This window comes from Thamnophis sirtalis, unplaced genomic scaffold, assembly GCF_051295495.1.
Source record: "Thamnophis sirtalis isolate CommonGarterSnake01/CBP01778 unplaced genomic scaffold, rThaSir2_p1.2 scaffold_4, whole genome shotgun sequence".
NCBI classification, from domain to species: domain Eukaryota; kingdom Metazoa; phylum Chordata; class Lepidosauria; order Squamata; family Natricidae; genus Thamnophis; species Thamnophis sirtalis.
Window position 1 is genome coordinate 21,423,844 of NW_028261384.1, and position 144,179 is coordinate 21,568,022.

A 144,179-nucleotide genomic window follows, 5' to 3' on the forward strand; every position below is an offset into this window, starting at 1 on the left:
CTACACAGCAATTCGCTGTATTCCTGATGCTAAACCATAAACCAAGCTTTATGCACAGCAATGGTGCATTTGCACAGTACATATAGCTGCATCTAAAGAGCAACGGTGGCATGGTGGTTAGAATGCAGTATTGCAGGCTGATTCTGTTCACTGCCACAAGTTCAATCCTAGCTCAAGGGTGACTTGGATTTTCACCCGAAGTTGGTAAAATGAGGAGCCAGATTGTTGGAGGCAATATGCTGACTCTGTAACCCACTTAGAAAGGGCTGCAAAGCAGTATGAAGTGGTATATAAGTCCAAGTGCTATTACTATCTAATTAAGCCATAAAATAGCTTACATTGAAGTATGAATTCAGCTGGGATATGGGATCCTAAACATCCAGAAGCATTTGAGGTGGTTGACTTAATTGATAAATATCATTAGGTCTGCTTAAAATAGTGAGCAACCTTAAATCCTGTTTCTTAGCTCCGCTGGGATGTGAGGATTTGTATTGAGGTTGTACACTGTTTGGTGCTCTTGACCCCACTTGAAAAGTGGAAAAACATTCATTGCCATTTCCAATGTTGCTCCAAGGAGAAAAAGAGCACTCAAAGAAGTCATTTCTCTGTGAAAAAAATCTTGGGTTCCATCAGTGCTATCTGATGGAACTTTTCCTGCCCTTATTGGAAAGCAAATATGCCCAAAGCTACAGATAAATAGGGCCTCACTTAGTGAATATAATACAAGTTGGCAAAACGTTTCACACTTCAATTAGGCAAATTCAGGATGAGCATTTTCAGAAACTTTCAACATTTGAAACCTGCGCCAATGCTACAAAACTCGGTGTCAGGCCTGCAGCCATCTTTTCTTTTGGATCTTTGGCCTGCCACACTTTCTATTATTCTACTATGCACTTTCTATTGTGGGAAAATGGGAGGGGGGGTTGTAAGGAGTGACATGCGATGTAGCCATAACAAAATTCTTTCTAGAAAGCCAATGCCATCCTTTGATTATGCACCTCTGCACCTGACTGGAACTGGATGGGTGGAACTGCCATTATGGTAGTGGGATAGTGGCCCATGTGGGTGTGGGGGAAAGATCTTTAGCTTTCAGCTAGGAAAAACCAGGAAGCTTTCAGATTCGGGTTTTCTCAGATGTGCCAACATGGCTCTCTTAATAAATTGGAACTTTGAGCAATACTTTGGACTCTGATTTACTTTTGGATGCTATTTGGAATGCTGACACTTGGTCTATGCCATGTACATACAAAGAAAAAAGCATATTTATCTTCTTGGGAATTAGCAGTCTAGCGTAAACCCATCCCATTTTCTAATCAATTTAAAGAAAGCCTTCCAAATGCTTATTATAAGCTTATACTGGTAACAAGCAAGAAACACTAGCAGACTAAACAGTTGACAGTTAACATGTATGGTTTTTGGGTGGAACAAGTGGAAAAGTTTGAAGCCATCCAGGAGATTCAGAAGTATTTAGGTGCCTCTGAACCAAGTCAACTTTGGCCAATGAGACTGGATGCAACTCTGACTGTTATTTGGAGCATAAAATTGTATCACCTCTGCTTAAATCTAGCATCAAAAATCACAGATATAGACAATAGAAATTTAAGTCATACGGAAAAAGGAGTCAATTTCCTCTCTTGCAAGGCAGGATAGGGAGAAGTGATTTGAACACAGATTATTTCCTGCCTGTTCGCAGTTTTGCTAATAGAATGAAAAGTTCTTAAACAGGGCCAGACTGGAATTGAAATATAATGCAGTGTTCACGATGCCTTTTCCCCAAACTCCAAATTCTCCAAAATTCCAAAAGAAGCACAAATTAACTCTTTATGGTCGAGGAAACAAAGTCTGCTCTGCTCATTGCAGATTCCTTTCCGGTTGACACACCGGGTTTATGCAAAGCATTGAACAGTAGGAAAGCTGTTTAGAAAAGCATAATATAAAAAACAGCTTCCCCCTGCCAGCTGCCTATTCAATGCTGAACATTTTACTACAGCAGCAGAGTTAAAATACTTCTTCTCAGGAAAATAGATCACTTGAGTAAAGCAGGATTTGACTCTGTATCTGCAGGGGATCATCTGTTGAGGCGATGGGAGCTAAGCCACAGAGAGATTCAGTTGAAGCTACACATGGCAAAACTATGTGTAAGGGGCGGCGGGGTGGGGAATGGGGAGGAGGATTTCAGCCAATGTTTTCTGCTTTGGTAACCTCCTGATTCCACTGGGATTGCCGCTCCTAGTCTTTTTCTAGCTAGGAATTTTAGGAGCAACAATCCTCCTAACACAGATGCAGGGAGGAGGGCTGGTTTAAAGGCTTGGAGTCTTGTGCTCAGATTTAATGTGGAGTACTGTGAAACGCAAATGATGATTCATGTACCTGAAGGCAAGAGTGTATGGTGGCACTGTGTTTTATTTTCTGCTGCCCCATTAACTTAAAAGCAGTGTTTTTCAAATTTGGGCACTTTTAAGATGGGTGGACTTCAACTCCCAGAATTCTCCAGCCAGCAAATGAACTGTGGCTGAGAATTGAAGTCCATACAGAGCCCAAGTTTGAAAAACACTGATTTAAAACTTGTAAGAGCCTATACTCCCAACCTTACACTTGACTTATGAGAATGGCTTACCCAAGTAGGAAGCAGATTCATCAGATTTTTTACCCTTCACAACTATAATAAAAATTACCCATGAAATTGTTCAGGAGAAACCAAAAGCGACAAAACAAAACAAAAATCAATGAAAGACATTAATTCTCTATTGTGAGATAGGACGAGGATAGCCACAGACTAAAAATAGGAATAAATGTTAAGAATAGACAAGTATTAGCTAAAGTTCAGAGGCATTCTTTTGTTGAAGATCAAATTTTAATTCGGGGTAAGGAAACTGTTTTATGTGCTGTTTTTGTATTGTTTTAAAATGTTTACAGTTTACAAATCTTAAAAACATTTAAAACAATGCAAAAAAATATTGACGCAAATTATTTCATACTAAGGATTTTCCATAACGTATTGAACAACAGCTGATGAAATTTGGAAGGCCAACTCCTATCTCTTTATTTCAGGTAAGCAAAAATATTTACTTGCTCACCCCTTTACACTTCTATGCCAAGATGCTGGCAAACCTACTGATCATCAGAGGGAAGGGAAGAAAAGAATGGTAAGGGGTAAGGGAAGGCAAGACAAGGGACAGGGAAAAGGAAGGGGTGAGGGAAGGAAAGGGAAGAGGCAAAGCAAGGCAAGGGGCAAGGGAAGGGAAGAGAGAAAATAATGGAAGGGGCAAGGCAAGGGAAGGGGCAAGGGAAGGGGAAAGGCAAGATGAGGTGAGGCAAGGAGAGGGAAGAAAAGGGGTAAGGCAAGGCAAGAGGGAAGGGAAGGGCAGACAGCAACGGGCAGGAGCATTCAGAAATCCAATGGCAACAATTGCTTTCTGTTAAATGCAACAACTGCAAACCAAAAGATAAAACCCAAAATACAAAAACATACAAAAAGCAAATCATTTTAGTGGGGGTATATGTGTGGTGTGCCTTTCTCCCACATTTCCCCTCTGAAATCAAAGGGGAGATTTTTCCCTTGACAGGAGCTGAAGACCCATATTAGGCTTTAAACTCCTACACAAGTACAGACTCCCTGAATGACTCTGAGTTTAAAATGTTACAAGAAGGCTGGTCATAACCTGCATAGAAGGCCCTGAATTAGATCAATAAAATTCCAGGAGGCATCAAGAAGCGAGGCTGCAGCTTATTTCAACTTCTCTTTAACATAATTAAAGTTGATTTTGAAAACAAAGGTACACTATGATCCAAAAGGTAAGAGTACTCATCTTTTTTTAAAACGACATATTTCTCTGCAGCGTGGAAATGCCATTTGTAATTAGTTCTTATTGTATAACTAGATAAATTATCACTCCTCAGACAGTTTTTAGTTACCAAGAATTCTTACAATAAAAGCTCAATCACTTTGTTTTGCTTATTTTATTTCTCCATTATGGGTATGAAAAACAGTTTGCAGAAATAAATGTAAGTACTTCAAGAAAAATGGCTGCAGCGTGTCAGTATGTCAGAGAATCTGATCTTCCATGAAGATGCTTTTAAATATTTTTTTTCTTAGTTATCCAATTCAGGGTCCTCTAGCACCTCCCCCACCCCTCTCCACGTCCAATAGTATATTCTTCTTTCCTGGCCTGTATCAAACATGATCTGTAAAAGGTGAATGGAGAATTTACTAAACGACCCAACAAGAAAGAGCCCAGTCCAATTGCAGATGCCCCTTCCGTTTTAGACTAGGAAGAAGCCTGGCTCCTCAAGAGTAAACCTGGAGGGTCCCATAGCAACTGCCATATTTCGGAGCCTTTTCTGCGCATTGGCCTATATCTTTAAGGAGTTCAGCAAGTCTTTCACTCGGTCACTGTTTAACACACTCAGTCGTTTGAAGCCTTTGCCGACACGTCCTGGTTCGGACGCTTGTAGAAGGGCAGCCAAGCCCCAAGGCTTGGAGTTGTCTGAAGGGCGTTTCTCCACCTGCTGTAAAGTCCAGGCACCGTCCCTGGCCAGGCTCACAAATCGCTGAAGCTGGGCAGCGTTTACATTCTTGCTGATGTTAAGGTTCTCTTCAAAGGGATTCTGTATATGGAGGGCAGAGGCCTCTGGCTTGTTCTGCTCCTTCCCCTGCAGATTTCGAAAAGGAGAAACAAAATCCTTAAGTAGTCAAACTTCAGGTTCCTCTCTGAACAATCTTTACGCTAAAGATTGAACAACATACAGAAGAGATATCCTACCACTCATACAGGCTAATTTATGTTGTTCGGAAGATGGAAAGGTAAAGAATGAAAGAAATGAACTGAGTTGCTACAGAGGGAAGAGACACCTTGGTTTGCAAGGACACTAAAGCAGTTGGGTCTTCAACTTATAACCACTATTTCCATGGATAAGCAAGAAGATTGTAATTGTGCTGGATTTTATGGTCTTTTTTTGGTTTGGTTGTTAAGCAAATGACTGCAGTTAGTAAGTAAATCACATGATCGTTAAATGAATCCAGCTTCCCCCATAGATTTTGCTTACTGGAAGCCACCTAAGAAAATCACAACAGGCGATCATGTGAATAGAATAGAATAACAGAGTTGGGAGGGACCTTGGATGTCTTCTACTCCAACCCCCTGCCTAGGCAGGAAATCCTATACCATTTCAGACAAATGTCTATCCAACATCTTCTTAAAGACTTCCAGTGTTGGGGCATTCACAACTTCTGGAGGCAAGCTGTTCCACTGATTAATTGTTCTAACTGTCAGGAAATTTCTCCTCAGTTCTAACTTGCTTCTCTCCTTGATTACCGTATTTATCGGCGTATAACACGCACCGGCGTATAACACGCATTCCCCATTTTAACACAAAAATTTGAGTAAAAATTTTTTTCATTAAAAATAAATGACTTGGAAGCTCGGAACTTAATGTTGGATTAAAATTTATAACATTAGAACATGAATTATAACATTAACTCCTCTTAAAAGGCAAATATGAAATGAAAAAACACCTCTTTGAGCAAAAAAACTTAATCAGAATCACTGCTTTTTGGAAAACCAAAAAGTTTTCGGAGGGTCCTGAGGAGCAGCCTTTAAAACAGCAGCGCGGGCGGCTGCGGACTCACAGCTGATTGGGAGAATGCCGGCGCGTACACTTGGGACCAGAGAGCAGGCGGGCGGGAAGGTAAGCACCCGCAATGATGGAGAAAAAATACAGGCAGCGGGCGGCTCTCTGGCCGCTGCGAGCCGCTGCTGCTAGGATGGGGTTAAATCAGGCAGCGGGCGGCTCTCCAGCCGCCGCTTGTTCAATGATGGGGTTAAAGCGAACAGCAGGTGGCTGGAGAGCTGCCGCCACTGCTGCAAGGTAGGGGTTATATCAGGCAGGGTAGCTGGAGAGCCGCCGACGCTGCCATGAAATGGATGCTGCACTTCTATGAGTATCATGGGCGCCGGTGAATCAGCTGGAGCAGGCAGTTTGGGACCCGGCATATAACACGCAGTATCGGCGTATAACACGCAGGCAGGGTTTAAGCTTGCAATTTTAGTTTTAAAACTGCGTGTTATACGCCGATAAATACGGTAGTTTCCACCCATTGCTTCTTGTCATTCCTTCAGTGCTTTGGAGAATAGCTTTGCTCCCTCTTCTTTGTGGCAACCCCTGAAATATTGGAACACTATCATGTCCCCCCCCCCAGTCCTTATTTTCATTAAACTGGACATACCCAATTTCTGCAACCGTTCTCTATATGTTTTAGCCTCCAGTCCCCTACTTGAGAAGCTGAAGCTTGCTTGTATAAATGCTGCTTGTCTAGCACCTGAATTTTGATCACGTGAGTACTGAGACGCTGCAACAGCCCTAGGTGCGAGGAGCAGCCATAAGTCTTCTCCCCCCCCCCACATTCTACTGTAATTTTAAAATGTCACTAAATAAACGGTTGTAAGTTGAGGAGGACTTGTAGTAATATATTTTGAGGCTGAATTTATTTCCTTCCTTTAGTAACTGCACCCCCGGTGGCTTACTGCTGAACTGCAGTATATGCAATCTTAACACCACAGGGATCCTGTAAAAAAGAGGTTCAGGGGCAACAGTTTGTAATAGTGGACGGGTTATCGTGCTAGAAACTGAGAGGTGATGAATTCTAGTCCTCCCTTAGTCATGAACACCAGCTGAATGACTTTGGGACATCCTCACTCTCCTTCAGCCTGGCCCACCTCACAGAATTGTTGTTGTGAGACTTCAGCTCTATAAAATGAAGTCAGGATACAAATCTAATAAAACAATAAACAAATAAAGACTGCATCTTGTCCTCTTCATCTCTTCCCCATAGGCCCTCCGTTTACACCAGACTGTTGATCTAAAATATTAGCATCCAGTAATGATCAGAAGGCAAACCTGATTCTCCACCCTTTAGTGGCTGCTTTCTAATGAAACATTTTTTCCACTTGTCAAAGGGTTTGACATTTCCCCCAGCAGCCCATTTTCAAGTGGTCTAATTAGCTACCACCTTGCACTGCAACCAAACCGTGGCATGACAAAACCGCAGTCCACTAAAGCGCGCCCGATTAAAGCGCGTCGCTGACGTCATCAGCAGCGAGACAACAGCGACCGCGGAGAAAAAAGGGCGCTTTAAAAAGCGCTTTGAAAGCAAGCCGATTCATGTTAAGGTAAGGGTTAGGTTTAGGGTTAGGTTAAGGGTTAGGGTTAGGTTTAGGGTTAGGTTAAGGGTTAGGGTTAGGTTTAGCGTTAGGTTAAGGGTTAGGGTTAGGTTTAGCGTTAGATTAAGGTTTAGCGTTAGGTTTAGCGTTAGGTTTAGGGTTATGTTTCGGGGGGTTAGGTTTCGGTTTAGGGGTTAATTTTAGGTTTAGCGCTCACAGCGTGCTTTTTTCGTCGCGCTGTGATGACGTCAGGTACGCGGTTTCGTCGAGCGCGCTTTAGTCAAACGCGGTTTTGTGGTGGAACCTTACCAAACATTTAACCAGAAGTTTCCAGTCTTTCTAGACAGCAGATACATATCAATTTTTGACATGGTGCTCTCGACTTTGTAAAGGGCTGTTGAGGACAGAGCATCTCTTTCCCCAAAAGAGCCTCGATGAGGAGGGTTGGACAGAATAATCAGTTAGAAAATCCCAATTATCAGCACAAGGCTAACTGGTGCTTTGCTCAGTATCACAGCTTTGGCCCATGCTTTTAATGACAAGCTGTTGTTTTTTTAAAAGATGCCAAAAGGCTTCTCTACAAAATTACTTAATGCAGTTACCTTTCGGAGGTTTAGTGAATTTTTATTGAAGGCAAAATTTCCATAGAATTCAAAGAAGTCTCCAAGAAGTACATCTGAAACACGAAATAGCCATGAAGTCAATAGACAGAAAAAACAAAACCAGTAATCTCAATTAATTGGTGGGAATATTGAAAATGCCTCTCTCCTTACCTAATGTTTCTGTGTTGCTTGTTGGAGTAATTTTGTTCAAATTACTAACAAACGTACAGTCAAATCCTTCAATTACTTCCTTGTCTTCTGCATCTGAAAAAAAGAAGTAATTTTACGAGCTTCATTAATTCAGCATCAACAAGTTAGCATTTCTGTGAAGTGTTATACAAAATAGGGATATTTTGTAGGGATAGAATCAAGGTCACGTGAAGTGTTAATACCACTTTATAATGCCTTGGTAAGGACAAACTGCATTCAGTTTTGGTCACCATGATGTAGAAAAGAAGTGGTGACTCTAGAAAGAGTGCAGAGAACAGCAACAAAGATGATTAGGGGGTTGATGATCCAAAGATGTTTTATTGATTGCATGTAATATTCTAATTTTCTGAGAAGGTGGATTTGGGGTTTTCCTGAGCTGTATACCATAATCATCACAATTACGACAAATCACGGCTTGAACTATCTTGCTTTGCATGTAATGAGTCTTATCTCATATAATAATTCACTTTTTAAGTTGCATTGCTGAAATAAATGAACTTTTGCAAAAAAAAAAAAAAGATGATTAGGGGACTGGAGATTAAAACATATGAAGAACGGTTGCAGGAACTGGGTATGTCTAGTTTAATAGAAAGAAGGACTAGAGCAGACATGATAGCAGTGTTCCAATATCTCAGGGGTTGCCACAAAGAAGAGGGAGTCAAACTATTCTCCAAGACACCTGAGGGTAGAACAAGAAGCAATGGGTGGAAACTAATCAAGGAGAGAAGCAACTTAGAACTGAGGAGAAATTTCCTGACAGTTAGAACAATTAATCAGTGGAACAGCTTGCCTCCAGAAGTTGTGAATGCCCCAACACTGGATGTCTTTAAGACAATGTTGAATAGCCATTTGTCTGGAATGGTGTAGGGTTTCCTGCCTAGGCAGGGTGTTGGACTAGGTGACCTCCAAGGTCCCTTCAAACTCTGCTATTGTATTGTATTGTATTGTATTGTATTGTATTGTATTGTATTGTATTGTATTGTATTGTATTGTATTGTATTGTATTGTATTGTATTGTATTGGGGGATTCTAGGAGTTGAAGTTCATTTGTCTTAAAAGTTGTTGAGGTTGAGAAACACTAAGCTAAGGAAAGGAACATTTCATGAACAGTGGCTCTCCAGCAAGAAGTAAATTAATCACTCTTTTACCGGCCAATTTCTTCAGTTGATCCAAAGTGGGAACAATGGGTGGCTGTCTTCGTTGTAAGAAAAACAAGACCATCATGGTTAAAGAGAAATTGGTAATCCAAGCACCAGGGATGCTACTTGTAAGTCCGTGATTCCACGCCCAGTATCGTACGCTGAATGCAAGAGCTCTCACACGAGGGTCAAGGCTGCCATAGACATAAAGGAGTTCTGAACTTTTCAAGGCAATTCTGTCGGAACATAAGAAGATCAAAAATGGAAGGGAAATTACAGTAGCAGTGATAATATATTGTAGTAACTTTATTTAAAGCTAACCATGTTTTAACTGTGAGTCCTTGCTTGGTTGTTCGCTTGCATATGTTTCATTACCTGATTAGGTAGCATTACCAGTATATCTAGTTAGGTAATGAAACGTATGCAAGAAAACAACCCAGCTCAGAGAGCATCAACTTTGAACTAATACTACAAAGACTCTCTTCTACATTAATATTTTAGCTTTCACACAACATCTAACGCAAGCGCATACAAAAATGGAAGTCCAATAAGGAAAACAATTTCTAAGAAGAAAACATTAAACTAATCAAGAATACACTGTACAAAGAGTAAAAATATGTTTTAAAAGTTACCATTTACCGTATTTTTCAAAGTATAAGATGCACCTTTTTCCCTCAAAAGAGGGTGAAAATCTGGGTGCGTCTTATACACAATACATCATTTCTGGCCTTCTCAAACCCTGCCCCCTTTGCAAAAATGGTCATGCATAGCCTTTAGGAGGCTTCCAGAGTGCTCCTGGGGGCTGGGGAGGCAAAGATGAGGGGAAAATGGGCTGTTTTTTTTGCTCATTTCCCTCTGCCCCCAGCGTCCAGGAGCACTCTGCAAGCCCCCTAAAGGCTATGCATGCTCTTTTTTTGGGGAAAAAAAACGGGCCATTTTTGAGAGGTCTGCAGAGTGCAAAAACTTTTTTTTTTTAAATTGCCTCTTCAAAATCTTGGTACGTCTTATACTCCGGTGCATCTTATACTCTGAAAAATACGGTAATATAAATACGGTATATGATAATGTATATTTGATTTGAAAAGAAAATTTGGAACATTCTATTTAGATCAGCGTTTCTCTAATTTGGCAACATTTTAAGGCATGTGGACTTTTAACAACCAAATTTGCTGGCTGGGGAATTTTGAGAGGGGAAACTCATGCATCTTAAAAGTTGCCTTGTTTGAAAAATAATTGATTGTACATTGCAATTTTAACAAATGCTTATTTATGAACATTGTGTTGCCCTATGTTCAGATTACATTTTCTATTTGGTGGCTGGCATGTTTTGCATGGTATATTATTATTTTTACAAAGTATTTGTTACCATAAAAATACTACTTAAAGTATTAAAGTAAAGTATTAAAAATACTTTAAAAACAAGATTGCTTTTTCTGGACAGCAGTAACAATAATGAGTTTAAGACAGCTCGGGAATCCTAGATGTATGAGCCTAGTGAGCCAGTTCAACCAGCAACAGTTCAACTGACTGTCTTAAACAGAATTACCCAGAATTAATAAGTGTCCTCAAATAAGCCAAACCAGAGTCCTTACTAGCTTTTGGCTGAAAAATTGCACCACAACATAATGGTATTATGTGCAAAAACTCATGGGTACCATATCAAGAGGAGAAGGAAGTGGCTTTTATAAGGCTGCTTTTGAACACAGTTTATATACAATACAAAAATACCTTTCACAAATAGGTTGTAATAGGACATTGTAAGTGGCAAATGATGTTACTTCCCTTCCCTGTTTCATCAGTTAGTTTCAGAACACAAGTAAAAAAGAGGAACAGAATTCTTGAGTGAGAATGGAAAGGACTTGCTTTAACAAGGAAAAAAGAAGCATCACCATACACACAAAGAGAAATGATACAAGGCCCATAAATTCTTAGCTAAGACATGATACTGATCCGTTCAATAGAATGAAGCTACTTCCTCCCTCTCGGAAATTCATGATTGAGTCATTAACCAAAGGAAAAAAGATTCAAAGGAAAAATGAATTGATTATTCCAAAGAGATCTGCTTCCTCCTAGTGGCCATTGTAAGTATATGGTTCTTTCTGAATAATCCAAGTTTGGACAAAAATCCATAGTTTGTCTTAACCATTTATAAAATAAATAATGAGGATTAAATCCTGAATGTTATGTCTGTTTTGGCTATTTCTAGAACAAGGACTATGTGAGGCATGCAATGCTCAGATGATGAGATCTGGGTTCAAGTCAGCCATTAGGTTTACTGTTAGGTAAAGGTTCCCATCGCACATATGTGCTAGTCGTTCCTGACTCTAGTGGGCGGTGCTCATCTCCATTTCAAAGCCAAAGAGCCAGTGCCATCTGAAGACTTCTCCATGGTCATGTAATTGGCATGACTAAACGCCGAAGGTGCACGGGAATGCTGTTACCTTCCCACCAAGATGGTCCCTATTTTTCTACTTGCATCTTTACGTGCTTTCAAACTGCTAGGTTGGCAGAAGCTGGGACAAGTAATGGGAATTTACTCTGTTATGCAGCCAACCTTTCTGATCGACAAGTCTTAGCCACTGAGCCACCACGTCCCACAGGCTTACTGTTAGTCTGCCACAAAGCCCTCCAGATGAATTGTACTTGCTAGGGAGAGGATCTCTGGGAAAGTGGGAATGTTAAAAAAGTCAAGATGGTGTCCACAATCATGTGACAGAAGTTATACCCCTTTATGAAAATTGTGATACTTATACAAACAGTGAGCTTTTGATCATATGATCAAAAACCCTAACCACATCTTAGGGGTATTAGGGATATTAGGAAATGGAAAACTCAGGTTCATGTCCACCATTAGCTATGGAAGCTCACAGAGTGGCTAGGGCATCTTTTCTTAATCCATCCAACTGATCATGAACAATTACTGTTGTGAGCAAAAAATGGCAGTACAATATAGTTCCCCTGGAGGATAGACAGACTATAAAAAAAGCAGTAACAATAGCAAAAGGGAAAATGTAATTTTAAAACCTTGTAAAAATGCTTACCGGTTGTTTAGTGTCAAATCACACTGAAGCCCAGAAGGCTGATGGGAAAATCTCACCAATGGACAACGAGCATTAAGTATCTTCTGGACACCCTCACATCCTGGTCCAAAGTTATCAAGAAATTCGCCAAGCACATTAAGGATCCTTTGGGATGCTATTCGTTCAGAAGGAGCTTTCTTCATTTGGTAAATTAGATTAAAGGAGCTTGTTTTCTAAGACAAAAGAAAACCACACAAATAATTAATTCACAAATTAGACATCCCATTCCCATAGCTCAAACAAGGAGTGGGAGCTTTGGAAACTATTGTCAGATTTTCCCCCCGTTAGGCAAAAGGCGGGGTACAGCTAACCATAGGAAAAACAAATGTTTCCAGATAATGGCCATTTTTACTGGAATGCGAATTAAAGTTACATGGCAACTAAAACCTCATTTGTTTGCTTTTATAGTATTGTGTGCACATCTCTGAACTTCTTAAATTCTTAAAATTCACCTTATACCTCCTGTAATGTAAATTTATATTAAACTTTTTAGTTTAGTTTAGTTTTATTATTATTTATAGGCCGCCCTTTTCCCTGAGGGGACTCAGAGCGGCTTATAAAATATGGGGAAGGGGGTACAAAACAGTAAACATGAAACAATACATGAGTAAAAATAGTACAACATTCATTCATCATTCGGGTGGGGATTGTTTTAAACAATACAAAACATGTGGCTCAGGTTGATTTACATCAACTCTTTTCAATTTAGTGCCCTCCAGATGTGCTGGATTCCGCAATTCCTTTGAGATCAGGGCTCAGCTTCCACCAGAGTCCACTTGGATATCACACGTACTGTTACATAAAAGCTACTTGGAATAAAAATTACACAGTAACGAAATCTGCCTCATACAAAGAAAACCAATACAAAATGTTTTATCATTTGGAATTAGACCCACGAGATTGGCAAAAATGTATCCGAACTTAAATCCGAACTGTTGGAAATGTAAACAGGGGCAGGGTACCTTCTTTCATGCATGGTGGTTATGCCCAAAAGCTAAAAAATATTGGACTAAAATACAAAAATGGTTACAGGAAATTACAAACACCCAAATAGAGCTCAAAGCAGAAGTGTTCCTTCTGGGGATTATTAAGGGAAGGTATACGAAAGAGATAACATATTTAATTTTGCACATAATTACAACAGCGAGAATAGCACTTGCACAATGTTGGAAAAGTGATACCGTGCCGACAGACTGTTTGATAATCCAAATGATTCTTGATTGCGCTGAGATGGATAAACTCACATTGGAGTTGAGGGGCAAGGAAGACTCAGAATATTATACAGTTTGGGTTAACTGGTATCCATGGATAAATAATAGGAACATGAAATGTACAGCTTAGAAACATAGATGTATAGATACAGGAATAATTAGGAATGTATAAAAATGTATTTGAATAACGAATGGTTATGTTAGTACTGTCAAAAAGGATCGTAACTTATACAAAATTATTTTTAAAGGTATTTGTATTTTAATGTTTAAAATTTTCAATAAAGTTTTTTAAAAAAAGTTACTTGAGAATCTAACATCTCAAATTCTGGAAACTCAGAAGGCCTCATTTAGGCTACTGACTAAGTCCAACTCCCGGCTCACGAGAAGTCCAAAGTAAATGATCCCTTGGCAAATAATTGTACTGTCTCTACTTTGGTACAGCACAGAAAATAAATTCCCCACTTCTTTGAGCAATAATTATCTTGATGAACTGCTTGTACATTTCAGAAAATAGTTTCTAATAGATTCAATCAGAATCTGTCTTTTTATAATACCGTGTACTCATAGTTGGAGAAGATGCAATGACAACCATTATATCAAAGCTGGGGAATTTCTGATTTTTCTGATACTGCTGAACCAGTCTTGTTCAAGCTTGGTAACTTTAAGATATGTGGACTTCAATTCTCAGAATTTTCCAACCAGCATATATTGAAGCCCATATACATTGAAACTGCTAAGTTCGAAAAACACTGTGTTAAACCATAAGTCACAGCATCCCTAGCCAGCAGGAATAATGGCAAGAGATGATGGGAAGTGCAGTTGTATATCTGGAGAATCAGATTCTGCAGCCTTCTTTTGCACTGAAAAAATTATACTATAGCTGATTTGCATGTAAACATTTCCATTTCTATCCATATTTCTATTTTTCAAAAAAATTAATATAAATAGAAAGAGCAACAAGTGCAAAATCCATATAAACAGCGTGCTGTCTGCTTACAATTCTTTTAAGTAATATTCATCATAGTAATAATAGTATTCTCTAATAAAAATCTCATGACAGTATTTTTCCTCATAATGTTGATACATATTTATTAATATTAATCAAAATTAATCAAAATAAGTTATAGTGATCAACCCTAATAATAAAAATAAACTTTATCTTGTAATTTTAGAAGTTCTAACTTCTGTTTCTCTTATTTAACCATCGATAAAACAGATCCCATACCTCAAAATATTCAGTGTCTTCCTTTTCTTTAATTTCAAATGTGAGTTTATTCATTTCTGCACATTTTAAAAAATTGTTTATATCTTTTCCTCTGTGGGGATCTCCTCACCCTTCCAATGTTATGAGAACACAATTCTGGCTGCTGTTAACACATGTATTATTAAATATTCATTCCTTTTACTGTATTTGTCTGGTATGATGCCCAACATAAATATTTCCGGTTTTAAATCTATATGTTCCTTTACCATTTTTTCTAGCCAGGTGTGTATTTTGGTTCAGTATTTTTTATGCTTTCAGACATGCCCACCACATCTGGTAATGTGAGCCCGGGATTTGGTTGCACTTCCAACACTTGGCAAGCATATTCTTAAACATTCTAGCTAATCTTGCTGGAGGGGTGGGGGGAGTGCCATCTATAAAACATTTTGTACAGGTTTTCTTTATATGCAGTTATATACATTTCTAATAGAATCTGTGCATTAACCTTAGAGATGTACTTAAGCACATAGAGCCAGAGACCTATCAAATCTGTTCTGTATAAAATATCATGCATTTAAGCAGCACAAAAAGGGGGGGGGGATACTAACGGCTGAGATTTAAATTCATGCCAATTGTAGCAGAAAGAGCAACAAAGAGACAGACAGAGACATTTAGCCAGTTGACAACTGAAGAGTTTTTGAGAGGATGGTGATGGTTGTGGCACAGAATAACAACATATTGATTTGCAAGACACGATTTCTATAATCTCCCAACCTTTACCTGAAAATTCAAGATTTATCAGTACAGCTATAAAGCACCTAGAACTCTTGACATTTTTACAGCTGCCTGGTGCTGGAATTTTCACTCTTTCTTCAAAGACAGGCCAGTAAAAAGCAATGCCCATGAAGGCCAGTTTGGTATAGTGGTTAAGGTGCCAGGCTAGAAACCAGGAGACTGTGAGCTCTAGATCTAGTAAATCCTTGATTTACGACCAGAATAGAACCAAAATGTTTGTTGCTAAGCAAGGCAGTTGTTGAGTTGTGCTCAATTTTAGGGTTGTTTTTTTTTTTTTTGCTTTGGTCATTAAGTAAACCGCATGGTTGACTTCCCCTGGTGACTTTAACTGTTGGAAGTCACTTAGGAAAGTTACAAATGGCGATCACGTGACCCCCTCCAAATGATGCAACCATCACAATTACATACCAATTGCCAAGTACCCGAATTTTGATCATGTGAACAGAGATACTGCAACTGTTTTAAGGACAAGTTGGCTGTAAGTCCCTTGTTTTCACCATGATTGTAACTCTGAACTTGCAACCATTGGTCACTAAACCAGTGGTTGTAAGTGGAGGACAACCTGTAGTCCTGCCTTAGACACAAAGCTATGTGTAGGTGACCATGTGCAATTATTCTCTCTCAATTCTAAGAAGCAGGCAAGGTCAAACCACTTCCAAAAAACCTGGCTAAGGAAAGGACTAATCCTGGCAGTCAGTGATGAACCGAAGGCTCAAACAATCAGTATGGATGTGAAAAAGGCCAGGAAAGATCGAAACCGTTGCAATGCCTCATTCCATTTCCTGCACGCAACACAAAAGACCGTGAATAGCAAAGCGCAATTTTACGCTTTGGGTTTACATTTTCTTATAGCAATGGAACAAAAGCGACAATACAAAGCTCATCAGCCACAAAGGAAAGCGCAGCTTCCTCCTGTTGTGAAATATGTCTTTGTTGACTAATGCGGTAAAGTTTCAAGGCTGTGTTTGGGAAATCAAAGGGGAAACTCTAGGTTTCCCCAGGCCTAGTTTCTTACCGTTCAGCTTATGCTCGAGCCTTAGGGCTTAAAAGCTCTCAAAGTACTGAAACAAACAAAGCTATAAATTCGACAATTAAAAATATAAATTAAAAAAAATTACATAAAATATTTAAAACCATTTAAAAAGTATGATAGGTATATTTAAATGATCCTTTCCCAAAGAGGAGAGTCAATGGAAAAGAAAAATTCAAGCAAAAATGATAGGAAAAAGTCAGAGCTTCTTTTTATTTTATTTTTGCCAGAAATCTGAGAGATCCCACTAGAAGAAGTGGTCACCAAAGCGATTTGCTTAGTGAGGCTACTTAGTGAGAAGCATGTGGGAAATTCGTCCACCTATCTTTAAGTTGCCAAGTTTGCAAAACACAGTTCTAAAGTCTACCAGTTTACAATATATTGATTTTTCCTGCAGCAGCTCTTTTTAAAAAAAAAATAAAAAAAAATATAGGAACATAACTACTGTATTTTTTGGAGTATAAGAGCCCCCCAACAAAAAAAGAGGGTGAAAATCTGGGTATGTCTTATATACTGAATACAGTATTTTTGGCCTTCCAAAATCCTACCCTGTGCATCCCGTGTTTTGCAAAAATGGACGTGCAGAGGGCTTGGGAGGCTTGCAAAGTGCTCCTGAGGGCTGGTGAGGCACAAACGCTTTTTTACAAAAATGGGATGTTTTTGCCTGCCCCTAGCCTCCAGAAGCACTCTACAGGCCTACCAAACCCTCTGGACACCCTGTTTTTTTTCAGAAAACGGGCCCGTTTGTTGCCTCCCAAAACCCCGTGTCGCGTTTTTGCCCTCCCCGGCCCCAGGAGCATTTTGCAGGCCTCTCAAACTCTCTGCATGCCCTGGTTTTCACAAAAAATGGGGTGTGTAGATGGCTTGGGAGGCCTCTAGAATGCTCCTGGGGGCTGGGGAGGGCAAAAACTTTTTTTTTTTTAATTTACCTCTTCAAAATCTTGGTGCGTCTTATTCTCCGGTGTGTCTTATAATCCGAAAAATACGATAATTCAAATGTATTAAGAGTAACATTTAGCGTATCGAGGAAGTAAACAGCTCTTTAAAAACTAAGAACAGTGGGAGATAAATCTGGGGATCAGTCAAGAAATCAGACCAACTGCAGAGGACAATGCTATTGTCATGGTCTCATGTTCATCCCAGCACAACACAATTAAACTCATTTTGCCAATAGCACTTGAAAAAATATTTTACCCTTTTGGCAGAATTTTTCCCAACTTTATCCAGCTCCAGGAACATATCTAGGTCGCATCCAAGTTTGCCAAATGTATTCACAGAAGAACCAAAAGGCTTCACAATACAGTCTGGAACATAGGCACTTGCAATGTCTTGAATTAAGGAACAGGCTAAAAACCGGAGCTTGGTATTTTCTTCTGTCAACTGACATTCATTTGTGAGCAGGTACAACTGGTCACTCACCTGAATAGCAACAATAATAAAAAGAGGAAATATCTCAGTTTTGAAGTATCTGGCACTCAAGATATTTGTAAGAAGCAGCCTAACCTTTTACAATTGTATTCTTGTAAGAAATGGCATCAAGTTTAACCTTTACAGAATATACCCTTAAAGAATCTTAGAAGAATAGCTAAAACATTAACAGACGATACAACCTCTATATAGACAAGTCTGCAAGAAAATAATCCTTTAAGTCTGTATTGAAAGAACCGGCTGTTGACTCTATAAGAAGAGAAACAGTTCAAAAGATGCAGCAAATAGTTTCTTGTTGCTGTTTTCTTCAGAATGCTTTGGCATCTTGCTGGCATTGTTCTTTCATTACAAATTTATTGTTCTTGCTGATTGCCAAGAACATTATGTATTTTTAAAGATAAAATGGCTAAATTTGTGAGAAAAAGGGTGCCACATAATTATGTACCAGAAATATACCAAGTCTACAGAAGCAAGACAATCCTAGGTAATTTGACTGTGTTGCACAAGTTCCCCAAATTGGTTTCTAGAACTGTTGGACAGCAGATAGTTTTATACCCTGGAAAGAATTAGAAAGTATTTTTTGAGAATGGTTTTTGTAGGAAGGGGAAAAAAAAGTGTTTTATTTAGGAAATAACACAGTGACTGGAACCACAGTTTCTTAAGTCTAACTGTAGTTATGAGCCTAGCGTATGTTAAGAAGAACAAGCAAGTCAGATGGGTACTTGAACTGCACAGCTCAAAGTCAGAAGATAAGGAGAACTGAGACAGCAAGGAGTGATGAAAGCCCTGAAAACATGAGATTAATTGGTACAAGACATGTTATACTGAGACACACAAAGTGAATCTTTTAAACAAGGAAAGGAGATAAAAGGTTCTCTGCTAACTATCCCAATATTTATTGCTCTGTGTGGTCAGAAGGTTTATAGGCACAGAAATCCAATGCATGCAAAGTTGAATTCCAACAAGAATTATATTTCTTCTTCAAAGTGTAGTTTTAAAGATTGCTAGAAATATTCCTGAATATACTTATCTGGATCAGTGATGAAACTGGATTAATTTGTAATACAAGTTGATTTTCTGTGCTTTGATACAAATTGATATATAACTCATAGTTAACTTAGGGTGATTAGTATAATGTAGGAAGCCAGTCCGTGTGTCACTTTCTTGTAGGATAGGAAAGCGGAAGCAAAAAATAAACTCCTACCTTACCATGCCAACTAATATCTTAATGTTCTTTTTCCTCTAAGGCAGTGAGGGCAAATCTATGATGCATGTGTCAAAGGTAATATGCTACAACATTTTGAATGAACATCAGCAATCACGCATAGTTGACTACCCCAAAAGCATACCTTGTTCTCACATAATTTTTAAAGCCTTCAGAGGCCATGTGAGAATGGATATGAATCTGGTCCAATTCCTGCACCCTCCTCTGGAAGAAAAGCCAGGGACTGGAATTCTTATGTATTGGGAGGAGACAATTGAGATAAACCCATGGTCCATGTTCTTTTGGCAAGCAAGGCAAGCCCCAAAATAAAGTTCTACATAAAGCTAGAGGTTTTTCCCCTCCTTTACAAGTTTAATCAAGGTATTGATCGTTTGTAGTACCTATTAAAAACACCTGCACTTTTAACAAATTATTTGATCAATACTGATCTCTCAGTATTTAGCTACAACCCATTTTCCAGTTACATATTCAAAGAAAAAAATCCCTGCTTATTTGCTATCAAAGAATTGCAAAACAATTACTGCATGAACTTACACTTTCGGCATCACAAAGTTTCTTCACCAGCATTTCAACTGGAAGAGAGGTTTGTGTATGACAAAGAATTGGGGTTTGTTCAGAAATGGGGTCTGATTGTTTTTTCAACATCAAGGTAAGGATTCTAGATTTAAATGGAATAGGGTGTTCATCCTTAAATTCTGGAATTGTAATGACATCCTGCAATGAAGTTATGCTTTCTTTCTCAGAAAATTCTATGACCGCATACATAGCCTGAAGCAACATGAGAGAAGAAACAGGAAAAAAAATATTAGGAATAAGAGCTTAAGTTTGAGAATGCAGATGTACTATTTAAGGATTTAACAGTTAAATTGATCTCCCAACTCAGATAGACAAGTCCATTAGATTGATATACTTAACTTCTTTTAAAATCCTTCAGGGCCAAAAATGGGGAATGTCAAAAAATAATTATTATGCCAACTAATATAATAACAAAGCAGAAAAAGAGGGATTTTCTTAAACTCATCCATTAAGGCCTATACTACTTGAAAATACATATACCTTAAATATTTAGATTTCAGTTGCTAACCTTTCAAATACTTACTTTACTTTTATAGAAGAAATGATTCTTAATATTTCCATGCTGTGATAAGTATTTGAGAAAAGCCTTGGTATTGAAATTGGGGGGACACTTTATTAAGACAGTCCTCTGTGCTTCTACTTGTCTTTCTGCAAGAATTTCACTGAATGTCTTTTTCCTGGAGTCATTTTCACTATCTAGATTTGGAGGAGAACAAGAGACTAATGTGAGAAACTCAGATGACACACTAAAAGGGTTTTTTAGGATTACCTGTAAGAAGTTTTCGATACAGAAATAAAAGGTTTGGGTTGCAAAGCACTACATTGTTCTTCTCTGAGTCCCTCTTGAATAATTCTCTGACCTGTTCTTTATAAACTATTTCACTGATGATGTAGCAAATTTATCAAGAGAAATAGATTGGGTTGATTAAGTAGAGGTATCCTTGTTGTGTTTGTTAGTATTTACAATATCTAAAATAGCATTTTACTGACTCATAGCAAATCCCAGTGAGAGTTAAGAGACAGAGTTCTTGTGAAATGGGGAAGTTGGGAACCAAATTCGTGATGTAGTTTGAATTGATATGGAAGCTAATTTTTCAGGGTTTGATGTCCCATTTATTTGCAGAGTACCTTTAGCAAAAAAACATGTTAAGTGCTAATAAAAAAGAATATTTGTAGCTCAGAATTGAAATGAGGAATCCATGTTCTCTGAGCTTGATTATTTTCTTGCAGACGTTTATTATCCAAACTAGGTAACATCATCAGTGCTCAACATCTGCAAGAAAACAACCAAGCTCAACACATGAAGTGAGTATGAGTGACTAACCTCAAAAAAGGGCAAATATTTGAAAGAATTGAATCAATTCTGCCCCTTCCCAAACTGACTGAAATAAGAAATGTTATTCTTCTAGATTTAAAAAACAAGAGGATAGTGATCATCAATGAGTATCAATAAACCTAATGTGGGATTCTGATGTACGACCCACGTCCTCATAAAAATATATTAAAAGGGAGAATGCAGAGATATAGTTCAACATGACATAAATCCCAGATGTAGGTTATCAACTCAATTTTGTCAAAGTATGGTTTTATCATTGCTCTTTAAAAAAAGAATCTTTGAACTAAAACCACCTAATATAAAACAAAGAACCTCAGTGTAATTTTACAAGAATTGTAAAATCATGAGAATGCAGTTGAAAAAAGTAAATCAAAGAACTCAGGTAAATCCAAACATATATTTTGATTTCTTTTTTAATTTAGCAATTATGCAAATGACGCCATATCACCATGCATGGTTCAATTTCCCCCCGTCTGGGGAAATAATATTATATGGTTAATATTATCAATGTTACTTATTAAAATGGTTAGAGGAACTTCAGAAAGATCGGGTAATAATCTGGTATGAAATATGTTTAATCTAACATAATGTGCTTTGATAAAAGGAAAAAAAATACTTATATTATTTTATATATCAAAATAAAAAGGATGTAGACCTTTAAATGTTATCTTGGATGGCCTTTTTTTCATATTCTTGGTTATGCAGTTACAGCTGTGTTTTTCAATCTTCCAATTTTAATGTATCTACACTTCAGATCCCAGAATTCCACTTCAGCACACTTGGGCACTGAGCTAGAGATGCATGCTGAGATTTGCAGCATGTTGCCAGTTACTGAATAAGCTTTTAATTTGGAAATACCCAGCTCAAGATATCCAATTTTAAACGTTTCCAGGTTAAAACTCTTCCAACATTGACTTATAGCACAGAAAAACACTAAATTTACCAATACTTTGTCAGTTGAAAGGATCCGGGCAGACTTTGGGTATATGATAACTTTTGTAACAAAGTGTGCATTATATCAGAGCTGAATTTAAAGCTGAGGCTATTATGATCTTAATCCATATGAGAATGTTGCATTGTTCGATCGAAGTACTGACTATCTCAGGCATCTCTTGCAGAACAGAATAGGAAGGTCAGTGAAAACTCACGGCTTTAGAAATGTATGAATCTGAAGAAGCTAAGATCAATGTAGAGATGTTATTAACCTCTTTTTTTATTTCTTTTGTCTCAATATATTTTAGACTGTGTTTGTTAAAAATCTATACCGTGTATGGGCTCTGGGAAGTCGGGGGGGGGAGGGAGGTGGGGTGTTAGGGGGGAGGGTAGGGTAGGGGGGGACATATACTATGTGTTAGATTTCAACGTAATGCGATTTCACATGTATACTGTTTCTCTTTAATTTCTCCGTAAAAATAGGACAAGCTGAATACATTGACATATAGTAGAAATACACCAAAGGAAGGAGTGGGATAGAAGAAAGCGGGGTAGAGAGGGTGGGAGAGAGGATGGGAGGGAGGGTGAGAAGGAAGGAGTGGACTGGGAGAGAGGAGTGGTAGAGGGGGAGGGGAAGTAGGGTAGAGGGGAATGGTGGAGGGAAGATAGTAAGTTGGAGGGGGGCAGAAGAAAGAGGTGTATGGAGAGTGGAAGAGGTATATTGTGTTTCTATTTGAGTTTGAGTTTGAGTTTTATTTTATTTATATTTCTGGGGGTATTGTTGCTGTGATTATTGTTTAATGTTGTATGGCCCCGGTTATGCACAGTATATATGTGACTGTATATATGTAACTGTAATGTGACTGTATGAAAATGAAAAATGGAAAATAAAAACATTTTAACCAGAAAAGAAATGTATGAATCTAAATTGTAGACTTTTCATTACAGGTAGTCCTCAATTGAGCTCAAATTGAACCCAAACTTTATGTTGCTAAGCAGGAGTTTTTAAATGAGTTTTACCCCATTTTATGACCTTTCCTGCCACAATTAAGTGAATCACTATAGTTATTAAGTTAATAACATGGTTGTTACATGAATTTGTCTTCCCCATTGACTTTGCTTATGAAAGATCACAAAAAATCATCACATGACCCCAGGACATTTCAACTGTCTGAATTTTGGTCGCATGACCATAAGAATGTTGTAATGGTTGTAGGTGTGAAAAATGGTCATAAGTTACTTTTTTCAGTGCCATTATAACTTTAAACAGTCAGTAAATGAATGATTGAAAGTTGAGAACTATTTGTATTCAATCCTGTGGCTTATGCTTAAAGAACAGGTTATAAAGAAAATTTTAGATTTAAATGCTCACATCGACACAGCTGTATTGTCAACAGTTGCAGTTCCAAATAGAAACATATCTAACATGCAGTAAGAAGATGAAGCATCTGAAAACTTTGATTTACCTGCATTTTATGCATATGGACATTATAATGAAGCTTGGCCAACTTTATGGCATCTCAGCTCAAGAAAGGCATTGTGTTTATCGGTGAGGCAAGTTATCAGAAGTGTTTCTGAACTTCTTTTAGTGAAATCCAGGAACGTAAAAAGAATACATTCATACTGGAATAAACCACTACATAATAGTGATTATTAATTATATTGATATGAGCAGTGGTAGTGGTGTAGTTAGAATGCAGAATTGCAGGCTATTCCTGCTGACTGCCGGCTGCCAGCAATTTGACAATTCGATTCTCACCGGCTCAAGGTTGACTCAATCTTTTATCCTTCCAAGGTGGGTAAAATGAGGACCCAAATTGTTGGCGGCAATATGATGACTCTGTAAACCGCTTAGAGAGGGAGGTAAAGCAGTATATAAGTCTAAGATCTATTGCTATTAATAATATTAATTACTAATAGAAGATGATGTTATGAACGTTTGCCACCTTGAGTTATTTGTAAAAACAATAAAGGCAAGATACAAGTAATTAACTATTATCAGCTAAGAAACAACTCCTAAAAGTGATTCCAGTGCACTGCTAAAGTGATTCTAAAATATCAACACTTGTATTTGGGGAAAACAATCACTCTTTCAGAAAACTTTTTTTAATGTTTTAAATTTTATTTGCTCTGTTTAGAACATTTTATTTGGTTTGATGTCTGTGGAGATTTTCAGTCATGGTTGTCCCAAAGGTGCTTTTTTTCAAAAAGCAACTGGACTTTCTTTGATTTTCCTGGAAGACGTGGAAGGAAAAGAAGAAAAGAAAGCCCAGCGGCCTTTTGGGGAGGAAAGCACATTTGGGATATTTGGTTTGGTATTTCAACTTGATATTTCAATTCTCTTTCGCTAGGCTGTTGGGTTTCAATCCATTAACTCTTTATGTTTCATTTGCAGTCTGTTCACATAAGGTACACTTGACTGGATTCTCACGAACCTCTAGAAAGCTATATATATATATAATCTTTCTCTCTCTCTCTCTCTCTCCATCCATCCATCTATCCATCAATACATACACACGTACACATACATATATACATACACACACAGAGATATACATATACATACATACATACATATATATATATACATACATATATATATATACACACACACACACATATATATACACACACACATATATAATGTATGTATATGTGTATACACACACACACACACACACACACACACACACATATATATATATATATATATATATATATATATATATATAATGTAATAGCAATAGCAGTAGACTTATATACCGCTTCATAGGCCTTTCAGGCCTCTCTAAGCGGTTTACAGAGAGTCAGCATATTGCCCCCAACAATCTGGGTCCTCATTTTACCCACCTCGGAAGGATGGAAGGCTGAGTCAACCCTGAGCCGGTGAGATTTGAACCGCTGACCTGCTGATCTAGCAGTAGCCTGCAGTGCTGCTTTTAACCACTGCGCCACCTTGGCTCTTTCTCTTTCTCTAATGTATGTATATATGTGTGTGTATGTATGCATACCCACATACATATCTATACATAGACATAATATATATATATATATATATATATATATATATATATATATATAGATAGATAGATATAGATATAGATATAGATATAGATATAGATATAGATATAGATATAGATATAGATATAGATATAGATATAGATATAGATATAGATATAGATATAGATATATATATAGATATGGGGGGTATACATATGTATGTTGACTTTAGCAAGAGTGGATAATGCCCGGAATGCACTTCCTGACTCTGTTGTTACATCTTCAAACCTCCAAAACTTCAACCTTAAACTGTCTACCATGGACCTCACCCCATTCCTAAGAGGTCTGTAAAAGGGGTGAGCATAAGCACCCCTGTCCTACTGTCCCCATTTATTTCTACTCATTTCTTATGTATATACATATATATACTATACTTATATGTTTATATGTTATATTCTGTTTTCTCATACACGCTTGACAAACCAAAATAAATAATTAAATAAAAATCCTCCCCTACATCTTAGGGCAGGGCTCTCCAACCTTGGCCGCTTTTGAGAGTTGTGGACTTCGACTCCCAGAATTCCTCAGCCAGCAAAGCTGCCTGGGAATTATAAGGTTTGAAGTCCACAAGTCTTAAAGCGGCCAAAGTTGGAGAGCCCTTTAAGGCATCACCTCGTGGTCCTCCTTTTCTCCCGATCCGCTTTCTCTAATGCCATCCCCTCAGAGAGGCCTTTGCCCAGTCTGATTCTTCGTAGGTAAAAACGGACGGACCATACGGAGTAAACGGCATTCCTCTCCCATTTCGAAAATCTACACCAGCCGATCTCCATGCGGGACCTAACCGTTCGCCTCTTCCCTTAGCTGGCTACCGTCCGAAAAAAATAAATAAGAGACTCCCCGTTTTACCCTTCGTCGGCGCCATGCCGCCCGGAGCCTGCGGCTCTCCCACGGACACCGCAGCGGCTTCCGCGGAGCTGAATCGGATCGCACCGACCCGCCTCTTTGCCACAACCAGGCGGGATAAAATCAATCCTCGCCATTGAAGCAACAGAGGCAAGGTCCCTGTGGGGGCAGCCATGACTGCCGAAAGGAAGGAGAGCAGTGCGCTTGCGCGCCGCGACCGAAACCGAACGGGACAGTGTAGCGCGAGGGTCAATCTTCCTCAGAATACAAAAAAAAAACGCGTTTCCAGTCAAGGAGTCGCTATGGATGTGTCAAATCTATTCAGCTTCGTTCGAAGGATTATATTGGAGGGACAAAGACTAACCTGGCAAAGGCATAAGCTTTTCTTTTACTGCACTGAATGAAACGTCAGATTGTTATTTTTTTGCTCTGTAAGAGGTCATGATGGAATTCTTTCTTTTTTTGTAAAAGTTTTCCCCCCCAATTTTTAAATGCATACAGTCCATCTTTCCTTAAGCAGTGTGTCATCTGGGCACAAATATCTGTGCTGCATTCTTTCATAATTTATAATGCATTATACAGTTAAATCTTATTAATTTCTTCATTTCCTTCTTAACATGTCTTCTAGGATATAGATAGATAGATAGATGATAGATAGATAGATGATAGATAGATAGATAGATGATAGATAGATATAAACACACACACTCACACACAATAATAACATTGATTATAGTTATTTCCATCATACTCATGCCAGTGGTGGGTTGCTAACCGGTTTACTACCAGTTCGCTCGTGCTCACACACGCTTCTACACATGCACAGAAGCGTCCGGGTGGGTAGGCGGAGCCTCCCGCCGCTACTACTACCGGTTTGGCCAAACTGGGCCAAACTGGGAGCAACCCATTTTAACTCATGCTAACTAATATAATTTTATTTTTATCTCTATCTTAATACAGTACAAGAAGTAAATATAGAAATAAGTAACTTGGTGGACCGTAATCCAATAAAGTTATATGGCAGGGAGAAAAAAGAGCACTATAGTGGAATTATTTCTTGTAATTGATATTACACATCTATTTCATGAGAGTGATATTTGCGGATTTTGAACATAGAGACTCCATTTGGATAAGAAGCTAAGAATGACTGTGTTAACCCAACAACAATTTAGGTTTCCCTAAATTGATGAGGAAGAAGGTAGAAAAATAGCGAAATATGGAAGAAGGTAGAAAGGAAGATGGAAGAGAGCAACCAAGATTGGGTAGGTGGATTGTCTTTATCACGTTGTATATTTCCTCATTTTCAAAGCTTTGCACTTTTTATCAGATAATTGTAAATCTAGCTCCCATTAGCTCTTCTCAAAAAAACTAAGAAAGGTAGACCTGATTGATGCAGGGTTGTAGGCTAGATGGGATGCTGGAAAGCATCCTAAAAGAATCAAAAGTGAAGCACTGCCATACAGAATCACTGTCAGGAAAATGATGTGAATGTAGCACCAAGTCACCAGAAAGAAATCTCTGATATTATTGTATGGTTAAGGTGACCAGATTTTCAGATTGGTAAAGAGGGACACCTTTGACCCCGAGGGGGGTGGGGTGGGGCTTGATTAAAAATTTTATACGGAGCAACAAAAATTTTCATACAACGCAAAAATAGTATTGTAATTTTTTTTTATTTCAACATAACTACAATTTACAAATATTAATTGTAACTGTTGCCAAACATCAAAATTTTGATCATGTGACCATGAGGATGCTGCAATGGTCGCTAAGTGTGAAAATGGTCGCTAAGTGTGAAAAATGGTCATCAGTCACTTTTTTCAATGCCATTGTAACTTTGGTCACTATACCACCTTTCTTGCCACAGTTCTTAAGTGAATAACTGCAGCTGGTATTTTGTATTTTGGATAGAATCTTTTTTGAAATAGTCTAAGACAATTTAAAAAAAGATTCTATCCAAAATACAAAATACCAGCTGCAGTTATTCACTTAAGAACTGTGGCAAGAAAGGTGGTATAATCATGGGCTTAGTGACCAAAGTTACAATGGCATTGAAAAAAGTGACTGATGACCATTTTTCATACTTAGCGACCATTTTCACACTTAGCAACCGTTGCAGCATCCTCATGGTCACGTGATCAAAATTTTGATGTTTGGCAACAGATTCGTATTTATGATGGTTTCAGTGTCCTAGGGTCATATAATCACCTTCTGACAAAGTCAAATGGGGAAACCAGATTCACTTATGCTACTAACTTATCAGCTGCAGTTATTCACTTAAGAACTGTGGCAAGAAAGGTGGTATAATGGGCTTAGTGACCAAAGTTACAATGGCATTGAAAAAAGTGACTGATGACCATTTTTCACAACTTGGCAACTTTTAAGATGTGTGGATTTCAACTACAAATATGCTATGTGGGGAATCCTGGGATTCAAGTCCACATATCTTAAAGTTGCAAGCTTGAAAAAAATGTGGGTTTTGCTTAAGGCCTAGAAACTAGAAAACTTTTGAGTTCTAGGTTTTAGACATATAAATTGCCTGTATGACTTTGGGTCAGTCACACTTTCTCACCTCACAGAAACTGGGAAATAGGAAGCAGAACTATGTATGTTCACTGCCTTAAGTTACATATAAAAAAGCCAAAATAGAAATAGAATAATAGCAATACTTCCCAAAACAAAGCATAACCGTCAGTAGCAATGCTAAAGTCCCCGCTAAAATTCAAGATAATTGCTACATTCAGCCAGCTAAGATGGAAAGCACATAGAAAGGAAGCAATTTTTGCCTGTTGCAGCCAGGTGAGTGCTACTTACGCTTTCTAAGGCAATGCTTCCCATTAGTCATTTTAAGATGTGTAGTTTTTAACTCCCAGAATATTGCAGCCAGGAATACTGCCTGGAATATAATACAACCCACACATCTTAACATGGTTAAAGTTGAGAAACGGTGGCTTGGGGAGAAAGTATTTCACCAAGGAAAGGCCTGCTCCTTCACCGCACCCTAAGGACCTCATAAGGGGAGGGACCCTTCAACACTCCCTCCCTCAAGAACTGGGTCAAGTGAGTAGAAAATTTGCAGGCACCGCCTAGAGAAGAGGTAACCCCTCCTGATGTACATTTTTCATATACCGCCCCTGTATTTATCACTCGAGGTGGCCCATAATGGCAGCACTTTTGATCTTCGGAAAAATACTTACCACCTGTCTCATTTTGATACCTCTGAAAAGAAATGCATTAATCCCGCTGAGAAGACAAGGGTTATTAAAGTGGGCAGGGCTGACAGGTGAGTGTGCACACGTGTGCTGGAAGTGATGACATGCTTTCAGTTTTCACACCCATCCCAGTAGATAAACACCCATCCTGTTTCTTCTTTCCTCTTAAAGGCTGACTATTCAAAGCAACCGAATGTAAAAGAAGCCAGTATTTGTATTAAACATACTATGTTCTTCAGCATCCCATGCGCTCAGATATAGCAACAACAATATAATTTGATGTCCCTATGAATGGGGCTGATTGAATATATGGAGAAAGAGGATCCATTCAGGGAAGCAGGCAGCTTTTTTTTATTTTAATAGAAATGAAATCTATATAAAAGCTTCAGGGAGGCTGGTAAATATTCACTGGAGCCAGACCACGGCAAAGATAGCATTTTGTCTGCCTGGGCAGGATGCTGAGTAAGCAGGCATTAATTGCAATATGTCAGGAGAAGAGGGTGGAGAAGGTGAAAACAGCATTATCCTCTTAAACTGTAAGTGCAAACTGCTCTAAATTTACTAGGAAACATACTTCAAAATTGTGGAAGACGGAATGTCAACCATGGGCGGGAGAGGAAAGAGACGACAAGTGTTCTGAGTCAGCCATACCCAGAATACAGGCCGAAGAGAGTCACAATTTATTTGGTGCGCTACATTTTCTTAAGAGTCTTTCTTTGTTGTTGAGATTGTTATCCACAAAACTAAACCACATAAAAGTAGCTATTTTCATTGATGATCCTGATCCTGCCTAGGGGTAAATTTGCGCTCCTCCCCAGGACAACCAATTGTAACCATTTTTTGCTACTTTTATTGAACTTGTGGTTCTATTGAAACTGGGGTTGGGATAGGGACAGAAATTAATTTTCTTTGCATTATTGTGGCTAAAAATAATTTAAGGCTGTTTCATCTCTCACCTGGAAAGGAGATACCGGTAAATGCAATGTCATAGACCAGGGGTGTCAAACACGCGGGCTGCAGGCTGGATGTGTCACGAGCTGGCCACCCCCACCCCCATTTTAGCAAAGGGTATAAAAGTTCTGATACGTTATGTGATGACCTGACATCGCGAGTTTGACACCCCTGTCATAGACAGACAACAGTGTGTTTCATGTCACCTTTAGGTACAAATAAGAAAAAGACCCTTCTTCACAGACCACTTAAGTGCTATCCATAGATTTCAGTCAAGAGAACTGATGTTGACTCCAGCGTACAATTTGCTCACCCAAATTGTGATCCCTATTCTGCCAAGTGAGAGATACTGGCAAACCCTGTTGTCCTTATTTAAGGCATACAGGCCATGGTAGAAGCAGAGATTGCTAGATTAAACCAATCTGGTTTACCACTCCTCCCATTAACTAAACACTCCCCTTAGTGTGAGCAGGGACTGGGGAAGAAGTGGGTTTACTTGCTGTTTAGCCATCTGTCAAAACTTGTTCTGGTTTGGCACAAGTGTTTTGCTTGTTTCAGATACTTATACAGCTGGGTTACTTTTGAATGTACAGAACAGTGTTGGAGTGGAAAGGATATGACTCCGCCATGCTAAAGTGGTGGCTTGATTCCACCATCTGGAAAATGTATTCAGTGGCCCAGATGGCAAAGTACATCGAATTGAATCCACAGCAAAATCCTACATTAGGGGTGCCCAAACTGTGGGCCATGGCCCACTACCGGCTGTGGCCTATTCACAACTGCTCTGTGCGAATGGCCAGTGCTGGCGCTTGCAGCCCCACTCACGTGAGGTGTGTGTGTTCAGGCTCCTCACACAAAACCATCCCCTCTTAATCCCCCTCCCCCCATGCTGCCCTACATTGATAAAGGAAATACACTACTTCACTATTACCATAGGTAAGAGCAGCTTTTGCCTATCTCACTAATAAGTTGATGATATGAGGAAGGCAATGCCATTAATATCTAAAAAACAGATTATTGGTGGATTTTAGAGGAGATTTCTACTTTCTACAATTTCTGCCATATTGTAATACTAGAATATAATCCTGTGTAACATACTGTATTTTTTGGAGTATAAGACACATTTCTCTCTCAAAAAAAGGCTGAAAATCTGGGTGCGTCTTATACACTGAATACAGCATTTTTTGCTTCCCAAAACCTCACCTCCTTCACAGCCCGTTTTTTGCTCAATTTTACCTTCCCCCAGCCCCTAGGAGCACTCTATAAGCTTCCTAAAGGCTATCCATGCCTTTTTAAAATGAAAAACAAGCCTGTTTTTGCTAAAAATGGACCATTTTCTGCTCATCCCCCCCCCCCTCAAGCATTCTGCAAGCTCCCTAAAGACTATTCATGCCTTTTGGGGGTGGGGGAAACGGGCCCATTTTTGCAATTTTTGCAAAACGAGAGGTTTGCAGAGTGCAAAAACTTTTTCTTAATTTTCCTCTTCAAAACCTTGCTACATCTTATACTCCGGTGCGTCTTAAACTCTGAAAGATATGGTACTTTGTACATATTACAATACATGTTCATTATTTGATAGCAGCTGATAACCCGGCTTTGTCTGGATATTTATTTATAGAGGGAAAATGTCCAGACCAAACGTAATTTTTATCCCCCTTACCAGAGGGAGCCCACTTGTGGAGTACTGTGAAACTGTTACCATGGCAACTCCACTGCACTGTTACAGTAGAAGCCATTTTACGGCAGTACAGTAGAAGCAATTTAAAGGACAACAGGCTGTATCTTAACATACACCCTGATGGATGTTAGGAGTGCCTTACCCCAACACTGTTTGTTTCCAGGGAGTAAGTCATCTGTGTACCAAGTTTGGCTGAAATTGCTCAAGGCATTCCAGAGTTATGCTAGAACATACACGCACAGGCATTTATAGATAGATAGATAGATAGATAGATAGATAGATAGATAGGTAGGTAGGTAGGTAGGTAGGTAGGTAGGTAGGTAGGTAGGTAGGTAGGTAGGTAGGTAGGTAGGTAGGTAGGTAGGTAGGTAGATAGATATAGATAGATAGATAGATAGATAAGTAGGTAGATAGGTAGGTAGGTAGGTAGGTAGGTAGATAGATAGATAGATAGATAGATAGATAGATAGATAGATAGATAGATAGATAGATAGATAGATTTCTAGCAAAATGCCTTGCAGACAGCAGAACTATACATTAAACAATATTCATTAGAAATGACGCAGCAGGAATTTATTTGCTTCAATAGAATAAAATATCTGTAGTTAAGGTTTAAACTGTGGTTCATGGTGCTCTCTGAGCTTGGCTGTTTGCTTGTAGTATTTCAATTCATGTAGTCCTCATTTAACTGCAACTGTGACTAGTAACTCCATTGACTGTAACAGACCTATGTCAATTCCGCTGCCAGACATTAAGCAAGATATCATATGACCTTGACTTGCAATTTTATTGCTGGCTTTTCTGCTTGTTGGAAATAAGCTGTGAAACTCAAAAAATGATGATCATGGATGTTGTGATGGTTGTAAATGCCCAGAAGTTGGAAAGTGCTCAAATGTCACCCAGACCATAGGAATGCTTCAACAATCATAAATGTGAAGGCTGGTCATAAACATATTTTATTTTCTCAGTACCATTGTAACTTTGAACAATCACTAAAAAGGATATTCGTTAAGTGAGGTCTACCTGTACCTAACTAGGTGGCATCATTGCTTGTGGGGGAATGTAGTGTGTGCTGCCTACTTATATTTTGTCAGGTTTCTTTGACAAAACTACACCAAAACATCTGCAAGCAAACAGCCAAACTCAGAGAGTACCAAGGATACTCCGTGATCTGACATAGTGGAAGATTCTTTCATCTGTCGATATCATGTTTTGGGGCCCCAGGGACACAAAATCACCATGATTTTACTTATCTATTTTCTTTCCTTTCACACTTTTTTTTACAATCCTCATTTATAAAATTGAGGGAATTAATTGAATCACCTGATAACTAAATGTGTGCGTCATCCAACACAAGGGAAAGAGAGAGGGAGATCACATTCTATAAAATTTCATTTATTTTTTTTAACAATTGGGTAATTTGTACAGGTTAATTTGTAATCTTTTCCTTTGCTAAGGTGGACCAAGTTTGGATGCTTTGACACTTTCTTTCATTATTTATGATTTATGATTTATGATTTTATTGAGGATTTATATGCCGCCCTTTTCCCTGAGGGGACTCAGGGCGGCTTACAACAATGAGGGGAAGGGAGTGCAAGACAAGACTTAAAAAGAAAAAGAATCGTGAATAAAAGAAAATTATCCATAAAAACACAACATTCACTCAACATTCGGGCGGGGTGAGAGTAATCCTATCCCCAGGCCTGACGGGATAGCCAGATCTTGAGGGCTGTGCGGAAGGCCTGGACTGTGGTGAGGGTACGGATCTCCACGGGGAGGTTGTTCCATAATGTCGGAGCTGCAACTGAGAAGGCTCTCCTCCGCGTAGTCGCCAGAGGAGGCCTACTCTGTGCGATCTGATAGGATGATCTTGTCTGTTTTTTGTCTTTCCTTAGCACTTTCAATAGGGATGTGTGTTTAAATCAAGCTAATCTGTTAAGGGACACGGTGGCTCAGTGGCTAAGATGCTGAGCCTGAGGATCAGAAAGATCGGTGGCAGTTTGGCAGTTCGAAATCCTAGTGCTGCATAACGGAGTGAGCACCCATTACTTGTCCCAGATTCTGGCAACCTAGCAGTTCGAAAGCACATAAAAATGCAAGTAGAAAAATAGGAACCACCTTTGGTGGGAAGGTAACAGCATTCCATGCGCCTTTGGCGTTTAGTCATGCCGGCCATATGACCACGGAGATGTCTTCGGACAGTGCTGGCTCTTCGGCTTTGAAATGGAGATGAGCACCACCCCCTAGAGTCGGGAACCACTAGAACATATGTGCGAGGGGAACCTTTACTTTTTAAATCTGTTTTAAGATTCAGTTCATTTTTGTAGTTGTCTTGAAGACAGGATGAAATTATCTTATTCGTTTTGGGCAGTTCTGATGGGAGAAGGCTCTAAGGACTGTCAAAAATCAGTTACTGCTCTTCTAACACAAGCCCCATGGACAGTTACGCAAACTTGAAGTGATATAATTTAGGGCAGAGGCCTAATTTGCAGCTGCTACTGTTCAACCCTCGGGAATTAGGAATCCTTTCTGTTCCACTACAGCTATCACCTAATATCTGCCAGTAGATCCTGATCTCGCTTCTGTCCTACAAAGGTACTTCTGAAAGGTTTCAACCACACCCTTTGTGCTATTTTGAGATAATTCCTGAGTTGTGATTTTCATCTGTGTGGGTTAGGAGTTCCCTGATCACTTATTCTATGATTGAAATTTGATTCTGCTGGTGGCTCTAGACTGCCAACCTGTGAATTAAATTTGTAAAAAATTTTGAATTTTGAATCGATATCCCAGCATAAATAATACAATAGTAGAGTTGGAAAGGACCTTGGAGGTCTTCTAGTCCAACTCCCTGCCTAGGCAGGAAACCCTATACCATTTCCAATAAATGGCTATCCATCATTTTCTTAAAGACTTCCAGTGTTGGGGCATTCACAACTTCTGGAGGCAAGCTGTTCCACTGATTAATTGTTCTGTCAGGAAATTTCTCCTCAGTTCTAAGTTGCTTCTCTCCTTGATTAGTTTCCACCCATAGCTTCTTGTTCTGCCCTCAGGTGCCCTGGACAATAGTTTGACTCCCTCTTCTTTGTGGCAGCCCCTGAGATATTGGTAATATGTCTCCCCTAGTCCTTCTTTTCATTAAACTAGACATACCCAGTTTCTGCAACCGTTCTTCATATGTTTTAGCCTCCAGTCCCCTAATCATCTTTGTTGCTCTTCTCTGCACTCTTTCTAGAGTCTCCACATCTTTTCTACATCGTGGCAACCAAAACTGAGTGCAGTATTCCAAGTGTGGCCTTACCGAGGCTTTATAAAGCGGTATTAACACTTCACGTGATCTTGATTCTATCCTTCTGTTTATGCAGCCTAGAACTGTGTTGTATTTTTTGGCAGCTGCTGCACACCGCTGGCTCATATTTAAATGGTTGTCTACTAGACTCCAAGATCCCCTGTGGTAGTGCACGTGGTAGTGCAGTACTATAAATATTCTTTACTGCACTTGTAACCATTTTCAGAGATACTTTTGTATGACACCTTCACTTGCTATTCGGGTTATTGTCTATTTTGTTGACTGCAGATGGAAAAATATAGATTGCAACATCAGCATTTAAGTTGCAGAATATACTACTATCAAAAATAAATCATGGTTTTGTGAAAGAATCCCAACCCTTTTGGATGAAGGACCTGATATCATCAGTAGGTGGATTATATTCAGTTATGCATCTCAACCCAGTCCCAGGTCATGTTGTCAGTCTTTTGTCCATGTCTGGAAGCAGTTCCAGAGATGGGACAGGCTCAGGTTCAATTCTAACTAGCTTGAATAGTTGTAGATGTTTGGATTTCTGGATCTGGGAAAGTTTCATTTTTAGTTGTGAAAGAGGTAGCATAAGATCATAAGCTGTCCTTACTGGTTCAGACCCCTGATTACACAAGGAACACTACCAATCTCTCAGCACACGACCTACTGTGAGTCACGCTGCTATCAAGACTAATAGCTATTGAGCCAAGATGCAGGTGGTAGCTTGGCCAAGAATGCTCTGCAGTTATCTGATTGGCCAGTCCTATTTCTAATCATGCTCCATTCAACTCAAAAATGGGCTATTGCAATGCAACTTCGTGAGGCTGCCCTTGAAAATCACTCCAAAGTTATAGGTGATCCAGAATGTGGGCAATGACAGGCATGTTGCGGTATGTTCATGTGTCTGCTACTCTCTGAGCTACACTGATTGCCAGTTGGTTTCCAAGTACAATTTAAGGTGCTGGTTACTACCTATAAAATGCGCCAAGACTATTTGAGTGACCCAGAACTATTTGAAGGATCTCTGACAGCTTCTGATCGTCCAAAGAGATTGGGCAGAATGGATGTGCTCCAGATCCCTTCAATTAAACAGTATCATCTATTGAGACTTAGACTCACCATTTCTATCATGGTGCTTTCCCTCTGGCGCATACCCCTCTCATCTCCCCCCCCCCAAATACCCTGTATGACTCCCACTCTGATGCTATTTCAAAAGTCACTGAAAACCTCCAAATCTTTTTTTAAAATTTTAAAATTTTTAATTTAAAACAAATACAACATTCTTCTTTACATGCTATAGAAAGTGTATCAGTTGATTACAAATAGACTTTTGTGCATCTCTTCCACAGTCAACAAACATAGTTCATGTTAACTCGAGCATTTTAACTCAAATATTCATACATGTCACCATCATCATATATCCATTTTCATTTGACTATAATTGTTAATAATAATAATAATAATAATAATAATAATAATAATAATAATAATAATAATAACTCCGCCGTTGCCGGTCCCAAGCCCGGATGAGAAAGGAGGAAGGTTGGGATCAGGTTGGCATCTGGTCCCGTAAAAAAAAACCCCGCCAACCCATACAATATGGTGAAAAAAACGAATAAGAATTCCATACCGCATCAGTCGTCGCGAGGGTTAACAAGGGCCGCGGCGGATGTTGGGGTCCCTGGACATCCGTCGACAAGTGGGCTACAAGTGGACCAGCCAACAAAACGACAAAAATATAGTGCAGATGAAAACCGTGCCATAATGGCCTGTTACTACAACTCAGAGCCAGAAAAAAGAGGATATTTAAAGTGAATGTATGAATTATGGAAACAACAATATCCAGATTCAAATGTTAGTGAACAACGACTAGCAGATCAAAGGCGATTTATTATACGGAATAAAGTGTTTAGTGAAGTTGAACATGAGGAAATTCAGGCAAATTGCAAAACCCAAAAAACAATATCACAAGCGGAAATAACTGATATTCAAGACACAACTAAAGACACTATAGTAGAACTCCCAGAAGAAGCTCTCGGGGAGGAAATAACATCACCACCACTAGAACCAGTTATCACTGAACCAACTGATGAACTAACTCAAAAACAAAAAGAATTGAAGGATAAGATCATGGAGCATTTTCTGCTTAATGAGGAAAGGCAACGTTTACCATCACTAAAAACTGTGCCTAAGAAAATTTTGGCCCCTATCATGAAAATGGTTAATGCAGTGTTTTCAACAATTGAACCGGGATCCATCTTGGAAACAAACCAGTTAATGTACAGCGCAGCTGTAATAGTCACTAATGAACTAGGCATTAAAATTAAAGTACCTAGTCACACAACAGAAAAAGCATCAAAGCCAAAGTGGAAAATCCGTCTAGAACAAAAAATCAAAAAATTAAGGGCAGATGCTAGTAACTTAAAGAACATGCATGAGCAACGGCTTAAAAACAACAAAATCATAGATCGGCTAATCAGAAGATATAGATTGGATACAAGAAACATCAATGAAGCTGTAGAGATTGTAAAACAGCAGATAACAGCAACAGCTAGAAAAATTGAAAGATATGAGGCACGAATCATCCAATATAAACAAAATCAGCAATTTCGATCAGACCAACGGCGTTTTTATCAAAGTCTTAATGTGAATGGTGACACCAAAAGTGAAAAACCAGAAAAGCAGGCCACAGTTGAATTCTGGAAAGAATTGTGGGAAAATGCAAAGGACTACAACAAGGAAGCAAAGTGGATACATGACTTTGAGAAAAGCATTGGCAACAAACAAATGCAAGTATTAGAAATAACAACTGAGATGATCAAAAATCGAGTTAAAAAGGTAAAGAATTGGACATCACCTGGAAAGGACCAATTACATGGTTTCTGGCTCAAATATCTGACCAGTTTACATGCAATATTGGCCAGGCAACTGAATGAAATTTTACAAAAGGGCCAAATTGATGAATGGTTGACAACTGGAAAAACATACTTGATTCAGAAAGATCCAACTAAAGGAACAACACCTGAAAACTATAGACCAATAACATGCTTACCAACAACCTTCAAATTACTCACAGGCATTATTGCAGATAACATGATGGAATATTTGGAAACAAACAACATCTTGCCAGTAGAGCAAAAAGGCAACAAAAGAAGGAGCAGGGGCACAAAAGATCAGCTTCTAATTGATAAAATGATATTAGAAAATTGTAAGAACAGAAAAACGAACTTGAATATGGTCTGGATTGATTACAAAAAGGCATTTGACTCACTGCCACATAGTTGGATCATAAAATGCTTAGAAACAACTGGCATTAGCAAAAATATTACATCCTTTACTGAAAAGGCAATGAAACAATGGAGAACTGAGTTGGCAGTAGGGAATGAGAGCTACGGAATGGTTAATATCAAGCGAGGAATTTTCCAGGGTGATTCACTTTCACCTCTTCTCTTCATCATCGCAATGATCCCACTATCAGTAATCTTAAAAAAAATGAAATTAGGCTACCAAACAGCCAAAAAAGCTGAAAAAATTTCGCATCTACTATATATGGATGATTTGAAACTCTATGGAAAGTCAGAAATAGAAATCCAATCATTGACAAATACAGTCCGAGTATTCAGCACCGATATTTCAATGCAGTTTGGCATGGAAAAATGCGCCACTGTATCCATAAAAAGGGGCAAAATCACTGCATCTGAGGGAATTGAAATGCCCAATGGCCAACTAATTAAATGCAAAGAAAATGAAGCCTACAAATACTTAGGCATTCTGCAGTTGGATAACATCAAGCATGGAGAAGTAAAAACTATTGTCAGGCGAGAGTACACCAACAGAGTTAGGAAAATTTTGAAATCTAAATTGAATGGTGGGAATACAATCAAGGCCATAAATACCTGGGCAATACCAGTTATAAGATACACAGCTGGCATAGTTAACTGGACACAAGCTGATTTGGACCTTTTGGACCGAAAAACCAGGAAACTAATGACAATGCACTACAGTTTACATCCACGTGGTGATACTGATAGACTATATCTGCCCCGAAAATCAGGTGGCAGAGGATTATTACAAGTGAAGCAAACAGTTGAAGAAGAAAAACATGCACTGGCTGATTATTTAAAAGACACTCAAGAACATCTATTAATCGAAGTAAAGAACAAAAATCTACTGAAGGCCCAACAGACAAAACAAGAATACAGAAAAGATGTGATAAAATCAAGAATGGAGAGTTGGCAGAATAAAGCACTGCATGGCCAATTTCTGGAAAAAATAAAAGATAAAGTGGACAGTGAACAAACTTGGTTATGGTTAACAACAGGTACATTAAAGAAAGAAACAGAGTCACTAATCCTGGCTGCACAAGAACAAGCTATCCGCACAAATGCCATTAAGGCCAAAATAGAAAAATCCTCTGATGATGCCAAATGCAGACTTTGCAAAGAAGCTGATGAAATTGTTGATCACATACTCAGCTGCTGAAAAAAAATCGCGCAGACTGATTATAAATTGCGGCACAATTCAGTAGCACAAATGATCCATTGGAATTTGTGCAAAAATTATAATATTAAAACAGCAACAAACTGGTGGGAACATCAGCCTGAAAAAGTCACCGAAAATCAGATGGTCAAGATCTTGTGGGATTTCCGTATACAAACCGACAAAATACTGGCGCATAATACACCAGACATCACACTGGTTGAGAAAAATAAGGTCACAATCATAGACATCGCAATACCAGGTGATAGCAGGGTCGCCGAGAAGGAACATGAAAAAATCGCAAGATACCAGGACTTAAAAATCGAAATTCAACGACTATGGCACAAACCAGCAGTGGTAATTCCAGTGGTAATTGGCACACTGGGTGCTATTCCAAAAGCACTGGAATTACATTTAAAACAGTTAAAAATTGACAAAATCACCATCAGTCAAATGCAAAAAGCCGCACTGCTTGGATCTGCACGCATATTACGAAAATACGTTACGACGTCTTAGGCCCCTGGGTGGGGCCCGACTAGTAACCAATGCCAAATCCGGCGAAACAACTGGCCGCTGTGATACAATTGTACAACAACAACAACAACAACAACAACAACAACAACAACAACAATTTTTGTTACTTAAACAACACATGCCCACACCAGTGGGAAAAAACAAAAAACAAAACAAAAAACAAAGAAGACAAAAAGAACAAAAAACAAGGCAGGGGAAAAAAAGAAAAACAAAAGAAAAAAACAAAACAAAAAACAAAAAAAGGAACACAGGTATATATTATAAAAAAAGTATATCAGCTGGTTACAACATGTTTTGGTGCATCTCTTCCATTAATTCATATTAATTCAAATATCTTAACTCAAATGTTTACCATATTGACATCATTATACCTCCACTTTTAGTTGACTAGTTATTTAAACATCCTTCATCCTTAACTATGCCAAAGGTTTAATCCATAACCACATGCTAGCATTTCATTTACTTGTTTGTAAAATCCTCTATTAATATCAAATCCTCATATCCTGTTTTAGCTGAACATCCATAATATTTAATACCAAAAATTCCATCTTCCATGCAGTATAGTTTATTATCATTCTCCCTTCTTTATGAAAACCTCCAAATCTTAGGGTGTTATATTATATGCTGCTTCTTTGATATGCTAAGGATGCTTTTTTCCAAATCTGCATATCTTTTCTCTATTTTACCATATTTTTTAAGTTGTCCAGAGTCCTCAGGATGCTTTTACATTTAATGAAATGTAGAATGTCTCTTATTACTTCATGTTTCCTTTTCTTCACCCTCGTCATGAAATGAGCCAAATGAGATCTCTGTCCTTTCTATACACGTGCTGTGTGAAAGATCCTTTTCAATTCCCTTGCCCCATTAATTATACTGTTTTTCCAAGTCTCTCGTGACCTGCCCTTGTAAATCTGCCAAGATGGCTTCAGAAGGAGCCGCCTCTCTTTCCTGTGAAGCTGCCCTTAAAAGGACAAAGGCTTCATTCAATTAATTATGAGCTTAAACATACTAATCATTCTGACAGATTATTTAAATTAATGACATCTTGACGCCTACTGGGGAGAAGGTGCTTGACTCCTGGTTTCACCTTCACCAGTCATGTTCCTTAATTCTCTTTCTTTGATGTCCTCCACCCTCTGTTCCTCACCTGTACTAGATTCATCTCAAAGATAGAGTTTTGGAAAGGAATTAGCTGGGACAAAGTTCTGGGTGAGGTTATTAATTAGCTCAGTGTTCAGCAAGGTACATAATGATGAGTTCAAGAAAGGAATAAAATATTTATCTCAAATAGAGCTGACTTTAGTGTTTTATTTTTTCCAATACTGCGCATAAGTTATACATGCCACAGTTAGTATATGTATAATTAGATAAAGTACATCTTTCTTATCCCCTCCGGTATTATATCTAGGAGAAAAAATTCTGTTTTGAACAAAATTTGATCTCCCACCATTTGTTCCAACCATGATTGAATAATTTTCCAGTATTTTTTTTGCCTCATTGCATATCCACCACATATGATAAAAAGTTATGCACATCCCCTTTATGGACCTCTTAAGAATGGAGTGAGCTCCGCGGTAGACAGTTTAACGTTGAAGCCGCGAGGGTTAGAGGATGTAACAACGGAGTCAGGTAGAACATTCCAGGCATTGAGCACTCTCTTGCTGAAGTCATATTTTCTGCAATCTAGTTTGGAACGGTTTACCTTGAGTTTGTATCTATTGTTTGTCTAAGTATTATTGAGGTTAAAGCTGAAGTAGTCGTTGACAGGTAGGACGTTATAGGAGACAATTTTATGTACTATGCTTAAGTCAGATCGTAGGCGGCATAGTTCCCGGTTGTCCAAACCCAAAATTTCGACCCTGTTGGCCTAAGGGATTCTATTGTGAGCAGAGGAGTGGAGTACGCTTCTTGTGAAACACTTCTGGACCAGCTCAATTGTATTAATGTCCAATATACAGTGTATATACCAGGCAGATAAGCTGTACTTGAGAATTGGTCTTCATGGATGATTGATTGAATCTTACCAATCAGTGAAGATCTCAACTCAAAGAGATTTGAGTTCAAAACTTCACTTGGAGTTATTTTAGCCTAGAGTACACTAGAGGATAAATCACGTGAAAGGCACATCAGTCAATTGTCATGGACCTGAGTGGAAAAGCATGTACAACAAAGATGGGACATTTGCAGCTGGCAGGAAGCTCTTTATCATGTCCAGGCAACCCACAGATTTCTGGACAAAACTCCCATTCTGCTGTCAAGTGATCAGTCTTTAGCTAGATATGGATACATGGGGAAAGCCAGCAATTCACTAAAGTCATGGTTTTAGTAGAGGTGAAATGAGAATTTAATTTTGGTCTCCATTTCTCAAAAATCATGATGCACTCAAGATTCCTGTTGCCTACACTTGAAACAGCAACTTTTATTACCATCACTGGAGGTGATATTTACCATCATGTTCGACACACACATCCCTCCCCCTTACTCTCACTATTTCTTCATCATTGTGTTTCAATATAGATATCTCTATTCAGGCAACTTGGCTGCTAATATTATATCAGAGGAATAATGACAAAAGAACCATGTCCCTATCAACTTGTGAGCACCCACAAGGCCCTAGCTAGCTATTAAGAGAAGTACATTCTGGACTACGATGGACATTGTTTTGATCTAGCTTTCTAATTTCTGTGAGCATCCACAAAATGGAACAGAAGATGCAATTGAATCCCACACATCCTCAGATTCATAAAATAACATAAAATAATCACTTTAGAAACCAATTTTTTCTTTTTCATTTTCCCCTCCCTCTTCCTTCCCTCCCTTTTTTCCATACAGCTCAAACAAATATAATTTGCAATAGCTAACTTAAAACAGTAATTATTATGGCTATCTATCCAATCATTTAACCTCCAAATGCCCGCACCAATGGTATCGTCTAACTGCTTTATAGGCTACAGGCACACCAGTGACACAGAGAGGCATATCATGGATATCTCTGGGGACAACTGTGAAGAAAGATTGCCGCGAGACCATATCCCTTGGATTTCTTGCTAGATTGGGATTGGAAGCATTTCGTCTCTATGCAACTGGGCAGATTCCCCTTTGAAAAGATGGGTCCAAAGTATCCTGGAGCTCAGCCAAGTTAGTTCTTACACTGTCACTAAAAACAACATTAACTGCAAGCAACAGTGTCAAGAAAAGTCATAAAATAGTGCAAAATTTACTTAACAACTGACTTGCTTAGCAATGGAACTTTGGGGCTCAATTGTGGTCATAAGTCGAGGGCCACCTATTTAAGAATTTACATGTCCACTGAATGTGAGATTTTGTTTTTGATCCAGGGCAATTGCTGAAATTCATTTGATATGGCTTCCTTTTCTTCAATAAGAACTCTTATTCAGAAGTTCTTCGATGATTTGTGACCCAGCCCTAAATATTCCGTGACCCGTCAAAACCGCGGTCCACAAAAGCGCGATTGATGAAAGCGCGCATTTGACGTCATCACAACGCGACGGAAAAAATTAAAAATTGAAATAACAATAAAATTAAAGCAAGCCGATTCACATAAAGGTAAGGGTTAGGTTTAGGGTTAGGGTTAGGTTAAGGGTTAGGTTTAGAGCGTTAGGGTTACGTTAAATTTTACGTTAAAGGTTAGCGTTAGGTTTAGCGTTAAGGGTTAGGTTTAGGGTTAGATTTAGGCTTAGGTTAAGGGTTAGGTTTAGGGTTAGGTTTAGGGTTAGGTTTGGGGGGGTTAGGGTAAGGTTTTCGCTTTATTTTTCCATTTTTCCATCACAGCGCAATGTTTTCGTCGCGCTGTGATGACGTCAAATGCGCGCTTTCGTCGACCGCGATTTTGTCGTCCGCGGTTTTGTGGTGGAACCAAATATTCATTCTCTTGGGAAGTAAAGTGGGGTGTTAGTGGGGGGGCAGAGATCGACCCCTAGGCCCCTAACATATGGGGTGCCGCAGGGTTCGGTCTTATCCCCCCTATTATTTAACATCTACATGAAACCTCTGGGTGAGATCATTCGGAGGCACGGGATAAGATACCATCAATATGCGGACGATACTCAATTGTATCTGTCCGCCCAGTGCCAACTCAATGAAGCGGTGGACGTGATGAACCGGGGTCTTGAGGCCGTTATGGACTGGATGAGGGCTAACAAGCTTGTACTCAACCCGGAGAAGACCGAGTGGCTGTTGTGTTTTCCTCCCAATAATTCGATCAGTGTTCTATCGCTCAGGCTGGGGGGTCAAATTTTATACCCCTCAGAGGGTTCGCAACTTGGGAGTCCTCCTGGATCCACAGCTGACTTTTGACCATCATCTGACGGCTGTGACCAGGGGGGCATTTGCCCAGGTCCGCCTGGTGCGCCAGGTGTGACCCTACCTGAACCGGGAGGCCCTCACAACAGTCACTCGGGCCCTTGTGACCTCTAGGCTGGAATACTGCAATGTGCTCTACATGGGGCTGCCCTTGAAGAGCATCCGGCAACTTTAGCTAGTCCAGAACGCAGCCGCGGAGTGATTGTGGGTGCACCTCGGTTCACCCACATAACACCTATCCTCCGCGAGCTGCGCTGGCTACCTGTTGATCTCCGGGTGCGCTTCAAGGTGCTACTTGTCACTCATAAAGCCCTTCATGGTAGTGGGTCTGTGTACTTGAGAGACCGCCTCCTGCCAATTACCTCCCTGCGACCAATTAGATCACATAGATTAGGCCTCCTCCGAGTTCCATCTGCCAGTCAGTGGCGACTGGCAACTACACGGAGGAGAGCCTTTTCAGTAGTAGCTCCGACCCTTTGGAACGATCTCCCCATGGAGATTCGTACCCTCACCACCGTCCAGACCTTCCGCACAGCCCTTAAGACCTGGCTAGCCCATCAGGCCTGGGGACAAAGATAATTGCCCCCACCCGAATGATGAATGAATGTTGCTTACTATTTTACCTTTATGTATTGTTTGTGTCTATTGTCTGTATCCCCCCTCCCTTCATTTTATGTAAGCCGCCCTGAGTCCCCTCAGGGAAAAGGGCGGCCTATAAGTATTAATAAATACTCAAAATACTCAAATACTCAAAACCTGATCATGTCTATCTACTATTCTGCTGTTTTGTTTTCCAGAAAGAAAATGTTCATCTAGACTATGAATGAGCAATTATATAAAAACAATTTAATTCATGGATAGTCTGGAGAAGAGGTTCCATGGTTAATTTTTTATAGAAATGAAGGCATCTCCCTCCTTCCCCTCTCTCTCCCTCCCTCCCTCCCCTCTCTCTCTGAAAGAGATCTAAAACAAGATGGGTCAGTGACATCAGCAAGTATTGCAGACCCAGTTGGCAAAGGAAAGCTCAGGATTGTATTGGATGGATACATGCAGAAGAGACTTTCATCTTCAGTGGATAAACAATAGCTAAAATGATGATGATGATGATAATGATAATGATCCTTCTTCATATAATACAAGCGTGTTAACATTTAGGCAATGTTAACTGAGTACATATGGCGCCACTTAGCTCTTCTCCTTTTTCTTTAATTCTATTTATATAGGGAAGATCAGGAAACATGCAAAAAATGAACAACATTCAGTTCTCTTCAAACCTGTACATTTCAACGTAAGAGAATTGTAGTGCACTGCATCTGTACTAAATCCTAGTTTTTTTAAAAAAATCACATAAGATGGATACCATGGGATACATTCAATGTGAACCTGTGAGCAGATATTATACCCACTAATTTAAAGCTTCAGTTCACTTTCAGTTTCCTTCTCCCTGAATCTTACATGCATTACAAATCTGCCCAGGGATTTCCCCAAACCTTCGAAGTAAATTTGTAGGCTGGCTGTGTGTGTTAAGAGGGGGAAAAAATATCCTTTGTTGCATCCCATCTCATCAGCAGAATGTCGTCTAATTCAGGGTTTCTTAACCTCGGCAACTTTCAAGATGTAGATTTCAACCCCCTAGAATTCCCTAGCCATTCATGCTTAACCCACTCTGTCTGGGGAATTCTGGAACTTGAAGTCCATGCATCTTAAAGTTGCCAAAGATGGAAAGCACAGCTCTAATTTATTTTTACAGTAACATACACTCCATAAACATAGGGGCTCATTGAACAGTTCTCTGATACTGCTGAAAAATAACTTTCTGGTCTGCTGGAACTGCTGGAAGGAAACAAAGTGGTGTTTAGTATGCCAGTGCTGCCATCTAGTAGCCATCCAGAGTTTTGCAGCCAATGTATAAATCCATAATTTAGCACATAAAGTAGCCTCTGTATCTCTTACACAGAACTAAATCTAAAACTTTAACTGAATTAAATATAGGCTGGTTTACTGCAATATGTTAAGAGATGATGTGATTGTTTCTAGTTTACCATGTTACCCCAGCTGAACCAATAATCATGGATTGTTTAGCAAACCAGGGTTAGACAGTGATTTGCACAGATTTGCACATTACATTCTAGAGCTATTTTTTTTAAAAATGAACACTGCTGTTGTGTCAAATTTTTATATTATAAACGGTAGCAGCATGCCAGTGTAAAGGCTTTGATTGGTCATCATTATGGCACTTATTTCAAATTAAATTCTGGATTACATCAGTTGTGCTAAATGCTGCAGTGTGACTGAAATAAAATTTTAACAGGTGATCTGCTTGTTTCAATAGATCTCCAAAATGTTCTCAAAATAATTTTCCATACATTTCACCAATTTTGTATTTATGACAGATGAAGTATCAAATACATTTTATGTCCTTTCCAATAGAAATGGATTATTGAAATAGATTATGTGAGTTGTAATGTTTTAATTATCATAAAGACTGTTAGGTTTAACTTAGAAGTGTGTGAAAGTTAGGTTTTGACCTAGTTTGTTTTATGAAGACATAACATTAGTTTGTTTCATTATGGTTTACGTGCTGGCTGGGCAATTCTGGGAGTTGAAGTCTAGAGCTCTTAAAGTTGCTGTGGGTAAGAAACACTGCTCTAGCCTCAGCATTCATAACATTATTAGCAATTCTCTTTTGGAGCACCAAATCCGCAGGGCAATGTAAGAATAAAAGCAAGCATCTGCTAAAATCAGCAAAGAGCATCCATATGCCTAGCTTCAGATATTTCACTAAGCTTTGTTTAGCCAAGATTCACTGAAGAAACCAGGATTAATAAAGGAGAATATTTATAGCTAAAGGTTGAAATGAGGAGTCCTTGGTACTCTCCAAGCGTGGCTGTTTTCTTGCAGATGTTTCATTGATCCAAGTAGATAACTTCATCGGAATTGTTGGATTCCCTCGAGGCATCTTTCTCCCTATTATTTTGAGAATTTCTACTAGAATACAGGTAGCCCTTTCCCTACAATCACGAATGAGCCCTAAACTTTTGTTAAGACATTTGTTAAGTCAGTTTTGCCATGTTTTAAAGGTTGTCTTCAAACCTGCACATTTCCTCATGCTTTTGACACATAACTTGGTAAGGCCACACTCGGAATACTGCATCCAGTTTTGGTTGCCACAATGTAAAAAAGCTGTTGAGACTCTAAAAAGAGTGCAGAGAAGAGCAACAAAGATGATTAGGGTAAGGGAGGCCAAAACATGAAGAATGGTTGCAGGAATTTGGGTATGTCTAGTTTAATGAAAAGAAGGACTAGGGGAGACATGATACCAGTGTTTCAATATCTCAGGGGCTGCCACAAAGAAGAGGGAGTCAAACTATTCTCCAAAGGACCTGAGGGTAGGACAAGAAGCAAAGGGTGGAAACTAATCAAGAAGAGAACCAACTTAGAAATAAGGAAAAATTTCCTGGTCATTAGAACAATTAACTAATGGGACAACTTACCTCCAGAACTTGTGAATGCTCCAACACTGGAAGTTTTTAAGAAGATGTTGGACAACCATTTGTCTGGAGTGGTGTAGGGTTTCCTGCGTAGGCTGGGGGTTGGACTAGAAGACCTCCAAGGTATCTTCCAACTCTGTTATTCTATCATTCTATCAGTTATTAAGTGAACCACTGCAGTTAGTAAGTTGGTAACCCGGTTGTAACTCTGAACAATCACTAAATGATCTGTTGTAAGTCAAGGACTCCCTTCATTCAACTAATCTCTAGAGTTCTTGTATGGTACTAAATCTAAAATTTTGTAACTGTATTGAAGTATGGCCTCATTTCCTTCATAGTATTTTTTTCATTCAAGTTCTATACCTCACCAAGCTGGTCAATGATTCAGGGGTGATGTCATTGTTTATTGATATCACTGCTTATTTTTAGCATGTTACCTTAAGTTCAGACAATGCAGTAGCACTTTGCTCAACAAACCATGGTTACACGTTTGTATGTTCCATAAACAGAATTACTTTTCTGTGTCAAATTTTAGATGGTACTAGGAGCCACAGAAAGGTCCACCCTATTGCTGTCGGTGGCCTTACAACTGGCCATTTCTGTTCATCCATTTCTCTACCCCCATTAATTTGTTTCCCCAAATTGCTTTTTATCCCCCCCCCTCCTAATTCGGTTCCTATTAATAAAGTAATAAGGGCGGGATAAAATATCTAAAATGAATAAAATCCTTTTCTTTTTTTCTATTTTCCCCCCATTTCACCTCTTTTTCAGGACACAGCCCGATTCTTTAAAAAAAATACGTCCCATTGTCCCAAAACACCCAGACTAAGCAGATTGTCACATGGCAGCCCCATCACCTCTCGCCCCGCTAAACCCGCCGCGCCTCGGTCCCCGCTCGTCTTCCGCATTGCTTCTGAAACCGAAATCGAAAGCAGCGCAAAACCGGACCATCCTCCCTGCTAGGCGAGCTCCGCAATTGCGGAGGCTGGATTTCCCATTCGGCCCTCCTCCTCCTCCTCCTCCGCCGGGCTTTTCCCGTTCCAGCAGGGGAGCGTGCGCTCAGGCTGCCCAGGTACCGAGCGTGACGGCTGGAGAGAGCCACCGCGCTCACCTGTTGCTCGCCTGGGATCCTTTTTTTTCCTTGCGCTGGGCAGGATTGGCAACTTTACCTTGGCCTGGTCAGCTGTAGGGGAAAGGGAAGGTGGGAGCCGCGGGTGTCGGCGGAGAGGGGCAGATCCATTCGCGCTCCCGAGTGTAAGTAAACCAGCGCCTATTTTCTATAAAGAAAAAGAACGGTTTTGGACATAATAAAAATACTTCTTTCTTTCGGAATTAATGTAACCCTGGTGTAATCTTCGGCTGTTTATGATTAAAGATGACGTGAGAGTTTCGACTCAGTCACAACTTGTCTTTGGAAAATGGTTTATTTATGATTTTACAACTCTTGGGAATGTAGTATTTTATGCATCGCATTTACAGCAGGGAACTAAAACTAGGAACCATCTATAAAGAATTAGGCGTATTTAAGGAAGGGAGATCTTCGTTAAGTCTCTTTAAATATTAAATGTCTTGTTAGCGTTTGCTTGATGTACTCTCTTCTTTAATGGTAATCTAACCCAGGTTTTAAATCAAGCAGTTCATGGTATGTTTCCTATCTATACCCATTATTTCCAGCTTAGAGAGCACCGTTGGGAAAAGTGGTAAAAATAATTGTGTTGCTCTTCTATAACTGGTTTCATATCAGTTTGCTTGCTAAAATGTGGTGGGTTAGTTTATTGGGCTCAGCTAAACAATTGATAAACATCTACTTAAAAGTGTCTTCATAATAGGTATGAACTTTTAAGCTATAAATGTTATATGCAGGAACTTAAAACTGTTGAACTTAATATTTAACCATAGAATCTCTGATTCTTGTATCAATTGGTTGAAAATTGATTTTCTTACGTTTGCATTGATTATAAGGGAAACTTATACAAGAGTCTCCTTGTTTTTCTGTTAGCTATCACCAAATGTTCCCATCACAAGTGTGGGAGAATTTGGTGGAATGTTTTTGTCCTTGGAGAGGAAGGTGAATCTGCTAGGAAATTCCCTTTCCAAATTTTCAGGACTCTCCTTTCTTCTTGCTTTCAATATAAGAATAGCAACTTTATTCTACCTGATAGGACTGTTGCAAAGCTTAAGACAGATCTGCTAGAAAGTGATTTGAAGGTTATTTTTCCAGTTTAGCCTTCGAGGGACAATGGAATGCCAGCTTCCAAAGTTTTCAGCAAGTACATAGCAACAATATTCTCTGGAGAGTATTTGTTTAGTTTCCTAAATATTATTATTATGCCTTAAATCACTGAATTAAGAAAGAATGCTTTTTGCAGATTAAAAATATGTTTATAATACTTGCTCAGAATTGGGGCATTCATTTTGTTAATTTCTTTCCTGTTCAAATGCACGAAAAATTCAAAGAATGTTCCTAACATCCTGAGTGTCTGCCTATTGTTTTTAATTGACATTATCCAGGATATGCCTATGCAGAAATTATATTTGACTAGTGAAAAGCAAGAGGCATGGGGGAAAAAAACATTCACCCCCCTCTTTTTTTAAAAAAAAAACCCAAGTCTATTTGATAAAATATAGAGTTTAACAAAATTCAGGTCTATATACAGCTCATTATCTTAAGTGTTTGAAATGGTTCCTATTTTCTTCTACACATTTCCTCATGCTTTTGACACATGACATCTGAACTTTTTCAATTGCAGTAATATATTAACTGGGAGAAAAAAAAATATTGTGAGTGGCCTATGGGCCTGATTTACTCTGCATAGGTAGCCTTCACTTAGAACCATGTGTTTTGTGACAGTTTGAAGTTAAAACAGCAGTAAAAATGTAAGTTATGACTTTTTCATATTTAAGATCATTGCAGCTTTTCCACAGTCATGTGATCCAAATCTGGTTACTTGGCAACTAGCATGCATTGATGATGGTTGCAATATCCCAGGGTCATGTGATCAGTTTCTACAACCTCCTGACAAGCAAAGTCAATGGAGAAGCCAGATTTCCTTTAACAAACATGTCACTAATTTGAACATCTATAATGATTCAACTTAACTGTGGCAAGAAAGGTTGTAAAATGGGCAAAATTCACTGATATTCTGTTGATAATGTCATTGTGTCTAGGGGAGAAAAGAATGGGGGGGACACAGTGAATCATACTTAAGAAGAAGCCCGTTGAAGGCATTGGTTCTTCAGTGTACCAACAATTAATGATAGTTCAAACCCCATTTCCTATATGCCGAGGGCTTTATACTAGCATCACATAGCACTCTTCTCTGTGACACTGATAATCTAAGACAAACTTATCATTGATCTTTATTTTCATTTATATGGCTGTCCATCTCAAATTCCTATCCCTGAGTGGCTAACAACAATTAAAATGAATTGAAACGTGATGCATTGCTTGTCTTCATGATGATAACTGAGAACAGACTAGAGCTGTGCGCCTCAACTTTGTTAAATTTAAGAAGTGTGGATTACAGTTGTCAGAATTCCACAACTAATACTTTCTTTTTTGAGGTTCTTGAGAGGTCTTAAAACCTGACTTTGATCCCCGGGAGGTTAATGTTTAATGCATTTAATGCATTTTGAGGAGCTCTGTTGTGATGTGTGTTTACCATTAAGATCATTTTAATCTGGGCTATCGGTGCGATTTTATGGTTTAATTGTTTTTACAGTTCGGGGATTTTTATGTCACTCAATGTCCATGTGAATTAGGAGGTAGGTAGGTAGGTAGGTAGGTAGGTAGGTAGGTAGGTAGGTAGGCAATTCAACAGCTATTCTCCAATATAGCAATAGCAATAGCAGTTAGACTTATATATCGTTTCATAGGGCTTTCAGCCCTCTCTAAGCAGTTTACAGAGTCAGCATATTGCCCCCAACAATCCGGGTCCTCCAAAGCAGACAGAAAAACTAAAAACATGTGTCTAACTCTATTTGCAGAATCTTAAATATTTAAAAGAGAAGTTTTGAATAGCTGAGGTTGGAAGTTGGTGAATGGCATTGGCTTGCTTGTTCTGCTTTATCATTTGCATATTCATTTGTGGAATGAAGAACCTTGAATCCCTAAAGAAAGAAGATGAGTTGGGTTTTACTGACAAGCACCTCAGTAGCCATCCAACCACTTTAATGGTTCCCCCCCCCCAAGCAATAATAAGACAAGAAAAGTAGACAGCTGGAACACTCCTGGCTTCTTGTATTGGTAATTCCAGGCAAGAAAGACGAATGGCATCCTGTGAAAAACCCTCATCCTGGCATTTTGGGTGGAGTGGGCAAAAGCAGGCTGCTAGCCTGACACTCCAGCATTCAAGTTTGTCTGGATGCTACAGTCCTGAATCACCTGTCATGTTGATCTGAAAGGCGTGAGTTGAATGAATCAGGCTCATGGAGAAATGTCACTGAAAAATACTTGCTGCAGAATTAGGTCATGTTTCAACTCAGTGGGGACCTTAAGACAAATAGGGTGTCCCCGCCCCTAGGAATTTTGGTTTACGCCTTTCTTAATAACTTTGCAGGTCAGTTAGTGGAAAGTTAATTGAGGTGCCACCTTTGTGATTTTTCTTGCTCACTACATTTTATGCATTCTTTGTGGCAAGCATTTTAGTATACTTTATTTGGCAATGTCTTCTTGACTGTTCCGAAGTGTAAAGCAGATTTGCCTCATCTAGGTTTTTTTAAAAATTTGCCTAATCTAGTATCATCCCGCTGGCTAGACATTTATGGGAGTTGTAGTCCAACATATCAAGATTATGCCTAATCAGGGAAGGTGTTGTGCACCGATATTTGTCAACAAGCATCCTTGCGATAAGCTTTCGTTCAGCGCATATCATTTAAGGCAATGATGGCTAACCTTTTCCGGACCGAGTACCCAAAGTGCGCGTGCCCAAATCACCAAAATGCAATGCATGCATGGGCCCCATGCATGTGCACAGGCCTGCATGCGTGCATGCCATGCGTGCACCCCACCGCCTCAGGCCCCCCATGCGTGCATGTGAGCCTCCTGCATGCCCCCGCTCTCCATGCATGTGTGGCAGAGACCTGAAGATTAGTTGGCTGGCAGGAGATGTGCACATATGCACGACAGGACTGAACTAGGGTGATGGCTTGTGTGCCCACAGAGAGGACACTGCATTCCACCTCTGGCACACATGCCATAGGTTTGCCATTCACGTATTTAAGGGGTCACAGATCCTAGTTTTTTAGAATAGGCTGCATCACATCCTCTCTATTGCCTAGCAAACCCCTTTTTGTAGGAAGATACATTGTACACAATGCATTTAAGGAATGAGGATACGATAATGCTTGGAAAATACAATTCTATGAGTTTATATCCTGATGGTGATTTTCCAGTCTTCACTTGGTGTCCTTGTGATTCTGGAGCAATGAGGCAAACAATAGAGTACTAAATATAATATAAACAAACAACTTACATAATAAATATTCCAAAGTAGTTCAAAAAGCCTTAATCATTATCATAATCTTGTCAGTCTTTTTTGTTATAATTTTAAGCTCTGCAGTTTAGGACGGAGAAGCTAGAAAACTCAGAACCTCTACAAAAATATTTATTGCTTGTTTCCTTAATTTATGGGATTTATAACCTGACCCAATCCCAAAATACTCTGTGCAACAACTCCCCCAAAAAATACGCCACTAAAACTGAACAAAATCCAAACCAAAAATAATCCTAGAGGGCAAAGATAACCCCTCCCCCCATAAAACTCAAAATAAATACTTGTAGTCAGCCAGTTTTCAAAATTCTTTGAAAGAAAATAGTTGCCTACGGAATTGCAGCAAGTACAGTCCTTATTGAATGGCTACTCATTCAGGGGCTGTTTGAGATTACAACCAGCATTGAATGAGGAGGACTTGCAATGGCTCCTTGTAGTTGTGACTGTTACAATATCTTGGGAATGGCATAATTGTGATTTGGGTGTTTGACAACTAAATTCTTGCATTTACAACACTATAATGTCCTGCAGTAATGTGAACACTGCAACCTCTCCTTCCAGCTTCCAACAAACAGGCCAATGGGGAAACTGGCAGGAGATTACAAATGGCAGCTGTGGGACTGCGGGATTGCCAGAACTGCATTTGTAAGTCATGCTTTTATCACCACATCATTTAGAATCAAGTTCCTGGTCCAATTTACATTATTAAGTAACAATTACTTAGTAGTTTCTTAGTGGAAGAGTAGAGGTAGTTCTCATTTAGTGTTTGCCTCATTCAGTAATGATTTGCAGGTAGAATAATTATGAAAAGTTATGTTTGTATTTATTTTATTAATTGTCGAACGTGTACTAGATAACAGGTATAAGTATAAACATGGATATGAACAAGGAATGAGTACAAGTAAATGGGGCAGTAAGACAGGGATGGAAGGCACGTTGGTGCACTTATGCACGCCCCCTTTACGGACCTCTTAGGAATGGGGTGAGGTCCATGGTAGACAGTTTAAGGTTGAAGCTGTGGGGGTTTTACGATGTAGCAACAGAGTCAGGTAGAGCATTCCAGGCACTGACCGCTCTGTTGCTGAAGTCGTATTTTCTGCAATCGAGTTTGGAGCAGTTCACCTTGAGTTTGTATCTATTGTTTGCCCTATTCTTGTAAGTTAATCACCTGAAGCTATTGAGAATGAGTTGGGGTGACCATATAGATTTTCTTAAATAAATAAATTTTGTGACCAAGCCTCTTGTTTGTTTGTTTGTTTGTTTGTTATTTGATTTGATTTGTGTACCGCCCATCTCATATGGGGGCGCCACATACAGTTTTCACAGTGAACGAAAGCTGAAGTAAGACACAATCGCTATTTCACTTAGCAATCATTTCACTTAACAACCAAATTTCCTTGTCCCCCCCCCCCTTTTGCTCCATTCCTAAGAAGCTACCTGTTGTCAGATGGAGGGGCTCTTATAAAACACAAGGAGCAGAAGGGGCACAATACTTCTTAGGTTACCCTGTTGCATTCCTTGCTCTTAGGATCCAACCTCAATGCTTTCTATTCCGATACAAATGTGATCCACTGTTCTTCCTCATGCTAAATGAAGACTAATTCTAAAACACAGCCTCACCCATTTGGAGCTATTAGAATGATGTCAACTATGCAAAGCTCTCATCTCCAGAGGCTGCAGGTATTCATTATTATCTCGAAATTGCAAGAAGGTTCGCATGGAGATATTTAAAGATCACATGGAAGCATAAACAATGTTTATCTTCTCTGGTTTGTATGGGTAGAGTTTGGAATTCATTGTAAAGGTGCTCAATGGATGGCATGTAGGTTGCCTCCCACGATCCTTCACCTGTCTAGCCACGGATCACTGAATATTAGTGAATATTTTTCATCAGAGAAATCCACTGTAACTTACCTATAAAAGGGCAGATTCACACAGAGCATATACCTTGTTAAACTAGGATAATAATGTTATGCTTTTTGGAGTGTCAACATTTTAGGGATTTTGTAAATAACAAGACTTCCAAGCACTTGGTATTGAGATATCTGTTTGGGGTTTGATCAGTACTTGCTCGGGTCCAGATTTCCTATAAAAACCCAGTGGTTCTTAATAGATATTGAACATGTAAAAGATTTTCTATGACCCTTCTCTTGAACTTATAATGAATATAATCTCCTGTTTCCTTTTGTCAGGATTTTTTTTTCATCATTGCCCTGCTAGTTTATCAAGTCCCAATTGATCTTTTTCTTCTATTTCAAGCATCGTACCATTTCGTATCAGTTACCATTGTACTTCTGTCCTGGAGAATCTATTAGGGAGGAAAACAAAATCCAAGAACTGCTGCTGAAAGTCCTTTGATTGGTTGAAACTCTGACTAAAGATTATATGTTGGAATTACGAGAGACTTTTTCTGATTATTGGGGAAATAATGACTGTTCTTGATGAAAGAGAAAACCTTTCAAAGCCTATATCTCCAGAAATAATTGCCAACACAGGAGTGCTTTTTTTTAAAAAAAAATAGACTGGTGAAACTGAGATTGGATTTTAAGTCGCTATAGAGTGATATCTTTTTAAAAAAATACATGCAACACTAGAAAAAAGTATATTTCAATTTGGAGACTAGCAGCCACCTTGATTCTACCTGGGAATAGGCTTACCAGATGTCCAGTAAAAAGAGAAACATTTCCTTTTCCTCTCGTGTATTTTGTTCAGCACGTATAGCCTTAAAATCAAATATTGTCCAGGGTTTTTTAAAAATGTCTTCAGCTTCTTTGAAAAAATTGGGCTGCTCTCATCATGTTTTTTTTATTGTGATCAATTCAGTATTATTGATAGCATATGTTCTTGAAAAGAAAGATTTATTGGAAAAATATTGCAGTTGAAAAACCCGTCTTTCTGATATTGGATACAATCATTTCACATACCTGTAAGCCTATTTTTTTTTTGCAGTGTTTCACTGTAGTGTTGGTCATGGATGCCAAGAAATTTAAACAATTAGTGTGTCTTCCTTTTTTCCCCATTTGTCATTTACAATTATCTTCCTTGTCCTTTTCAGTTATCTGGCAATCCTTTCTGTGACAGCCAGACTTCATTAGGACGGTGGGTTCGTGCATTTAGTTTTGTCTAGGGCAGTGATGGCGAAACTTTTTTGGCTCATGTTCCATAAGTGGGGGGTGCACAGGGGGTTTGTGCGTGAGCATGCCACACCCATATTATGATGTGCGACACCCCCTAGTGCGCATGCGCGCATGACAGGTGCTTCCTTCATTTTTTGCATGCTTTTTTTACCCTCCCCAGGTTCCAGAGGCTTTATAGGAGCCTGAGGAGGGAGAAAACAGCCTGTCCTGCCCCCTAGGAGGCCCTATGGAGGCTTCAGCAGCTTCCCTGAAGCCTCTGGAGCGCAAAAAAACCTGACCCTATGGGCAAACTGGAAGTTTGAGAATGGACTTCTGGTTTGCTCATATGGCCGTTTTTAGTCCTCCTGAGCCTTCAAGGAAGGCCTCTGAAACCTCCGGAGGGCTTAAACCAAACTTCCAGTTTGCCAATGGGGTCGGTTTTTTGCGCTCCGGAGGCTTCAGGGAAGCTCCTGAAGCTTCCAGAGGGCCTCGGGGGGGGTCTCTTTTTGCCCTCCCCAGGCTCCTACAAAGCCCCTGGAGCCTTGGGAGCGTGAAAAATGGCTTTTAAAAAGCCTTAATTCAGCTGGCCAAGCGCGCGCATGCGCACTGGCCAACTGACAGGACAACGCTTCGCATGCCCTGACAAATGGCTCCGCGTGCTACCTGTGGCAGGCGTGCCATAGGTTCGCCATCCCGGGTCTAGGGTTTGAGTCTGTAGTAGGAATTCCACTATGACAGTTGCAGCAAATTTAAAAGAATGGCACAAAGTCCATCAGTATACAGATAGAGAACATCCATGTGAAAAAACCCAATGGAGGACATTTTATTTTATTTTGTTTTGTTTTATTTAGTTTGTCAAACATGTACGAGATAACAGATATAAATATGAACATGGACCAGAACAAAAGAAATGAATACAAATAAATGATAGGCATGTACGCTTATGCCCCTTTGTATAGGAATGGGGTGAGGTCCGCGGTAGACAGTTTGAGGTTGAAACTGAGGGTTAGAGGATGTAATAACGGAGTCAGATAGAAGATTCCAGGCATTGGGCACTCTGTTGCCGAAGGCCTATTTTCTGCAGTCAAGTTTGGAGCGGTTAACCTTGAGTTTGTATCGATTGTTTGCCTTTGTATTATTGAGGTTGAAGCTAAAGTAGTCGTTGACAGGTAGGACATTGTAGCAATCGATTTTATATACTACGCTTAGGTCAGACTGTAGGCAGCGTAGTTCCAGGTTGCCCAAGCCCGAATTTCGAGCCTGGTGGCATAAGGGATTCTATTTTCTGCCTGATTCTTGGAGGTGTGATCCTCTTCACATTTGGGGCAAAGCTGATTGGCAGTTCTTAGTCATCACAGAAGAGACAGAATTCTTAAGACTGAATTGGCAAATGTGCTTTCTACTGATGCTATATAAAAGCCTTGGCCCAAAGGCTACCTGCCAGCAGAAAGATAAAAATCTTGGACCCAAAGTTGCAGCTCCGCACGCTACATTGCCTGACAGCTTCAGCTGATCAGATGTCACTTAGCCTTGGGAGGAGTTGACCCATATTTCCTGCCTGTCGTGTCGCTGTCCACTCTTTCATCCTTCCATCGCAGATATGGATAATCAAGATTCTGTCGGGTGGGACAGGTGAGTCAAGGGGAAACCTGCCTGTCAGCATGAGGAAAAGTAGGTCTAGGTAGGTTTAGATGTAGATGGAATAAGGAAAAGGAGAGCGATTTCAGAGAAAGATCTTTGTCCTTGATCAGGTCTAAAAGTCCCAAGTAGGTAAGATGAATTTATTATATTGGCTGAGCCCTCCTTTCCTCTTGAATTTTCTTTTTCTTTCTCAGTTGCCAAATAATAAATAATTTTAGTACAATGGTACAGTATGTGCACAGTGGCTAAGATGTTGAGCTTGCTGATCAGAAAGGTTGGCAGTTCGGTGCTTTGAATCCCTATCGCTGCGTAATGGAGTGAGCTCCCATTACTAGTCTGCCAACCTATTAGCTGGAATGCACATAAGAAATGCAAGTAGAAAAATAGGAACCACTTTTGGTGGGAGGGTAACAGTGTTCCGTGCGCCTTCGGTGTTTGGTCATGCTGGCCACATGACCACCAAGAAGTCTTTGGATAATGTTGGCTCTTTGGCTTTGAAACAGAGATGAGCACCACCCTCTAGAGTTGGGAACGACTAGCACATATGTGTGAGGGGAATCTTGTTATCTTTACCTTACAGTTCTTCAGAAGAGAGGTTTTTCTTCTTACAACATCAAATTCAATAACAGTACATTGGAAAAATCTTTGCTTAATATGTGGTTTTTAATATAAAATCTGAAAATAAATATGTTTTTACAAGCCAGTTGTGAACGTATATATATATGTTCTTTTATTTGTGCTGATAAATAAATAAAGGGAGACTAGTATAGATCTATTTCAAGCTATTTAGCTCTCATCAGCTAGCCATACCCTTACTGTGATTTGATATATATATTGAGAGAGAGTGCATTGTCTATAAAGAATACCTCGGGGATTTCCAGTGATCTAATTATCTAAAATAATGCAATCCTTGTTTGTCCAGGTTTTTAAGGGAGCCCTCTTATGAATAGGAAGGTTTCTTCTTCTGATTGAGCACTGGGAAGTGATTTTAGTTGACATGTCAATTTTGGATTCCTGTAAGTTCCCTTCCCTTCCCCAGCTTTGTACTGAAACTATGTCAAAAATATGCACAGAGAAAAAAAAGTAAATTAGAAACAATGTAAAAGGAAAGTTAACTTTATGATATCATTGTACAGTAATGTAGAAATTTTTTGGAACTTTCCTATGGCAATGAAGTATATCATCTCTAACACTCATATCCTCCAGTCTCTGCTGTTTTATGCAGTATTCCCAGTTTTCCCCATGGAGAGGGTTTCTGCACTAAATTACTGGAAAAAAACAGGGAAGCTAGAATTTTTATTTCCTTCCTACGTTATTTTTCACAATTGCTGGGTTTTTTTTTTTTGCCAGATTAGTAAAGTGTTGATCCATTGTTTGTGACAGAAGTTGATTAACCCAGGCCTACTGTACAGGCTGAGAAAGTTACCCAGTTTCCATGCCTAAGGTGGACTCAAACTCACAATCATCTGATTTCTAGATGGTGCCATAATGTTTTTCCTGAAATTGCAGGGTCCACTTTTTTTTGTGGATCAGCTGAGCGGGTTAATCCATTGATTGCAACAGACACATTTCAGCCTATGAGTAAAAGAAGTCCTGGGATTTCTTTGGGACTACTTGGATCTTGAGCAGATATGGTTCCATTCAGCCTTGGCAGCTATCGGTGGATAAAATTCAAACATGGGAAATAAATGTGGTACGGAGAAGACCAAAGCAAAATTTCCTCAGGTTAGTGCTGCTCATTTTGCAGAAGCAGCAAGATAGGTTAAGCCAGAAAATTGCAGAATTAAGTTTTCTGCCACACCAGATGTCTCACTTTCTCTTCCCCCCCCCTCCCTTCCTCCCTACACCCTGCCCTTGTTTAGTAGTTGATAGTTGGATCACCCAGAGTGGTGACCTTCTGCACGCAAAGAACTGTTGAAAACATGGGTTCAAGTAGTATCACCCGAAGACCTTAAAGACTACAATCAGTCTATATGGGCCACAGGAGTTGACAGCTACTTGATGACTCATAATCAATTCAAATAGTTACTACGCTTCAACATATTGGAAAATATCACTGGCCTTCCATTTCAAGGATAAGAATCATAGTTCTACAAGGTTTGCTGAAAATGTAATTCCCAACAGTTCCAGTCAGAATAGCCTAAAGGTGATAGACACTGGGAAATATAGTTCAGTATTAACAGAACAGCCACTGTTCCCCACCTTTGCATTAGATTTCAGTGAGCACATTCTGCTTTAACAGGGTTGATAATATTAGCACTTAAATGTATTTTTGATTATCCGCTGGAAAAGGATATATTAAACTCCTTTCAAAACCAGTGGTTGCCTAATGTACAGACGACTTAGAGATTCCCATGAATTCAGAGGTACTTAGGCATATGCAACTCTGGATTAGACCCCCTGCTAACACACATTGCTCTAAGTCAGACCCTCTTCATCCATTGACCTTCAGCATTCTTTTGCTCTAAAGATGTATTAAGCTTTGGCTCTACTAGTCTTCAGCCCTATTTGACTTTGGTAACCGGGAACAAGAGTTAACATTTGGCACATCTGGAGGAGGAAGAGCTAATATCAATGCTTATTTGACATGCCTCTGCTTACAGTGAACTTTCTCCAACTACACAGGGTACAATTAGGCCTTTAGAATGTGTTGGTTTGCATTTTATGATTAAGTAGATTGCACAGTTCTGCTTTTCCCCCCACTTCTTAAATGTAGAGATGCGTAAGCTGCCCTTTCATATTTCTGTTGTAGTATTTCCTCTGTTGCAATTTCTTAACCAACCATAAAATATTATTCCTTTTTTTTTTTAGGTAGAATAAGAGGAAGAGAACATACAGTGATGGAGTATATGAGCACTGGTAGTGAAAATAAGGAAGAATTTGACTTACTGCTGACAGATTTAAATATGTCCGAAGTAATTGACATCATGGAGAACCTTTATCCCAAAGGTGACCTGACAATTTACAAAGACAGCCTCATTGCTCTGCACCCAGAAAAGAACAAAAATGAGGAACGGACTGAATCTTTGCTGTTCAGTCGAAGGGAAGTTTCTTTGCTTTCGTGTGTCAAGTATGGGACAGTGGAAGACCTGCTTGCATTTGCCAATCAGGTGTCAAACACCGCAAAGCAGTTGTGCCAGCACAGGAGACAAGAATCTGGAATCATATTGAACATGGTGTGTGTTTTCTAAAACCTTCACCAGCTATTCTGCATGAATGTATTTCATATGGAACTTGGCTGAAAGCTGTGGGTTTTGTGGCTGGTTTTTGGAGTCTTCACAGGTCTGTCTGATAAGAATTTGCTGACCAGCCATTGCTGTCCATAGACATTCCTATACTCTTATCAGGGTGTATAATATCTGAATATGGAAGTTAGATATTTATTTAGTTCAAAAATGGTGAGAGGGTGAAGGTATTGAACTACTGCATATTACTTGAGTGATCTTGGTCCTCTTGCAATTTTTTTTTCTCATTTCCTTGTGAGGCCCAGAGTTACCGGGAAAACCCTGAAAAGAGAGGGGAAATACCACTTAAAGCTCCAGGAGAAAATTACATGGTACAGCAAAATGAATCTTGGCCTGAGCTATGGTTTCTGCAAGCAGAGTCTTTAGCTTGGATTTAAGTTTCTGTTTGCAACTATAATGAACAAATCTCGGAGTGCAATACTGTTATTAGCACCTAGCTGAGCTTGACTTCTTTCAAATAGCTAAGCAGGGTTGGACTTGATTATTACTTGGGAGGTCATGAGGGAATCCCAGGTTGTAGGTTAGGCTGAGCAGTCAAAAGGAGGCAATTGCACAGCCTTCCATTTAGTGGCCAAAATTTGACATTAATGTGCCAATGAAGTTGCCAGGCATTTAGCTTGTTGAGTGAGACCTTATTGTATAAATCGAGTCACTTTCTTAAAAAGAGAGTTGCAGCTATGAACGCAAAACTAAAATAGATAGTTTGCCCCTTTCTAGGAAGTATACATTTAGCACCCTGTGACACCTTATATGAAATTAGATTGGAGCTGTCTTCCAAATATTCTGCCTGTCTCTTTCTTTCTGTTTGTCTGTCTATATCTATCTCTGTCTCTACTTCCAGTCCATCCATGCATCCATCCAGCCATCCAGCCATCTATCTATCTATTACAGCCACCCATCTCCCCAATGGCAGCTTTTGTCCATTCCCCAACTTTAAATCTCAACCATGATGGAATTGAAAATCTCATGTAAAAATACAGAGTGAGACAAAAATCTAAATTCTGAGCATTAAATGTATTTATTAATATACCGGCCATCTCAACCAATAAAATGACTGTAAACCGCATACAATGGTAAAAAGATAAATATAAAAAACAGTATTAAAATTATGCAGTTGTCTATCATGTCTCCATGAAACACATATTTGTCAGTCCATATTTATGGTGGTTGTTTTATCAATCCTTGCTCACAGTTGCTATTTGCAACCATGAGGACTAGAAAATAAGGTATTTTTTGACAAAAAACATAACAGGTTGAAATTAAGACCAGGAAAACGGGATCTTCAAGCTTCTTGTCACTTCTCATGAAGAGAGGTTGCCCTTTTATTTCTGTCAGGTTTTTTTTTTTAAGATGAGAAAAAGTGGGGTTAGGTGCTTCAAATTAACAGAGATGGAAGGGACCTTGTAGGTCATCTAATCCAACCTCCCTGCTAAGCAAGAACACTACACCATTTCTGACAAATGGCAGTCCAATTTCTTCTTGAAAGTATCAAGTAATGAAGCCCCCACAACCTCCGAAGCAAGCTATTCCATTGGTTGATTGTTCTGTCAGAAGATTCCTCCGTATTTCTAAGTTGAACTGCTCCTTGGTCTGTTTTCATTCATTATTCCTTGTCAAGCCTTCAGGTACTTTGTAAACTAGTTTGACCCCTTCCTCTCTCTGACAGCCCCTCAAATATTGGAACACTGCTATCCTGTCTCCCCTGGCCCTTCTCTTCACTAGACTAGGTTATAAACCACAGTTTATAGTAGCCTTAGATTAAAATCAAATGGTAGGCAGCAGTTGTGAGAAACCATTGGATTAAGCTAATCAGCTTGTTAGTGTTGTTTTTCATATGTTCAGGTCTTTTCATAAGGTTTTACAATCAGATAGCATACCATATGATGTCTTGCCAACTCATTCTCCATTCTGTTTTTCAACTTCAGCTTTGCTTGTTGTGCCAATTCAATCATGGCCTCAAACTCAATTAAACTTCCATAATACAGATTAATCTCTGTAGAGGCAGTTGAAATCCCACTATTTTAGGGCAGATGAAGCTAGGCTTAAATATAGTAATCTATTTGCTATACTTGAACTCACCCCAGGTATTTTGATAGTTTTCTCTTGATTAATTTTCCTTTGCAGAATTTTACCTTGTTAAAATAAAATCCTTGTACTTTGAAAGAACCATTCATTCTTTGTAGTGGATGAATAATTAGATTTCAAATTTCTTCTGCATCACCTATTCTGAGAAGAAAATAGTTTCTACTCCTCTTCCAACCTCCTAATATAACCTTTGAAGATAGAATACCTTGTATTTGCTCTCAGAGCCAAACTCACAATTCTATAGAGCAAAAGGTTAGGAGATAGCCAGAATTATCCAATAAATTACTAAGAGGACTCCTTATACAAGCCTGCTGATTAGGCTGTCAATCAAGCTGTTGTGCCAGACAATTAATTGCAACTTAATGCTTTATGCAAGGCTAATCACCACTTGGAATTATAAATATTTCCAAGATTAATTGAGTACTTCACATGCTGTTCCCATTTTAATGTTCTATATAAAGACTACTATGGTCATGGAACTGCTATGTTCTGAAAGGTAGAACATCAGCAATGTTCTGTTAGAGAAAGAGCTGTAGTTTAGAGCAGCTGTCATCTTAAAGGTATTGCTTGGGAATACCTACATTCTGTCCTAGATACAGGTAAAAAATGCTTTGAAAATCAAGCTTCAGATCTGGTAATTTTTATGTACATATCCATGTATTTTTCCTAGCAGTATTTTATAAGTAATTCACTCCTGGCTCGTTTTGGTATTCATTTAACTCCTTCTCTACAGTATGTATCTATCAGCCATAGGTGTCCCAATGGTCTCTTAACTAGACACATTCCAGAGTTGATCTTGCTTAGCTTCTGAAATCAGCCATAGTTAATTAACTGCTGTTACCTATTAAGACTCTCTAAAGGTATGTGACCTTGGGAGACTGGGCAAAAAGGTACAGTTAGATAAGACACAGCATAACCTGTAATTGGATAATTGGCTGGGCGAGAGACTCAGAAGAGACATGCGTAGTTTCTCAGATGCTAAAGGAGGTGGGAACAGATTGTACTTTCAGACTTGTAAGATTCTGTCCATGTAGCTTTACAACAAAGTAGAATTAGTTCATCAGGTCATGATTCCTATCTGGTTTGCCCTCTGAGGACAATATCCTACACGTCTGAATCCAGTGGCAGGCTATGTTGTTTCTCAGATTTCCATTCCCTTGGCAGCAGCCGAAGTGGCGCAGTGGTTAAATGCAGCACTGCAGGCTACTTCAGCTGACTGCAGTTCTGCAGTTCGGCTGTTCAAATCTCACCTGCTCAAGGTTGACTCAGCCTTCCATCCTTCCGAGGTGGGTAAAATGAGGACCCGGATTGTTGGGGGCAATATGCTGACTCTGTAAACCGCTTAGAGAGGGCTGAAAGCCCTATGAAGCGGTATATAAGTCTAACTGCTATTGCTATTGCTATTACCCATTCTCCCAAGGTCTTTCCCACATACTAGTTTATAGATGCAGGCCCTAGTAATTTGCAACAGAAAGATCTCGGGAAAAATATAAGACCTCAGAAAAGGCATTGCAAGGTAAAGGTAGATGGTTGGTGCATATAGATTAATGTGTGTATGTGTGTGTGTATTCCAGTAAACACATTCATATTTTCAGAATAAAAAGGTGGTGAATGTGTATTGTGTTTTGACTTTCTCCTTTATCTCAAATATCTTTACATAGATCAAACCGAAAAATGGACGCTATAAGATTGATTCGGACGTGCTTCTATTTCCTTGGAAGCTCACATACAGAAATATTGGGACTGACTTCATTCCACGGGGAGCTTTTGGGAAAGTATACTTGGCACAAGATACAGAAACCAAAAAGCGGATGGCTTGCAAACTGGTAAGATTTCTTTGGTAATGCCTCTGACATGTAGGCCTTCCCTATAATGCTGAAATAAATGAGAGCTTTATGATAGAAATCAGCATTTTGTAAATGTACTTACTATACACTTACATGCATATGGTAGACTCAAGTTTTGAAACTTAGTCTAAGTAGGACATAAGGACATAACCAGTTCTCTTCTTCTTTGGAAGGAATTCCATGTATACTTCATCAACAAAGGCTGAAGTATCACATATATGAGATGGGTGGCTGTATAAATTTAATAAATAAATACATGTAATTATGGTTAACAACCATCAAGGTGGATAACTATGCTGAAACTAATTAAGTCAGGATAAAATAGAACATCACTTGAATAGTCTTGGTTTGCCAATGAGAGATCTATGGAGAATATATAGAATAGCACTAGAAGAATGAGTCAGTCAAAGCTTAATGCCCTTTGGGTTGGGATGGAACATAGTATCATAAAAAAGGATAGGAAGCTTCTGCCTATGTAGATATTTATACTGAGGTTGGCATGCATATGATTTAAAAGACATTACAGAGGGTGATGAGCACAGCACAAAAAATTATGGGCTGGCCCCTGACACCACTGGACAAAATCACTAGAACCCGCTCCCGCTACAGAGTGAGGAAAATCTTCAGGAATGATTCACATCCTGGTCAGCACTTCTTGACTCTCCTACCATCGACAGGAGATATAGAAGCATAGGCAGCCAAATGAATAGGCTGAAAAATAGCTTTCATCCGTGGGCTGTCAGACTTCTGAACGCAACATAACACCACAACTAGGTTTAATATGATAGACTTGCAGAGCCAGTGCAACATGTTCATACTGATGTAATATAATATAATGCTACAAACATATATGCATATGGGAATGTGTGTTAGTTATTACTTATTCGCGTTTAGGGATTTGTCATCCTCCTCTTCATGATACCCTGTTTTCCCCAAAATAAGATCTAACTGGAAAAATAAGCCCTAGGATGATTTTTCAGGATGCTCATAATATAAGCCCTACCTTGAAAATAAGACCCAGTTAAGATCGTCAACTAGACGGATGCATTTAGTACTGTATTTCCCAAAAAGCAAGACCTAACCAGAAAATAAGCCTCAATGTGTCTTTTGGAGCAAAAATTCATTTAAGACCCAGTCTTATTTTCAGGGAAATACTGTAGACATTCCTCCATTCTCTGGCAAAGTTATTAAGAAGATGAATAAACATCAAAGAAAGCTGGGCTTTCTCTTGACTATTATTAAGAAAGGAGAAAGGGAAATTCTTCCTCCACTTTCTAGCTAAATATGCTGAATTGGTTTGGGGTCTGTTTGCTTCCCCAACATGAAAAGAAGCCCTAGTTTTTCCTTGGGACTCCAGAAAGGAAGGTTGGGTTGAAAAATTTTCTGGATCTATTTTCTTGACTTTTAAAAAAATTAATAATTTTAGATTTCCAGATTATTATGTTAACAAGGGGTAGTACTCCACAATATAGACCATCAAATTAAGCTTTGCAGGCATTCTAGCAGAATTATCTTTGCTTCGACAGTATAATTTAATCAGCTTGTGTTTGGCATCATAGGTTCCTGTGGAGCAGTTCAAGCCATCAGATGTTGAAATCCAAGCCTGTTTTCGCCATGAAAATATTGCTGAACTTTATGGAGCCATCTTATGGGATGAGACAATCCATCTCTTTATGGAGGCAGGGGAAGGAGGCTCTGTCCTAGAAAAGATAGAAAGTTGTGGGCCTTTGAGAGAATTTGAAGTCATCTGGCTGGCCAAACATATTCTCAAAGGACTTGAGTTTCTTCACTCAAAGAGAGTTATTCATCAGGATATCAAACGTAAGTTAACTTGGCTCGAGGCACATGAATCAATTAGGGCATCTTTCAGAAACCTGACACTAATCCTTATATTGTGCAGTATAAACTATATTCAGGATAACTCCAGCTTCTTTTAAGGTTATTTGGAGATTATTTACTTACTGAAAATGACTTGAATTTCTGCACCTTAGAGACAAGGTATATCCAATTTATCTTTTATTAATACATTCATCTGCAGTGGGAAATAATAAAGTTGAAAATGTTTTAAGGATAATATGTTATGTGGAAATGGAATGAATTAAATGCTAAATGGGTCCCATGCATTGCAATCCTATGACTGCTCTGAAGCAAGTTCCATTAAATTCAGGAATCTTGTAAGCAGAGGAAAATTGGGGTGACTACTTCTTACTGGATGTAGTCAATGGTCAGAGGTTTGCAAGCCTATTGTTGGTTTGGAAGTCTACAAGTTTCCACAGTTGTACAGGATTGCCATTAACAAACATTATGACTTTTTCCATACTTTTACACTGTAATTACTTGAAAAGAATAGAGTGATGCAATCAGGATTAAACATTCTGAAAATGGAGGAATATGTTTTCTATTTTAATTAGACAAATTCTGGAGTCATGCTATGACTTGCCCAGCCGTTTTTTTTTAATATTTACTGAACTATGATATTTTTACACCTGACAAAACAAACTTTACAAACATTATTGGGTAGTTTTACATAGAATACTAGGCCAAAATCAGATCAAACCACATTATGGCATAGCATAAAGTGTGCAGTGGAAGTTTTGTATTCACGAATAACAGATTACAAAAGCAGAAACACTGAAGTTGGAATCGCCCTGTCCTCTCTCTCGCTCTCTCTCTCTCTCATCTGGAAGAATTACTTTGTCTGACCTTTGGGACCTCCTGGTTAAAGTTCTAAACATCCAGCATTCCTGGAGGGCATTGAGTTGCTCTGGATCATTAGGTTTAGGCAGATACTGGCAAAGGAGTTTAACTGCATGAAAGGTCTCTGTTCAAAATTCAGTAATATTTGGCATGGGGGTGGAAGGTGGCACCTATCATTGTAATGTTGTTATCCTAAATAACTTCATTTCCTGAAATTTATCCCAAAACTCCAAATGTACAATTCTGCTCTAGAGTAGAGGTTTTCCTTGACTTTTTACTGCAATAGAGCCTGGAATTAGGGTTGTAAATCATTATAGTCGTAAGCTGAGCCATCACATGTTAAGCAAATGCTTTAGTCATTAAGTTAATCCATTTCCCCCAATTGTTGTTGCTGGAATCTGGAAGTAAATAGCATAAAACCGGCAAAAAAGATTGCAATTGCAGTCACATGATGACTGTATGTGCAAATTGCCACCAATGCAGACTGGTTGTCAAGAATCTAAAATGTGGTCATGTGATCATGGGGTACAAGTGCAGCCATCATAACTTTGAAAATAGGTAATTAAGTGATTGGTCATTATTATTGTTATTGTTGTTATTAATAGAAAGAGCAACATATTCAATATCCATATAGACAGTGTGTTGTCTGGTTACAATTCCTTTAAACAATATTCCATATCATGATAGTAATGCTATTCTCTAGCGATAATCTTATAGTAACAGTGTTTTTCCTTCATAATATTAATACATATTAATTATTACTACTAATTAGAATTAATAATAGCTTACAGTAATCAACCATAATGATACAAATAATCTTTCTCTTGGTTTTAAAAGTTCTAACTTCTGTTTCTCTTATTTAACCATCGATAGAACAAGTCCCATATCTCAAAATATTCAGTGTCTTCCTTTTCTTTAATTTTGAGAGTTAGTCTACTCATTTCTGCACATACTAAGATTTTTAAAATTATCTTCTCTTGTGTAGGGATCTCCTTGTCCTTCCAATGTTGTGCAAACAAGATTCTGGCTGCTGTTAACACATGTTCTGTTAAATACACACACCTCCTACTGAATTTTTCAGGCATAATACCCAACAGAAATATTTCCGGTTTTATATCTATATGTTCCTTTATCATTTTTTCTATCCAGGTATGTATTTTTGTCCAATATTTTTTTGCTTTTGGACACGTCCATCATGTGGTAGTACAAACCCAGGATCTGGTTGCACTTCCAACACTTGGTGGACATATCTTTAAACATCCTGGCTAATCTTGCTGGAAGGAAGTGCTATCTATAAAACATTTTATACAAATTTTCTTTATATGCATTGTTAATTTATAGTTTCTATCCCATAATTTTTGCCATTTATCCAATTCTATAGAGTGTCCAAAGTTTTTGGCCCATGCTATCATTGTTTCCTTTACTTGCTCTTCTTCCATTATACTACTCAATAAATAATTATATAATTTTTTAATTAGTTTCTTCTCCGGTCCTATTAAAATTAGATCCAGTTCTGTTGGTTCTTTGTAAAAAAACCAAACATATATTTTAGCGTCTTTTTGATATCTAGGTTGTATTTGTACATGTGGCCACCATGTTAGGTCTCTCCCTTGTCTATTCAATTCCTGTTCGTTTTTCAGTTCCCCCATCTCATTCAAAATGTCTTCATAACTTATGGTTTTTCCCATATCCATCCCATTTGGGTATGTAAATACCTCCATCATGGAGAAGTGATCGGTCTTAAATTGAGGTTTACTTAAAAGGTAGGGATGGCTCAGTGGTTAAGACGCTGAGTTTGTTGATCAGAAAGGTCGGCAGTTTGAATCCCTAGCGCCGCGGAATGGAATGATCTCCCGTTACTTGACCCAGCTTCTGCCAACCTAGCAGTTCGAAAGCACGTAAAAATTGCAATTAGAAAAATATGAACCACCTTTGGTGGGAAGGTAACAGCGTTCTGTGCACCTTTGGTGTTTAGTCATGCTGGTCACATGACCACCGAAATGTCTTTGGACAGCGCTGGCTCTTTGGCTTTGAAACGGAGATGAGCACCGCCCCTTAGAGTCGGGAATGACTAGCACATATGTGGAAGGGGAACCTTTATACTTAAAAGGGCATTTCCAGGCCCAGGAAAATGAAAAGTTGCTTTTTCTGCCTCCCTGTCCCTTCAGAGGCTCTTCTCTCTTTAAAGCTATGCTGACATTTGAAAATCCAGTGGATGATGTTTATCTTGGCATGGAAATGCATCAGGAGATGTTCTAGTGAAGAAAAAATGTGGTAGAAATCCTAGCAATTGAAAGCATTTCACAGCTATCATTTATGAAGTGCGTTAGAGCAAAAACAAAAAAAAGCCAATTCATATTTCTGTAGACTTCCACAACTTTATTTTCCTTCTATAGTCAAATATATTTTTCCAGGTTTTTCTCTACCTACATCTGATTGAGACAAAAAGATGCCCTGGAAGCCTGTTTTTTTCGGCCATTTCCCTCTGATATGTCATGTCCAACTCATGAATGAGATATACTTGAATTGTTCTTAGCTGTACTGGTGGTGATAGAGAATTATATTATATCCAAGGCAAAGTCAGGTGATGAGTAGTGGCTGGGGTCAGAATGGGACTGCTTCAGGTTGATATGGACATGCTCCTTTTCCTCTTGTGGGCCCTCCCCAACAATCTGCAGGACAGCATCTCTTAGATCTGGACGAACTCCACTTGACTGCCCAGCCAGGATTAAAGTGAACATTTAGTTTAGCATAGCTCTTCTCTTTTCCCTTCTTCAGAGAGCATGGTTAACTCTGGAATGACAGTTGTTGCCCATGTAAATGTAGCGCTTATCCCCAAAAGGGCCACTGGAGTCCAGATCCCTCTGTCCCTTTCCCAAGACAATTAGGTCCTCCCCGCTCTCGGTTGCTAGCCTGACGTCTCAAGGCCTGTTCCTCGTCCTGGTCTTCAGCCCATTCTGGTCACTCACCCAGACAGCTCCAATCGCCCAGCTCAGTTTACCTCACCTCCATCACCCTCTGGTAAATCTGGCACCCTCTCTTTTCACTGACTTGTCCATGGATCAACTTGCCTTCCCTGTCTTCTGGTGCATCTGGCTCATGGCTCACCCACTCATCTGCATCAGCTCCCTTCTGCTGCTATTTGGTATGTCTGATGCCCTTTCTGGTCACTGGTTCACCCACTTGCCTAGATCTGCTCTCCTCCTGGTATGTCTGGTGCCCCCATTGGGGCCACTTGCTTGGCGACTCTCCCTCTCTCTCTCTCTCTCTCTCTCTCTCTCTCTCTCTCTCTCTCTCTCTCACACACACACACACACACACACACACACACACTCACACTCACACTCTCACTCACTCACTCACTCACTCACTCACTTACTCACTCACTCACTCTCCTTCCCTCTTGCCTCTCTTGTCTTCTGTGCAGCTCAACCAAGGGGGGTGTAGTTGGGTGGTGGCAGGGTGGGCCAGAAAGCCCCTCTTCCCATATTTCTCCTCTTCCTATGTTTACTTTGCCTCCACTTGCGTTTCTCTCCTGCCATTCCTCTGCTTGTCTCCCTCTATCTGTCTCCTTTCTTTTCTCCCTTTCTTTTCCTTTGTTCCCCCTTTGTGCCAAGCACCTTTTATATCCTCCCTGAGCCATACCTTTCCCCCCTAATTTCTGGCAGGGTCATCTGCCCAGCAATTATCCCCTGGATGAGCACCATCCCCTGCAATTATCCCAAGTCCTGTCACACTTGAGTGCTGAGGTCCTGAGGCACCTCCAGCTGGCCAGTCACCCAGGTGCCTGTGGTGATTGGGGCTGCCAATTAGCTGGGCCTTCCTGCCCCTCCCTTGCTCCTGATTGGACATAACTTAAATCCCTGTGGAAGAGGGATCAGGGCAATCAGGTCCTGGGACACCTGCAGCCAAGCCACTTAGCTTATCGGCATTATGCCCCACTGTTGGTCCTCCCCATTACTGCCTGCTACAGAAAGAAAGGAAGAAAATTCCTAAGCAACAAAGCTGCTTCTAACACAGCTTCCTTTGGGACTCTACTCTGTGTTTTTTTTTCTTTGTTCAACATGAGTTAGGAAAGAATGGGGCATAAGAGAAAGACACAGGAAGGAAAGGATTTTTTTTTTTTAAATATAATTTTTATTAAACATTATTACCTTTAAAAAACAAGAAGAAAAATACAACAACATAAATACAACGACATAAGCAAGACAAATCATACATAACAATATAGAGTAAAACATACAGATACAAATGCCGTTTTAAACATACAACCCCCCTCCCCCCCACACGGTGACAGTCATTCACAGCCCAATTTTTTCTTTCTTTCCTCATTATTAGGTCTCTAAGCCACATCTTCTCATTGCAAGATTCAGGGATATTTTTTTAAAAAAATTCCTGGCTGATGACAAGCAAAACAGGGCAGTAAAACTGAGGGGACTGACCGAATGGCTTGATTGTCACACAATATCATCTGCAATTAGGACAGTGCCATATAGCAGTGACTTACTGTATAATAGATGAATTACTGAAGAGGCAGCATAGAGTTTGGCAATGTGGGTAGAAAATTGCACAACAATAGAGTTTTCTACAAACGAAGGCTGAGTAGATAGTGATTGAATTCAGCCATGAGGAAAGACTTTTGGAAGTTCTAATATTCACTATCCTTCTGAACAAAGTTCTGCTCCTTGTTACCTTAGGTCTACTTCATTCCAAAGGCATATTTTAGGCCAGCCATGAGTTTTCCTCAATTTAGTACCTTCTAGATTTGCCAGTCTAATTGTAGTCCTAAATACACTATATACGCAGCAAACGGTTGAGGGGAAGACTAAGTTGCAAATGTTTGCAGACAGGCCAACATGCAGACCTCCTAAATCTTAGGTACATGTTGTATGGAGATGTGTGTCCTGCATGGATGTTTGGTTGATCCAATCATGGTTGATCCTTTGTTGTTTGAGTGTCCCTAACCAGAATGTTAACATTCACATAAATGTAAATGCAACAACTATTCAACTTTCTAAATTACAGAGGTATATGTTACCTGACATGCAGGTGTTGGGGTAATCTAATAACAATAGCACTTAGACTTATATACTGCTTCACAGTGCTTTACAGCCCTCTCTAAGCAGCTTGCAGGGTCAGCATATTGCCTCAACAATCTGATGCAACCTTTAGTCTCTTGCCTGCCACTGGGATTTTTTGTTTAAATTGATCTTCCCCAAGGTTTAGTTGAATGGGGAAGAAGGGAGAGATCATATTTCTGTTTCTTAAAAAATCAAAACACAAAATACAAGCTGGGTGGATATGACCTTGTAAACGACCCCCACTTTGTCAAGGAGCTCGGAGTACTCATCTCAAATGAACTAAGCATCAAAGCCCACTGTAACAGCCTTGCCAAAAAGTCATTAAGAGTTGTAAACCTAATCTTGTGTAGCTTCTTCTCCAGTAATATTAAACTGCAAACTAGGGCATGCAACATTTTTGCTAGACCAATTCTTGAACACAGCTCATCTGTCTGGAACATGCACTGCATATCAGACATTAATACAATCGAATGAGTCCAGAAATATTTCACGAGAAGAGTCCTTCACTCCTCTCCTTGCAACCAAATACCTTATGACACCAGACTTGAAATTTTGGGCTTAGACAACTTTGAACTTCGTGTCTCCGATCCAACCTAAGCATAGTACATAAAATTATATGCTACAATGTCCTACCTGTTAATTCAGCTTCAACCACAACAACACACGAGCTCACAATAGATACAAATTTATGGTAAATCGCTACAAACGTGATTGCAGAAAATTTGACTTCAGCAACAGAATTGTCAATGCCTGGATTGCACTACCTGACAATTTGGTTTCTTCCCCAAACCCCAAAAACTTCAACCTTAGATTGTCTACTGTTGACCTCACCCCATTCCTTGATCTTTAAGGGACGTGCATAAGCGCACCAACGTGCCTACCATTCCTCTACTAATATCCCCTTGTATTTGTATCCATTTCTTGTATTCATAATCAAGTTTCTACATATATCTGTTATCTAATTCATGCTTGGCAAAATAAATAGAAAATAAATAAAATAAATATAAAGTTTTCCCATCATTGCTGTGACTAGGGTTACTTTAACACTTAGATAATTTCAAAGACATCTGAGGAGTCGTGGCTTTATCCATGTGAAATGCTGTGAGCATCTAAAAAAAAATAGATATTTCAGATCTCAGAATTTTAATTTGCTTTAGGATTACAACCATCCACAAAGTCTGGAATTGAGCGTGTATTGTGTCTATCAGTTGCTCAGGTTGCTGCTGAAGGTCTACCAAAGTGGGTTTGTGAAGTGTATCTCATACCTTTGGTTTGGAAGTCCAGGAAGTTTCTTAACTTGGAATTGTTCTCGTGAGCTTCTTGAAAACCCATAATTAGGTTCTCAAAGGGACAATGATATAAGGGGAAGATGAGACCAAGGTCAGAAGCCCATCTCTACAGAGATATCTCCGCTATCTCTTCTGTTCCTTCTGATGTATCTTGAGGCTCATACTATATATATATGCAGCTCAACATCCGAGTCAAACAATCCCTCTCTAGACTTGTTCAAGTGCAGGACGTGAGGCAAAGCAGCTATAATGGCTTTTTTTCCATCCAATTATGAATCACTGGTAAAAGAAGTCCCAAGTGTATTTTTGCTCCATACGTGCCTGTTTAATAATTGCTTTCCTTTTAATTCCTGCCTGTTAAGGTGTTTTCTGTGTTAAAGTCAACATGAAAATTGTTCCCTCCCTATCCTAATCCTCATTGTTCCTTTAATTTCTAGCAAGCAACATCGTTTTCATGTCAACCAAAGCTGTTTTAGTGGATTTTGGACTTAGTGTTCAAATGGCAGAAGAAGTTTATTATCCCAAAGAACTTCGAGGAACAGAGGTAATGGTTCCCCGTGAGAAGATAGCCCCATATGTATCATAGTAATTAAGGATGACTGCCATGGACTTACCCTTCTTCTCTGTTCCCTTCTCCAATTTATTATGCCTTAGTGAAACAACCACCATGCTGTAGCTAAACAGCTTTAACATGTCATTTAGTATCAAGATTAATACTGGCTAAACATGCTTATGAGATAGAATTGCACTAGAAACAGGTAAAACACTACTGAAGAGTGTTTCAGATATAGACAGGTTTAAATGAAAGCAAGGTTCCCTACAAATGTAGTCATTGTTATCAATATAAATCTTTGAAAAATCTTAAATAGGATAGTCTATTATGATTTCTTGCTCTTTGTTAGTTGTCAGTTGGCCATCAAAATGGGCAGCCAAACTTGGCACCAATAATTCTCCTGTTTCTTTGAGCAAAAGCTCAAATTTTGCCTGGCTTTTAAGTGAGATCAGCGAAAATGCAAAGTTCTTTTTTAAAACTTTCTGTGTCAAACTGCTTGACTTTAAAGATGATTCCAGAGTAAAGTTGTCACAGAAGCTAATTTTCTTTTGGATTTTATTTGAAGATTTACATGAGTCCAGAAGTGATTCTCTGCCGAGGCCATAGTACAAAAGCTGACATCTACAGCCTGGGAGCAACCATCATCCACATGCAAACTGGCATTCCACCATGGGTCAGTCGATATCCTCGTGCCTCCTATCCCTCCTATCTCTACATAGTAAGTTTATTTAATTGATTGTTCAATAGGTGTTCAGATGCCAGTTGACAACCTCTTTCTGTAGACCTCTTATAGTAGTGCAGTGATTAGAACAGTGTTTTTCAACGTTGACAAATTTAAGATACATTGACTTCAACTCCCAGAATTCCCCAGCTGAGGAATTCTAGGAATTGAAGTCCACCAATCTTAAATTTAGCAAGGTTGAAATATACTGGGTAGATCTTGGTTTTGAAAAGGTGATGAGGTTTTTAGAAATGGAACTGTGTTCGATTTGCTCTTGGTGTCATTCTGTTTAAAAGCAGAACTGGAAGAAAATCACAGCTTGGTAGGACTCTTTGGAAATCTAGGGTATATGTGGGAATAGACTTTCTTTTCTAGCATTACAGTTCAACATTCATTAATCCTAACCCTATTCCCAAGCCAAAAAAAAAAAAATCAGGCAAAATAAGTTGTCAACTACATTGCTTGTTGTTTATTATAAATTTATTATCTCTGAATGGGCTTGGACAATAAGATTTGATACATTAATATACAATAATCATCATATTATCAATATTTTTAAGTATACCAAATAGTAACTGCAGTTAATTGAAATCATATGCCAATCATTATATACAGTGCCTTATAATATAAAACATAATAGGTTCATGATAAAGGTGATCCTCAACTTTTGACTGGTTGTTAACAACAGTTCAAAGTTAAAATAGACCTGTTCAGGGCTATTCATCACCTATAGTCACATGATCATTTTTGGGATGCTCAGTGATCAGCCCACAATTATGACCATTTGAAGCATTCTGTGGTTCTGTGACTGTTTTGCTGGTTTCCAGCAAAAAATACCTATTTGAGATAATGGATTTGCCTAATAACCATCATGTTCATGTTATAACCACTGCAAGAAATTGGGTGCAGTGATCCGTTTAAAAACTGGAGCAACTTACAAATATAATTCTGGGTTCAATCACAGTCCCATTCTCTCCTCAGTTGACAAGGACACATTGGAAAAGCCATGCTTTTGCTTCTCTGCACCACATATGCATCCAGTCTTAGATGCTGGGTGCCTATGTAGTGCACATAGGATTAGCCATATTGGAAATTGTAAACAAGAAAGTGAAGCTAAAGATCAGGTCAGGATACTTACCGTATTTTTGGACTATAAGATGCACCAGAGTATAAGACGCACCAAGATTTTGAAGAGGTAAATTTAAAAGAAAGGTTTTGCACTCTGCAGGCCATGGTTTTTTTTTGTTTTGTTTTGTTTTGTTTTTTTTTTTGCAAAACAGAGCTTTGGGAATCTTGTAGAGTGCTCCTGGGGTTTGGGGAGGGGGAATGAGCAAAAAGCTTTGTAAAAAAAGGCATGCAGACACTTTGGGAGGTTTGTAGAGTGCTCCTGGAGGACGGGGGGACAAAAACGAGCAAAAGGGCCCTTTTTTTTTTTGCTCATTTTTGCCTTCTCCAGCCTTCATGAGCACTTTGCAAGCCTCCCAAACCTTCTGCATGTCCATTTTTGCAAAGGGGGCATGGTTTCGGGAAGCCAAAAATGCTGTATTTGGTGTATAAGATGCACCCAGATTTTCACCCTCTTTTTTGAGGGCATCTCAACGCCGAAAAATACGGTAACTGTGGCAAGAAAGGTCGTAAAATGTGGCAAAACTCACTTAAGAGCTGTCTCACTTTGTAACAGAAATTTTGAGCTTCTGGTTGTACGTCGAGGACTACCTGTACTCTAAATTCATTTTCTATGTTTTGCAACCCTGAGCCAAGGCGTTTGCAATCCTGAACTTGTTAAGTAGATCAGGCAGAAATTCAGTCTGAAACCTTCTGCATTTAATATAGGAGTTTCATTTCAGAGAAATGTAACATTACAATTTGGGTCACATCATGAATCTAGCAAGGGCCAGAACAAAAACACAAACTGCTACAAAAGGAAAACAATCCTTCTTTCTCACAGAATACTTTGCCTGAGGCTTGGAATCCTAAGTACCCATCCTGTTGCTTTAAGCAAGGATTGCAATCAGTGCTTCTGTAGTCAGTATGTTCATGCTTATCATCTTCAATTCCCATAGGTATCTAAAGAATGCTTCTCTTGGTGAGATGTGTGTGTGTGTGTGTGTGTGCGTGCGTGCACGCGCATCTTTGGGTGTGGAAAGGATTGTTGCTTTGGCTTTCTTGAAATATGCAAGGAGTCGAATTTGAAGGCTTCCAAAATTCTTTCCAAATGTGTGATGTGCTTGATGGGCTTGCCCAACCCTGAGCAATTGGGGAAGAGGCAACTTCAGTGGTCAAGTAGCACAGGAAAAAAGGATTAAACAGTTGCCTTTCAATGTAATCTAAATTTCTATGTGGAACCTTCCCCAACTGGTTGAATGGGAACTCCCAAGTTTCCTTTGTATTAGAGATAAGCATAGCTGTTCTATTGTAAGCAGTCCAGACAGTTGAGATGGTAGTGTCATAATTATGTACCAAGCAGTACAGAGTTAATACCAAAGTCAGAAGGGAGGTTTTTGGTATTTGGGATGGGGAAAATAGAAGTGTACTCTGCCTTGCTATGTCTGACTACTGAAATATAGTGAAAATAAAACAATGTAGATATGAATCTATGAAGTGAGCCGATATGCTGCTATGCTACCCCTCAGGCCTTTTGCATTCCCCTTGTGTAAAAACTTCTTCAATCTCCACAAGATTGTGGATAAGGGAACAATTTGGAGAATGAAGATGTTGGTCTGAGTGGGAGGGAGATAAAAACTGCAAGCTGAGAAATTTGCAAGGGAAAAATAAATTTTAAAAAGGCAGCACTGCGTGATTCAGCTTACTAGTTTTTACAGAACCTAAACTTCACCAGCCAGTGATTCATCCTATTTACTATAAAACTCATCAGTACTGTTTGGAATTGGCCCAAAGCTCAATTGATTAAAATTAGGCAATATTTTTCTGGCTAATTTCTTCTTTATCAGACCAGAAATAGAACATTAAAAAAAAATCTAACTGTCTACATAGACGCCTTTCAAACACATAAATCCCACCTCATTTTGAAACCAATTTAAGTATCATCTGGAAATATGCAATGCTGGCAAGTTATGCCTTGGGAGGTTGTGTTTTGTGACAGGAGTGACAGCACCAGCCTAAGCCAAAAGAACTATGTTTCTTAATTAAAGCATGCCCATCTCATTCCCTTTTGCTCCTCAAATTAGATTGTTCAAATGCTGTGCATCTGTGTTTGCTGGCCTTGGATATTCTGAGTTAGGATTGTAGACCTTATGTTGAATTTGAACCTGCTTTGGGAGCAAGTTTCAATGTGAAACTGGCTCTCCTTCCAGAATTCCTCTGGCTTTTTGTCCCGGGAGTAGAATGGCAATTTTCCAACCTGTGAATCAGGGAGAGGAAATTCCTAGAGTGGTAACTTTACAACATGCATATATTCGGGCAACTCTGGGAAACTTTTCCCTGGCTTCTCTTAAGCATCAAGTTACAACCTTCCTTTTTTAAACATTTATTTGGCTAGATTCATAAGCAAGCTCCGCCCCTTGAAGACATTGCTGAGAACTGCAGTGCTAATATGAGACAGTTATTGGAAGCAGCTCTTGAAAGGAACCCCAACCAGAGACTTTCGGCTACAGAATTGCTCAAACATGAAGCCTTGCACCCATCACGGGAGGAACAGCCCCGGTGTCAGAGTTTGGACTCAGCTCTTTTTGCACGAAAGAGGTTGCTGGAGAAGAATGAGTTGGAACTCTCTGACAACATTACAGGTACGCTCTGCTCTTACACCTTCCAAACAGCTCTGGTCCTTATGGCAAAGATTTTTTAGCAACTGGGTCTTTGCCCAGTTGCTGGGTAGGTGTGGCCATGGTGGGCATGGCCTATTCAGCCTCCTGCACCATGGTGCCACCCACCCCAGGCTTTGGAGGCTTTTCTCAAGCCTCCAGGAGGGCGAAAATGGCCTTCCCATGGCTCCGGAAGCCAGAAACGAGCCTATTTCCGTTACTTCCTGAACTTCCAGGAGGCGGAAATAGGCTCGTTTTCACATTCCCCAGGCTCTGGAGGTATTCCTTGAGCCTCCAGGAGTGCGAAAACAGCCTCCCTGGATTTCAGAGGCCAGAAAAAGGCCTGTTTCCGGACTTTCTGAACTTCCAGGAGGCCTGTTTTTACACTCCCCAGGCTCTGGAGATGTTCCTTGATCCTCCGGGAGAGCGAAAACAGTCTCTCTGGGCTTTGGAGGCCAGCAATGGACCTGTTTCTGGACTTTCAGAATTTCCGGGACGCCTGTTTTTCACACTTCCCAATCTCTGGAGGCGTTCTTTGAGCCTTTGGGAGGCCGAAAACCGCCTTCCCCAGGCACCAGAGACCAGAAATGGGCCTGTTCCCAAATTTCTGCAACTTCTGGGAGGCCCGTTTTTTGCCCTTCCAGAGCTTCCATACGGGCCCTGCACTTACCTGGCATTCAAAATGGGCTGTGTGGAGACTTCTGGGAAGAGAGGTGAGGGGTGGGCAGGCCAGGCAGTCCTTGCAACTATTGGTTCAGGGAACCCAATGTAAAATTAGCATCTGGTTTGCATGAACCGGTCCGAACTGGCTGAAACACACCCCTGCCCACGCCCTTCCCAAGTCTGAGGGCCAGCGAAACCAATATTTAAGAGCAAGGCAGAATGCTTCTCAACTAAAACGGCTTTAGATAAAGTGTGCAATTACTGCAAAATCATTTCAGTAGGTTCACACTGGCATCTACGAATCTCAACAAGTATTTTGGAACTTGCAAAAGTATGTAATCTAAGTAGTCCTTCGGTTACAATCACACATTCAGCAATCATTCAAACTTGCCACAGGACTGAATGATGGGAACTTACATTGGGTGCTCAGAGTTCTGGCCATTGCAATGCTCCTGCAGTCACGTGCTTGCAGTCCTAATACTTGGATAGTCATTATAACCTGAGGACTATTTATAATATTCTGCAAAAACTGAAATATTAGATTATTTTTTTAAAAAGGCTATAAGAGGGAAAATCACAATAGAAGACTAACTTGAGTGTGGTTGGTTTGCTGTATCTGTCTTCTTCATTTTCCTAGAACATCCTTATTTTCATCAATAATTATATTCCCAGCCTTCTAACAGTGCAGTCAAATTTCATAGTTCACCAGATTACTTTTTTCCTAGCCAGTATCAGGCCAATATGCTTTTTATTTAATTGTGGTGGACTTCATTCCTAATTTCCCTGTATTCATTTGTCAAACAATTCTTGTTCTAACAGAGCTAAGACAAATCTACATCAGCACACATAAATCTCTCTTTCATATTTGATATAAAACTTTATTAGACATGTGCTCATCTCTAATTGGTTTACAAAATAAACTATTTCTCTAGCTCATTGTACATTTAGTTTTTCCAAGGAGGTTTTATGAAGAACATTTGAGGATTGCTAAAGGAACAAACATCTATTTAATTGATGACAATATTTAGCTAAGAAGAGTAAAACTGTTGATAATCTTATCTTCCCCTTTGAAGTTATTTTAATTGGGAGCCATTATTATGTATACAGTTCCTCTACTTATTTATAGAGGAAGGAAGGGAATTCATAAACCATAGAATCACAGAACTGTGGAAGTTGGAAAGGACTATAAAATTAGTCCAAATTCAGCAGGTTCTGGAGAACCAGTAGTGGAAGTTTTAAGTAATTTGGAGAACGAGCAAATACCACCTCTGGCTGGCCCCAGAGTGGGGTGGGAATGGAGATTTTGTAATATCCTTCCCCTGGAATGGAGATTTTGCAGTATCCTTCCCCTGCCATGCCCACCAAGCCATGCCCATAGAACTGGTAGTAAAAATAATTTGAATTTCACCACCGGTCCAATTAATGGAGGAAAACCAATTAATGGATCCTCAAACAGTAATTGATCCATCTCCAGAGATGGAAGAATCCCCAGTCTGCCCAGTTAATTATTCTAAAACTACTTTTCTAGTGTATAATATATGTTCCTTTAATTTTTCCTTGTTAGATTCTTCAAGTCTTGGAATTACTGAGGAGTCGGATTTGCTGAGGAGACAACGCTCATTATATATAGACCTTGGAGCATTAGCTGGCTACTTTAACATTGTCCGTGGATCAACAACACTAGATTACGACTAGACTTGGGGGTCTCTCATGTGGAACTGAACAGGACTAATTATATATAGAGGGGTGGGAGGGAGAGAGCATGAGAGCTTTTAATTGGCTGTGCTTGGATTCCTTGAACTCTAACGATGTTTAATGAATGTACTGGATGAGTTCCATTGCTACTGTTAATCACGCACGCACACATATACACGCGCATACACCCTTGCTCTGGTAACTCTAATTTTTAAAATGCAATTACACTGACAATGAGTCCTTTCCTTGGTTTCTATTACTTGGCTTACGTTAAAAAAACAAACAAATCCCTTACCTTTTCTTACCTGTAGTTCAACCCCTATTTTCCCATTGTCTTCTTACTAAGTGAATGAAGTAATATTGGAGCAAAAGAGCATATTTATGATCCACCACTAGTTTTTTTTATGCTTAGTTTTGATTATCAAGTGAGATAAGCATATCCTTTTAAAATAATATTTTGGGGCTTCGTTTTTTTGGGGGGGGAGGGTCATTTCCCCTAACTCTTAGTGCTGTGGCAATGACCTCCTTCCTTTCAAAGTGTGGGTATGGCAAATTGAAGAATTCTGTACATAAGCTAAGAACATTTCCAAGAAAACATAGTGAATTCTGGGTCACCTAGTTTCTTAATGAGAGGGACACAGTGGCTCAGTGGCTAAGACGCTGAGCTTGTCAGTCAGAAAGATTGGCAGTTTGGCGGTTCGAATCCCTAGTGCCGCATAAAGGAGTGAGCTCCCATAACTTGTCCCAGCTTCTGCCAACCTAGCAGTTCGAAAGCACCTAAAAATGCAAGTAGAAAAATAGGAACCACCTTTGGTGGGAAGGTAACTGTTCTGTGCTCCTTCGGCATTTGGTCATGCCAGCCACATGACCACGGAGGCGTCTTTGGACAGCATTGGCTCTTCAGCTTTGAAATGGAGATGAGCACTGGCCCCTAGAGTCGGGAACAATAGCACATATGTGCGAGGGAACCTTTACCTAATTTCCTAATGAATATGTATTATTTGATTCATGTATATCTACTGGTTTTGAGGGAAGGAAACCCCTATTGTGACTTTAGTTGCACCTCCTGTTTAACTTTTTAATTATCAAGCTGCTAGACAGAGAATTGTCCAAATGCTTGCTCCCCTTGCTGGCTGCAAATATTTTCCAACACAATAGTTCTTAGACATGAATGGGAACTATGCTAGATCTTGAGATAAACTCTGTCATGTGAATGTAAATTACACAAAGACTTAGTAACTGTAATCATAGGCTATTTGAATGTTGATACGTTGTATAAATGACTCATGAAGGTGAACTTAATTAATTTAAGAACTATGTGTTAAAAATAGACATGTAGTTAGGTGTTATGGTTATTTTATATTCCTATGGAAAGAATACCTCCTTTTGTTTTTGAAGATTTGGGTGCATTTAGAAAAATGTTTTGAATGATAGTCAAACTGGTTCAAGAACAAACTTTTGTACATCCTATGGGATGAATATATTAACTTTTATAAAACAGTTTAGTAGAGGCATACTATGTATGTTATAGAGTGATTATCAACACAACGGTTTAGATTTTATATTGAAATGTCTATATGCAAAATGTGTTTGTATTAATTTCTTGTAATCCTAATTCCTGAATTAGTTATTGTAAAAAAAATTCTGTTAAACATATTTACTGTTTTGGATGAAAGTGATATGAAAGTATCAGTTTGTTTTGTTCCATTTCTCTTTTGTTATTAAACATGTTTATTTCAAAGCTGTTGGCAGGTCAGATTTTCAGAGGTCAAGGGCTGCTACTTAATTTCTGGGCTTTCTGGAAAGTCCCAGGGAAGCTTCTTGTGGGTTCTACATCTGTCCATCCATCCGTCCATTCATCCATCCACCTATCTCTATTACATCTCTCTACAATTATATGATTCTTAGACGTTCACAATAATAAAACACAGTAATCAAACAAAAATATCATGAATATATTAAAGCAATACATAAAACAATATAGTATCAGACCACAAAAGTCTTAAAAAGCTCTGTTCTTCAGGAAGGCTAATATGTTGGAGAGAAGAGTACTGCTACAGAAAAACAATGCTTCAATGAACATCAACAATGAGCAGCCTTCAGTCTCCTTGCTGAATTCAGACTATAAGCTATTTGCTTCGATACTAGCAGAAAGACTTAAAAAATATTGAAATGGTTTTATTCACCCCGACCAAAAGCGGTTTCTACCAAAAAGACAAATTAAAGATAACATGAGAATAATTTTGAATACATTGGAGTATTATGAGGCGCACCCTGAAAAACAAATGGCTTTGATCTTCTTAAATGCCCCAAAAGCATTTGACAACGTGAACTGGCGATTTATGTTCTTACAATTGGAACAGATAAACTTTTGTAAATTCTCACAAGCCATTCGAACTATATGCTATAAACAAACAGCAAAGATAATGATAAATGGAGAATTGATGGATTCCATTGAAATAAAGAACGGTACAAGATAGGGCTGCCCATTATCACCCTTACTCTTTGTCTTAACCTTAGAAGTATTAAATAGAAAGATCAGAGAAGAAAAAGAAATAAAAGGAATGAAAATAAAAAAACAATATAAGTTACAAGCATTTGCAGATGAATTGGTTTTTATTCTCGAGGATCCACTTGAAATGGCACCTAAATAGATTGAGGGAATAGAGGAATATGGGTGTATAGCTGGTTTGAAAATAAGTTCAAAATGAAAATTTTGACAAAGAATATAGCATCGAGACAAAATGAAGAATTGGCAGAAGCGTTGGAGATCCAAATTACAAACAAGGTTAAATATTTAGGAATATATTTAACTACAAGATGTAGCACTCTTAAAGAGAATAATTATTATAAACTTAAAGCAACAGATTGCTTCTGATCTAATGAAATGGGGAAATTACAATTATCAATGATAGGGAGAATTTCTACAATCAAAATGAACATCTTACCTAGAATTTTATATCTGTTCCAAACAATTCCAATTAGACTAGGGAATTTTTTTTTTTGACGAATTAAATAAAATAGTTTTGAAGTTCATCTGGCAGGGGAAAAAAGCAAGAATAAAATTAAAGTCGTTACAAGAGGCTAGATTAAGAGGAGGCATGGGCCTACCCAATTGGGAATTATATCACCAGGCAACTAGCTTGGTGTGGGTTAAGGAGTAGATAACAGTAAAGAACTCTAGATTATTGACTCTAGAAGGACATGACTTATTGTTGGGATGGCATGCTTTTTTATGCTATAAAGGTATTAAAAAACAGGGTTATTTCAGAAGACATTACGTAAGGGAAGCTTTGTTAATTGAATTGGGAGAAGACTAAAAAACAATATTACTTAAAAATACCAGTCTGGCTATCAACCATTGAAGCCTTTTCATATCAAATAATATACAAAAAGGAACAAACAGATATGGTGAAATTTTGAATGCAGAGAGTAAACTCAAATCAATGCAAGAGCTGAAACAGGAAGGAATAGAAATGAATTGGTTTTCATATGTGCAAATTCAATCTAGAAATGACAAAGATTGCAAAATGGAAGGTTATTATGATAAAAAAACATGAAATTTTGACAGGTACTGATGAAAAAGTAATTTAAAAACTATATGGACGTTTACTAGAGGTTAAGTTAAAAGAAGAAGAAGTTAAAGAACCTATGATAGCTTGTGGAAAAATTTTGGACAGGGGATTGAACTAGAAAAATGGGAGAAATTGTGGTCCCAAAATTATAAAATGACAATTTTATAACAGTTTATAAGGAAAATTTGTATAAGATGTTTTACAGGTGGTCTCTACCCCCAACGAGAATAGCAAGAATGTTCAAAAACAAATCGGAAAAGTGTTGGAAATGTCATCAGACACCGGGATCATACTACCACATATGGTGGACTTGTACAGAAGCTAAAAAGTATTGGACTAAAATCCACACATGGTTGAAAAAAATGACACGGAAACGTATAGGCTTTAAACAAGAGACTCTTTTATTGGGTGTTAATACCAGATACATATAATAAAGACTTGAAATATTTGATTGTAAATATTTTAAAAGCAGCCAGAATTGTATTTGCAAGAAATTGGAAAAATGAGAAAATACCAACCCAGGAGGAAGTTATTCGGGAAAAAAAAAAAAAAGGAATGTGCTGAAATGAGTATATTGACATTTGAAATCAAAGAACAAGAGGATGAACATTTTTTTAAGATTTGGGACTTGTTTATCAATGGATACAATTACCACAATCTTGAATTGTAATAATAGAATGTGATAGGAGATATTATAAAGACATTATTTTTATATAAATTTTATACATTTATAAAAATGTAATGGAATATTGTTATATATGAATTGAATATATAGATTCTATAGATTTATAACAAAGTAATGGATTTTTGGTATATACAGTATATGAATTGAATATTTAGAATATCTTGTTTAAAATGAAGAAATAATAATTATAGTTGATTATATGATACAACAATAAATATGTATTTATATATATATGATAGATATTTCATGATTTTATAATATACTTGAAAGTAATGATATACAAATAATTGTTTTTATATATACTGCAAGAAATATTAAAATAAGATAGATGATACCATAAAGATATGTTATTACTTAATAGATTTACAATGATGTAACAGATAGTTAGCATATATATGCATTTAATCTTTAGAATACATGTTTAAAAGGAAGAAATTATAAGAGTAAATTGAATATATGATTTACATATATAGTGGGTTGATAACTACTGATTTTATATGCATTTGAAAGTGGTGATGCACAAATGTTTGTGACCAAACGACATGCTAAATAGACATGTAACTGATGATATATTTTGTGTATGTTTTTGTTTGTTTTAAAATAAAAAAACAATTAAAAAAACAATGAGCAGTCTTCTGTTTTCGCCACCACAATATTAGTCTAATTAGTGGTAATGAGGGTAGGAGCCATTTTAGTCCAGTTCTCCCCTCCAAGCTTACCACAAGCTAATACTGAGTAAAGGCCTTTTGTCTACAACCTCCACTAGCAAATCAAGGGACACACACACACACATCTAGGATAACTTGTTCACATGGTTGGCAAGCCACTCCCACCCAGTCACATGGCCAACAAGCCACTTCCACCCGGTCACATGGCCGGCAAGCCACACCCACAAAGTAGGCCACACCTACAGAAGAGGTTCTAAAAATTTTTGAAACCCACTACTACTTTGAACCCATCACTCTTATCCTGAAAGAAATATGGCACTCAGGTCACAATTTAGAGTGATGTGATGTGGTTCTGGTGTGAATTCCTACAATGACCATATTCCGTCTTCAAATTGAAATCCAGCATTTTTGTGGCAAAGGACAGCTGGAATAAGATGGAGGAGCAATTATGTGCCCCTACCTGAACCGGAAGGCACTCGCAACAGTCACTCATGCCCTCGTGACCTCAAGACTGGACTACTGCAATGCGCTCTACATGGGGCAGCCTTTGAAGAGTATTCAGAGACTTCAACTCGTCCAGAATGCAGCCGCGCAAGCGATTGTGGGTGCACCTCGGTACACCCACGTTACACCTATCCTCCACGAGCTGCACTGGCTACCGATCAGTCTCCGGATACGCTTCAAAGTGTTAGTCGTAACTTATAAAGCCCTTCATGGTATTGGACCTGGGTAATTGAGAGACCGCCTGCTGCCAATTACCTCCCAAAGACCCGTCAGATCACACAGGGTCGGCCTCCTCCGGGTTCCGTCCACCAGCCAATGCCATCTGGCTACTACCCAGGGGAGGGCCTTCTCTGTAGCAGCTCCGGCCCTTTGGAATGAACTCCCCGCGGAGATCCGGACCCTCACCTCTCTCCAGGCCTTCCGGAAAGCCGTCAAAACCTGGCTGTGCCGGCAGGCCTGGGGTTGATGAGTTCCCCTCCCCTCTCGACTGGTATGGCTGTGTGATTTTCGTGTATTTTAATTATGTGTACTGTTGTTTATGTTCCCTTTCCCCTTTGAGTTGTTCGCCGCCCTGAGTCCCTCCTGGAGAAGGGCGGCATACAAATAAACCAAAATTAAAAAAACTAAAACTAAACTAAACTAAAATCCATTATAAATATATAGTTTGGCTGTATACAAATAGAAATTTAGGAATAATTACTCTCATTTAAATGGAAATACAATACCTATCATCAAAGGGAAAGAAAGCACCAATGACTTGCATGCATTGATAAATTATATATTTTACTGCCATCAAACTAGATGTCACCAATGTAATGGACTTAAAAAAGAACTAGAGGTTAGCAGTAGTTACTAGTTTCGATAGCAACATGGTACTGCCTGAATATAAAATCAAACTACTGAAGAGCATCAGTAGAAGACAATTATCATTCTCTTGTAAGCTTTCTTAATATATTAAATTATCTGTTATTTGATGTCTTATTAGATGGGCCTTTGACCTAATCCAGAAGACACTCAGGAAAGACTTCTGGTTTGTTGAAAGTGCAAAACAGAATTAAAAAGTACTGGGTAGATCGATCGATTGATCGATCAATCAAGCAAGCACCTAAGATATTTTTTTGCCCTTTCTTAAGTAAAAATGGATTAGGCTATGATAAAATCAAAGCTAAATATGGACGAAACATTACCAAACCAAGCAACTGTATTGAAGAGTGTATTTGTATGAACTACTCTATGTTACACTTTTCCAAATGGTGGTACATTGGCTAGGATTGCCATGTGATGTGAATTGGCTGTACTTTTTAAATATTTCATTTGTTATACATAAATAAGCAAGGGCAGAGGCAAGTGATAGGCCTGAGGTCTCTTCTAGCATGGGATACTTCCCTAATGAGTCAAGATATATATATAATTCTGAATATTCTCAATTGGTTGAAATTCCAAGACAAGGGAAAGCTGCATTAAAATATTTAGCTAACTCTCAACATCTCTCCGCCATTTCTTCCACACTTGGAATCCCTCTTAAATGAGTTAATATAACAGTAAAGGTCGAGTCACCTTCTGCAACTGGTACTCCTCATTCAAAGGGCAGATAGATAGATAAATAGATGGATGGATGGATGGATGGTTGCATGTATGTATGTATGTAAGTATACGTATATACACACATACACACATATGAGAAAGAGACAGGGTGAGTGGGTGGATTGATAGATAGATAGATAGATAGATAGATAGATAGATAGAGAGAGAGAGAGAGAGAGAGAGAGAGAAAGAGAGAGAGAGAGAGATATGGATGGATGGATGGATGGATGGATGGATGGATGGATGGATGGACGGACGGACAGATGGACAGATGTGTGGATAGGTGAGAGAGAGAAAAAGAGAGACAGAGAGATATATGGGTGGGTAGATGGTAAGCCTACTCTCTCACTATCCTGTATGTTTGGCCTACTCTCTATGTTAGATATTCCCCCCCACACACACACACACTGACAGAAGTTTCCACCAAGGTCCTCTGTTCCGGCGGGAACAGGGGTTGAATCCCATTGGTCAAGAGGTCTGACAGATCCCTTTAAAAGGGGATGCTGCCCGACCCTTCCCCAGCCGGATGTTTACTTGACTTGCAATAAAGAGCTGTTGTTACTGAAGCCTTTGTGTGCCTCCTTTACACGATCTAACACTGGCAACCAAGGTAGGATTGGAAGGCAACTAGGAGAACAAAAAGAGCAAACGAAGCCTTGCAAGTACATCCATCCCGGAGCATCCTGTGCGGCATCGAGCAAGCCATCGCTGAACAACGAGATTGGAGCAGAATAGCTATGCACGCCCCACCAACTCCGTATGATCCAGCCACCGAACACTGGGAATCGTACATGCTATGATTTGAGTGTTTACTGGAAGTGAATGATCTCATAGGCGTTTCAGAAGCCCGTAAGAAGAACATTGTTAACTACATCACCAGATCCATGAACTATCCTGAGAGACAAGTGTATATCTCTAATTGAATGACTAGATATTGGTGGAATGAGCTGCAGTCTATGAAAACATGTGACAAATTATTTAGTTAACATTTAAAGTGCAGAGCATTTGATTGTTTTAACTACAATAGACTCCCTGGATAACAAAACAAACTTGAGAGTCATGTCTATACTTTACTATACAACTTTCAAAAAATTTAGCCTAACTTCAAATCAGCAGTGCTCTAGATGGCAGAATTTGTTGAAGTGCAAAAAGGGGCAATTTGCTTCAGCCAACTCACCATCGACAACTCGGTGTGGCCAATTTATTGTGGGCAACTCACCTAGTCCAACTCACCATGGGACAACTCAACATGGCCTAGGCGCCACAGGATAACTCGCAGTGGGATAATTCAACAATTCAATTTAATCATTTAAAATAATTTTTAAAATATTTTAATTTTTATCATTCACATTTTATTTTTCCCTCCTTTAGCATCCTTTCTGTAATAATTATATTTCACTATTTCTTCGATATTAGTGTAACTCTTGAGAGCCGAGGTGGCGCAGTGGTTAAATGCAGCACTGCAGGCTACTTCAGCTGACTGCAGTTCTGCAGTTCTGCTGTTCAAATCTCACCGGCTCAGGGTTGACTCAGCCTTCCATCCTTCCGAGATGGGTAAAATGAGGACCCGGATTGTTGTTGGGGGCAATATGCCGACTCTGTAAACCCCTTAGAGAGGGCTGAAAGCCCTATGAAGCGGTATATGAGTCTAACTGCTATTGCTATTGCTATTGCTAACTCATGTCTCGTGGCAAATTGTCCTGTGGCAAATTGGCCACAAGACAACTCCAGAGGTGAGTTGTTAATTATGAGTTGTCCATGATGAGTTGAACTTTAACCTCAATATAAAATCAACTGGGAAACTATGAGCATCCTAGACCAAGCTAAGTCCAAAAAACACTACAAATTTCCTGGAAGCCTGGTATTCAAAGAAATCAAATAGGCACATAGAGATAAGCAGCATCTACAAACCATTCAAAAGAGACAATCAAAAAGTTAAAAAAGAAATAAAAGGTAGTCCAATCAACAAGCCACTAGGATATAAACACAGAACCAACCTCTCTTCTCACTAGCAATCTACACCCACATAAGTAGAGATTAACACCAAGATTAATACTAGATCAAAAATAAAGCGGTAAATAATACTACAATAAAGGAGCTACCAACTCAGACAAACAAACAGTAATCAACAGTCCAATCAAGGAACTCCCATCAACAAGCCATTGATATATAAACAGAGAGCCAACCCCACGTTCTCCACTGATGATGTTACCTAGTTGGTAATTAAGTGTCTGCAAGAAAACAACCAAGCTCAGAAAACACCAATAATTTAATCCTGAGCAACATTTTTTTTCTACAAACAAATCAAGCAAGGATCCAGAAATATACTGAACACCACCACCATCCTTTAATATATATCCAATTGTCTCTAGAATACATTATAGGATAGGAAATATGTACTTCGCAATAGCGAAGCTCCCTGTTTTTTTTAAAAAAAATTGTTTGTTTATAGATTTATATATCTGCCTATTTCACAATTGGGAATGCTTCCTTTCTCTTCCCTTGTGTTGATAGCTGTCATTAATGTATTTGAAAATATAAGCAACTATGTTCTGTATTTAATTTATTCTTCTAGATTTGAGTGTGGTTAAGCTTATTTGGCAACTAATGTATTGGCCAAATGTTTGATTCTATTTAGCAATTAACAATTTCCATTGGGGCATTTTGTTGGGTCACAATGATCCATAATTTGAGACTCTGAGTTAAAGATAATCTCACCATATGTTATCTGTTTTCCTCTTCTTATTCATGAGAGAAATATTGTAATTATATGGACACCTTTCTCTCAGTAGATTAGGTTGGATCAATGATGACTAACCTTTTCGGTGCCGAGTGCTAAAAGTGTGCGCATACACACCCTTAATGCAATGCATGCGTGATTGCCCCATGATTCCTCACATGGGTGAGTGACCCTTTGTGTTGCATCTCACCCTGCCCCTGTGCGTTTCCCCCACATTTGCGTGTAACCCCCATGTGTCCCTGGCCCCACAAATGCGTGCATAAGCCCCCCATGTGCCTTGCCCATGTGCATGAGCCCCTCCCCCACACACATACACCCCGGTCCCTGCAGATGCATGCGCGACCCCTGCATGTGCTCCCTGCCCCCCCCATGTATGCACAGCAGAAACCTGAAAACCAGCTGGCCGTTGGGAAGTGCACGCCTATGTGCAGTAGAACTAAACTGGGGTAATGGGTCACGTGTCGGCAGAGAGGGCTCTGCGTGCCACCTGTACCATAGGTTTGCCATCACGGGATTAGGTAATCCCCAAGAATTCTGAACTTCCTTTTCCCTAGTCACTGGCTCTTGGCTAGGTGCACTGGGAGTTGTAACCTAAAAATCTAGATCATTTCAGATTGTGGGAAGGCTGGTTCAGTACCACAAGCAGAAGATGTATTTCTCATCTAATGTTTTTTCATCCTGAGATTAAAGTGGATATGTGACAATGAATGTCACATTAGAGATTTCTAAATTTTATTTTTCTTTTTGCTACAAATCTCTGTGAATTTGACCATGGTCTCTATTAAAGGAGAAAGGAGTTGATCATACTGTTTTCTGCTGAGACGCCATTCCTTCCTTCCATGTGAGACCTCATTAGTTAAGGAAAAAACCTAAGTGTTCCTTGCCGTGTTGTGTTCCTCTGATCCCATTTCTCTTTTCACCAACACCATTTTGGGAATAAAAGAAAACAAGGGGATATGCATTCCTACCTCTGATATCATCAGTGTGTATTGGAAATTCGTGTAAAGAATGCCAGGTAGAAAGTTTGAAAATTGTGGTCATCTAAGAAGACCGAATGCAGTCTGGCTACCAGATTCTAACTGCTTGTTTTATGATTGTTGTTCTGTTTATTTCTTTCCCTATTTTTTTTTTAATCTTACTTCTTGACTTATGACTGGTCACTTTTAGCAACCATTCAAAATTACAATGGGCTTCCCAAAAGCTACTTACAACTCAATTTTAAAGTTACAATATCTGCGCCCCGAACAGCTCCCCACTCCCATTACATGACAACATTTTGGGCACTTGGCAACCAGCCAACATTTACAGCTATTTGAAGCATTCTGCTGTTCATGTGACTGGGATTTATGACATTTTTCCTCTGGAAACCTGTATTTTCTCTCGGCTTCCAACCCCTCCCCACTCAATGAGTTTGCTTAACAATTGCCACATTTGCTTATGAGTGTCACAAATGCCTTAACAACTACCACAAAAAATGATTGTAAAATTGGGTTCCAACATGTGATGACCCAATTTATGATGGTCACAACTTATGGCCATAACAGGCAGGCTCAGTTATGGTTGTAACTTTATTCTCATAGATTTTTCCCTCGTTCAGACTAAGCATCGATTCTCCTTTACAAATTCATTTGGCTGGCGGACAGGATTCTCCAACCAAATCCTTAAAATGCAACAATCTGAAAAGCTTTTCCTTGTGGTTGTTCCAGAACACGACTCTTGAGCTTGAGTAGTTGTTGTTTTTGTATCACCCAGGAGACACTTGTACAAACAGCCTTCAGCTTCAGAGCAGCATGGCCAGCTGCATCTGTAAAGGAAGTGTGGCAATGTTATTGAACACATGGCCAGTGAATCTTTTAGTGGCACCTGCACATGTTGATGTTGACCTGTAGTTACTTTAGTGCTCACCCAGGTCACAGTTTGTTTTCCATGTTTCCAAATCATGAATCAAAAGATGAGGTGAAATGAGAATTTGGAAATAGTGGAGCGAATTCTGCCTACCTGGGGCAAGATGCAGGCTATCATTATTCTACACTAGACTGATTAAATGTGTTTCTTAAGCTGTTGCTACCTTGATACCTGTACAAAAAGTATTTTGCTTTTTTTATCTTTATCAAGGAAAATACAGTATATCCTCTGGGATAGGGAGATATTTGATTGATTGATTGATTTATTACATTTATATGCTGCCCTTTTCCCCAAAGGGGACTCAGGGCGGCTCACAATTCAATCAGGGAAGGGGGTACAGACAGGGGGATAAAAAAGACAAGACATAACAATACAAAATTTAAAAACACACAACAACCATACCATTCGAGAAGGGGGGCAAAAACTCTTTAGCCCCAGGCCTGTCGGAACAGCCAGGTTTTAAGGGCTTTGCGGAAGGCCTGGAGGGTGGTGAGGGTTCGAATTTCCACGGGGAGCTCGTTCCAAAGGGTCGGAGCAGCCACAGAGAAGGCTCTCCTCCGGGTAGTCGCCAGTCGGCATTGGCCGGCGGATGGAATTCGGAGGAGGCCTAATCTGTGGGATCTGATCGGTCTATTTCTTCTGCAGAGGACTGCTCTTCTATAAAATAATCACAATCCAATTCCTTATGAGTTGATGATATTGGAGTCTCATTACCCTAGCCAAGAATGATGCACCATAACTTCACAACATGGTTTATTAGAAGCAAGTAGCCTAACAAGTAGCCTAATGAAGGATTTCAGGAACTCTTAGCTCAGCCCCCAGTTCTCTGGGGTGGCAAATTATGGGGATGATAGTAAACAGAGCTAATATCATTATGTTTGCTGCCATGGTCATGCTCAGAATATTCACATGCACATTGCTTGTCACAATAGCGTTTTCTTCTTCTGCTAATGTGTTTAGCAAAGTCAATGCAAGAAAATCCAAGCACATTCCCATTTATACAGCAGTGCTCTCCCAAACAAGAAATGGGGTTGTAGAATCATTAAATTTAAGATCTAAAATTAGATAGCTTTCCTACAGAAGTAATTGTCTGCATGTGTTCTTACTTCACTTCTGGTCCAATCAATGTTTATAATCCTTTGGTGGTAGAATCAATTATTTTTTCTCCATCCAGGGGAGATTTTTCTCTCCCAGTCTTCCCATGAGATAAGATCTGGTTTATCCTAAAATTAGTTTGCACCTATCTTACTTGATGTTCATGTTTCAGAGCTGACTCATAGCTTGCATTTGAAAATTGGTTCCTCATAAGATTGGTCAGTTCACAGCACATGTAAAGTAGCACAGTTTCTGTTAGTGACACAGCACAGCGGTACCAAATGTATATGAAAGGCAGCTGCCTAACCAGCCTTTCTACCTACTACATCAAAACAAAAACAAAAAAACAGAAGCGCTGCTGGTTTCCATGTTAGGAATTATCTAAAGGGCAATGCTTTATGTTATGATAACTCATGGTGAAAAAAGTACATCAAGGTTATGACAAATTTGGAAATGTTTCAACTACTTAGGAACAAGTATTGAAAATAAAGCTATGTATATAAGTGGAAGTAAAAGAGAAAAGTACTAAATTCAATCCAAAGATAGCTTTAGCGTTTTAATATCCTTAGGCATTAATGCATCTGAACAATTTCTAGCAAAAGATGTATCGAAAGCTTTAGAATTATCTCCAAGTAACCAAGCAAGCAAACTTGCAACAGTCAACAGAGTAATGTCTGTAATCTGTCATAATAAACCAATGATTTAATTAGCAGTTGTAAAGATCAGGAGCAAGCTATTCACAGAACAACTGTGGGTAATCAAGCAGACGATGAATCTAAATAAATTGAAGAAGCTGAGAGAATGTTTGTGTAAGGTAGACAAAAGTTGTACATCTTTTGTCTACATTTGTTTTCAAGGATTAGATGAATGGCTTGGGGTGCTTTTGATTTCTCTTTGTTCCTGGATTCAGAGTTCAAATGTGGTCAAGCCAGTTTTATTACTCAGCAAATGAAACAGTGAATTCTGGGCAGTAGCAGAATTCTTATTATTATTATAAGACCCACCATTAATCTATTTCGGAGGAAGGTAAATTAAGGTAAATTAACTGCTGTCTTCCATACTTTGGTTGTCAGAATCACAGACCTAATATAGCTATCTGAATACATTAATTAGTTTTTAGAGATTATTTGGCTCTATTCAATGCTCGGATTCTGATCTTTTTAAAGACTTAAAAAGCATACATTACTATCACAACTCTTTCTCAGGCTTCATCTTTGTATATTTCATACTTGTGCTGCTCCCCCCAAAAAATGTCATCCTGGAAAATCTTGCTTATTTTATTCTAAGGATTTCAGAAGAGTGGTAATTCATACTTTACTTTTCAGAGTAATTTTTTCCAGACTGAATTAATACAAAGCTAAATAATATTAACCTACAGGTAAGGTAACAAGCCATACAGCTTGACAGATTTTTTTTTTAAAGGAAAATAATTATAGAATGAAAAATATCCACATGTTCAAAATCCTTCAGTCTGGTACTGAAAGGAAAACCTATTTTATGCCGGGGTCCACCATAAAAAAGAACCTGTATCTAATGATCAAGCATCCTATCAACTTTTAGGAAACTATAGAATACATATGCTTTTAAAAGAACAGCTCAAAATATTTATTCTATTAGATATTTGAATATTTGAATAATTGCTATTCTTTAAAACTATTTCCCAAGTCTAGGTGTATTTTATAGTGAAACCAATGTTATGTTTTATGTAGTAAGGATCCCTTTGAATACTGCTAAGTTCCAAAGGCAAGGTAATAATGAAGCATAAATATTTCACTTTTAAAAGAAAACCTACTTATTTGTCACAATTAAAGCATGATTTTCTGCAATAGCTAAAGCAGAGTTTCAATATCCTTAATTACAAATGTTTTAGAAATGTGACACATTAAGTTCCCCATAGACAAGATCAAATGAGAACAGAAACCAAGAGTCTTGCTAAAAGTATTTTAAAGTATTTCTACCTGAAGAAAAATAATTCACTGCTCAGCAAATTAATGATCATACTGCATTCTAAATTATTGTTTTAAAAAAGTTGTTATTCTAAAATAAGGGTCTGACTTTATTAAATGATATTGTTATAATATGCACATTAGCAGCATAGGGATACTTTTGCTAGTTGAATGAATCAATGTTACATCCAGCAATGTACAAAGAAATGCTTTGATCACATGATTGTAGTTGCCATTTTGATATTTGGGCCTCTTCCTACAAACATCTCTTTGCATGTGCTGCATAGATCACATACATAAAATTAAAATGAAGCTAACATATGGATTGAAAGCCAGTAGCCACCTCTGCATGTCGCATTTTTGGCCAGTTCCAAGCAGCAGGGATCGCCACCGCCACTCCACTGCCATGTGACTTGCAGAGGCCGAAAATGCAACGGGTGGAAGTGGGGATCGGCGGTGATGTGCTATGATGTGCTATGGTGATCCCTGCAGCCTGGAACATGGAGCATGCAGAGGCTGAAAATGTGATGCAAGGAGGCCAAAAATGACCCAAGGATGGGGGCTGGCGGGTGGGAGGGGCAACATTTGGCAAAGCCACTAAGACCTGGCTATTCTGGCAGGCCTGGGGCTGATGAGTTCCTGGCCACACTTAAACTGTTGTGACTGTTGCTCTGTTTTTAACTTGCCTGTTTTGTCTTTTGTTTGTATTTCCCTTCCCCCTTGCTTGTTAGCCGCCCTGAGTCTCTCAGGATAGGGCGGCATACAAATGCAATAAACATTTCAAACATTTCAAACATAAGACGCACCACAATTTTCACCCACTTTTAGGGGGTAGGTGCATCTTATATTCTGAAAAGTATATATCAATCAGTGATGGGGTTCAAATTTTTTTAGAACCTCTTCTGTAGGTGTGGCCTGCTTTGTGGGAATGGCTTTCCAGCCATGTGACTGGGTGGGAGTGGCTTGGCAGTCATGTGACTGGGTGGGCGTGGCTAACTTGTAAAATGTGGTGAAACTCACTTAACAACGCTCTTGCTTAGCAACCAAAATGTTGGCTCAGAAACTCTGGCATTTGAAGCACGCAAGTCTTAAATCTGTCAAGTTACAAGAACTTTGCACCCCTAACCCTTTAGAAAAAAACCCCAGGGGTGTTCAAACTTGACAGCTTTAAGACTTTAAGGTTTAGATAGGACTCTTAGAGGCGGGCGAGCGATTGGTGAGCCAGCGGTGGGCGGGGCAAGCGTGGTGCGGATGGGCGGGGGGGAGAGCTGGAACCGGTTCTAAATGGCACCGTAGATTTGTGGAACCTCTTCTATAGAAGAGCTTAGAACTGGCAGGAACCCACCCCTGATATCAATGCATCAAGAAAGCTCAAATCTTGGCCCACTACACTTATTGCTTTCATGCCCAGCATGCGACCTTCTCAGAAACATTTAGCTAATCAAATGTCACTATCCAGCTAGTCTTCATTTACAGGCACAATAGGGACTGAAAAATCCGTCATTAAATGATGTAGTCATTAAGTGAGGCATCACGTGACCACGCCTGATTTTGCAACTTTTTTTGTCACAGTCATTAAATGAACCATCTGTGATAATTGAGACGTCACATGACCATGATATGCAACTTCCTTCCAGCTTCCCCACTGATTTCGTTGTTTGGAGGGTGGCAGGGAAGATCGCAGATTGCAATCACATGATGCTACAACCATTGTAAAGGTGCGATGGTTGCAAGTGCCCAAATCATAATAATGACACCCCTGATCTAGATAATTTGGAATTATAGCAGAGTCCAAACAACTGGGAGGCATTAGATTAGGAAACATGATAAGTAGTATGTTAATCTGGAATACTATTGGATTCACAAGGGACCCGAAGCAAAATGCTTTAGCATTCTACTTTGCATCCTAGACGATTCCTTATCTAGATTAATTTAAGTGTACAGGAGTTATAAAAAAGAAATAACATTTTGATTCTCCTGTGGCCTCATAAATCATGAATAGAGTAATGTGCCAAGTTGTGTCCATGACAATCTTGAAAAAATTCTCCTTGTGAAATAAATTGTTTGCAGCTTGCAAAAATCTCTTTTACGCACGAATGTCTTTCAGTAGCTTTGTTTGCAAAGGATGGCTCACCCAGTGAGTATCCCTTAGTCAATTCAGCCAAGTTCACGTGTCATCAGCACATGATCCATAATGATGGGAACACTCAGCAGTGAGCATCTTTTATTCCACCCAGCCACCAAACAGGAGGCTGCAGAGTTATTACTTCCCTCCCACTTCCTGCCTCTTGTTTGTCCCTTTGAAAGATAGAATGTGTTAGAGATAGAGAGATAGAATGTGCGTGAGAGAGATGGGGGGAGGGAGGGGGAGAGAGACACACACACTCAGAGAGAGTAAGAGACAGAGCAAGGGAGAGAGACAGAGAGAGAGAGAAAAAAAAGAGAAAGAGAGACAGATCAGGAGAGACAGACAGACAGAGACAGAGAGAGACCAAGAGAGAGAGACACACACAGAGAGAGAGAGAGATGGAAAAAGAGAGAGAGACCAAAAGAGACAGATAGACAGAGACAGAGAGAGACCAAGAGAGACAGAGAGACCAAGAGAGACAGAGAGAGACAGAGAGAGACAGAGAGAGACAGAGAGAGAGAGAGACAGACAGACAGAGAGGCAGACAGAAAGAGTGTGTGAGAGAGAGAGAGAGAGGGGGGGGAATATAACTCAAGTATATGCTACCCTTGATTGCTTGGGGAGCTATTGTGAATCTAAGCTTCTTCTCAAGGACCGACCCAATAATTCACAGAGATTCTAACATGTCAATAAACATCCTTGTTCTTTTGGTCAGATGCAGAGATCTCTACCTCTTTGTGGCAGCTAACATGAGGTTGAAATTGTTGGGCAGAGGCTGGTAAACAAGTGGTATGTACCATCTACCAAAACAGACTTGATTGATACATATATAGCCATGATGGCAAACCTATGGCACCCACATGTGTGTGTGGGGGGTTTCACACATGCATGCGTGGAGGGGTGGGGCATGCAGAGGGGTCATGCACGCATTCCATTATGTGTGTCTGTGTGCGCTTCTGGCACTCAGTGCCGAAAAGATTAGCCATCACTGATGTACAGCATTATCATGAAATCCAAGTACACTGAATAACAGAAGCAAATCACTTTAAGAAGACTTTTGTCTCTATAGAGAGGTTTAGCCAGAATTTTTCTACATTTCTTAAGTCTACTCTTTATTATTTCTCTGTCGAAATTTAGCATATACTCTCTCTCTCACTCCCTCTACCTCCACTCTCTCTTATCATATGTCTACCATTTATCCTATATCTGTATATCACCTACCACCTATCTATATCTGATCTTTCTGATATTTATAGCCATCTCATGTATATGACTCTGGGCGGTGCATGATTTTAAAATCACTCTCCCCCCCCCCCAACTCTTCTAATAAAATTGAGTTTAAAAACACGTAGCAGCCAGAGAATCATACAATGCCTTTAACATGGCCAGGAAATGCCCAGGCACCAATCCCAGAAATGTTCAAAACCTTCTGGAAGCCAACTGGAGGGGGCATATAATTTCAGGGGTGAAGATGCTCCAGAGGACCAGAATAGACAAAAACTCTTCTTTGAAGTCCCATCAGCCAACACTTTTTAGCCAAAGGTGCTTTTCCTACCAGATCTCATAGGATGGGTAGAAACTGGGGGGAAATGTATGTCCTGTAAGTATCCCAGCTCTAAGCTATGTAGAGCTTTAAATGTAATGATGTACACTTCAGAATATTATGCACATATCCAGTTGTGCAATATATATATATATATATATATATATGTGTGTGTGTGTGTGTGTGTGTGTGTGTGTGTGTCTGTCTGTCTGTCTCTGTGTGTGTGTGTGTGTGTGTGTGTGTGTGTTTTTATTTGTGCTGATAAATTATATATATATATATATATATATATATATTCAGAATTCCTGAATTTTATAATATTAAACTCAAATGCATGATTTAAAAAATGAGAAACGAAACCGTCATTGAAACAAGAGGCTTATAGAAACCTCTGGGGTTTTTTTGAGTCACACTCAGCCCATTATTTCAATTGTGGATTGTGAAAGAGATATCTATCATTCTCAAAGTAGTTTGGACAACTTGGTGCATATATGTGAGTGGATGTGGGTGGGAATTAGTCCAAATAAACCCAGTTCTATTTGAGGTTAAAATTATCTTGTGAATATTGTAGTGGAGAACACTGTAGTTTAGGGGTGGAATGTTTAGGATGTGGGGTTTGTGGGCAGGCTTTCCTTCTTGCAAATATAGTTTATTATCAAACTATGTAACATTTTTATTTATTAACCAACCAATAACCCAGCATTGCCCAGATATTTATTTATAGAGGGAAAATGTCCAGACCAAATGTAATTCTAAGGTTGGATTTTCCCCCTTACCAGAGGGAGCCCCCTTGTGGAGTACTATGAAGTCATTACCATGGCAACTCCACTGAGCTGTACAGTAGAAACCATTTTATGGCAGTACAGTAGAAGTCACTTTAAGGCACAACAGGCTGTATCTTAACAGAAGACATACCTGAGGAGTGTCTTACCCCCACAGTATTTTTTTCCAGAGAATAAGTCATCTGTGTACCAAGTTTGGTTGAAATTGCTCAAGGTGTTTTACATACACACACACACACACACACACACACAAAATTATATGTTACCCATTTCACTGTTGGAGTAACTTTGGACAACTTATAAATTGGTGAAAAGATAAACACAAAAACAGTTACAATTAATAAGAATTAAATAGAGAATAAAAACCAAGGGTATGGATGGCAGAGGGAGGGATAATGCCAACAGTTTGCCAATCAAGTAGGCCAATCAGTGACATCCCTCCTCCCAAACTACAACAACCCCAATCAAGACAATAGGACAAGTTACCATGTAAAGTGCACTATATGTCAAAGTCGTGATGATGCTAACAAAGTTGGGAATGAAATGTTTGCAAGAAGAAAACCGGGTTGACAAAATATCATAATTCCAACAAAATTCACATTCCCTAGAGTTTGCAGAGGAATCAAGGATAATCAAAGTGGAGGAGGATCACAGCATTGCAGTGTCACAACTGTAAGAAGCCCCCCCCCCACCAGAAGAATGAAATATTTTGAGGAATCTTTTAAAAAAAGACAGAATATTATATTTCCCTAAATAAAAAATGGATAAACATGTTTTTTTTTAGAGGCAGGAAGCAGACTCAGTCTTTCTTAATAGCCCCCAGCAGATATTTTGTGCCCATTAAGAAATATTGGGCCAGCCTATTTAGAAACCAGCCCCAGTTTCCCTGCCCCAAGCAGAAACATAGGAGGCCAACTTGTAGAAATGCAACTTTTGGTAATCCATTCAAGACAGGATATTTTGAAACAAAGGCAGAGTGGTAGGATTAGAAGCAGCCCCTCGCCCAAGATCTAACACAGGACAAAAGTCATTAGGCACAATAAGAATTGCCAAATTCAATTGCCAATTGCCCCATTCAGAACATAAGCCCCTTCATTCCGCCATCCAAGAGCAGTCCAAACCAGTGGTGGGTTCCTACCAGTTTGGATTGGTTCGGCTGAACTGTAGTGGTTTGGTGGCCTGGGTTGCTGGAATGGGCAGCAACCCAGGTTTGCCACACACACAAACCGATTCTTCCAGCTGCACCATAGGTGCCATCATCTTGTTTTTTGGTTCTGCACATGCGCAAAATAATTTTAATCACACTGTGTATGCACGCTCAGCATGCACCAAGCATGCACGCATGCATGCAGTGTGCACACAAGCAAAATGACAGTATTGTCTGCTGGAAACCACCCCTGTTCCAAACTTCATGTGGAAGCTTAGATAAACAATAAGCCAGAAACTGGTCAGATTAGCTCAGACAAACACCTGCCTTTTGCATTTCCTCTTTTGCCTATAGAACCAGCTATGATCCCTACATAACCCCTACATGACCTCCATAGGGATCTGACAACAGCAAATAGAATACATGTCCTTGCACAGGAAAAAGGAAGCTCAAATACAAAGCCCAAAGAAGGTATAAAAACCCACCCACTCCCAACTCCATTTTGTTAGCTGCACCAGAACCATAAACGTTGTTGGTTCTGTTCATCATTAAACCATCTTTTCAATCAGGCTCCATGTTCCCAGTGTCTTTCTCCCAGCATGGAACTGAACCAGATGGATTTTTCTTCCAACACAATACAAGTCCTGCTCGCTTCTTTGCATGCATCACAATGTCACCTGCATACCTGAAAGGGCAGAGCTTGTGGTATAATTTTGCAATACTACTTTGGTCATTCTGATGAAAGAAACAAGTGTGAGGAAAGACTACTACGTCTCTAAATTAATTGACCTGGACACCATTGGGATCAAATAATCAACACATTTCTATATTGCAGTTCTCTCATAATGACGAATTTTCTAAATAATTTTCTAGAGATATTTTCTAAAGGAACAATTTGTAAAAAAAATAATGTTAAATTGGTACATTTGATTGCAGTAACTTTATTTTATTGATGCATTTGATGGCAGCAAACTTCATTCTGATTTTTTTTTTTGGCTGCTCAATTTTATTCAACAACAATGAGTCAGAAGAACTGAGAGTGCAACTATGTGGAAAAGCAGGTTTAATTATGTTTATGGCATGTGACAAAAGCATCTGCCAGCCTTGGGAATCAACAGCCTGAAAATCAAGCAAATAACTTCCTCTGATGAATTTACTCTGAAATATGCCATAAGAGGCATTCCTCCCACTGGTCAAAGTTTTGGCCTGGCATTCCATTTTTAATCAGGGGTGAAACCTATCTTTTGAAAGCAGGAGTAATTGTATCCTATATTGCATACATTCTTGTAAAATCAGCATAGGTAAATTGGTGCCATTGGAAACAGTTTATAGCTCAAGGCCTTATTTAGATCGGGCTCCTACTGGAATCTAGTAGATCTTTTAAAGTTGTAAAGTGCTTCAACAGGTGGCAATACCAGGCTGATCTTGCCTCAATATGTACTTTAAGCACCTTCAGGCATGATGAATATTTGAGTGGGAGATCTCAAAGGAATATTAGAGCTATAAACTATAAAGGGAAGTTAAGAAATATACTGGAATGTGAAACTGGCCAACCACTTTTGTCCTGCTACTGAAATCATTACACAATTGTATCCATGCAATTGCTAAAAAGCCAGTTTGACTTAAATATCCATCTGTTTCAGTTCCATCCCTGGAGAAAGATACTGGAAACATGGAGGCTGATAGGAAAGATGGTTTAATGATGAACAGAACCACCAAGCACATGGTTCTGGGCCGCTGACCACATGAAGTTGACAGTGGGTGGCCTTTATACTTCCTCTTGGGCTTTGCACTTGAGCTTCCTGTTCCTGTGCAAGAACATGTATTCTATGGGCTGTTGTCAAACTCCCATGGGGCCATATAGGTGTCATGTTTGTCTGAGCTAAGTTTGGTTGAAGTTTGCTGGGATGGTGCAACTGAGATGATGCAATGAAGGAGCTTGTGTTTGGGAGGGAGGAGTCAACATTGCAATGACACATCGTGCGGACCTGACAGTCCAAGTCCACCGATGAAACTTTTGTCCTTGGACGGTCCGGTAGGACCTAAACCGTCCCGAAGAGACAGTGACAGGGAAGCCAAAGCCTTGCTGGTTACAGGGACACCGCAAAGTCTCTGTTTGACCCAAGGCTAGTGCTATCCAACTGAAGACAAAAAGGCAGCCCCCAGGCTGGCATAGTCGGAGACGGCTCCCAAGGAAATGACGAAGTGAAAGCGTTCCATCTGGTGAGGTATTTTTTTCTTTTTTTACTTTTAGAAGATCTGCATTAAGAAACTTTTTTAAAAAAAATAATATTAACTAGGCCTCAAAGTAAGAACAAAGCAGCAAATTTGATACTTATTGGACTGATACTAGAAAATTTCCTGCTCTAGTTTGTAACGATGTTTTGTGGATTGAAGTAATTGCAACATTTCCTGTCTCTTGTAGTCTATGGACAGATCTTTTTTTCTCTATTTTTTTTCTTTTTACTACCCTAATTTTTTCTGTTGGCTAAATTAAACTTCTTCTCTTACTTCAACAAATTTTTCCTTCTATTGGTTAAAATCATATTAAAGATTTCTAAGGGAATGCATAAAAAAATAATTGACTAATTATTGAATCTGCCACCTGGAAGCCAAAGTCTGAACTTTGTTTCTGTTTTGGATACAATGTTTCCTTTGTTCTGCTTCATTTGGTTTTACTGACCTTGCAATGGAAGGGTTTGGAATTCGCTTATAAAACCTGATAAAAATTTAAAAGCACGAAACCTGTTTTGTTAGTTCTTCTGGTAAACACTTTGGCAAGAGAAGGAAAAGACAAGCAAGAGATAAAAACTCTCCTACTTTAAAAACCTTGAAAGAACTTGTGTTTAAGATTTAAAATATATACAGACACATCTCCTAAAATTTTGACAGGCTAGAGTGGCAGATTCCTTCTCCTATTTTTTCTTTATATTCCTTCACATTTTGAAAAATGGATCAATATTCAGAGGAAGAAAATCTAATAATCCAAAACATCCTGGCTTGACTTCAAAATATTTCAGAAGGACTTGAGAGATTTGACAAGAAATGGGACAGTTTATAGGGTGCTACAGTTAAAGAGGAGATGGTTGGACCCTAGAAATCAAAGAAGAGAATGGAAACATAGAAAATAAAGATAAGATGTTAGATGAATCCATTAATGGACTAAATACGAGTGAAAGTGAAAAGAAGGGAAGCTGGAAAAGTGTTTTTGACAACTTGGAGCCTTTCTTTTAACTTCAAGATGCAGGAGGGAAAAAAAGAGTGAAAAGGATGGAATTAAGAAGACAAATGTATCCAGAAACAAGCTTGATAACCAAAGCTAAGCCTATGTTAATAATAATTAAAGAGCAATGAAACTACATGAGAGATCCTTTAAGCTACAGGGTGCGGAGAGAAGTTTTAAACTCTGAAAAGATGCCAACAAGAGAAATTACACAGCTGCTGGCAAGAGAGAAAGGACCATTTTGCTACTGGAAAGACACTGGTTGATAATGCCAATTGATGATAAAAATTAGCTAATTTTTGATGAAAATCCCTAAAGTAGGGATTTTAGTTTTTTGTAGAACTCTTATAGATTATCATTGAATGTTTATTCGTTAACATATAATATATCATGACATTAACAATGAAATGATAACCTTAATTAGGATAACCAACCAGGCTGCAAATTGTAACTGAGATTTGGTGAAATGACTTATAAATCTTATAAATTTGTGTTTAGATCCTGTTATGAAGCCATAAATAATTTAGATTAGAATGAGAGGTGATGTGACATAAATAGCAAACAATTGTTTTCTCTTTTTTTCTGTCTTTTTCTAATTACAATAATAAAAGGGAATGTTAATGCATACGTTGGTGATTATCAACTAGAAATTCTAATTTGGATTAGAAATGGCAAACAATTGGTTTTTTTTTCTGTCTTCTAACTACAAAAACAAAAGGGAATGTTAATGTATACTTTGGTGATTATCAACTAGAAAAGTCAACTTTTTTTTTTTTAGATTGTCTTAGATTTTAAATGGTCATTTTGTTAACACATATTAATAGATTATTGTTTAGAGATTGTTGCTTTTTTGCGCCTGTGGATAGAAGAGGAGAGAAAGATAGTAAATAACCCCTAGTTATCTATAATAATAATAATAAAGAATATATTAGAGAGAGGAAATATTAATTGACTTTTTTTTAGAATATGTTATAAAGATATAAAGATATGGCAGATTAATTGAGACTGGGGGAAGGAAAAAAAATGCCAGCAGATGGCTGTGTTTTTGAAATCTTAATCAAATGAAAATGGTGGTATGTTGATAGTAAAATATATAAATTTTTAACATATACAATTTAAACTGAATGGAATATAGGTGATTGTGGAAGGAACACATGAAATGTACTTGTGACCAATGGATACGCTTTCTACAAGATGTAATGAAACATGAATTTTTTTCTTTTTGTGTTTTTTCTGTAATAAAACTAATTAAAAAAATTCAAAAAAAAGGAGCATGTGTTCTGAAAGGATGTTGGCAATTCCTATTATGGCTGGGGGCTAATCCTACCTTTGTTTAGACTTTGCTGCAGGTAATTTTTGCCTATGAATAGAGCTACCTAGATACTTGTCTTCTTTCAATAAGCTCTGAATCTCTTACGTGTTGACATCCGCTGAGGGCTTTTAAGAAAGGTGGAGGCCGCTTTCTCCCTCTAAAAACATGTTTCTCAATTTTTCATCCAGGGAAATGTAATATTCTGCCTTCTTAAGTATTTCTCAAAATATTTCATTATTCGCGGCTCACATGTGCAAACCGGTAGGAAAGGTAAGTGAATCCTACCTCTGGTGTAACCTTTGCCCAATGGGCTGTCTCTGAGCCCAGGTTTGCATTGGAAGGAAACATCACAGGAAGAACGTGCTACAGAATGCTTAGAAAATCATGTCTGCAAGTGAGACAATCCCCATCTCCCCTCCAAAAAAGGAAAAAGCAGGGGAAGCAAAGTTCTTTGTAAAAATAGCCAGCGCTCAAGTTTATAAACTTTCTGGGATAAGCACACCTGAGGAGTGTTCGCCATCTAGTGGTATGTGAAGGTATGGCTGTATCAAGGAGTACCTATGTAAGCTTCTGCTGATCGAATTGATGTTCAGCATATCAACTGAATCTAGCAGTCAACAGTGCTTTTGGTAACACCTGCTAAAGCATGGTGACATATCTCTGTTTTTCTCCTCTCCCATTTGCCTTCAAAGGCCACACTGTCAACTTGTCCTCCAGTGGCTGGGATGGTGGGTTCCCCCCCTCAAAGTTACTGTATATACAAGGCTTGGCAATGGGGCTGCTACCTACATCTGCCCCACTAGAGTCTTGTCTGGCAACTGGGAGAGCTTATTTTGTCGCAAGCAATACCTGAGCTTCTTCTCCATATTTTTCCTGCTCCTTCTGCTCATCCATGCCCAGCACAATGGCAGCCAAGCCAGCCACGCAAAGTCACATGCTCTAGGCCAGTGATGGCTAACTGTTTTGATATCGCGTGCCAAAAGGGTGTGTGTGTGTGCGTGCGGGGGTGGGTCGTGCAAACATCTGCCCATATCCATAATTCTATGTGCCCTCCCCCGCGCATGCACACATGACATCCCCCTCGCCCCCCCCGCATCTGGCACGTGATAGCACAGTAGATCCATGTTTCATCCCCCCCCCCCAGGCTCCAGAGTCTTTCTAGGAGCCTGGGGAGGGTGAAAACGACCCCCCCCCGTCACAGGCTCTCCGGAGGCTGGAGATGACACATTTTACAACTTCTAAGTTGCCCATTGGGCTGTTTTTCTCCCTCTGGAGGCTTCAGGATTCTTCCATGAAGCCTCCAGAGGGCGGAAAACAGCCCAACGTACAAACCAGAAGTCTGTTTCTGAACTTCCGGTTTACGCATTGGGCGGTTTTTTGCTCTCCGGAAGCTTCAAGAAAGCCTCCGGGAAAAATAGCCAAAAATCAGCTGGCCAGCACTGACAGGACAACACCTTGCATTCCCTCAGAAATGGCGCCACATTCGCTATCATGGCCCTACGCATTCTTGAAAGAATGGCTCCACACTTTCCTAAAATGACTTAATGGATTGTTGGATGTTCTGCTTCTGTCCTCTGGTAGATATTGTTTTTTGGTCTAGCAGTAACTGCTCTTCTTAATGCCTTTGCCATGAATAAGCAACAGTTGCAGGTTATCAGGAGGGAGGGGATGGAGAGACAGAAAATAGCATAGTATTTCCTTTGGCTCTTAGTGGACTAAGACATAATTTGCTTGATAATAAAATAAACTTCAATTGACTGGGATTATGCAGTCCCTGTATTCGCACAGGCCCTGTATTTACCTGACAAAACGAACCACGTAAAGACTCCTGGGTGGGGCGGTACAGGATGGGCAGGGCCAGCCAGTCCTTGCAATTACTGGTTTGGCAACCCAGATGTAAAATTAGCATCTGGTTTAGCCTAACTGGCTGAATCCCACCCCTCGTTCTGACTGCAGAAGGCCTTTTTCATTTTGAAGATTGCTGTTTGAGCTTTCTCTATCCTTGTCTGTACTTCATCTGCATATGTGTATCAGTGGTGGGTTTCAAAATTTTTTACTACCTATTCTGTGGGCGTGGCCTGTTTTGTGGGTGTGACATGGTGGTCATGTGACCGGGTGAGCACGGCCAACTTGTAAAATGTGGTGAAACTCACTTAGCAACGCTCTTGCTTACCAATAAAAATGTTGGCTCAGGAACTCTGCCATTTGAAGTGTGCAGGACTTAAAGCTATCAAGTTACAAGACCCTTGCACCCCTAATTCTTCACACACACACACACACACACACACACACACACACCAAAAAACTAAAACTTTTTTTAAAGAGCATTTTGTACCAGGGGAAAGCTACACACCAACTCCACTGACTTTGAAGTCTTCCTCTCACACTGCCAAAACCCCTCAGTGCTCTTCACCTGCGGTTGCCCCTTCATCCTCCCATCTGTGGAGAATACGCGGTGGTCCTCCTGGAGAGGCAGCCGAGGGGCACTTTCTCCCACCCACCCCGAATAGCGCGTAGGCTGAAGAAAGTGAGAGGGAAGAGTGGAACTGCTCTTTTTTTCCATTTCTCAGCCCAAAACAAAGCGGTGGCGAGGATGGAGTCTTTGGTGGCTGCAGTTGCAGCAGAAGTGGTGGCCTGCTGTCCCTTCCCCGAGCGTGTCCCATTGCTGATGCAATGGGAATCCGTTTTTGGTGAATCCAGCTCGGTGGTGGTAACAAGAAGCAGCTGCCATGGAGAAGACACGCAAAGCTCTCACCCTTTCGACACCCGCCGAGCCTCCTTCCACCACAGACATGCTTTCTCTTTTCTCCTGGTGAGATCTGCCACCTGAAAGGTGACGATCATGGAGAAAAGCATTTTCAGGCGGAAGATCTCCTCCCCAATTTCAAAAACAGTACATGTGGAAGGCACTGCCACCTAAAAGCTCTTTCCTCCATGATCCTCGTGTCTGCGGTGGAAGGAGGCTCGGCGATTGTCAGACGGGTGGCGAGCACTTGGCGGCTCCTGAGGAGGCCAAGGCTTCTCCACTTGCAATGTCTTCACCCTGAGAACATTGCTGGCAATTGCTTCCCGTAACTCAGGAAGTCTGTGCTCTCTGCTGCTGCTTCTCAGCCTGAAAACGCTTTCCTCCATGATCCTCATGTTTCAGACCGAGCAGCCGCAGTGGGAGGAGCACGAGAGTGGAGCTGCTCTTTTTCCCCACGGGGCACAAGTAGAGTCCTCTGCTCCTTCCTCAGCTGTTGGAAGAAGCACACGTGCATTTCCTTCTCTTTGACAGTTGCCTGGTTTCCAATGGGATGAGGAGAAATCCATGCGTTAGAAGAAAGAGAAGGCCGAGCTTCTCCTAGGGACTGCCTTTCCTCCCTCTCTAATGCATGGATTTCTCCACACCCCATTGGCAACCAGGCGGCTGTCAAAGAGAAGGAAGCGTGCGCGGGCTTCTTCCAACAGCCGAGTCCTCTGCTCTGGCAAAGGAAGTGGGTGGGCGGGGCAAGCATGGTGCGGACAGATGGGGCGAGAGAGCATATGGGTGACGACCAGGCAGGTAGAGTGAGTGAATGGGGGGCAGGCCAGGTACTGGTATGCAAACAGATGCCCTTTTTCCGCTACTGGTAAGTGCATTCCAGGGTGTACCAGTTGGAACCCACCTCTAGTGTGTACGCATAATCTGCATATGTGTATGCATAAATGATGTTTCCTGTATGTACCAATAGAAGCCAATCTACATAGTTCAGGGTTGAACTACAAAGTTCTGGGTGCTCTCAGTGCTTGCTTTATATGCTTGCAGACATTTCATTACCTGGCTAGGTAATATTTTCACTGCTAGAAGAAAGTGGGGTTTGCTTTCTGTTTATATACAATAGCATGCTGTGTTGCTGTTAATTCGGGGGTGCAGTTTTCATCCGGTGCCTCCAGAAAATCAAAGACCTTCAAATAAATCTAAACTTTCTTTGTGATAAAATAGAAACCAGTTAGTGGGTTGATGAGAAATGATGTGTAAAAACTAGAGTACCATATTTTTTGGACTATAAGATGCACCAAGATTTCAAAGACATAAGTAAGACAAAAAGTTTTTATCCTCCTCGGCCCCCAGGAGTACCCTGCAGGCTTCAGCAGGGCTGGGGGAAGCCAAAAACGCCTCTGTTTTTGCAGAAAATGATAGAAAACAGGCTGTTTTCTGCAAATATTGAGGCATTTTTGCCTTCCCCAGCCCTGCTGAAGCCTGCAGGGTACTCCTGGAGGCCGAGGAGGATAAAAATGTTTTTTATCTGCCAAAAATGGGATGCAGGGGCGGGGCTTCAGGAGGCCAAAAATGGCTGTATTTGGTGTATAAGATGCACCAACATTTCCACGCTCTTTTAGGGGGCGGAAAGGTGCGTCATACTCCAAAAAATACAGTAACTTTCTATGACTCCTGGCTAAGGTCCAATCATTCAGTGTCCTCACAGGTGGAAGATAGAGGCAAAAATCCTGGATGTACATGGTAGTCCTCAACCTATGACCACAATTGAGGCCATTCTATTGCTAAACGAGGCAGTTGTTCCACGAGTCATGCCTGATTCTACAATCTTTTTTGCCACAGTTGTAAACAGATCACTGCAGTTGTTAAGCAACTAATGCATTTATTAAACGAATTCAGCTCTCCCCCCGCATTGATTTAGCTTTCCCCATTGAGAAAGTTGCAAATGGTGATCACATGATCACAGGATGTTGCAACAGTCATACTTACACGTAAGTTGCCAAGTATCTAAATTTTAATCACATGACCCTTGAGATAACCTGATGGACATACGTGTAAAGTCCAGTTGCAAGTCATTTTTTTTCAATGCTGTTGTCACTTCAGAAACTCCAGCTTCAGTGGACATTAAATGGAAAGATCGCCAAAGACGCTGCCAGGGTAGGATTCATTAGAAGAAGCTTACTGTCCCATGCACTTCAGACATGATGATGATGTCACTTCAATCACTGAACAGATGGTTGTAAATAGAAGACTACTTAGTCCATATTTGGAAAATCCACGCGTTGGTCTTTTAGAATATACCTTCTATGTGATGTTTAAATCATTATTGAGTCTCACTCACATTCTCCATATTAACCATTGTTATTGTAGAATCAAAAGTTGGGGGAAACATATTTGCAACACAAATATAGATTATTTTTCAGGGACCTGTATTTTTTTTTTTTTAGCTTTGCCCTGGGTACAATTATTTTAATTTTTTAACTTTCCAGTAGATGGCAGTTGAATACATAGTGTTTTGGCCTGAGAAAGTCAGAAATACAAAAGAAGCAGAGAGAGAGAGAGAGAGAGAGAGAGAGAGAGAGAGAGAGAGGGAGGGAGGGAGGGAGGGAGGGAGGGAGGGAAAGGGAGAGGGAGAGAGAGAGAGAGAGATGCATATTTTGTTAGAGCTGAGTACTTTTTTCCTTTGAAATTGCAGAACAATTATTTAGTACAGTTTGGGTAAAAAAAATTGATAGATTTATTTCTTGCAACAATAGTGACTTAAGCAGGACAGTTATAGTTATTAACAAATGCAAACATAAAATATCATGTGTTTATCTGTTTGACGGTGACTGCTATAGCAGATTCCCTTGGAAATTCTTCTAAAATTAATGATCTTGGTTAGTCAAGCCTGTTGAATGAAAAAAAAATCAATCTTCAAAACATCAAGAGGGGAAGAAACCATCCATTGAACCTTGGTGAAAAATGCCAAATAATCTTTAAAAAAAACTTTTAGAAAACCCAAACAATTGACAGTTCATCTTCTAGAAGTATGACTAGTCATCATAAGCCTTTCCTCATTGCTGAGCTAAACTACTAATTACCACCTTTGAGTTGGAGAAAAACTATACCAGCCTGAAATGTATTGCCCCAATTACCAGTTATTCTCCTTCTTCTCTTTTGAAGGGAAACTTTAAGATGGTGGACTTCAGCTCTCCAAATTCCCAGAGAGTCATCTTTATCTCATGCCAAGAAATCATCTTTTTATTTATTTTTTTGTCATGTTTGCTATAGTCTTGTATTAACTGCTGCCTGCATCATCCCATGTCTTACTTTCTGTTTTGTTTTGTGTCTTGTTTTCCAGCCACATTTTTCCTGTGAAAACTTTTTTATTTTCTCAATTACTGTTATCTCTGACTTCCCAGGGACAGTTTTTCTTGGAAGGTCACAACGTTCTTACAGTGTGTCATTTACATTTTTACATGTCATGCTGACATTTCTATTTTTCTCTTTCTATTTATTATTTCTTTTAATTTATTGACTTTATTTATTCTCAATATAATCCAGAGGAAGAGGTGAGGTGGGTGGCATTGCGGTATGTTATGGTAAAGGCTCCCCTTGCACATATGTGCTAGTTGTTCCCAACTCTAGGGGGCGGTGCTCATCTCCATATCAAAGCCGAAGAGCCACCGCTGTCTGAAGACATATCCGTGGTCATGTGGATGGCATGACTAAATGCTGAAGGCGCACGGAACACTGTTACCTTCCCACCAAAGATGATCCCTATTTTTCTACTTGCATTTTTACATCCTTTCGAACTGCTAGGTTGGCAGAAGCTGGGACAAGTAATGGGAGCTCACTCTGTTACATGGCGCTAGGGATTCAAATCGCCGAACTGCCGACCTTTCTGATTCACAAGCTCAGCGTCTTAGCCACTGTGTCCCTTTGCTGTATGTTACAGTAACCTAAACAGTGACAGCTAATAATTTGTCCAAATATTTCCCCAGTTCTGAAGCATATTGCATGATCTGCTTATAATGGAATCGCCATTCATGGCATGTGGAATCAAATCCAAAGATTTCTTACTGCCTAGTGATGTTATAAGTTGGTTGGATAAAAATCATTTGTGGCAAGTAAAGTACAGCATCTGTTCTCAGCTTCAAGCTTTCTCCTTTTGGATCAAAAGCCTTATATTTCTTTTTGAGATGAATGGCAAAAGAGATAGACCGGCAGCATCTATCAATAATTATTAGGCTGGATGTTTAGATTGAACTTTATCAGCAGATCTAACTCTCAGAACAAAAATTTGGGGTGGTAAAGCAAAAATGAGCTAGCTTATATTCATGCCATACCGTATCTGGGTATTAGGGAATGATATGAGCAAAATATTTCTACTGGATAAAATTACAAATGTTGGGAGGAAGAAGATAAAATGCAAAGATGTAATAGAATAGCGTATTACTTGAATGCATATACTTTTGTTGTAGACTAATCCTTATATTTTCATTAGCTTCTCTTACTCAACACAGGAAATCATGTCGTAGATTAGGAAAAAAAACCCAAACTCTCTATCTGCTGCTCTAGGTATAGTCCAATTCCTATGTTAATTATCCATTTTATCATGCCTTTATTATTTTTTATAAATAACTAAAGGCAGCAAACATACCTGGAGACTAAAACACATGAAAAATTGGTGGAGGATTTGGGTTTTGCTTGTATAAAGAAAAGGACTACTACAGGGGACATGGTAGCAGTATTCCAGTATTTGAGAGGCTGCCACAAAGAGGAAAGGGTCAATTTATTTTCCAAGTACCAGAGGGCAGGACCAGAAACAATGGATGGAAACTAATCAAGGAAAGAAGCAACCTGGGATTAAGAAGAAACTTCCTAACAGTGATTACAATTAACTAGTGGAACAGCTTGCCACCAGAAATTGTGGGTGCTTCATCATTAGAGGTTTTTAAGAAGAGACTGGTGTCATGCCTGCAAGCCATCTCTTCCTTTGGACTTCAGGCCTGCCACACTTTCTACTCTCTATTTCCCACTGTGGGAAAATGGGAGGGGGGATTATACAGAGTTGGGTAATATGTAGCCATAATAACATTCTTCTTAGAAAGTCAAGGTCATCTTTGTCTCTGCACCTAGCCAGAACTGGATGGGTGCAATCTGTCTTCAAATTGGAACTTTGAGGAACCACAAGCCTCCGAGTTTTATTTAGTTGAGGATAGTTTTTGGAAACCTGACAACTGGACAGTTACTTGTCTGAAATGGTATAAGATCTCATGTTTGAGCAGGAGCCTGGACTAGAAGATCTCCAGCTCTATTCCCTTCCAGCTCTATTCTGATTTTGATACCTAATAGTCTTTCCTCCTCCCATTTTTCTCTACAACAACCACCCTGTAAGGTGAGCTGGGCTGAGAGAAATTTGGCTCTTCATGCCCCAGGCGACTCTATAACTCACAGTCTCCTGGTTTCTACCTTGATGCCTTAACCACTACCAGTGTTTCTCAGTTATGACAACTTTAAGATGTGTGGAGTTCCATTCTCATGCTGGGTGGAAATTCTGGGAATTGAAGTCAGCATAAAGTTAAAGAACACTGAACTAAACTGTGAAGCAGTTTTGCAAATATTAGCAACTCCGTTCCCACAAATCTGTGAAAGCAAAACCAGAAAACATGTTTAAAGTTCAGGGTGAAATTGTCGCCCTCTGTCATTGGTAACCTTCTCCACCATCAAAGCTTTCCTTTTATTTCCCTTTCTTATATTTTCAAGAACTGTTGCATTAAAAAGAACCTGGTGGCAAAAATCAAACCAAATGATGATGGAATCTGGCTGAGAAATGTCAAAATTGGAAAATTGACCCTCATTGCATTTTTTGGGCCAAAGTGGTAAAGGTTCAGCTCTAGAATTGGTCAAAGGACATAAGAGGGGAGCATTTTATAACAGTCATTACAAAGCCAAATCCACCCTGAAATATTAATGGGAGTAATTTAAACATATTTCCTGCAATTGGTAATATTTATTTTGATATACATTCAGAATATTTATGCAATTTTCCCCCTGTTCAGCATAGGAGCAGCTTCTGCCAAGAGGGTGTTATGATTGGCTGAGTTTTAATAAATGATTTGTCATGCCAAATTCTGGCCAAGTTGAATCCTAGGCAAGTACTGGGATTCAAGAGGAGTGCCAGGTGGACTGCAATGCCTAGGATTCCAGAATGGAAATATTGACTCCTTGTTGTAGATGCCTTGACCTGGTTTGACTTCTAAATGACCCCACACAAATGTTGAGGTGTGGAACTCTAAAATACCGTACTTACTTTTCTATAAAGTATAGAAGTATAGTATAAGACGCACCGGATTATAAGATGCAGTAAGGTTTTGAAGAGGAAATTTTTTAAAAAAAGGTTTTGCAAACCTCCTGAAAACAGACCAGTTTTTTTGTCAAAAAAGGGCACGAATAGCCTTTAGGAAGCTTATAGAATGCTGGGCGGGGGAGCAACCGGCTGTTTTTCACTCATTTCTGCCCTCCCCCTGCCCCAGGAGCACTCTGAAAGCCTCCTAAAGGCTATACACGGCCATTTTGGTGAAGGGGTGGAGTTTCAGGAGGCAAAAAATGCTGTATTCAGTGTGTAAGTCGCACCCAGATTTTCAGCCTCTTTTTTGAGGGAAAAAGGTGTGTCTTATACTCTGAAAAATATGGTATTATTTAACCTATGGTGCTTTCAATTTAAAAGTTTAGCTGTGGAACTCTGAAGTACTTTTCAACCTAAGGCGTGCCTATGGAGGATTCTGGGAATTGAAGTCCATGTTAAAGTTGCCAAGGTTGAGAAATATGGACTTAAAGCAGGGATGTCAAACTGGCAGCCCTCAGGCCGGATGTGTCACATTCAGGTCACTCCCACCCCCATTCTGAAAAGGGGAAAAACATCGTGATAGATCACATGATGACAGTGACATGCGGTGAAGTTTATGGCTGGTGAGGCAGTCCTCTCCCCTGGCACCCCACTGATTAAAGCGCTTTCTTTTGCCCACCTGAGCAGAGCTCTGTCCCACATAAAAAATAAAGTGCCAGCCCGCAAGCCAGCAGAGGCGGGTAAAACACACACAAACACACAAATTACTTACAATAATACAATTACTTACAAATTACATTAATTTTGAATTACTCCCCCCTCCCTCCGACTCACATACCTTTTCCAGCTGTTTCACAGAGGATTTCAACTCTGCTCTTGCCTGCCATGATGAAAATGTAAAAATATAAAAGGAAAAAGGCAAGAGCTGCTGAGGTCAGGCTGGGTTAGCTGCTGCCAGAGTCCCCAATGGATGACTCTGCTTAAAAAAGCCTCTAAAAAAGGGCCCTCTACAGGAGGAGGCAGGAGAACCACGTGCCTCATCTACATAAGGAATTTTTCAGCTTTTAACCCTTGCTTAACTCTGCTTGAGTGATCATAAAGATAGACTAAATGAGGCATGTGGTTCTTCCACCTCCTCCTGTAGAGGGCACTTTTTAAGAGGCTTTTTTAAACAATTAAGCACTAAGCAGAGTCATCCACTGTGACTCTGGCAGCAACTACTTCAGCTTTTTTTCTTTAATTTTCTTTTCTTTTCATGATGACAGTGGTGAGGCCCTGCCTCCCCTGCCTCCCCTGACTGCATGTCCCTGCATGATGGCAATGTGATGCCGCAGGTTTGACACCCGTGACCTAAAGGGCCTCTAAAACCACCAAATTGGACATGTGGAGAGGCAAAGAAGTATGGGACAAAAATTAAGACATAATTGGAAGAGATGATACAACAATGTATTGAGCTGAAGCTAGAAACATTTCTGCTAGGAATTTTACCTGAAATTTATAATAGAGAGAATGTATATTTAATCATTCATGTATTAACCAAAGCTACAATTGTATTTGCACAACATTGAAAAAGTGTGGAGATTCCTATTGATGGGAAGGTGATAAGGAAAATATTAGAATGTGCAGAACATTAGCAATTAATGAGAAAGAGCAAACTGAATATTATATGATTTCGGAAGTATTTTATCAATGCTCCGAGAGTGAGAAAAGGAGTTTGAAAATGAAAAAAGCTAAAAAAATAAGTAGATAGAGACACTTAGATAGAGATATACTGTAAATAAGATGAAAACTGTTAGTAGCATGTGTATGATGAGAATAATGATGTGTAATGCTGATATGATATTATTACTAGAAGATATTAAGAATTAAAATTGAGAGTTCCATAACATTTAAATGCTCAATATACTATAATACTAAACTTAGGGAAATAATGTTAATATGAATGTGAAAGATGTGGCAAAAGAGGAACGATGTTACACAGATATGTTTGTATCCAGATGACCTGCTGCTTAAGGAAAGATGGGATGTTTATTTTAGTAACTAAAAATAATACAACTCTTTTTTTAAAAAACACCAAATTGTTCTGCTTTCAGCTTCAGATGTTATATGCTAGGCCTGGGAATCTTGGACGTGCTTTAGGCCAATGTGTCCCAACCTCTAATAGCCCAAACTAGAAAAAACCAATGATGAAGATGATGGGAAATACAATTTTGAGTACTGTTTCGCTCTGTTTGAGGGCAATATCATTGTGGGATGCTTTGTTTCAGTCTCACATCTTGTCTTTTTTCCCCAACTTTGCAACACCCATAATAAAGCAGTAGAGGTCAATCATGTTGAGACCCTGGGAAATGTGCAAAGAAGAGCAGCAAAGATGATGAAGGCTAAATTGTATGGCGAATGTTGGGGGGAACTTCGAATGTCCAGCCTTTTGAAGAGAAGGATTTGCGGGACATGATAATAGCCTTCCAGTACTAGAAGGGCTGTCACAAAGAAAAGCGGATAAACATTTTCTAGGGCATCAGAGGGCAGGACAAGAAGTAATGGTGGAAGTTTATCAAAGAAAGATACAATCTAGAAACAAGAGAATTTTTTTGACAGAGCAAATAATCAATGGAATAGCTTATCTCCTGCAGTTGTGGATGGTCCATAACTAGACTGGTGGTTATCCAGTCTATTTTGAAATAGACTAGTCTATTTCAAAATAGACTGGATAACCACCAGAGTCAATCAGAAATTCATTTTTTTTACTATCAGTTATGTGGGCGTGGCTTGGTGGGCTTGGCCGGGGAAGGATACTGCAAAATCTCCATTCCCGCCGCACTCCAGGGGAAGGATACTGCAAAAACTCCATTTCCTCCCCACTCCTGGGGGAAGGATACTGCAAAATCCCCATTTCCTCCCCACTCTGGGGCCAGCCCGAGATGATATTTGCCTGTTCTCCAAACTATTCAAAGTTTTCGCTACCGGTTCTCCAGAACCTGTCAGAAACTGCTGCTGAATTTCACCTCTGCCAGGTCTATCCTTCTTATATTGATTTGGGAATTTCACCTGGATATGGAAAAAAATATTGTGGTGTTAGAAATAAGCAACTTTTGTCACGTAAGGTTAGCCTGTGATAATCATTTTATTTGTGAATTTCTTATAAGTTGATTCCAATACAATATCAATCTAATAGCTATTTCCCCTTACATTTGTTATCCAACTGTGATAGACTAAGTATCCATAATTCTTACCCACAAAGGGAATTGGCTGTGCTTGATAGCTGAACATTTCCAGAAATGTCTGACAGAAGATTTGTACACATGGAATATATGAACTCAGTGCTTACACTTCTTGGGAAATTCCACTGACATCTGTGTGGCTTAAGTGCCAAGGAAAATTATTCATAAGGAATAGGATAAATTTCATATTATTCTTAACATGCCTTTGGAAAAATAGGTTTACTTGACAGAAAGATGTTTAGCCACTTCATTTACAGAACCTAGCTTTGATTCCCTGAGGGAAACAATTCCTAGCAAAACAATAACAACAATAAGAGTAATAATAATATAACCTGAAAGCAATTTGATTGTGTGTGTGTGTGTGTGTGTGTGTGTGTGTGTGTGTGTCTGTATGTGTAATATGTAAACAATGGCAGAAGGCCATAAATACCACAGCAATGGCAGTCATATGAATCTTAATGCCAATGTAAATATTGCACAATTCATCCTCTTCAGACTGAGTGTATTTTTTAGGAATATCCCCAGAAAGCTTTTAATAACAGCAATCATCCCTTATCCAGGCACTGTGAGCTTTCTTTAACAGATTGCAGCCAGGAGAGCCAGACTTCTGGGGGAGGAATGGCAAACTGAAGATAGCTGCCAAAGCAGACTTGATGTTCATCTGTTCGCTCTGCTACTGGAGATTGACAAGAGAAAGTCTGAAAGACAAAGTGGAATCAAAGAGAAAATAGTGTCCGTGTTCCTTTTTTTTCTTCTTTTTTTTTTGCATTTGGCAAATAAGCAAACACTGAGTTAATATGATCAGCAGTGGAGAATAAATGTTGGTTCATGTCCTTCTGAGCTGAAAACTACTCCAGATGTTGTAGGTGCTCCAGCACTGGATGTTTTTAAGAAGAGATTGGACAACCATTTGTCTGAAATGGTAGAGGGTTTCCAGCTTGAGCAGGTCTAGGAGACCTCCAAGGTCCCTTCCAACTCTGTTATTCTGTTACTACCATAGGCTTTGTTGGAAGAAATATTCATCTAGGTCAGGGGTGGGTTCTGGCAGGCATTACTGCCCAGTGGTGAGTTCCAGATCCCGTTCCAACTGGTACGGTTGGAACGGCCCTGGCGTCACCCACATGGACACGCCCAGTGAGTGAATTTGAATTTTGAATTTTGAATTTATTAAAATTTATAGGCCGCCCTTTTCCCTGAGGGGACTCAGGGCGGCTTACAATCACAAGGGAGGGAAGTGCAACATCAAAAACAAAACAAAATGTGAACAAAGAAAAAAATAGTAAAACACAACTTTCGTTCAACAATCAAACACTCGGGCGGGTGAATTAGGAACCTATCCCCAGGCCTGCTGGGAGAGCCAGATCTTGAGGGCTGCGCGGAAGGTCTGGACGGTGGTGAGGGTACGGATCTCAGCGGGGAGATCGTTCCACAGGGTCAGAGCTGCAACAGAAAAGGCTCTCCTCCGTGTGGTCGCCAGTCGGCATTGACTGGCAGATGGGATTCGGAGGAGGCCCAGTCTGTGCGATCGAATTGGTCGAAGGGAGGTAATCGGCAGGAGGCGGTCTCTCAAGTACCCAGATCCACTACCATGGAGTGCTTTAAAGGTGGTCATCAGTACCCTGAAGCGCACCCGGAGACCAACAGGTAGCCAGTGCAGCTCGCGGAGGACAGGTGTAACGTGGGCGAACCGCGGTGTGCCCACTATCACTCGCGCGGCTGCATTCTGGACTAACTGTAGTCGCCGGATGCACTTCAAGGGCAACCCCATGTAGAGCCCATTGCAGTATTCCAGCCTAGAGATCACAAGGGCTCGAGTGACTGTTGTGAGAGCCTCCCGGTCTAGGTAGGGCCGCAACTGGCGGACCAGGCGAACCTGGGCAAATGCCCCCCTGGTCACAGCTGACAGCTGGTGGTCAAAAGTCAGCTGTGGGTCCAGGAGGACTCCTAAGTTGCGGACCCTATCTGAGGGGTGTAAAATTTGACCCCCCAGCCTAAGTGTTGGTACATTAGCCAAATTATTGGGAGGGAAGCACAACAGCCACTCGGTCTTGTCCGGGTTGAGTACCAGTTTGTTAGCGCTCATCCAGTTCCTAACGGCCTCTAGACCCTGGTTCATCACGTCCACCACTTCATTGAGTTGGCACGGGGCGGACAGATACAGTTGCGTATCGTCCGCATATTGGTGGTATTTTATCCCGTGCCTCCGAATGATCTCGCCCAGCGGTTTCATGTAAATGTTAAATAGTAGGGGGGATAAGACTGAACCCTGTGGCACCCCACATGTTAGGGGCCTCAGGGACGATCTCTGCCCCCCGACCAACACCGACTGCGACCTGTCCGAGAGGTAGGAGGAGAACCACCGTAAAACAGTGCCTCCCACTCCCACCTCCCGCAGTCGTCGCAGAAGGATACCATGGTCGATGGTATCGAAAGCCGCTGAGAGGTCAAGGAGAACCAGGATGGATGCATAGCCTCCATCTCCGGCCCTCCAGAGATCATCGGTCAATGCGACCAAAGCGGTTTCTGTGCTGTAACCAGGTCTGAAGCCGGACTGGAAGGGGTCAAGATAACTAGCTTCCTCCAAGGCCCGTTGAAGCTGGAAGGCCACCACCTTCTCAACAACCTTCCCGATAAAGGGGAGGTTGGAGACAGGACGAAAGTTGTTTAAAATGGCTGGATCCAAGGATGGTTTCTTCAGGAGGGGTCTCACCACCGCCGTTTTAAGTACGGCGGGGAAGTGCCCCTCCCGAAGGGAGGCGGTCACGACCGCCTGGATCCAGCCATGTGTCACCTCCCTGCTGTTGGCAACCAGCCAGGAGGGACACGGGTCCAGAATACAGGTGGAGGCACTTACAGCTCGAATGGCCTTGCCCACATCCCCAGAGGCAACATCCTGGAACTCAACCCAGAGATGATTTGCCAAGCGGTCCTCCTGTGTCTCGGCTGGATCTACTGCGGTGGAGTCCAAGTCCGACCGAAACCGAGCTATTTTGTCCGCCAAGAATTGAGCATAGTCCTCAGCCCTACCCTGCAAGGGGTCTCCCGCATCCCTCCTGTTAAGGAGGGAGCGGGTTATCCTAAACAGGGCGGCTGGGCGTGACTCGGCGGACGCAACCAAGGCAGAAATGTAAGATCTTTTGGCAGTTCTTAATGCTCGGACGTAGTCCTTGGTGCAGGTGGTTAGAAGTGCTCGGTTCGCCTCGGACTTATCGGACCTCCACTGGTGCTCTAGGCATCTCCTCCGGCGTTTCTTCTCCCGGAGCTCCTCGGTAAACCAAGGGGGCCTCCGGGATCCACTGACCCGGAGGGGCCGTAGTGGCGCAATCCGATCAAGAGACTCCGACGCCGCCGAATGCCAGGCGGCAACCAGAGTCTCCGCCGAACTGTGGGCGAGAGTATCAGGAATGACCCCAAGCTCCGTCTGGAACCTCAATAGGTCCATAAGTCGCCTGGGGCGGAACCACCTGGTCGGTTCCTCCTCCCTACGGTGGGGGTTTGGCCTCCGGAAGTCAAGCCTCAGTAGGCAGTGGTCTGACCACGACAGGGGTATGATCTCATTACCCCTCAGACCAAGATCACACATCCACTGCTCCGAGAGGAATACGAGGTCGAGCATGTGACCCACTGCATGGGTTGGGCCCCGAATTACCTGGGTCAAGCCCATGGCTGTCATGGAAGCCATGAACTCCTGCGCCCCATCAGAGCGTTCACCGAGCGATGGCAAATTGAAGTCCCCCAGAACTATAAGCCTGGGGAACTCAACTGCCAGCTCGGCTACTGACTCGAGGAGCGAGGGGAGGGATGCTGCAACGCAGTTGGGAGGCAGGTACGTTAGCAGCAAACCCACTTGACCCTTGAGGTCCAACTTTATCAGCAGGGACTCACACCCGACAAGCTCCGGAGCAGGGACCCTACGAGGTAACAGAGACTCCCGGATTACAATAGCCACACCGCCACCCCTTCCCTGGGCTCTCGGCTGATGAAGCACCTGAAATCCCTCTGGGCACATCTCTACAAGGGGGACTCCTCCTTCTGCGCCCAGCCAGGTTTCAGTAATACATGCCAGGTCTGCCCTCTCGTCAACAATTAAGTCCCGGACGAGGGGAGCCTTGTGGATAACAGACCTGGCATTTAGCAACAGCAGCCTGAGTGCGCACATATGCACGGCATGCACATCCACTGTAGCTGCAAACAACGCTTCCTCAAGCCTCTGTGATGCTCCAGCTGTTCAGCAGAAAGTGCTGCATGTGCTGCATGTGCCATGCATGTGTGCAGATGCGCCAAAAGCTTTAAAACACGGTAAGAAGCTCTGGCGGGCAGGCGGGCGGGCCCTCCAGAGCACCATACTGGAACGGTACTTGGTGCTCCTGGCAGGCTCTGGTACGCCCATACCGGGGTGTACCACCTGCAAACCACCACTGCTACTGCCGGTTCACTCATGGGTGCACTGCGAAAAATTGTTCTGCGCATGCGCAGAAGTGAAAAAGAAGATGGCCGCACCTATGGTGGCTCCCAGAGAACTGGTTGGTGGGCATGGCAGGTCTGGGTCACTGCCAGGTCCAGCAACCAAGGCCACCAAACCACTACAGGTTCAGCTGAACTGGTCCGAACTGGTAGGAACCCACCAGTGATCTGGGTTCAGTTCCAAGTGAGGAGAAATACACTGGAAACATGGAGACTGCTTGAAAATATGGTTTAATAATGGGTAGGACCACATGGCTTGAGATCCTGGGCAAAAAGACACATGGGTGAAAGGGAGATAGATTTATACCCTCTGTGGAGCTTTGAATTTGAGCTTGTGTTCTTTGGTTGTCAGACTCCCATTGGACAATGCAGGGGCATCTCAAGTCCCAAGCTTGGTTGAATCTTGCTGGGTGATGAAATCTTTCCAGGTGCCATGTGGTGAGTTCTGTTTCTAGATGGGTAGAGGGCTAATCCTACCTTTGTTGGATCTTGGATCTTAGGACATTTGCTGCCACCATCCTCTCTAGCATGCAAAGCTTGCTGAGCTGCAATGGTGGTGGCTTCGGGAGATTCTAGCCAGTGGGGAGGGGGTGCTAGCTAGCACGAATGCTCCTTACCTGTGTGTAGGCAGGAGGAGGCAGTTGTGCGGATGCACATGGTAAAGGCAAGGCAGGTCGAGCGTCCGAGTGTACTGGTTCAGGGGCATGGCCAGCCAGTTGTCATTACCGGTTCAGCGACTCACACCCAATTACCACTACCAGTTCTCCTAACTGGTCCAGATCGGGAGCAACCCGTCTCTAACCTTCCACTTGTAAGGATGTAAACTTATCTGGCCTTTAGGAGAACTCAGTAGAAATTAGCCAACAATGTGATCCCTCATGTTTCTTGTGTTCTTTCTTCATAAATTTTTTTATGATTAAAGTTTTAATCTTTAATCTTTTAATCTTTTAATCTTTTAATCTTTCTTTCTTTCTTTCTTTCTTTCTTTCTTTCTTTCTTTCTTTCTTTCTTTCTTTCTTTCTTTCTTTCTTTCTTTCTTTCTTTCTTTCTTTCTTTTGGAAAAGTCCTGATCAGGCCATCAATATTATTTATGTTCTCAAGATTTCTTTGCCTTTTCCAGGTTTGATTCATGGCTGTGGGTTAGATAAATTTTCTTACCGGCCTTTCATCTCTTCCATACCCTCCTGTTCCTTTTGCTTTGACAAGAAGTCAGCATCTTGTCAGCCATATTATAGACTGTCTCCCCAAGTCCAATTCAAAAGACAAATCTCCAACCTGCTAGGGATCTGTTGCTTCCCCCTGGGTCCAGATAAAATGCTGTCCTCTTTGTCCCCCCCCCTCCAGGAGGGGTTCTAGTCCAAACAGATCTCAGAATTGGTTTCTCAGACAGGGTCCGTGTGAGGCTCTTGAGAGCCCACACACCCCCACGTCTGTCCAGCTGGAGAACTTCCTGTCGACTCTTTCTTCATAAATTTATAGTAAGAAGATCTTACACCAAAAATTTTGACACCATGTCATATACCTTTCAGGTATATGGGCTGTCCATTTTCCTTATGTAATGGCTGCAAATGGCAAACCTTTAATTTGATAGTTTTGAGGAAATGGGATGTAAAAAAAATTTAAGATGGTGGCTGTGACTGTTAGGATCACTATGGAGGCTATACAACCAAAATTGAGAATAAAACTTAGAACAGAATAGACTAACAGAATTGGAAGGGCTCTTGGAGGTCTTCAAGTACAACCCCTGCTGAGGAAGGAAATTCTATAGCTGTGATGGCGAACTTATGGCATGCTTGCCTCAGATGGCACGCAAAGCCATATCTGAGGGCACACGAGGTGTTGCCCTCTGACAGCTACAGCATGCATGCGTGCGCTGGCCAGCTGATTTTCAGCCTCCCTGAGGGTGGAGGGAGGCTGTTTTCATGCTCCCCAGGCTTCAGGAAAGGCACTGGAGCCTATGGAGGGAGCTAGGCCGGTTTTTCACCCTCCACAGGCTCTGGAGACTTTCCTGAAGCCTGGGGAAGGTGAAAAATGGCCCAATGGGCCTACCGGAAGTCCAGAGGCTTCAGTGAGACCAGTGCGCATGCACATAGTGGGGAGCACAGTGGGTTGTGCGCACATGCGCATGGGAGAGGGCATTGCATTACGGGTGTGTTACCCGAGCAGAAAAATGTTCACCATCACTGCTCTATACCATTTCATACAAATAGTCCATTGCTGGCCAAAGTGATTCCTAAATGATGTGCCCCTAATTTTGCAAAAATTTTGTCAAGGTTGTTGAGTCAATCATTGCACTTGTTACATAAGTGAATTGATTGGTTATTAAGGCAATCTGGTTTTCCCTATGTTTTTGCTTGTCAGACAATAGTGGGAAGGTCACAAATGGTAATCATATTATCTTGGAATACTGCAACTATTACAAATAGATGCCAGTTTCCAAGGAGGTTGGAGATGAGGAAGAGGAGGACGAGAAATAATAATGGATGAAAATAAAATCTGCAGCCTGCAGTTGACCCTTAAAATAATGTACGTAATCAGGCATTCTCAACTATTGTACTGTAGGCTTAAATGTTGTGCTGCTCTAATACTTTCTTTTCTCCTTCCCACTTCAATTAACGATATATTTTTTGCCAATTCAATTGGATATCTCATTCTTCACACACTCTTCTGATGTTAATCCTTCTATTCAAATGCTTCTTCGTACATACCGGTTTTAATTTCCACAAGTCCTGGTTTAATGTTTGTATCCTGGACCAGATCCATCATTGCAGAAGCAAAGGTTATGCAACCTGTAATACTGAGAAGACCTCAAAGATTCAGCTTGGCTGATTCCATCCCCTGATATTTGAATAAGCTCTTACTTTTAGCAATAGCAATAGCAGTTAGACTTATATACCGCTTCATAGGGCTTTGAGCCCTCTCTAAGTGGTTTACAGAGTCAGCATATTGCCCCCAACAACAATCCGGGTCGTCATTTTACCCACCTCGGAAGGATGGAAGGCTGAGTCAACCCTGAGCCAGTGAGATTTGAACAGCCGAACTGTAGAACTGCAGTCAGCTGAAGTAGCCTGCACTGCTGCATTTAACCATTGCACCACCACGGCTCTTAGACCAGGAATACCACAACTATTATTCCTATCCCTCCTCCCCCCTCTCTCACACATGTCTGCCTGTCTGTCTCCCTTCTATCATCTATCTATCTATCTATCTATCTATCTATCTATCTATCTATCTATCTATCTATCTATCTATCTATCTATCTATCTATCATCTATCTATCATCTATCTATCTATCTATCTATCTATCTATCTATCTATCTATCTATCTATCTATCTATCTATCTATCTATCTATACCTACCTACCTACCTACCTACCTACCTACCTACCTATCAGTGGTGGGTTTCAAAATTTTTTGGAACTTCTTCTGTAGGTATGGCCTGCTCTCCGGGTCCACTGGTGGAACCTCTTCTAACTGGTTCGGTAGATTTGATGAACTGGTCCTACCGAATAGGTGGGAACTGGTAGGAACCCACCTCTGCTGCCTGCCTGCCTGCCTACCTACCTACCTACCTACCTACCTACCTACCTACCTACCTACCTACCTACCTACCTATCTTCCTATCCTATCCTATCCTATCCTATCCTATCCTATCCTATCCTATCCTATCTATCCATTCATCCACCTATCCACCCATCTAATCTATCTATCGTATCCACCCATCTAATCTATCTATCTATTCTATCCTATCCACCCACCCACCTACCCACTCATCCATCCATCTATCTATCTATCTATCTATCTATCTATCTATCTATCTATCTATCTATCTATCTATCTATCTATCTATCTATCATACCTCCCTTCTTCCCCCCCTCTCTCTCCTCCCTCCCTCCCTCCCTCCCTCTCTCTTGAAAACTGCCCATCTCACTCACAGAGCTACTCTGAGCAGTGTACAATTAAAATGTTTATAAAAAAAACTATAAATCTAGATTCAGCAGGTGAGTTGATCAAAGATAATGTATTTTCTAATGAATTCTTTTTACATCATCTCTGTTTGTTCCAACTCACTAAGCTAAACCTGTGTCTGCAATGCAAAATAGAGTAATCAGTTTCAGTTTTTTTCTAAATTTAGTTTTGTGTAAATTACTTCATAAACTTTATTGTATTTAACTTTTAAAATAAAAATAATTGTACTAAATTTCCTGTATTTCAGCATGTATTTCTGAAACATGGGGGTATGTAAATTAACAAAGAAACTAGCAAAGAAACCAACAAACATGTTAATTTCAACTTTCCATAAAGTACACAATTTTTTTTGATATAATGTTTTAATGCAATACAATAGCAGAGCTGGATCCAAGGGATCTTGGAGGTCTTCTAGTCCAACCCTAGGCAGGAAACCCTATACCATTTCAGACAAATTGCTATCCAACATCTTCTTAAAGACTTCCAGTGTTGGGGCATTCACAACTTTTTTTATATACATCATTTATATTGACATCATATTTAGACAAAATGTTGCGTAAAATATTTTTAAGAACTAAATTGCATTGCAGAATTTAGGTTCAAAATGCAAATCTTGGGAGTCCACATTCAAATAAGATTTAAGCAAATGTCCTTTTCATGTCTAATTTAGAGAAATGGCAACCTATATCTGAGATCTCAGTTCTGTTGCTTGTGTTCTACATGGCCCCCTAGCAATATAATTTGTGTGAAAACTGTTCAGGCACTGAATCAACAAGGGGCAGAGGTGAGGGTGGAGCAAGCTGCAGCTCACAGCAACAATTTTAGAAACATTTTAGAGTTGTTAGAATCCATTGTTTTGCTGATAGAGCCTGTCTGCCTTTTGTAATCCATCACCCCGCAACTGGTTGCAGAAGTGATAGTTTTGGAAGTGTAGCAAGAATAACAGAATAACAGAACAGAATAACAGAGTTGGAAAGGACCTTGGAGGTCTTCTAGTCCAACCCCCTGCCCAAGCAGGAAACTCTAAAGCATCAATCTCTTCTTAAAAACCTCCAATGTTTTCAAATGGTTTTGTTGTGCGAGGTTCCAAGGACTAGACACAATGCAAACTTTGAGACACCAGAAAAGACACCAAAGTTAATAAAGTATTATTAGAATTAAAATGATCCGAAAGCCTTTAGAGAATGCAGGAGTAAAAGTCTCTCTCTCTCTCTCTCTCTCTCTCTCTCTCTCTCTCTCTCTCTCTCTCTCTCTCTCTCTCTCTCTCTCTCTCTCTCTCTCTCTCTCTCTCTCTCTCTCTCTCTCTCTCCCTCCCTCCCTCCCTCCCTCCCTCTCCCTCCCTCTCCCTCTCCCTCTCCCTCTCCCTCTCCCTCCCTCCCTCCCCTCCCTCTCTCTCTCCCTCTTTCTGTCCCATCCTCCTGCCTGCCCTCTCCCCTTTCTCATAGTTTACATAAGCCCAATGTTGCCAGATACAAAATGAATCTCATTTAAGGTACTGATTTTGTAGGTAACATAATGCCAACTAATTTCTAACACAAGTCATTTTCTGCAGAACTGCCAATTCTCTCTTTGCTCAGGGCTACTGGAAATAAAACAGTGCATGGTAATGGAAGGGAATCTTATCTAGCACCATCAAGAATGGATTAAGAGACACAATGTCCAAGTGATTTGTTCCTGGGGTTGCAAACTCTCTGTGATCTGTAAGGGATGTTGTTTATTTTATTCTATGTGAGCAGAGCCTTGCTTCTGCAGGGCTGAAATCTCTCAGTTTCTGCTTCTTAAGCTACAACTGAAACCTACAGTTGAAAAATAATCAGAAGTGGATTGTGGATCACATCCCAAACCATAAACTATCCTTCAGATGCCCAGGGAACAACCCCAGGCAGATGAAAGCTCTTCCATTCTCCTTTTGATTATTCATATACTTACCTCTAAGCGAGGGTGTCTAGCAAAGTGTGGTTATAAAAAGGTCAAGATGACAGTGATAAATATTCTTTTTATTTTGATGCACATAAAAAAAAGCAAAGCAGCTCCTACATTCCTATAATTTATGGCACACCTTCTATAAGGGAGGACTATACTTTACACATTATCTTGCTATGATGGGGCCAATGGGAGTTAGTCTAGATAACTACTTCTGAAGCATAGTCTTGCTTTCAAATTCATGTTCTCTCTTCAAAGGGCCGTCCTTCTAATTCCTGCAGTCAAAAGAATTAGCAAATTATTGGAGGGGAGACAAAAAAAAATCCTAAATACTTGGGAAAGCTATTTAATTAGCACAGCTTTGGTAGCAGGGATAAAGATTCCAACTCTCAGGAAAATTATCCAGAATGGCTAAAATTGAGAGGCATGAAGGGTTCGTTTTAAAACAACCATTTGTATTTGTATTTTGTATTTATTGGACATTTATAGGCCGCCCTTTTCCCTGAGGGGACTCAGGGCGGCTTACAATCAAAAAACCCTCCTTTTATATTAGAGGAAACTTCTACCTGAAAAAATAAAGATTCACTACTCTATCCTCTTTATTGAAACCAGCATAGAATTCACTACATATGTCACCAAAATGCCCTTTCTGAACTGGGAGAGCGGTTCTGAGAATGGATTAATTCGAATGGGAGCTACAGATAATAGAATAGAATAGCAGAGTTGGAAGGGACCTTGGAGGTCTTCTAGTCCAATCCTCTGGTTAGGCAGGAAACCCTACACCACTTCAGACAAATGGCTGTCCAATCTCTTCTTAAAAACTTCCAGTGTTGGAGCATTCACAATTTCTGGAGGAAAGTTGTTCCACTGACTTAATTGTTCTGTCAGGAGATTTCTCTTTAGTTCTAAGTTGCTTCTCTCCTTGATTAGTTTCCACCTTGTCCTGCCCTCAGGTGTTTTGGAGAATAGCTTGACTCCCTCTTCTTTGTGGCAACTCCTGAGATAAGTATGGCAGAGCAAGCCAATTTCTAGAGAGACTTGCAGACAAACAATCCAGATTCTCCAAATTTAATACCCTCCAAAAACATAAACTTCAGTTACGGGAGCTTCCAGTAACACCATTGCTCACTGGGAATCCTTGGAGTTGAAACCTTTTCTGGATGGTACTTAGATTGAAAACAGTATTTAACTAGATTTAAAGAAGGACTAGGGGAGACATGATAGCAGTGTTCCAATATCTCAGGGGTTGCCACAAAGGAGAGGAAGTCAAACTATTTTCCAAGGCACCTGAGGGTAGAACAAAAAGCAATGGGTGGACACTAATCAAAGGAGAGAAGCAACTTAGAACTGAGGAAAAATTTCCTGACAGTTAGAACAATTAATCAGTGGAACAGCTTGCCTCCAGAAGTTGTGAATGCTCCAACACTGGAAGTTTTAAAGAAGAAGTTGGATAGCCATTTGTCTGAAACGGTACAGATTTCCTGCCTAGGCAGGGGGTTAGACTAGAAGACCTCCAAGGTCATTCTCCTTGGGTAGTAAGTATCTACATCAAGCTCAAATGTACTGTAGCCACAAAGGTTGCTGTTACTATAGATTTTCTTTCTTCCTTCCTTCCTTCTTTCCTCCCTTCCTTCCTTCCTTTATCTCAGTATAATTTATCTCTGTGATCCTTCTGAGAGCATGAGAATTTCGGCTTTTAATGCTTGAGCACAGTTAACTTTTGACCTATGTCAGCCTGTCAGGTTAGAATGAGTTTGGTCACATCAGTCTGAATCAAAATTAAATCCAAGCTCAGGAAGGTGAAAGGGCAAATCCTTAAAGGGATCACCTTAATTGACTGGGCCTCTTAATCCCCCTCCTGTTCATGTACATTAACCCAAATACCTCCAGGTTTCCTCTAACCTGCTTTCAGAAGAAAATAAAAAGACTTATTTCACATAACAAAGGCAAGTGGTTGTAGGAACGTGGCCTGAACCAGTATCCAAGGGATGCTTTCCCCTACCTTCTGAATAATCTTCTTTATCTTCCACTCTTCCTGGTGGCTTGAAGAAATGGAAATTATCAGCCTGGTCCCTCTTAATTTGAAACATGTCAGAGATATGGTACACTTCCAGACATTCCAGCTGCCCTTTGAACTATGGCCTCATGCAACAAGCATGACCAAATATGGTTTAAGGTGATGTTTTTTTTTACATCTGGCAATTTTTTCAGATGCATGATTTCAATTCCCAGAATTCCCCAGCTAGAATGCAGGCTGGGAAATTCTGCAAGTTGTAACCCATACATCTTAAAAGTTGCCAAATTTGAAAAAAAACTGACTTAGGGCACACTGCAACAGCCTTCGTTACCTAACTCTGCCAAAACTAGGAGGGAAGGGAGTGTTGGAAGAAAAATCTGGTCCAGTTCCAAGCCAGGAGAAAAGTGCTGGAAATAAAATGGAGAGTGATTGGAAAGAAAAACTCTGTTTATTGATGAGCAGAACCAACTGCAGCATGCAGTTCTGGGACAGCTGGCAAATTGGTTTGGTGAGTACATGGATTTTATATAGGGTTCTTGGATGCTGCAGGGGTTGTGAAATGTGGTGAGCCTGGTGTCTTTTGCTGTTCTAATGGTGGTGCGTTAATCCTATTATGTCCTAAAGGTCATGTCCTATTCTTAAGAATTTGGGTGAGGGGATGTAAATTCTTAATCCCATCATCTGGAACCCCCAAAGGTGTTTTGTTTGCGAATAGGCTAGACTGGATTTCTTAATGGACACAAAATATCCAACTCTAAAGACTTCGGGCATCTGCTGGAGGCTGTTGGGGCTGCTTTCTGTCTTTGTTAAGATTGTTTCTCCATTTCTCCTTTGGGGAAATGTAATCTTCTGCCTCTTTTAATATTCCCCAAAATATTTCTTTCTTCTGGCAATGGGGCCTTCCCACAGGAAGACGAAGCATTTTGGGGCAGGGACAGCAGTTAATTTTGGAATACCATTATAACCATTATAACATTTGGGGTGGGATCTATTCCTATGATGTTCCTGATGCTATTGTTGTGGGCCTGATAGGAAGACCAAAAAAAAAAAAAAAAGGAAATCTATTCCGAATTAATTTCTGAATAACAAGGGAAAGATATTAAGGAATCCTGCTGGAATTCAGGTCCCCAACACAAACTGTAACCTGTGAAATGGGCATGCTGGTTTTCAGTAGATACTAAGAATCGTGTGGCGCAGTAGTTAAAATGCAGTATTGCAGGCTAATTCAGTTCAAGTCTCACTCAAGATGGACTCAGCCTTCAATCCTTCCGTGGTCGATAAAATGAGACCCAGATCGTTGGAGGCAATATGCTGACTCTGTAAACTGCTTAAAGAGGACTGTAAAGCACTGTGGGGATGTATATAAGTCTAAATGCTACTGTTTTGCTGTGCTTTGTGAAATAGGCACACTGGTTTTTAGTTATATATTAAGTGGAGGTCTTCAGAGTATCAGTTAATCAGAGATTAAGCAAAGCACCCCTTTGAATTCACTGTGCAAAGGGGAACTTCTGATCAGTAAAGGGCTCAGTGCATATTTATTAAATTTATCTGCTGCCCATTTCACAATCCAAAGAGATTTTGGACAGCTTACAATGCACTAAAAATATAAATGTAAACATGTAAAAAACCTCATCTTTAATCAAGGTAGGTCATCTCCATCTTGATATTCCATCAAGATGAAGCCACTCCAGGACAAAGCACCCCTTTGAAGCAAATCCCAGTCAGTCCAGTCAGGCCTCCAGAGTGGAAGAGAGAGATAAAACCAGAAGAATGTCAAACCTATCCTTTTACATTTCAAAGCTTTCTCAGAAGAAAAAAAGCTCTTCTAAAACTAAAAGTAGATATATTAGAGTTTTTGTTTTTTTTTAGAATTACTCTCTCTAATCAAGGCAGTGTGTGCATACATACCTTTAAGTAAATAATAAATTGTTTAGAAGGCATTTGCTGTTGGCAAGCAACATTTAATTTTCTCTGTCTCCTATTTCACGTGCCATGAGGTATATAAAGTAGCACATGGCTCCCCTTCCATTGGAAAAAAAAGAAGCCCCATTTTTACTAATAAGAGTGAATCACAGTGGGAGAGAAACAAAAACAGGCTATCAACTTACGAGGAAAATAGGTTCATGAACTTGAACTCCTTTTGATGAACCTGGCAGATGAAAATAGGAGGATTTGAAGGATTTTTTTTTTAAACCACAAGATTCCACAAGACCTGCCCACTTGGGACGACTGTTTGTCAGGCCATTAGCCCAGATTCCACATCAAGTTGAGTCCTGCTAGTACAGGGAGAAGAAGAAGGATCGTGTCTTCTTCAGAGGGTTAGAGAAACATAGCTTCACTGCTTTCCCAGTTGCTTGAAGAGCACAGTCCGTCTGCTCCCAGATGTGGTGGCAGCAAGAGAGGCAGCGCCTTTGAAGTAGGGAACAAGAGACGCCTGCTGGTAATCGGATGTTTGGGAGGACTGTCAAAAAAATCTCCCAACACTTGACTTGTCCTTGATGGTATCTCGCTATAGATAAAACAGCAATGGCAGCGGTTTTGAGAAGAGACTAATTGTGGCCTCCTCTTTCTCTTTCTCTCTCTGTCTCCTACATCTGGAGCACTCAGAGAGAGAAGAGCAAAATTGGGGAAGGGGGAGGAGAGCTTTTTAAATTTTATATTAGCAAAACAAAATCCGGTCCTACCAGAATGGAAAACAAAACAAAAACAGCGGTCCAAAGTAGAACGGTGATTTATTTTAATTTCTGAGGAGAAATGATGCTTCTGGGGGAGCCCAAGGAAGAATTTAATTACCTCCCCCCTTCCCTTGGGCTTTCCACGTGTGTTAGAAGCAGTTACCCTCTTGGGGTAGAGATAATAGGATTATGAGGCCAGCAAAATGGAGAGCTCCAGGTTGGGGAAGGGCCTGTTCTGCTCACTCTGTCTCATTCTACCTCGGCTGTTTTGCTGCAACCTTCCAAAAGGGATTAAAATGATGGGGGGAAAAGGCCAGGGAGGAAAATTGATTTGAAAAAAAAAACATAATGGAGATTTGCAAGTAGCCACATAAAGGAAACTTACTGCATTTATTCATTGGCATTTAGAATAATATTACAGATGCTTTTGGAGAATGGGAGAATCTTCATTCCATCCACCATGTCATTAGCACTATTGTATTTATGTTCTTCCTACAATGGCAGTTGAATAGAGAGATTGCATAGGATACCTAATGGAATCTGTTTTGAATGGTCACTAAATGAATGGTCATAAATTGAGCCGCAGCTTTAAAGAACCAAGTGATGGATATAGACCTCAAGGTCACTGTCTCCTGATCTATGATGATGTCAGTGGTGGCCAGTGGTACAACTGTGATTATCTTGTTGCATGATCGTACAGGTAACCCTTGACTTACCACCATAACAGGAGACTAGACAATTCACAAGTTGTGTGGTTACTAAGTGAGGCATCATGTGACTGCAGGTGATTTTAAAACTATTTTTTTTGCTGCAGTTGGTGAGTGCTTCTCATTGACTTTTCTTGTTGGAAGCCAGCTGAGAAATAGCAATAGCACTTAAGACTTATATACCACTCCATAGTATGTTAAAGCACTCTCTGATGGGTTTACAAGGTCAGCATACTGCCCTCAATAACCTCGGTCTTCATTTTACTGACCTCAGCAAGATGGAAGGTTGAGCCAACCTTGAACTAATGAGGATCGAAATCCTGGCTGTAAGCACTTTAATCCCTGTGCCTGGTGTCCACCACATGCACATGAGCAGCATGGACATAGTATGCACATGCATACTTACCGCCTGCAATGCTCCACTCTGTGATGCTCCAGCTGCTCAGTGGAGCATTGTGCAGGCGCCATATGCTCCATGCAGGTGCGTGGAAGTCCCGATCTCAAATACCAGTAAGAAGCAGGTGGGCCATCTGGAGCACTGTAATGGAATGGTACCTGGTGCTTCCAGCAGGCACCAGTACACCCATCCTGGGGCATACCGGTCGTATCCCACCACTGTTTACAGCCCTCTCTAAGCAGTTTACAGAGTCAGCATATTGCCCTCAACAATCTGGGTCCCAACTTTTCCAACCTCGGAAGGATGAAAGACTGAATCAACCTTGAGCCGGTAAGAATCGAACTGCCGAACTGCTGGCAGCCTGCAATCAGCAGAAGTAGCCTGAAGTACTGCATTCCAACCACTGTGCCAGCACAGTTCTTCATAATGAAATGATGTGGCCAGAGGATCAGAGGTGGGTTCCTACCAGTTCCGACTGGTTTGGCCGAACTGATAGTGGTATGCCAGCCTGGGTTGCTGGTACCGGCAGTGGCCCAGGCCTGCCATGCCTCCAAACTGGTTCCCTGGTTGGCGTGGCATGTTTTAAATTTTTTTTTTTAATGTTCTGTGCATGTGCAGACTTATTCATAGGCAACTGGGCACGCAAGAAAAATTGTGTGTGCACCGAACTGGCAGTAATGCCTACAGCAACCCACCCCTGCAAAAGAATGCAGAGGTAAATGCCCCAAATGTGACCAGAGGCATTGTAGCAATGACTGTAAGTGCAAGAAACAGTTGTAAGTCATTTTTTCCCCCAGCATTGTTGCAACTTCAAATGGTTCCTAAAGAAATGGTCACCTGTTAAAGACTACGTGTAAAATCTACTTTTTCAGTCAACCTTGACCCCTATGAATTTCAAGGATTTCCTGGTTTTCTTGCCACTGTCTTGAGAAAGATGTTTCTCAACTTCTTAATAGAGCCTGAAGTCCCTCATGTCTCCCATATAAGCATGAAGCAGCTCTGTCCAAGCTTAGCTTCCAGATTCAAGACCATCCAAGAAGTGCTGTTTGCTTATTTAGCCTGTAGGTGGCGCTGGGCTCAGTCCATAATTTCCTGCTCCTGCTAGAGAAAGAGGGCACAATTCTTATTGATCTTGGGCTGCCATTCGCTTTCAACCTTCCATGTTGGTGGCCAATAGCTATTAATTCTTAAGAGATTCATATTAACGGCTTTCTTTTAATGACAGGCCACTCCCCCCCCCACCTCCCCATGTATCCTAACTAACCCCATGGGTGTCTGTAAAGTATGGCCAACAAAATCACAATGGTCGCTGTGAGTTGCCCCATTATTTAGCGTAACATGTAAAGGGAGGATTTCAATTCCTTAGCTGCAGTTGCAATCTATTGACACATGTAAAGTCACCATCTCAACTTCTTTTGACCTGGCCTGAAGCTAATTCCCTCTGCTTATGCCTTTGTGCACATTTACCTAATAGCCTCAAATACCACAGGGCGCAAACTGCAGAAATAATCATAATAAAAATAATGTAATATAGTAATACACTAACTGTCAAAGGACACATACCTACCCCACCCCAAGATTAAAGCACTAATAGCAAAAAAACAAAAACAAAAAACCAGCAACCCATTATTAATTAGAGTAACCGAAATGTTCCAAAGTTACTGCTTTTAAGTAACTTTGAAATTTAAGCTGCCAGGGGCGAAAATGAATCACAGAAACCAGTGACGTCACTTAATATCCAGGATTTTGAAATATATTTGGAACAAGAGAGTTCCAGAAGGAGGAGGCAGGGAGAACTGTGGTCTTGTGTTCTTTTGCACAGGAATCATATGTTTACACAGCACACACTATATAAATCTGGTCAGTGACTTCCTACAAGCCCCACAAAATCCATCAAAACTAAAAGGGATTTGGGATGATTTAGTATTTTGGTTGGTTGACAGCAGAGAAGTAAGTTTGGATTAATATAATCCTGCCATTTTTAGTTAGTAAAACCCTTCACCATTTTTTAAAAAGGATTTTCTAATAAAACATAGGTAGAAAATGTGAACATTTGCATTGCATGTAGAGACAGAGTTGTTCATGTAAATTGGTCTATAAAGTTTTTAAAAAATATAAATTACCTTGCCTTCATTCGTTGACATGTAAATTTCACCATGCAGGCTTGTAAAATACAGGCTTCCTTGAGGTATGACACTGTTTATGTGCAATATTCCTTATTCAGTATATCTTTATTTGATTTGATGGTATTTTGTGACCTAAGAAATTCATGTGATGCTCAATTTTACTTTCTTTCCTAAGATAATTTTTTATTAAAGAAGTTTTCTACAGAATAATAATATAATTTTTGAACTGAAGAGGAAAAAAAACAAGGAATACAAAAGTGAAATGAAATTAAGGAGAAAGAAATGGAAAAATAAATGAATAAATAAGTACAGTAATTCTCAATTTACAAGCATTCATTTAGAGATAATTTGAAGTTACAGTGGTACTGAAAAAAAAGTGACTTATAAGTTACAACCGGACTTTGCAACAATCCTAACATCTCCATGGTCCAGTGGTGGGTTTCAAAATTTTTTAGAACCTCTTCTGTAGGTGTGGCCTGCTTTGTGGGAGTGGCTTGCCAGCCAAGTGACTGGGTGGGCATGGCCAACTTGTAAAATGTGGTGAAACTCACTTAACAACGCTCTTGCTTAGCAACCAAAATGTTGGCTCAGAAACTCTGGCATTTGAAGCACGCAAGTCTTAAAGCTGTCAAGTTACAAGACCCTTGCACCCCTAACCCTTTAGGAAAAAAAAACCCAGGGATTTCAAACTTGACAGCTTCAAGACTTGTGGACTTCAAGTCCGAGAATTCCCCATCTCGCTCTTGGTTTTGGTTTGGTTTTGGTTTTGCCTTTATTTGTATGCCGCCCTTTTTCCTGAAGGGACTCAGGGCGGCTCACTATTCAAAAAGGGAGGGGGAAAAGACAAACAATAGACATCTTGATGATGTGCATATGGGCAGGGGGAGGGAGCTGGAACTGGTTTTAAGTGTCACTGTAGATTTGTGGAATCTCTTCTATAGAAGAGCTTAGAACTGGCAGAAACCCACCCCTGCCATGGTCACACAATCAAAATCGGGTTACTTGGCAACATGTAATGTATTTACAGTGGCTGCAGAATCCTGAGGTCAGGTGACCACCATCTGTGACCTTATCAGACTTCTGAGAAGCAAAATCAATATGAGAAATGACTGCATGATTTGCTTAACAATGGCAGTGATTCATTTAACAACCGTCGCAAAAAAGGTTGTAAAATCGGGTATGACTCATTTTGCAATCACCTTGCTTAGCAATATAAATTTTGGTCCCAGTTTCGGTCATAAACTGAGGATTACCTGTATTAAGGAAGTGGTTTCCAATCTTCTGAACAGCAGTTATAAGTATGTTAATATTTTATCCCCTCTCTCTTTAAGTCTGCATCATAATTTCCTTCTTTCCATAATCCAACCATTCTGTTAATCAATTCCATTAATCACCAGTTCATTTTTTTTCCTTTTTCAGCAAAAAGCCCATAAGTGGTTTCCAGTTATTAAAAAATGTAATAGTTGAACTTGCTCTAGGCAAACAAATTAATTTTTCCATCTCTGCTATTTCTGTCATCTTCATCATTTATTCTTCCATTAGGTATTTCAAGTCCTTTATTTTTGCACCTAAAGTAGCCTTGCAGCAGTGATTATGAATAAAATTAATTTTTCATGGCTGTCCCTTAAAAGGTAAAGCTTCCCCTCGCATATATGTGCTAGTCGTTGCTGACTCTAGGGGGCAGTGCTCATCTCAAAGCCGAAGAGCCAATGCTGTCCAAAGACACCTCCATATTTATGTGGCTGGCATGACTAGATGTCGAAGGTGCACAGAACACTGTTACCTTCCCTCCAAAGGTGGTTCCTATTTTTCTATTTGCATTTTTACATGCTTTCGAACTGCTAGGTTGGCAGAAGCTGGAACAAGTAATGGGAGCTCACGCCGTTATACGGCACTAGGGATTCGAACCACTGAACCGCCAACCTTTCTGATCAACAACCTCAGCATCTTAGCCACTGAGCCACCGCCAGTGGTGGGTTTCAAAATTTTTTTGAACCTACTCTGTGGGTGTGGCCTCCTTTGTGGGAGTGGCTTGCCAGCCATGTGACCTGGTGGGAGTGGCTTGCCGGCCATGTGTTTTCTCCCTCCCTTCCTCCCTCCCTCCCTCTCTCTCTTTCCTTCCTTTTGTCTCTCTGTCCCTTTTTTCTTTTTTTCTTTCATCTTTCAGTCACTTTTTCTTTCTTTTTTTCTTTCTTTCTTTCTTCCTCTCCTTCTCTTTCTCTTTCTCTCTCTGTGTGAGTCTGTCTGTCTGTCTGTCTGTGTGTGTGTGTGTCTTTGCCTCTCTCTCCCTCCCTCCCTCCCTCCCTCCCTCCCTCCCTCCCTCCCTCTGTGTCTCTCTATGTGATTCTCTCTCTGTGTCTGTCTGTCTGTCTGTCTGTCTGTCTCTCTCTCTCTCTCTCTGTGTATCTCTCTCCTCCAGTGGTGGGTTTCAAAAATTTTTGGAACCTCTTCTGTAGGTGTGGCCTGCTTTCCGGGTCCACTGGTGGAACCTCTTCTAACCGGTTCGGTAGATTTGACGAACCGGTTCTACCGAATAGGTGCGAACTGGTAGGAACCCACCACTGGCCACCGCGTTCTCCCGGATGTCCCTTAGTCCCGGGGGGGGGGGAGTTTTGGTTTCAGGTGATTATTAGCCTTTAAAATTCTTGGTATCACTGTACGTGTTTGAGTTCTTTTTTTACTTTAGTTTTTTACAAGTTCACCAGGCCTTCCAGTGGTCTTTGTGAAATTCTGCTGCATCCATTGTTGCATCAATTAATTGTGTATTTGGGTGGAAAGGAACAAATTACAATTGGGCTGTATATCAGTTCTGGATGGAGTTTGGCACATTTATTTCAGGTACATCAACTGTGCTTTGTTTACATCTCTTGTTCCTTTCACGACTTATCTAAGTAATTACCTCTCATCTTAAAATACCCTTTTAAAAAAAGGTTGGCAGATAGTTCTTGTTTTATTGCTTGTATGGCATTCCTCAAAGAAGGGCACTTTGACCTTCTAAAATTCCTGGTGGAGATTAAATACCAAAGACAGCAGTGGAAAAGAGAGTTAATACACAGTTTCACCATGCACAGCAGGACCCGTCAAGAAGGTCAAGTTATTAACATACTGGGAAACATAGCTTGTATTTTCAAAAGTGGATTTAATGTGTACTTTAGCTTGATTCTTGACAGTAGCCCTGAGAAAAAAAAAATCACATTTCAGCAGCAAGTTCATAACTGTTGGTAGATCTCAAAAACTGCTTGTTTTGGTCAATAAACAAATTCTGACTTTTTAAAATGTGTTCTATGGTACAACATGAGATAAACGGAGCCTTGTAACAAAAAAATAATTTATTCCCAAATATAATAAAGGCATTGGACTCTAACTAGGAGCCAACTATTGGCAGCTGCCACAAAGAAGTATGGCTCAGTCTGTTTTTCCAATGCACATGAAGGTAGAATAAGAAGCAATGAATGGAAACTAATCAAGGAGGAAACCAAATTTCCTGACAGTTAGAACAATTAATCAATGGAACAGCTTGCCTCCAGAAGTTGTGAATGCTTCAACACTGGAAGTTTTTAAGAAGAGATTGGAAATGGTATAGGGTTTTCTGTCTAGGCAGGGGGTTGGACTAGAAGATTCCTCCAAGATCCCTTCTAACACTTAATTGTTATTCTGTAACTTATGTAATCTTCCCCAAGTGTCCACCAGATGTACAGATTTCAACTCCAAGAATTCTCAGCAATAGTCAATATGGGCTTAGGGAATTCTGGGAGTTGAAATTCATGTATCTAGGGGATTTTCTGTTTTTTTTCCCTCTAGACTGCACTTAACATTTCAGAATTGGTATAAACATGGAATGTAATGTTCCAGTTTATCACACGAATGCAGGTGGTTCGATATGAAAAAAATAATGTTATAAGAATCTAGATATTCTTACAACATATTTTATGGATAAGAAACATGCAGCAGTCTCAACCTCTCTGGAAGAAATGACAAAGAGAAGTCAGCTGCACTACAAGTAGATCTGATGATAGCAGTGGATTGAAAGAGCCGGAGGAAGACTGGCTCTTCATAATTCCTCTCCAGACAAGGAGAAGATTTGAGGTTGCCCACAAGTACTCTAGACAGTTGCTTCTTGCAAAGAAAACTGCGAGATGAGGAAATAACCATCTCACCCGAACCATAGTTAGCATGTCTAAAAGGATGTTGAGTTCACATACCTTTTTTCTAATCACTTTCAGAAATTGCTTGTCAACTGCTTTTACCCTATTAAAGGGAAAGGTTCCCCTCGCACATATGTGCTAGTCGTTCCCAACTCTAGGGTGTGTGTGTATGTGTGCTCATCTCCATTTCAAAGCTGAAGAGCCAGCGCTATCCAAAGACATCAACGTGGTCATGTAGCCGGCATGACTAGGAACCTTAATATCTGTGCACTATTAGGAACATTTGAATTGCCATGTTTTATAGCACCAAGGAAGTTTCCTTCAATTTCTAGTCAAAGTTACAATGGCCCTAAAAATGTGACTTTCGACCGATTTTCACACTTACGACCTTTGTAGTATCCCCATGGTCACGTGATCGAAATTCAGATGCTTGGCCACTGGTTCACACTTATGACCATTGGCTGGGTCCCAGAGGTCACTCTGATTCCCTTTTGCAACCTTCCGACAAGAATCTTAAAATACAAGTTTAAGGACTTTATTTTTTTTTCTGGGATCAGTTTGTTGTTAGTTACAAAGTCGTGTCCGACCCATCACAACACCAGGGGCAACGTTCCTCCAGGCCTTCCTGTCCTCTACCATCCCCCAGAGTCCATTTAAGCTCACGCCGACTGCTTCAGTGACTCCATCCAGCCACCTCATTCTCTGTCGTCCCTTTTTTCTTTTGCCCTCAATCGTTCCCAGCATTAGGCTCTTCTCCAGTGAGTCCTTCCTTCTCTTTAGGTGGCCAAAGTATTTGAGTTTCCTGAGATCAATAGCAAAAGGTTGATTAAAACCTTGACTTTAGAATGTTACAATCTGACTAAGTGTCCAGTTAAATTTGAAATAAGATTTTTGGAGTTAATTATAAAGAATCCTTCCTATGTTAAAATTCTTATGCTTTGAATTCTTTAAAAAAAACAACACATGATAGAATTTTGAAAACTGGACATTAGAGGTAATTAGAAGAAACTAAGGATTACAATTAAAGGAAAAGGTCAACCTACTAATGCAGAATGAAATATAATATTTTAACATTGAACACACTGAAATATATTTAAAAACCGAGTTTGGGTCACGGAGTGTGCCGAAGGCATTTTTGTTTTAATTGATAAATTACCAGTGAAATTTAAGATTAACAAAATTCACAGACCGACTTTATTCATGCCTCTCTGATATGAATTGTTGGGCAGAGGGTTTACTCCTCCATGCTTAGCCTAGGATCCTTCAAAAATGTTTGAATTTCTTAGAATTTCTAGCAAGGAAAGGCAATTTCAGTTAATCCGGAGGGCAACTGGTTGGAGAAGGCTGCTGTGTATCTTATTAGAACAGCTGGGTCTCTTGCAAGAGAGGAGTTTAATGGAGCTGTTTTGTTTTCTCCTCCACTCCTAGGAGGCTGTAATTGGAGCTGGATTCAAAGTGTCTCCTCAGGATATTGTCACTATAGACTCAAACTTTCTTCATCTCTGTGGTAGAGCCATTAGTCTCTCAAAGTCCACATCAAAATCCTGATTCTTAAATGATTCTCATCCCGTCAGTATCTCCCCCCTCGCCAACATAATGATTCTATTGTGTGGGAAATGATGTATTTCTAGGAACAGGAGGGATTTGAAGAGCACAGTTGAGCTGTCAGCAGAAGCCAAGGATTGTAATTTTCACCCATTTTCTAAAATCTGCTTCCACCCACCCTCTCACTCCTGCTCCCCTGAAAGTCGTTTATTTTGTATCTCGGAGCGAAGGGAAGGACGCGACAAGAGTTAAGAGGAAAGTGACTTTATTCAGCTCATAGTAAACTGCGATTCAACGTGGCGTGTTTCGCGCCCTACATTTATACCCCCGGGTTTGAACGAGGAGCCAATGGGGCGTCGAGTAGCTCGGCCAATCAGGGCGAGGATTAAACCGGCTCCGCCCGGGAACCAATCAGGAAGGAGTCCTTTGTTCGCGCGCTAGTTTTCCCGCGCTAGTATTCAACACCCCTCCCCCCCCAGTCAAAGAGTTCTTTTGGGAAGGGCAAACATAGTCTTGTAGGTAGGCGGGGCGGTGGCGTTCTCGCCCTGACCTTCGTGGCTCCCCGGCGGTCGTTGACGGGGGGGAACCCGCTGGCGGAGGCGTGTCCGTGGTAGGGCGGTGAACCTGTGGTTCGGGCCCGCGGGAGAGAGCTGGCCCCGGGTCCCCTGTCCAATGTCCAACTGTCTGGGGTGGCGTTTCCGTGGCAACCGGAGTGTCCGGTTGCGGTCCCGTGCAGTCTGGTTGGGGTGTAGGTTCAGAGTCTCGATAAGGGCTTCGAGGAAAAGAGTAGCCGGTTGAGGCGTGCCTGTCCGGAAAGTTCGCATCGGCTTGCCTCTCGTTCCCCGGGTGGAAACGGTCCGATGGGGAAAAAATCAACGGTGTTGGCTCCTGGTGTGAGCGGGTGTGCGCAGGGCTCGGGCCGTCTGTTTCCGCGGGAAGGCGACGCCTTAATTGGTCCACGTGGCGCCTCCATTGTGCTCCGTCGGCCAGGCCGACCCTGAAGGAACAGGGGCCGGTCAGAGCTGTGATGGTTGCGGGAACCCACCGTGGATCCCCGGAAAAGGAGCGGGCCCATACCGGATCCCCTAACTTAAACGCGTGGGAAGGGAGGGCCCCCAGGTTGCTCGGCAGATCCCCTGCGTAGAGTGGATGGAGCCTGTCTAGGGAGGTTCGCAATCTCCTACCCATCAAGAGCTCTGCGGGACTTTTATTCGTCGTTGGGCAGGGTATGGAGTGCTGGCTCAAGAGGTAAGCCGCCACTCTTTCTTGCCAGTCGCCCTGGCCCATGCGTCCCAAGGCTTCTTTCGCTGAGCGAACTGCGCGCTCCGCCCGGCCGTTGCTAGCTGGGTGATAGGGGGCTGTGGCCGCGTGTCTGATTCCTTGCTCGGCCAGGAATTC

At 40.2% G+C, this 144,179-nt stretch overlaps 2 protein-coding genes across 2 annotated transcripts; one reads left to right on the forward strand and one right to left on the reverse strand.

Moving 5' to 3' along the window:
• Window positions 1-3,941: 3,941 nt before the first annotated feature.
• MTPAP (mitochondrial poly(A) polymerase) lies at window positions 3,942-26,022 on the reverse strand. Its single transcript, XM_087712578.1, has 9 exons — window positions 25,836-26,022; window positions 20,184-20,356; window positions 19,619-19,852; window positions 17,626-17,850; window positions 12,153-12,364; window positions 9,121-9,347; window positions 7,934-8,026; window positions 7,763-7,836; window positions 3,942-4,653 (listed from the first exon to the last, which is right to left on the reverse strand). Exons 1-9 carry the CDS (start codon window positions 26,005-26,007, stop codon window positions 4,354-4,356), a joined length of 1,710 nt encoding a protein of 569 aa, XP_087568704.1. The 5' UTR covers window positions 26,008-26,022; the 3' UTR covers window positions 3,942-4,353.
• Window positions 26,023-48,859: 22,837 nt separating this feature from the next.
• On the forward strand, window positions 48,860-83,811 carry MAP3K8 (mitogen-activated protein kinase kinase kinase 8). The gene is made up of 8 exons (XM_014065723.2): window positions 48,860-49,049; window positions 60,856-61,220; window positions 65,036-65,200; window positions 66,781-67,042; window positions 74,726-74,832; window positions 75,407-75,559; window positions 79,062-79,308; window positions 81,551-83,811. Exons 2-8 carry the CDS (start codon window positions 60,885-60,887, stop codon window positions 81,679-81,681), a joined length of 1,401 nt encoding a protein of 466 aa, XP_013921198.1. The 5' UTR covers window positions 48,860-49,049; window positions 60,856-60,884; the 3' UTR covers window positions 81,682-83,811.
• The last annotated feature ends 60,368 nt before the right edge of the window (window positions 83,812-144,179 follow it).

What these genes read in the sequence shown, in the direction of transcription:
- MAP3K8 (XM_014065723.2), top strand. Translation starts at nt 60,885, where the DNA reads ATGGAGTATATGAGCACTGGTAGTGAAAATAAGGAAGAATTTGACTTA. An exon ending in CTGGAATCATATTGAACATG is followed by an intron (nt 61,221 to 65,035) that starts GTGTGTGTTTTC and finishes ATCTTTACATAG; the next exon opens with ATCAAACCGAAAAATGGACG. An exon ending in TATTCATCAGGATATCAAAC is followed by an intron (nt 67,043 to 74,725) that starts GTAAGTTAACTT and finishes TTTAATTTCTAG; the next exon opens with CAAGCAACATCGTTTTCATG.
- MTPAP (XM_087712578.1), bottom strand. Translation starts at nt 26,007, where the DNA reads ATGGCTGCCCCCACAGGGACCTTGCCTCTGTTGCTTCAATGGCGAGGA. An exon ending in TCAACTGAAGAAATTGGCCG is followed by an intron (nt 8,027 to 9,120) that starts GTAAAAGAGTGA and finishes TCTTTTTTTCAG; the next exon opens with ATGCAGAAGACAAGGAAGTA. An exon ending in AAGCAACACAGAAACATTAG is followed by an intron (nt 7,837 to 7,933) that starts GTAAGGAGAGAG and finishes TTCGTGTTTCAG; the next exon opens with ATGTACTTCTTGGAGACTTC.